The following is a 144,179-nucleotide window of genomic DNA, read 5'->3' as shown; positions in this document are numbered from 1 at the left end:
GCCAGCTGATCACTGCAGTGGGGCTGCGACTGGAAGCTGGCCACGACGTGTGACTGGAGTCAACCTGGCGGAAAGAATGGCTGAGCAAGCACGCTGGATAGCAGGGCGCAGTGTGGGAACGTGGTCGAGGACAAAGTGAATGGTCAGTACGGGCGGCGTTCAGAACAAATCAGGGCAGTTTACAATCAGGGTTGTCAACAGGAGTCAATACGCGTAAAGCAGGAATGGAGCGCAACACGGGCCGGAGAACAGGACGAACTAACAAGGTGTAACTGAGAGTCCAGGGTTTAAGTAGGGAAGTTAACGGTGATTAGAGTGATTGCAGGAGCTAAGAGCGATGTGCGTCAGGGAAAGTTACTGGGTGGGTGGCAGCTGGCACGGCCACGTGACAATTTACCCTGGGGAAGGAGATTAAAGTTGAATACCACACCCAGGCGTAGCTTGCACACTACTTAACATTAATGGACAATCATTAAGAATGGAGCAGTTAACAAGCTTTTGTTAACAAACGTACAGTACAAGCTCATGCACTATGCGTTGCCCTGTGTCTACCAAGCCATCACTCACACGTGAAACCCAAAGCGTAACAAATCGGACAATGTTCCTAAGCAACACACTGGAGGTTTGTGTCTTTTTCACGCACACAATTGCATTTTTGGCAGGCTGCAAGGGTCACATATGTTCATCTACTTTCAAATGAGAGATGGGAAATAATGACTCGCTCTATCTGGGTCAGTGACTCCAACCTTTAAAACCTGAACACAATGTTTAACTTTTAAATGATTCTGTAAGGAGAGGGACCACACAATATACGACCCTTAAAATAGAGGGAAGTTGAATTTTAAAACTCATTTATTGCCACTGACAAGTAAGTTTTGTTTCATGTTAACAATTCAAATATGATTCTAAATTTTCCCAATCTGTGATGCCACAGTTCATCTAATTTACATAAACAAAGGTCCTCAGTCCTTGGGCAGCTGGGCAGAGTGAAGATCTGGTACTTTCAAGCCAACACTGGAGTAAACTACATCAAACACTATGTCAAAGCCAAAAAGTAAGCAAGATGTATGACATTTTGTTAGATGAACAGATTCGAATTGGCTAGTTGATTAGTGTGGTTGTCAAAGAGAGATATGTGTTAGGTCATGTGTCTTCTGCATAAACCACATCCACTAATTGACTAGGGCAATTCACTGGTTAAGATCCTCCTCAAAAGTAGCTAATTTTAGCAAGACAAAAAATAGAGTGTGTACATTGAGCTGTAATTCTTAATTCATGGAGTATTTTAGACATAAGCAAGTCATTTCACAATTACAGCAGTTGGAAAATTACGGAGCCCCGGAAGTGACATGAAAGAAAAAAAAAATTGTTACACCTATAATTGAAGGTCATGTAAATTCATGGTTAATTTGCCTTTGTTTTAACCTAAACCTTTTAGACCAAACAATTTGTATGTATTGATTATGATAATACATTTTGTAACACAGAGAAATTGATTACTTGTGTTTGTTAAAGTAACAAAAAAACGTCCAAAAAAATAATTGCACAATATGGAGGGAACAAAAACCACAATTAGTTTATTTTGCAAAATTGTTCAGCTGTAATTAACATAGCTGTGAATCATTTTAAACTGTGAAACATATGACAATTGATGAAATTACAGTTGAGGTCAACTCATCCTGTCTACTGCATCTGTGAGAGGGAAAAAAGTAGAGTTGACATTTTGTGACAAAGACGTTCTTTAAGCCCGTAAACCCAGTATAACAATACATTATAACAGATATTTGTGTTTGGATATTTTGTCTTATTCGAACATCTGCAACATACAATACCCGCACACACAGTGTAATGTGTAATGACAGTGCTCAACACAATATGTGATTATTCAGTGGAAGATGACTGTGCGCTTACTGTACAATACTTGTTGAGCTCGTTTAGCTTGGGTGATTAAAGTCATAATTAGACATTCCAACTTAAAAAAGCTCTTTCCCAAGTTGAGAAACCATTTTTTTGCCATTGCATTAACATCAATGCCATTTTGTCTGGTGGAACAAATGAGAGGACAGACAGACAGACGATAACGTCCAAAGGATTTAGACGGGATACATACATGAGAATTTAGAGTCAAATATTCATTCATGGTCTTTGTGAGTCGTGCTGACAAGATTGTGAGTCTTTCTCCTTCTGACAAAAAGCAAATGAGTAAACGTAAATAAAAAAAACAAAAAAATTTTTACTTGACAAAAAAAGTCAACTATTTTATAGAAAAGAAGACAAGGACTAATTATTAACTACATATGCTGTGTGTGTGTCACCACCTTGAGGTGATTGATAGACTAATACACCTTTTTCAGCTCCCCATGAAGACAACAGTTTGACGACGAAACTAGTAGAGGTAATAAAACGAACGTCATTGTTGTAAAAAAAGAATTGCAAATGAGTTGTTTAGCCACAAAATAATTTCAGAGTACTGGAAAAATTGCATTTTGTACATTGTGTGCATAACCTACTCAACAGGAAACTACAGTTCTATTTCCAGGCTGGTGTGGCCCCACCCAGCCCAGCAATAAAACAAAGCAGATTTTCTTTCTTTTTTCTGTACGTCGCTCAGATGTGGTCCTGTCGTGAAATAACTTAGAAAGAAAGCTATTGTAAACACTTTAATATTAAATTATTATAATTTTGACACACAAGCAGAACACAAACATTTGAAATTATTTCTTTCCACATCCTGTCCTCACAAAAATACAGTCACCCACAAAAACTCACAAGAGAGGGGTAGGAGTTGGCGGTGTTTGTACAAACAACCCAACTTTTCGTGGAAGAAAAAAGACTTATTTTTCATGACAATGAATTTTAAAATGATCCTTTCCTGTATAATAAAATCTAAAGTAGTGGTTATGTTTTTGCGTAGTGTTGCACAATTACCAAGAGCAATTGTTCACCAAGCAGCATTTTTATTGCTATCATAATTTTGATTTACTGTTTAGTGTCAGAAAGATTCCAAGTATGTTTTGGCAAAGCGTTCATAATTATCCACCCATCAACGATGACTTTGAAATTTCTACATCTTCTATCTGTCTTAGTGGCCTAGCAGACTTTTGAGACTTGATGTGTCAGGTTTGAACGACTTATCAGTTATTGCATTTTTTTTGTGATGCAAATGTAGTATTCTTCAGCAATGCAGTTTCCTCTGTGCATGCACTCTTATTCATATAGGAACCATTGTCCCAACATAACATCCCATTTGAATGACTAAACTAGGTTACATTAACTGTGACTAAAACAAATTATTGAGCCACGTAAAACATTCTCTTGTGTCTTGCTGCACAGAAAAGGGTGCTCTTCATATTTGTGATCAAAAGCTGTGACTCAAAACCAAAACAAGCTAAACCAGAAAATGTATCTGGAGTTAAGTGGGTCTGATGCTGTGGCTCTGAGGAACGTGTACAATCTAAAAACACTTTGGTCAAAGAAGCCTATTTTGGGTAAAAAAAAAAAAGTGTTGGCGTCAACTTGCTCAGACTTTCTCAACAGGGTTTACCTGATGCAACAGACTGGGTCATTTTGTACAAAACAAACAAAAAATTGTTATTTTGGTCAAAAGAACTTTATAGATCCTTTAAATACACTTTGCATGTGTCGATCTCTTCCCATATAAAAACATAAAAACACACACCTGCATGTATACAAATAACTACTTACTCCTATATATTCTCATCTGTATACAAACACTTAAATTTAAGCATGTACAAATAACTTATTTTAAGCGATATTCTTGTTCCCCTTTTGTTTTTCTCATCGCCCAATAGTGTTCGTTTAACACAGCTCAATACTGTTTAACACTGCTCTTACAAAATGTTAAATGGCATCTGTAACAACAGAGTGTGGCTTTTTAACTGTTCAAAAAAATAAGACAGTTAGGATGTGTCTTTCATTTCTGAGTTAACATGAATAACTTCATGCACATTAATTTTTCTCTGCAGACAATACTGAATTGAATCCTCCCATTCGTCACGATGACAAGTAGTTAAGACTACTTCTAGCTAAGCTATCAATCATTGTAAAGGAAAATATACACAAAGCATAGGTCAAATTGCAGTCACTGGAATTAATGGAGTAGGTCTTGGACTGAGAGAAATGGTTTGGTCCACATTCAGAAAAATACACAGTTGTTGTATTACTCTGATAATTTTAGCATGCAGACATCGTAGTTCAGATAAAGTTATCCCAACTCAAATTTCTCATTGTGGAACAAACTGTATATACAGTACTGTTGTTAATTGAACCGGACCTAGACAACTATGACTCGCACTACATGAAGCCTAGGGACCAAGAAGAACATGGTAAATAGGGGGCTCACTTTATGAGCCTTTAAAGAAGCACTTAAAATGGTCTGGGAATTACTACGTCAGTGAACAATTATTATTTACTTTGCTGTTACTTGCATTGCAATTTATGTGCAGCCTTGTACAATCCCGACTGTAGTGCAGTCACAGTCCATGGAATCATTTGGGCGGTTTATCAATCACTGTACGCATCAGTTTGTGAATGTTACGTACCAATAGGATCTAACCTTTACCTGGTCTTTAGGGATTAGCAAGAAGTATACGAGGCGGTATAGCAAATTCAACGACACAAGTTGATGTTTGCTTTACGATAAACCAAAATATTATGAAATGAGTTCCAGATAGTTAGAGTTCAGTGTCATGAGGCCAATTTTGCCTTCGAACAAACATTGAATTATATGACTTGGATTTTACTAGTTAACTAAATTGATTGTTAAGTCTTAGATAACTATCAGGGTTACAATTAAGATGGAACTAAAGTGGCAAATGTTAACTCAGGTAAGTAGATAGACCCTCTGAAAAGGCAAGCAGCAATGGTTGTGACTCTTATGCAGTCCAAAAGAGAGCACAGGATTCCTACCGTTGTTTGAATATTCTCTGCCTGCAGCTCAACTCATGTTTGATCTACCAGTTTCTTAACAAATTCAACGCATCTGACAGTACTTTGAGCAGAATACCAAAGAGCCAAAGAAGTTCAGATACCTAAGGTGCTCAGACAATACTTTTACAGCCACAAATATGTAGCACAATTGTGGTATTATGTCAAGTGGCTGTGGTATTCCAATCGTGTGACCCTTAAGGCAAATTGAGAATGCCAGCTATTGAGATGCAACCTTTGCACTCAGCCAACTCTAAAATAAACCGAAGACCTAGAAAGGGAATTTGTCTTTATTTGTTTTTTTTGTACACGTCTTGATACAATTTTTGAAAAGACAAAATTCTGAAATGTTTTTCCAAGATAAGCAACATTGTGCTACCACAATAATGCAGTTGCGAATCAATCAGTGTATGGCATTTGAAGAATCTTCACCATGGTGATTTCCAATTAAGATTGTAGCCTCATCATCTGGAGAATTAGATCTATTTACATCAAACCAGATGTACTTGTATTCTGGACTGGAGCATAAATAAAGATGCCTTATGCTTGTATTTTATTCTCACTTGACTCTTAGTCTCACGCATAGGTTTTTGTGCTTACTTTTGTGATTCGTTTGTCACTCATTTACAATAATCCTATTGGTGACCCGTGTTGACCCACAGCCCTGGTTAAAACAACCTAAAGCACTTGGCAGAAAGACTAAAGCTGAGAGGAATGGTAAATATGCAAAAACATGACTGCACGCACACGTACGCAAACACAAAGGAACACACGTACAGTACATGCACACTTACACACCATCAGGACAGCCAAAGCCTTTTGTACTGAGCTGTGCTCCCATCGCTGAGAAAAAACAGCAACGCAATGAGAGCATTCAAAGGCTCATGTGAAATTCTAAGTGCTGTGGACGGACAAGCAAATGGATAGCAAAAACTTGAAAGCACATACATGTGCATGTAAATGTGTACCATTTAAATAACAAGGTGAGAAGGGTAAGGAAATAAGCAGAAAGTAAAACACCCAGGGATGAATCTAACTACCTTCATATTTGTCGTACACTAAAATGGGAAAACATACAGGGGATATTGGACAACTCATTATGGGTGAAGTAGACCCCACCATTCACAGGGATATAGCAGATAATATTCATTTATTTATCTTGTTTCGCCTCATTTTCACATAAGGAATAATTCTACATGCATAGGGGAGGGGGATTAAAACGGGTGTTATTGTTCTGTGTGACTTCTGAAAACTTGATGTCTGGGACGGGGTGCCTGGTTGCAAACACTTCTCAACTTTTTTGTTGATCTATCCTGGGCCAAAGACGCTGCTGAGTAAATTGCATCACATGCTTCAGCTCATTCTTAATTCCAGTGATAGTCAAAAAACAGTGTTGTACTTTAAATTCGCTTTTGCTTTGTTTTAAAAAAACATTCAGGACATGAAAATTTAAAGACACTAGCTAAAAAAAAGTGACAATGTAGACACTGGGTTGGAGTGTTACGAATGAACTTTACCTTTCCATTACAGTATTGTTATTACTGCTTTTTTGCCAAGTAGTGCGGTGTGTGTGTATGTGTGTGAGTGAATGTCCTTGTTATTCCCATATGAATGTTATCTGTAGCTCACCATATTTACTCAGGAGAGAGCCTCTGCCTGCTTAGACAAGCTGTGTACACAAAGACAAACTTATATTCACCACCGCCTGCTATGGCGGTGCACAAGCATGCAAACCTTATGTTTGATAGACAATTGGACTTTTTGACATACTTTGAGGAGAAACTACAAGTTGCTGTTTTATTAAATCGAACATAATGCATTAACTGTATCACTGTGTATTTACCATTCAGTCCAAGCACTAAATATTAATGCTGTCATTAAATGTGTAATTCTATCAAAAATATTGGGAATCACATCATCCTGAATTCACACAAAACCCAAGCTCGAAAAGTAGTCATTGATGACATCACTTAAGACAAGCATTCAGTTTGTGGAGTCTTAAGTTCAGTGAGTATTTTTGGCTTTTTAGAACGACACCAAAAAAGGTTAGAGGGTGTGGCAAAGAGGAAAATGCGACGGCAACCATAGAAATCAATAAATGGAAGTTCAAACTCATAATGCACAAGCAATAATGTTCAGCTATACATTTGTCAGCTTTGTCACTCATCAAAATTAGATTTAAGGACAAAATTATGTATTTTTGAACATTTGTATGGTAGTTAAAGAAGTCATGCTCCTCAGGTGTCTTAAGATGTCAGTTTGTGCCAAATTACCCCACAGGATCATGTATTCTAAATACTATATTTAAAAAAATCACCATTTGTCTTGCCATGGTGAAATTAAGTTGTGTTTTGGCGCAGATCTGTCTCATGGAGAGAATCAGTCCTCATCCTGACATTCACACATTGCTTAGCGTATCGCAAGCCAGTGTTTGTCAGAATAAGAACCAGTGGATCTCATTGGCATTTTCCTGCTTGCGTTTGGCCATGTCTTTTAGATTCAGCGGCGAGTGTACGTGGTATCCAGTTGCTAGCTTCTACTAGTGGAAAAAAAGTCCAGAGTGTAGGGAAATAAGAGGGTTGATCTGTGTGGGTTGATTTTACTATTATTGCTATAAAATCTTTCTTGATTGTGTTTAAGCTAATCTGATGATACCTTTAAAATAATGACATGTTGCTGACTTTGTTTTCATTGCATTTTAAGTTGAGACCCTTAAAAACAGCCCACTGTACAATAAATCTTGGTTTTGCTCCTTGTCTGGACAGTTTATTCTTGTCTGTAGGATAAGTAACACAAAATACAAATTACGTTTTTAAAACATATTGTTTTGATTTTTATGATACCACTAAGTTTCTTGATGTCGAGGAAATGAATCACAAACACTTTATCAATGCAAAAGATGCAAGCATGACACCCTGATCATGGACAAGTGGAAAAAAAGTTGCTATACAGGTCAAAAACCTCACTAGATAGATTTTTAAAACAAAAATCTTTCGAGGGGGGGGGTCACCTTTTGTTAATTATTTACATAAAGTTATGAAATGAGTTGGCACGGTGTGGTACTGGTTAGCACATCTGCCTCACAGTTAGGAAGGTGCGGGTTTGATTCCACCTCCGGTCCTCCCTTTGTGGAGTTTGCATGTTCTCCCCGTGCCCGCGTGGGTTTTCTCCGGGCACTCTGGTTTCCTCCCACAGTCCCAAAAACATGCATGGTATGCCAATTGAGCACTCCAAATTGCCTCTAGGCGTGAGTGCAAGTGCGGATGGTTGTTCGTCTCTGTGTGCCCTGCTATTGGCTGGCGACCGTTTCAGGGTGTCCCCCGCCTACGGCCCGATGACTGCTGGGATAGGCTCCAGCATGCCCGCGACCCCCATGGGGACATGCGTTATAGAAAATGGATGGATATTAAACTAGTTATACTTAATAGACGCATTTTCACGACAAATGTGACATTGGTTGAAGTGATGAAGAGTGAAGGACAGAGAGAAACGTTTCAATACGGAAATACTGAGAGTATGGATGTTTTTTAACCAATAATGTAGAAAAATGTGATACAAGTTCATTGTTGTCATGCCATGTAAACTGTTGTAAATGACAGTTACAACTTTTACTTAAACCATGTCAGTCATATTCTGATCAAGCAAACAAAGTCCTTGATAATTACTGAGTTTCCACGTTACTGATTTTTTTTTTTTTTTTTTTTTTAATTACCTGAACAGTGATGTCATACGGAAGCATAGGGCTTATGTTGATTTATGTCAGTGTTTAAATTAAGCTCCAAGTGTAAGGCCTCTGCCAGACAGGAAGAACCAATGATAAAGTGGAGTGCCTCACAGCCTAATGTGAGGTATTTGCTGAGTCCTGAGAAGAGATAGCTTTGATGTTGAACCAACTCCATTTCCCACACATCCTCCCCACTTTGTATAGCTGATGGCTCTCTACTTCTGTGTCTCTCTTTCCGATCCATCACTGTCACACACATGGATAGCGATTCCCCCTTCACGGCCCAATACTGACTTCAAAACACTGACGTGTTACAGCATGTCTTTGTCACCCAAAGTTAAACAGGATGAGAATATTTGGCATCGGCTTACTATGAGCTCAAAGTCGTGGTTTCTATGACTCAAGAGTTGTAATGACAAGGTTTTTAGGCATGTGAATGATTTATTGGTGGAACACGGCCCTGTAGGTATTGTTTCCGCCGCGAGAAAGAGGTTCTTAAGTATTGTCACAAAACAAGTTATTTAAGGTGTGTTTACATTTGACAGCTCTGTTTGCTTTAAACAAAACTTGGTTATCAGAAGTTTTGTTCATTCAATGATTTGGCATAGGGAAAATGCCCCATGATTATTTAGCTCATGGGTGAATACGTTTATTGAGCGTATGAGTTTCATAATTAAATGGGACACCAAGTCAGCATACTCTGAAGTGATTATTTAAAAAACTTTGGAAAAAGATTTTTCTTTCACGAATGTGGTTTTGATTTGAAAAGTATGTTCACTTCTGCAGAGAGAGACCTAATGTAGTACTAGACAAAGGCATTTTGAATCAAACACTTCTCCATATACAGTACTGTATATCTTTGCACATTTAACGTGACCCACTTAATGAGCGCCTGCTGTTCTTTGCTTTCTTTGTCATTGTTTGTGTGCACCAATAAAATACATAAAAAACAAAACAAGTCGAGAGTTTAATGAATCAGACATGTTTTCTTAATTTACCTTATTGACGTTTACTGTCAATATAAACGCTTTTGCTGTTTCTTGATATTGAACCCACTGATAAACAAGCTTGCTTGCCTGTAGGTAAAGGAGAAGCACTTGTGGTCAAAGGCAAAATGTGTCAGGGTTTTTACTTTCTGGACCTGGCTTTCCCATCTCTGCTCAAGAATACTTTGCATGGTCACAATGGCCGGGGATTGAACAGACAATCTACTACTGAGCCATGTCGCCGGCATGACTGCAGGCCATGCATGGGCTGCGTGTTGTCAACTTCAGAGGCATTGTATTATCAGGCTTTGGCCAGCGAGATATTGGTTCTGCAGAGCCAAATCTTCAGATCAAAAGCAACATGAGATGCAATGACTGTGACAATGATGGAAAGGTGGTGACAGTGACAGCTGAGGGATGCTGATGGGAGTCATGAGCTGTCAATCTGCAAGCTAGGAGGTCCCATACTTATAGCTGTGCATGTAGATATAGGCCTGGTTCGGTCAAATTAAAAAACCAAAAGTGATACCAATGTCAAATCCCTTCTTGGTTTTGTAGGATACACTCTACTCAATAACAATGAAAATTAATGCTGGTACCAGGTATAAGTGCAAGAGTTCTGGGTCACCAGAGGATTGACATGTCTGCACTCAACAACACATGATTGCCAGGCGAATCGTGTCAGGAAGGAACTGGATACATTTCATTATTTAAATATTTGCCCAATCTCAGGTCAAAAGCAAGCAAATGCAAAGCAATGCCAATGAGCTCAGCTCTGTGGATTCTCTGACTCAGGGATATAATGAAAAGGTATGAATTACTAGTTTTAGTGCCCTCTCTCTATCCCTAAAAAAGTTAGTCTGAATTCTTCGTATGAATGCTAAAATAGTCTTTTATATTTTATTTCATTTTTCAAGAATTTGGTGTGACGCATCTGGGATTCTAGGAGAGTGCACCTGCAGTTCAGTGCGTGTCATCTAAAAAGCACTAATGTAAGGGTGGAATTAGCAGGCCGTTCAAGGGAGCTGACTAACATAGCACATAAACACTCTTAGGACACCTGACTAAACTTGTTATTACTGCTGCCTTTAATGCTGGGTATTTAACCCTGCATGTGACTGGGTTATCATATAAGATTAAAAAACAAATGGAATTGACAATGTATTAGCTCGGTCTTCAAGCTGCAGTTGAAGTAGAAGTGAAGGGTTCTTTTGTGCAAGGGCTTTTCTTTCAATATTATATATATATATAAATACAGTATCTCACAAAAGTGGGTACATCCCTCTCATTTCTGCAATGTTTTAATTATATCTTGTCATGGGACAACACTGAAGAAATTACACTTTGAGACAATGTTAAGTAGTCACTATAGCAAAGTAAATGTATTGTTATTTAGTCTGCTTGTCTTCAGGAAATGGATATGGATTACTGGAATCATGTCCTGTGGTCTGATGAGACCAAGATAAACATATTTGGTTCAGATGGTGTCCAGCTTGTATGGCGGCAACAAGGTGAAGAGTACAAAGACGAGTGTGTCGTGCTTACAGTCAAGCATGGTGGTGGGAGCGTCATGGTCTGGGACTGTAAGAGTACTGCTGGCACTGGGGAACTACAGTTCATTGAGGGAACAATAAATGCCAACATGTACTGTGGAATATTGAAGCAGAGCATGATCCCCTCCCTCCGTAAACTGGGCCGCGGAGCAGTATTTCAACACGATGACGACCCCAAACACACCTCCAAGATGACCACTGCCTTCCTCGAGAAGCTGAGGGTGAAGGTGATGGACTGGCCAAGCATGTCCCCAGACCTAAACCCTATTGAACATCTGTGGGGCATCCTCAAACAGAAGGCGGAGGGGCGCAAGATCTCCAACATCCACCAATGCCATGATGTCATCATGGAAGAGTAGATGAGGATTCCAGCGGCGACCTCTGAAGCTCTGGTGAACTCCATGCTTAAAAGGATTACGGCGGTGCTGGAAAATAATGGTGGCCACACACAATATTGACATTTGGGTCCAATTTTGACATTTTTATTTGGGGTGTACTCACTTTTGTTGCCAGCATTTTACACATTCATTGTTGTATTTTGAGTTACTTTGAAGTAACAATATATTTACTTTGCTATCCAAGCTCTACAGTGTATGTATATAGTATAAATTAGCAAGCTGAAAGGAAAAAAAGGCCGTTACTCAGGCTTCTGTTAGCCTGCTTCAGGATATCTGTGGCTAAAGAACGTAGTTTACCACCATCAGAGTGGTGAATACTGTGTTCACTGTGAAGCGTCTTTTATTGACCAAAAAAACGGCATATAAATCTAATGATTATTATTACAGGCTGCCTGAATGACACAGAATGAATCAGGTTACATCATCCTGATGTTTAGAGGGATTTTCAGGCAGACTTGACTCATTGACAGTATACACACACACACACACACACACACACACACACACACACACACACACACACACACACACACACACACACACACACACACACAGAACGTATTAAATAACCATTTAAAAATATCAACTTAGATACAGTTTTTACTGTAGCATACAACTGCACTAAACAGCAATGTTCTGTACTTTTTAATGCATTTTTCCAGGCTTTACTACTCTTATCACACACAGCCCTAAAGCCACCAGCCAGTGACTCATTCTGGTATTCCTGTACCTGTGGAGTTCAGACAAAAACACTTTGCTCATTCACTGTCATAGACACACATAGTGCATCAAGAGAAGTTTGTATTACTTGGAAAAAAAAGTTAATAATGACTTTTTCCCAAAAAGTATATTCGTTGAATAGGTTATTGAATTACTTCCTCAAAAGTCTACTCAGTCAGCAGGACACTTTAATATTTTTGAAAGGTGTCAAAGAATTCATATTTGTGCAGGGTTAGTTATTTTTTTAATCATATTTAAGTTTTAAAATGCATTTCAGTATTTCCAAAATGTCTTGACAAGAGATGTAGATTGACACCATAAAATATGGAAACATTCAAGAAAGGATGTTAGGCATCTTAAAATAAATTCTCTTCTGTTGATGTGGGCCACATAAAATGATGTGGTGGGCCATATCTGGCCCCCGGGCCTTGGGTTTGACACCTCTGCCATAATTGTGTCACTTATTGTGTGTGCAATTAATTAAAAAACTTGATTAAAAACGAGATAAGAAAACTGGGCATTACCGTATTTAAAATGTGGAGTTCAGACAGTGCACACACGATAATTAATCAATATTCAATTGCTGTTTGTAACGTGGCAGACGATTTTGATATTTCTCCCAAACTAAAATCAGATGTTAACAAATGTGTTCAAATTTGATTCAACACAAAGAAAATGTATCTGCTCTCTCGGTGAACGACAGAAAATTGAATATTTAGAGGCAGAAATTCCAAGGATTTGGGCAGCTTTAAATTAAACAAGGTCTTTAAACGATTAACCAATTTGCAAAATAATTACCCATTTATTTGGAAATCCATTCACTGATTAATTGTTGCACCTCTGAAATGAATGCTAAAATGTAGAGGAGCAATAACTAAACACTGAACATCGCCAAATGCATAAATGCATACCTTTCCAAAATTTCCCAAAAACATCAGCATATGCTTGAGTCAAGTAATTTCTCCTATTGAGTTAGAATGTGGGATAGGTTTGAGGCACTAATGTGATATTTTAATCAAGAAAAACAACCAAACAAAACAAGTAACATGAATATATTCTGGCGATTCTGAAGTCTTAAAAGGGGTTCAATTAAACAGAATGTTCAATGAATGGGACCTCGTCAGTGACTAGCATAGCAAATAAATAACACCCCCTCCGGCTGAATGAGGTGACAATTTGTCAATGAGAATGGATAAAAGAAAAGAAAGAAGGCAGAGAGATGAAGAGTTGTTTGAAAAACACAGAATAGTATTTATGAGAAGTGACAAATGGCCATGAGGGGGTTGACGAACCAGACGGAACTACAAGTGGTGGAGTGAATAGTAATAAGCAGCTACGCATATGTAAGATATCTGAACAGAATATCATCGTAACCATTTTAAACTCTGAGACTTTTCTGTTTGCATTAGGAACCACTTGCCAAGATTAAAAAAGCTGCCAAGTGAGCGTTGCTTTGGAATTGAGTGTTACAACCCATTTGTGCTTTGACACTAACTGACAACATTATGTAGACATGGAATTAGCACCATTACATGTCTAAATTAGCAACTTCCACCTGTCTAACTTACTCACAGGATCCTGTTTCTTTGTTCAGCAGCATTATACAAGTGTAAGGAGATACTGGGAGACAGTGAGACCAATGGGTGTTAACTTCTTCTAGACTTCCATATTGATGTCAATGAGAAAAACAAGGATTTCACATATAGTAGCTCTGTTGGCAAATTCCCCACTGCAAACATACGTAAAGTAAAATAGGCCCAGAAAGTGCTGCCATATATATGCATACAAGATGTGTAGGAGACACATTTATATTTATGCTATACTCTACCGATGTAGATTTCTGTCTTGTAACGACACTTGTTTTTGTCCTTCGTAAACCAACATTTATAATTACCGCTTTTCTTGACACAGGTACTTTAATGGAAAGTCGTCTAAAGTCTTCAAACTAAACAAATTGCAAGTCAACTCTAAAAATAAATAAACATTTTTTTTAATAGAAGCATTTGGCAATTGAATTTAACTTAATTTCATAAAATGATTTTGTAAATCACATCAAAATGATGATAATTTAGTAAACTATGGAAAAGAAGTCAAATAACAGCGTATATTGTATAGACAAACCCAGTAACCCTGCATTGCAAGTTGCTATAACGACAGCTTCACATGAACAAAACACGTCTAGAAACACGTCACAGTTCTATTCAACAAAGAGGGAATCCCACCGAGACGTCCGGCAGAAAGCCGCATGAGCTGCTATTGAAAAAAATAATTCAGCGTTACTGAGCAATCCAAACATGTCAAATAATAATACCAGAGTGAAAACCTCCCTTTCTTAGAATACAAACACTGATGAACTGATTGATTTTAATGAGATGCTAAATGCTGTACGTTGCCAATTTGGTTGTGTTCTTCAGGGGTACGAGATGCATGTGTTTAAGATTTTCCTAAAATTTCAAACTAGGGTTGCGCAATGAAAATGGATCACAATGTATTTATTTGCATTATATCATCTATTATTATGACTTTTGAGGATTGTTTTTTAAACTGTCAGTATTAAAGCCTCTTCACTAAAAAGTAAAGCTAAAATACTTTCATTTTAACGTACAAACTACTGGGATTAGAAAATATATTAACATAGAAAGATATTAAAACAATTTTTACTCAACATTTACAATACATATAAAAAAGAATAGGGTGGGCAAAATGCATTTTCGTGTAATAAGATGCAATGTCTAACTACGACCATCAGAGGACAGTGTTCGCTGCCTAACAAGTAAAGTTCATCCTTCCATTTTCAACAGTTTATCCTGATGAGGGTCACGGGGGATGCTGGAGCTTATCCCGGCCAGCAACGGGCGAAAGGCAGGCTACAACCAGAACTGCCAGTCGTGGTGCACATAAAGACAACCAGTCACACCCACATGCAAACTGCCACTGAGCGGGAATCGACCCCATGCTGCCCCCATACATAACAGGCGTGTGTACCCCTACACCATCAGCGACTTGCTACAAATAAAGTCTTAAACCTGAAACTTAAAGTCATTCATACTTGGGGATGGCTTTCCTTGTATTTGTAGCTTATTTCATTTATGTGCAACTGCTTTACCATGTTTGCTTTGAACTCAAAGCTATACTAGCTTTATATTGCATTATAATTTATTTATTTTTTACCTCCATGTTCAGTGACTGACAGAAAAGTTTGCAATTTAAAAAAAATGGTGGCCTTTGAACACACTGAATTTAAATTTTAAAGATTACAGTCGTCCTGTTCAATTTCCACAATAGAAAGACCAGGTGATGAGCTGGAAAATCTCTTCGGCAATGATGATCTCCGTACATTTCAAATTTACTAAATATAGTTTGAATTCACAAAATGCATCCTGCTCTTTTTTTATTTACAGCTAAGGGCTGTGCTTAAAGCACAAGGGGTGTCTACTGATGTTCTCTGTACATCCTTTGTTTGAGCTAATTGATCATTTAAATAGTCATAGTCACTACAAAATATACCTATATGCATGCAGAAAAATGTTTGTAGCAGCTGAACAAATTAAAGCAAAACTTAATGGACGTTTTTTTTTAATGATTGATTTAAAACAACAGCAACAAGATGCACATCCAAATGATATTGAATTTTCAATGAAGTTTCCATCTATTTGATTTCAAAGTCCATCCATCCATCCATCCATCCATCCATCCATCCATCCATCCATCCATCCATCCATCCATCCATCCATCCATCCATCCATCCATCCATCCATCCATCCATCCATCCATCCATCCATTTTCTGTAATACTTGGAAAAATGAACACACAAGATGCTGACGAATGGGTGCTTCAGGGGTGTTAAATTGATTGTAGATTTCAAAGTAGGATAAATCATAACAACCTATTAGTGCAGAATGATAGCATCATTGGTCAGATGAACCACCAATACGGAGAACATTATTTAATCATGTCTATCAATTATCCATTTTATGTTTTTATTATGACAGGCTCTTTAAAGTATTTCATTAATTGCATTTTGTCTCCATCTAGTGGTCAAGTTGTCACATACAATGAATGAAAACACACATGCCTTTTAATGCTCTTTATTATTCTGATACAACATGTTACATTTATTTGGCCGACTGTCAGCAAAGTACCAGGACAAACGCCTGTAACACAGGCTTAATGTGTTAATACTGTAATATAGTGTGTAATAACCGGTAGGAATATGATAACTTTAGAAGGGAAAATATGTGAAAAAAACTTTTATTCGGCTGTAATTTGATCACTGGTATGTGTCTCCACTTGATATATTGTTTGATAGCCATCATCCCAGGCATATAGCTGTTTGTCTCCAGGGTGGTAGTGGATGCTGCTGTGGCTCGTGTAGCGTTTTGGGAAGAACACCACAGGACTCTCAGCACTTCCAGGATGAAAGAAAAATAAAAAAAAGTTATTTAGTTGGCAAGGTTGTGCCATTTCATTTGCACTTCTAAGACCACTCTGCTCAATTGTAGTTCAAAACGTGAGTACTATATGTGTATTTACATAGTGTACATTTGTGAGTTCAAGACCAACCTGTGGATGGTGTCGTGAATATCATAGCGACACTGTACAGTTGACCGCCCACCATAGTGTGTGTTGTAGACAACGTAAAGAGTCCCACATATTATGAATGCTCCTTCAGCATCATGGCTTTTACACTGTGTATCCCAAATATACTCGACTGCCAGGTTTCCTAGAGAAGAACATAACTGTCACCAATCATTATGTTCATTTTCCTAGAAGTGTTTCACAGTATATATGAAGAGCACTTGTCCAAATTTGTATAAATGCATTCTTTATTATTCTGGAGGAAATCTCATTTGTTTATGCCAAACTGTATATTTCCCCAAACAATTGTATCCTATTGTTCACAGATCAGTCTCAGCATGAAAAACTAAGGTCTGTGCAAAACTAATGACAGGGTGAGACAAACAACAACAGTTGGAAGGTGCGGAAGGGACTGTGAACGTCAGGATCGACTCCAGTTAACCAGTACCCTTGAGATGAAAGCAAGCACCACATAAATGGATGTCTGGATATACTTATATAATTACGAGTGTACATTTTACATGTTTTTGTGTGAAGTAAGTTATCTTTTGACAAAAGTTGCAAGGATGAGTTACAATGGCAATGGGATGTGTAATAGCCACACTGTCTGTAACCTTTTGTTTTTGGTTCTTATCAGTAACAGTCCAGTTAGAGGCTTATTGTTCCCACATAATGCCACGAATATCACTGAAGCAGACACGCAAAAGTGTTCTGTTGAAGTTATGTCCTCTCAAATTAGCATTTTTTGCATAGCAATAAGACCATGTGTAAAAATTGTCTTTGAATGCAGAGCTCATTGGTTGATTTTTTGACGAAAGTATGGACCTATTTTCTTTCACCAAAACTCCCCACTTTACACAACTGAGTAGAATTGAAAGAAAGTAGGCCTTTAAAAAACAAAATGCATTGGGTTACAAGATATTTGTGTTTCTTGTTTCAGATCACTTTTAGACCTCGCACTGTATATGCCACATTTTTTTTCTGGCATGTTATAATGGTGTCTTGCTGCTGCTATGATGCCAAGCTATGATGTTACGCAAGCAGAATCCTTCCAGCAGTCACACATTGTGCTGCTAACTCAAAGCAAGTGTAGTGTACAAATGCAAAAGGTACAGCATGGCGGACAAGTGGTCGTATTATATGGGAAAAGCATTGATTAATGTGAAATCCTATTTCCTGATGGGGAAAATGTTATTAATTCCAAGACACACAATTAGCAGGCACTACATATGTAGTATTTACAATAGTACTCTACCTTTATCCAGTTTAGTTATAACCAAGTTTCCATCATATTCCGGGTCAGCATGAATGACCCAAAGACCGAGTTCATCCACAGCCATGTCCAAGTAGGTGTTGGTATTCAAGCTGTACACTGGGAGATGACCAGCATTTGGGAGAAGGGTGCTGTCCACCACTGTGCCATTGGATAAGTCAACCTGAAAGACAAATGGCAGGAGTTAAAGTTTGAAGTTACAGCAAAGGATTAATATGAGTACAATATTGCCTTTGCTATCAAAATGTACACCAATTTGATAATTCTGAATATTTGTATGTATTAATACATGATTTCTTCCTTTCAACGGAAATAGCAAAATCTGAAAATTTACAGATCATACCAAAGACGGTCCCTGCGTCAAGTACTTGGTAGTCTCAAAAACTAAATTCATGTGGACCAAATTTTGGGTTTTATAATTACAGGATTTGATCATTGACTTCTATTCCATGGTCATTTTGTCTCAATCACAATCAAAATATGTATTTATTTATTTTTTTTCAAGTATGACCAGAACCACTGAATGGGTGCACAAAAAATAGTATAGCAATACACGTTGAATCAAAATACTTCTGTTGAAGACAAAAACACTCATACTTTGAAATAAATTGTTTTCTACTTCCTCATCTCAATTGGTCTTTCTTCTATAGCACGTTAACCACCAAAGCAGATATGTTTTTGTGGGATTAGAGTTTTGTATGCATTTATGCTATACTATCCTTGCTGATAAGTTGTGCCTTAAAGAACTCAACGATATGATGAGGGAAAGTAAACTTTGTGGTCACTTTCAAGTCGAAAGTTTGTTTTGGAAAGTTCCATATACTGGCCTGAAATAATACTGGATAGCAATGAAACCAAAAAAAAAACAATCCTGCCTGATGAGTTCAAGTTCACTTGTCGTGCATTCAGGCTCCAGCCAAGAGCCACACTGTTATGCAATGTGCTGCAACTTGATGAATCAGGCATTACAAATTGCCTCTGTTGCCAAACTATCCACTCCCTCGACAGGACCACTGCATGAATTTGGATATTTTACAATTCTACAGAAAGAACCACACATCACAATTTTGCATTAGACTGGATATACTTAATGCACTTTTAGTATCTGGTTGGGCGTATCTGCTTTGTGGTAGTAGAGGAATCCATTGTAGACTATTTGGCCTGTTCCCTGCCATGAAGAAGGCAACTTGACCACTTTTGCCGGGGGTACCGTGACTCTCTCTGAGAAGCTTTGTAGCGATGTGTACTCCAGAAGTGTGTCGTTACGGATTCCGCTCAGCAGGTAGACCTTTAAGTTGGATCAGATTTGATGTAAGTTAACATTGTTGTAGTCAAATCAAACATTTTTGTTTCATCCTTACAATAATATCGTACTATCTAATTTTGGTTCAGTCATGATCACGTCAGCCATTAATTATTAAATGCTGAAACAACACCAAGGGAAACCAATTGCTTTTGATTCTTGTGGCCTGCAAGACGTTGCTTACATACCTTGGCTGAGCCATCAGAAGGGTCCTTGAACCAAGAGCCTGCGTTATCTCCCATCTTTTTCACCATTTTGAGAGACTTGATTTGACTCAAGGCTACATTGCAATCTGGAAATAACAAAGAGCACCAAGGATATTTTTAATTGAGCTGTATTGTTGATAGACCTTTTCTTGTATTTTTCTTTGACTACATGTCCTGTTACTGTAAATACTCTTCCATCATGTACAGCCTTACCATACCATTTTCCACTTTGATTTTAGCTTTCCTCTTTATCTGGTCGAGTTCTGCTGCTTTTATCTGTTGTTCAAGCAGCGCCTCCTCCATCTCGATATCCGATTGTGCGGGCATTTTGTTTTCGAGATATTCCAGTTCTCTCTCCACTCGCTCTACGCGTGCAGAGATGCTGTCCAGCTGGTTCCTCACCTCGGATCTGAAGGGGAAATCACTTCTTATTTAATGCTCTTCTAGTTCTGCATGATGTTTCTTGATACAACATCCCTCAAATAGGCAACTGTTTAGCGGTAATCATACCTCATAACATTCAAGGTGGACAGATGAGCTCTCATTTCTGAGGAGACATCGTAGGTCTTCTGAGTTATGCTCACCGTGTTTTGCTCACATTGATTCAGCCGCTCCTGACACCAGAAAAATACAAAACTGAGGCTAGGCAATGTTATATTAAACACAAAAAAAGCATAACCTCTTTTAGAATAGTGGAAAAACCACGTACACCAATTTTTACGACACAATAAAATCATGAATTAGCCCTCAGGAAAGTGTTCCTCAAAGAGAAATGTGAAAGATGACGCAAAACCACATTCTTGTCTAAGAGGTGGCAAATCCAAGTCCAGAAATTAAAAAACATTCCAACAGTTTGGCTTTTGCCACGGGAGCAACATGCAGGTCATTCACCTGGATCTCTTCCCACATTCCTAAAATATACATGGTAGATTAATTGAAGATCCCAGGTCACCAACATGCTGCTCAGGGGCACTAAATAGCCCCATACGAACTTCATAAGTATCCCACTACCTTGTTTTAAAAATAGCTCATTAGTGATATTAAAATGTTAATATTTGCAAAGGTTTATATCTAAAAAAAGTGTTGCATATTGATATTTACACTATCTCCTAAATTACTATTGATAATTATTGGTTGAACTCATGAACATAATAAGTGTCTTCATTTATTAACGGTTGTCAATGACTGGGTTAAGGGATAAACTGCATGACTGCGGTCCTTGTGAGGATGGAAGGATGGATGGATGGATGGATGAATGGATGGATGATGGATGTACATGCTTGCATTGCACACACACACACACACACACACACACACACACACACACACACACACACACACACACACACACACATTATATATGTATATACACCAAAAATATATTCCACACTTACCTCTATTTGAACCAATCTCCTCTCCAGGTACTGGAGTAAAAAGGCATCTTGGGGAGAACCCTGGCTCTTGACTGTACTCACACTTAGACAAAGACATACCAAAAAGACCAAAAATTCTCTGTCCGACATTATTTGCGCTCCGAGGTAAAATAGCTCAACACTGGATTTATTACGAAGTTTCAAAAAGTTGTTTTTCAATTATTCTGCAGATCCCCCACAGAATACATTTTATCCAATAGTTTCCCTGAAAAGATACACAGAAAGAATAATCCCCAGGATTATTTAGTTGCAATGGTCTTGCTGTGTTGAAGGGTTTCTTGAGAAATGGATGCTCTTCCCACTCGTTTTCTTGCTCGGTTTAGAAAAGGCTCTGCTCTGATTTGTAGCTCCAGAACATTCTGTGTTGTTTCTCATTTAGTTGTTGCTTAAGAGTCCAGTGGTTTTTAGATCCAGCTGCATTTATGGAATTCCAGCCCCTCAGCTCCTCTCTCCTTGGCAATCTGTGACTCCCTCCTTTGGGTTCTGCCTTTCTTGGAGTTTCGTCTTATGAGGGTATGAGCAATAAAAATAAGGAAAGGGGTGGTGCACCTTAAAATAACCAAGGTAGGAAAGACTGAGAAATAACCAAGAGGGTAAAACAGTGGTGAGTGTTTCACAGATATTTTTTTTCATGAGACACATTCTTAGCTTTCACACAAAACAGCTGTCCTGCAACTGAAAACAGCCTGATTATAGAGCCTGGGTGTCAAAGTCTGACCTGCGGGCCAAATTTGGCCCGCTGTGTAATGATATTCGGCCCGCCAAGTTAAATTCTGCATCGCCATTATTTCTTAAAACTACAATTGTAAAATCACAAATTGTCTTCACTAATAGAGATGTATGTACTGTATATCAGGGGTGCTCAAGTCTGGTCCTCAAGAGCCCCTATCCAGCCTGATTCACAAGTTTTATTACCATTCATCTTTTTAAAATATTGTACAGTTTTTACTAATCTCTAATTTCAAAACTAGTTATTCATCAGTTTGTTGTGTACACTATACTGTATATCAGGGGTGCTCAAGTCTGGTGCTCAAGAGCCCCTATCCAGCCTGATTTAGATGCATCCCTACTGCAACACTGTAGGAAGAAATATTTTTTGAATGGCAAATATGTTTGAACATTTTCAAATGAGTTTCAAACATCAATCGTGCTCATGTGATAAATTATTAGTTGTTAGGCCACATGGTAGCGCACTAGTTAACACGCACACCTCACAGTGAGAAGGATGCAGGTTTGATTTTAGCGCCGGCCTTCCTGTGTGGAGTTTGCATGTTCCCCCCATGCTTGCGTGGGTTTCCTCCAGGTACTCCAGTTTCGTCCCACATTCCAAAAACCTCCATGGTAGGCCGATTGAGAATTCCAAATTGTCTGTAGAAGTGAGTGAGTGTGAATACTTGTCTCTGTGTGCCCTGCGATTGGCTGGCAACCAGTTCAGGGTGTCCCACGCCTACTGCCCGATGACCGCTGGGATAGGCTCCAGCACGCCCATGACCCCCGTGTGGTACAGAAAATGGATGGATGGGTGTTAGTTGTTAATCAATCCACTAAACAATACAATTAAAAATTGGTTAAGAAACAGTAATTGGGAAAATGTTTTATAATACAATTTAATTTAATTTTAACTAAATTTCATCCAATTATTTGATTAATATATGGAATAGTGGATTAATCAATTCTAAAAATATTGAATAATAACTGCCGTAGTTATTTAAATATACTGTTAGGAATTGTAGTGTTTTATTTTGGCTTTCAAATGCATTGCAATCATACATGATCATAAATGTAGTGATTTATTGGCGATTAACATTGTAAAAGATTAGGTTCCAGCACACCCTCTTGTGAAGATAGATGGTTCAGATGATGGATGGATGGATGGATGGATGGATGGATGGATGGATGGATGGATGATGGATAAATGGATGGATAGTAAAACACTAGTCCTTAGTCTCCATTTGTCGCTTTTTTAGAGCCGCCTATTTCTGCTTCAAGGCCATTTTGTTATGGCACACATGAGCCTTCGGCAAGCTGCCTGGTAAACAAAATACATAAAGAAAAGAAAAAGTGTGGTAGGAAAACAGATTAACACGCAGCCAAATGAGCATGCTGCATGATCCTATTTTGCTTTTGTTGTTGAGAGCTAGTTGGACCACTGACGTTATTGCACATTGTATCCACAAGAGAGCAGCACACCTTATAAAATAAATACTAAGACCACCCACACGCTCACATAAACTCTCTTGTGAATTGTCAATACAGGTTAGTGTTAGAGTTGGTTTGGGCATTCAAGAATCAAGAGTTTTTATTCGCCATGTTTGAGCGTCCCAAACAAGGAATTTGACTTCGGTACATCACAGCCTCTGTTCAACATTCAAAATGACAAATATTCTCAAACATCCCCTGATCTTAAACTCCCAGGAGGGCAAGAAAAAACTCAAAACTCCAACTAGGGGAAATGAGAAACCTTGAGAAGAGACCACAGATGGGAGGGTCCCTCTTCCAGGATGACCAGGCTGCAATGGATGCAGAGAGAACACATAGTACAAACAGTGTAGACAATTCACAAAAGGTGTGGAGAGCAGGATGTTATTGCACAGCAATGACTCTGAGACACAAAGAGTGGTGTGAGTTCATCAGAGCAACAGCCTGGGGGAAGAAGCTGTCTCTGTGTCTGCTGGTTTTGGCGTACAGAAAACGCCAAAAACCAGCAGACACACACTATCACGCCGTCCGGAGGGGAGTTGTTAAAACAGACTGCAACCTGGGTGAGAAGGGTCTGTAGAGATGTTACTTGCATGTTTCCTGGTCCTTTCATAGGCAGTGAAACGTTTTCACTTGATGCATTGTCTCATTCAAGGGGAAGTAAAATAAAAAATGTTATTAATAATATGTTCTATGCGGCCCACTAATTTAGGGTGACCAGATTTGGATTTCTGAAAAAGTGGACACCTTTTTTGTTTTTTATTTTATTTTAGGAGGGGTCATTTGTGTCATATGTTATGACACAAATGGTTATGACACAAAAGACTTAATTTGCCACAGACAGTGCCTGCATTGCATGTCAAGCACTCAGCTTCATTAGGATCACGACCCTGGCGAAAGCACGGGAATTTTTTTTATTCAACTCCTCCGTGAACATGCATTTTCGTTTTGGCATTGCTTGGAAACACTCAGTGTCGACTGGCCAGCCCACCCTACTTGGTAGCAAAGTGACTAGATTTGAGGAGAAGGGCTGGCGTGATTTATTTGTAAACGATACAGAAAAACCTGGAATTGGGTGAAATGGAACGGAGTAGCAATTCTAACGAAGATGTACTATACATGTATTATGTTTGAGGCAGTCCAACAAAATCCCAAACGATTTTGAAAATCCCCCTGGACATTTCTTTCAGGCTCAAAAATAGGACATGTCCGGGAAAAAGAGGACATCTGGTCAATCTAACTAATCTATCAAATCTCAGCAGGCAGCCATTTGACACGGTATGCCGTGGCACAAACTTTTACACAGTTTTAAAATACATTTTCTGATGCACCTGAACACATTATAACTAATGTAACTTGGTGATCTTGGGTGTTTGGGCTCTTGGAACATGATACACCTTCTACCTGACGACATCACTGCGTATGTTTCATAAAGTGGCTCAGTGGCTCTCTCGACTGCTTTGGTGATGTTCTTCTACATGTGCTCTGGCCCTTGCTCCTTCCATAATTCTGTGACGTGACTGGTCATGGGCATACACTTCACTTTCCAGTCTTGCTCTCAACAGCTGATGGCCAGATGTTCAGATTTGTTCCTTTTCCTTTCATGCGTCTCCCCCAAGCGGTTTTCCAGTGGTGCTGTCAAATCCACGATGATGGTGTTTTTGTGGCCTTGGAAACCAGAAGTACCCCTGGCCTCAAGGTGGCACTTATAATGTGTTGCGGGAATATCAATCGTTTCTCCACGTCCACAAGAAGCTTCCATTCCAAGGCTGCAGAAAGGATAACTGCTGCCCCAGTCTTGTGCTCTGCCCTTTACTGTACTCCTCCTTTACAAAATAAATTGCACTGATGGCATTTTGGGGTGGCTCGGTGGCGCACTGGGTAGCACGTCCGCCTCACAGTTAGGAGGGTGCGGGTTCTATTCCACCTCCGGCCCTCCCTGTGTGGAGTTTGCATGTTCTCCCCGTGTCTGCGTGGGTTTTCTCCGGGCACTCTGGTTTTCTTCCATATCCCAAAAATATGCTTGATAGGCCGATTGAGCACTCCAAATTGTCCCTAGGTGTGAGTGAGAGTGCAAATGGTTGTTCGTCTCTGTGTGCCCTGTGATTGGCTGGCAACCGGTTCAGGGTGTCCCCCGATGACGGCTGGGATAGGCTCCAGCACGCCCGCGACCCCCGTGGGGACTAAGCGGTTCAGAAAATGGATGGATGGATGGTCTTATACAAAGTGCGCAGCAATTTATTCATGGACACAGTAACAGAATGTCTGGACAAACAAATCATACATTATTGCCTATGTATTGGAAAAGGCTACATCTTGTAGGGATCGGCATGTAGAAAAGCAATTTACTTTCATATTCTACATCCATCCATCTTCTGTACCGCTTTGTCCCCACAGGGGTCGCGGGCACCACCGCGATCAGTTAGGGTGTTTGAAAAGAGGAAAGTGACGTACGTAAATGTGGAAAAGGCGGCTCTGTATGGGAGAGAAGTTGAAGAGGAATAAAAACACCCTTGAAAGCCAAAACTTACCCGTGACTCTGAGACGCAACATAGACTAAGTTTTGGTATTTTAAAAGGCCCGTGCAAACTACTGCAGCATGACACATTTTACTAAAAGGCCTTTTTGGGCTGTTTTGGGTGCGAACGCAGTCGATTTGTTTTGCCATCAATCGTAGTGACTCCTCTCATTCCCTGGGGCGTGCTGATAGTGCTTGACATGGTGGAAGAAGACATTGATTTGCTTGAGTCCCACAGCTTATGTGAGTGGTGTGCTCTTTCAGTCATCTCGAGTAAAGTACACACTAAATATTAGTTAATACACACATGATGATTTTTCTTCCAATGTTTTAAAAATTAGATGAAATGTTCAAAAATTCATTTGCATAGCCATGACAGCCAACATTGGTGTTCTGAAGCATTTGTCCCAAGGTAAAATTTACAGAATGAAAAAAAGGGGATCCAATGACCGACACTTGAGGGACCTCACCTCATGACCATTCAGTCAGATCGAAAACTTCCGATGGTCCCAAAAAGTACAACCAGAACCATTTCAAGACCGTTCATTTCAATTCCACCCGATTTTCCAACCTGTTCAACAGTATATTATGATCAGTCTTATATAATATTACACTGATATCTACTAAGACTAGCAATGACACTTTTACTGCTTCATTCAATCATTTAGTACTTTAATAAGAGCTGTTTCTCCATGCACTGTTACCTTATTGTGGTGGAGGAGTTTGGGTGCCCTAATAATCCTAGGAGCCAAGTTGTCTGAGGCTTTATGCCCCTGGCAGGGTCACCCATGACAAAAGGGTCCCATGTGAGGGGCCAGACTAAGCATGGCTAACAGATCCTTGATTTGATTGAGAACATTGGGTTTAGTTTTCCCTTGCCTGGACGCGGGTCACCGGGGCCCCCCTCTGGAGCCAGGCTTGGAGGTGGGGCTTGGGTCTGGTGGCTGGCCCCGCACCAGTGGGGCCCGGCCAGGCAGAGCCGGAAAAGGTAACGCGTGTCCCCCTTCCCATGGGGCTCACCACCTTTAACGCATGTCCCCTTTCCCATGGGGCTCACCACCTTTAACGCATGTCCCCCTTCCCATGGGGCTCACCACCTTTAACGCATGTCCCCCTTCCCATGGGGCTCACCACCTTTAACGCATGTCCCCCTTCCCATGGGGCTCACCACCTTTGGGGGGGTGCGTAGTAAGCTGGGTGGCAGCCAAGCCTTGGTGATCCCAGTCCTTGCTATAGAAGTTGGGTGCAGGGTCACCTCTCTTGCAGGAAAGGATCCCCAACCTGGTTTGTGAAATTTTGATTATGTTTTGGCTGCATGTTTTGGACACTCAAGTGAAGAGAGGTGGTGTGTTGGCTCCAATGGTGCGTCAAGATGTCGGTCTGACCTGACAGATCCCTTGAATTCGCACCTCCGGCAGAAATGTTCCCACATCACGGGTGAGGCGTGGGACATTGATTCCGAGTGGACCATATTCCGTGCCGCCATTGTTGAGGCGGCTGATCGGAGTTGTGGCTGTAAGGTGGTCGATGCCTGTCGTAGTGGCAACCCCCCGAACCCGCTGGTGGACACAGGCAGCAAAGGATGCCAACGAGCTGAAGAAAGAGTCCTATGGCACCCTTTTGGCCTGCAGGACTCCAGGGGAAGGCGATGGGCACTGGATGGCCAAGCAGAATGGAGCTCCGGCAGTTGCTGATGCAAATACTTGGGTGTGGGAGGAGTTTGGCAAGGTCATGGAAAATGACTTTTGTATGGCTTTCAAGGAAATTCTAGTCCACCATCCGACGTCTCACCGGGAAACAGTGCACTGTTAACGCTATGTATAGTGGAGATAGGGTGCTGCTGACTTTGACTTGGTGCATCAGTGGGGAGAATACTTTGAAGACCTCCTCAATTCCACCAACATGCCTTCCATTGTGAGAGCAGCGCCTGCGCACTCTGAGGTGGGCTCTCCCATCACTAGGGTTCAATTCACTAAGGTGGTTAAAATGTTTTTGGGTGGCAGGGCACCAGGGGTGGATACGATCCGCTCAGAGTTCTCTGGATGTTGTGGGGCTGTTCTGGTTGACACTCCTCTACAACATTGCGTGGACATCAGGGACAGTGCCACTGGATTGGCCGACTGGGGTGGTGGTCCCCCTTTTTAAGGAGGGTGTGTTCCAACTACAAAGGAATCACACTCCTCAGCCTCCATGGGAAGGTCCATTGAGGGCTGCTGGAGAGGTCCATCGGGAAGTCCAATCTCAGATTCAGGGAGCAGTGTGATTTATGTCCTGGCCGTGGAACAGTGTACCAGCTCTACACATTTAGCAAGGTCCTTGGGGGTGCATGGGAGTACGCCCAACCAGTCAACATGTGCTTTGCAGACTTGGAGAAGGCATTTAACCGTATCCCTTGGGGAGTTCTGTGGGGGTGCTTCAGAAGTACGGGTATGAGTGGTGTCCGAAAAAATCAGATCTTGATAAAAGTGGCCGAAATGAGTTTCCTCTGCAGGGTTTCCAGGCTTTCCCTCAGAAATAGGGTAAGAACCTCGGTCATCCCCAAGGGACTTTGCGTCGAGTCGCTACTGATCCTACTTTGAGAGGAGCAAGATGAAGTGCCTCAAACATCTCATTAGGATGCCTCTTGATGAGGTGTTTTGGGCATGTCCTCAACTGGATGGTGGCTGAGGAGGGGGAAGTCTTGGATTCCTTGCTGAAGCTGCTGCCCCTGAAAACCGACTCTGGATGAACGGTAGAAAATGAATGCATAAGAGCTATTTCTGTGGTCTGGGAAGTTCAGATGCATGATTGGAAATCATTAAAGTCTGTTTCAGTTTAAAAAAAAAATTGGTTTGGCAGGGAAGGTTTGAGTTGGGTCTATATTTGTTAGCAATCAAGCATTCGTTTTTTTATAAGTGGAATGATGGCAGTTACTTTCTGGGGTTTAGAAATCTCCCAGTTATTTATATGCTTTAAATGCACTGATTTTGTTTAGCCTTCTACACAATACACTAGTAATGAGAGGATTATATTTGTGTGTGGGCAGGTAGGGTCACACATTTATGCTCAGGGTGGAAGGTGGAGCCAGTCTGCCAGTGTCCCCTTCTTTGACCTGCAATCTCCCTGCACCTCTCACATGCCAATTTGAAAGAGTATGATAAGAGCCACTTTGATACGTGGCAAATCTAGTCTGTTAGGTTCATATCCACAATGGTGCAAAACACAATTTTTATGTCATGCCAAGCTAACTTGTCTGTGACAATACCAAAAACTTGGTCTAGGTTGCCTACACACAGAGGGATAGACTGCATTCACATGAATTACGTGCCCTTGCTGTGGACTTCTCAAGTTTCTGGTACTTCAAGAATTGTCATACTACGTACGTATATTGGGTAACGAGGGCTTTGCTTTGAAATAAGACGAGGCAAATGTCTCTGTGATGAACAATGCATTGTGATTTAATTAGCCCTGATTAATTTATATACCCGGAGTTGACTTGGCATTCACCTCAGCCTTGTTGCACCAGGGTGCCTCTGAGTAATTACATTTTTAAAGATTGAGCTGCAGGAAGTACCAGTATCCACAGTGACAGCTTGAGTGAGGAAAAGAAAATAACGTTTTTGAAAGAAACCCTGAGAAAAAAGGTCAAAGAGTGGTTATAAACACTGTTGGAAACAAGGCTGTAAAATTTTAAGTAAATCCTGTACATAAAGTGGGCGAGTGTTTAGTCTCCATGGACGGTACTAGCATGGTTGATGAGTAGACAGAGACATCACTGGGGGGGGGGGGTTTGATGAGCTCATCGAGAAGCGAGAAGAGCCAAAGAATTGCTTTAGCATGATAAAGCTCTTTTACGTTGATACTTTACGCAAAGTGAAAGCGAGATTAAAAATAATTCGATGTAGCCTGGAACTGTCTAAGATTTGCTGCAACACGATAATGCCAGGCTTCACACCATTCTCAAAACTCAGAAGTCATCGTTTTATTTGGATTGATGATCAAAACCATTTCCAATCCTCATCAGATCTGGCACGATCAGACCTTCATCTTTTTGGACCATTAAACAATGTTATTAGGGCCGGCAGTTCACTCCTGATAAACAAGTCAAACAAGCTGAAAAAAAACTCAGCCTACCTTTTGCAAAACCAGCCGGCCCTGATTCACCTATAAACAATTGATATTGCAAGACACGGACATTACATCAAAAAGTCGGATTCAAAACCCAGATCCCTGCGTTTTATTGGTATGTTTTTCTTTTCAGTAAATATATTTATGAGAAACCCGCGTTCTAAACTTTAAACCAAAGCTCATTCCATGAATAGAAAGAAATAGAAATTACCTCTTCCTTTAAACCACTAGTTACAAAATAGTTGGAAGCTAATGTTGAAGTTTGCTTCAACTCCATGCTTTTTCACAACAAACGTTAAATAAATGAAAATAAATAAAAGTAATAAATAAAACAATCAACCAGCATAGTCATTGTTATTGACTCAACAACGTGCATTATATAGGAAGAGAAGCCTTACACTCAGAGAAAGAGTCAGATGTCCTGCTGAGACTTCATGGATATTTTAAAGGTCTCCTCCACAAATTGCAATGAATTTTTCATGAGTACATCTGAATGTGTGTATGGGGTAGTTGGCATGTATATGCTCATGTGAGCAATGTGCATACAGAGATTTGTGGCTGTTGCTTGGTGCTCGTAGTATCACTGAAAGAATGTTTTACACATTTTTGGAAGCTTAATGTAATGATGTACTGTAACGTGTGATGAGGACAATTATTATTATTTTATTATCAAAATGGTCAGGACAAAAAGTGAGTAAATACAGTAGCATGATTTATAATGGCATGGTGAAAGTTTATGAATGTAGAAGTCCTAAACATCATGCTTGCAAACTTTCTAAGTTTTGAATTGGTGACGGGTTTGGTCATGACGTTCGGTCGTGCAATATACCAGGTTCACTTTTCCTTCCACAGTGGCAGCACGCTCTGTCCTTGCTTGAAAATGACTGTTGCTCTACAGGCAGTGGCTGACTTGACGGAAAAGACGTCTTGGGGGTAGAAGGGTGCACGGTCGTCCTGTGTTGTCCACCAGGATCACCTCTGCAATCCCCTTGCGCTGAGCAACACCTCTGCACAAGGTGGTGTCTGCCGGCTCAACACAGAGCGTATCTGGCTTGAATGAGTCATCAAAACCTTTAAACTTGGATATATCCGTGACAATTTGGGAAGGAATTCCAGTGTCGACCATCATCCCTTTCTTTGTGATGATGCGCGCTGGGTGATGGTCTCTCCCGATGTCCGTGTCCTTGATCCTAAAGGCGTAGTCCGCTGCTTCCAATCCTGATCCGTTGCCGTTCATCTGCGACTTTCCTTGCACCATCTTGCTTCTCCTTACGTCTACATGTGGCGTCGTTGTGAGTGTCTTTCTTGCAATGGCCGCACCAAGTCTTTTGTCGACATGCTTTCGCCCACTGACCCTACATGCCACACTTGAAAAATGTTATGTCGACACCTTCATTTCTCCTGTCCCGTGTGCTTGGCTTTGCGGGTCCCGCCCGGTTTATGAAACAGTGTGCATCACATTGTCGCTGGTCTCTGCTGTAGTTAGGTTATCTGTAGCTTCATAACTACGCAGCTTCATTTTGAAATCGACAAACGTTTTCGTCTCTTCATGGTGGGCTATGTTTATTGCAAATGGTTTGTATTGTTCAGGCAGTCCCCTCAAAACCATAACAATTAGCAGGCCATCTCCAAACGTCTCACCTGTGTTCCGCAGCGTCGTAATGGTGGCCTCCGCCCTGATGATGTAGTCCGTTACCCATCTCTCTGCTCGGTTTCTGGAGCGAAGTCAGTTTGGTGTACAGGTTGATAATGCGGACCTTCCCCTTCCCGGCATAATACTCTCGCAAGATCTTCCAAGCTTTTCTTCCATTGTCCGGTGCATCTCTCATAATTAATGAAAGGCTTTTGTCATCCAAAAACTGTATTAACTCACTCACATTTGGCACACTTGCGCCCCCTCAATGTCACACACATCACTGCATATGAGTACACAAACAAACTAGGCTTCATCGTAACAACCCAACCCAACACATTGCGCTTCCATGTAGGGATTTCCCCCTTTTCATGACATTTACTTTGATACAACAAAATGCAGGTCGCAATGGCAAATTCGTGCTACCACATAAAAAGCTGTCACAGTCACAATAATGCGCAAGGCACGCTGCAGTTGCGCGGTCGGATGGAAATGTCTACAAATCATCCTCTCCCACCTGGATGTAAGCTCCAATTTTGGAATATTGATGGCTCTGTTACAACAGGGACGTGCGGTCAGAGGAGGCAAGGAAGGCCGTGCCTTCCCTGCGATCATGAAAATCAGTGCCTCTCCAGTCATGAGCCGACAAATCACTCTCTCCCGCCTGATGTAAGCTCCAATTTTGAAATATTTTCTACTTGTGTCAGCGACGGCGCTGTTACACAAATGCTTCTGGCGCACTGCGGTTGCGCAATCAGACCAAATTAAACTTCCTGCGCATTAAGGTCCACTCATATTTTGGAAAGTACATCAGGACTTTAGAAATATTTTCTAAATTTCAGCGACGGCTCTGTCCCAATAATGTGACCGGCGCGCTGCAGTTGCGCGGTCAGCGGCGCGATGCGGTTGCGCAATCGGACCGAAATGATGAAAAACAAACCTCCTGCGCTTAGAGGTCCACTCAAATTTTGGAAAGTAAATTCCGATTTTTGGAATATCTGCTAAGTTTTAGCGACGCCGATGTAACAATATTGCGTCTGGCGCGCTGCGGTTGCGTGGTCGGACGGAAAAGCCGACAAATAATTCTCTCCCGCCTGGATATAAACTCCAATTTTGGAATATTTTCTACTTGTGTCAGCGGTGGCGCTGTTACGCAAATGCGTCTGGTGCGCTGCGGTGGCGCAATCAGACCGAACTAAGCTTTCTGCGAACTGAGGTCCGCTCAAATTTTCGAAAGTACATCAGTACTTTTACATTTTTTTCTCAATTTCAGTGACGGCTCTTTCACAATAATGCGACCGGCGTCTGCGTTTGCGCGGTCCGCGGCGCTCTGCGGATGCGCGATCGGACCAAAATGAAAAAAAAACAAAAAAACAAAAAAAAAACATGAGGTTCGGAGGTTCACTCAAATTTTGAAAAGTAAATCCCAACTTTTGGAATATTTGCTAAATTTTAGCGACGGCGATGTAACAATAATGCGTCCGGCGCGCTGCGGTTTGCGCGGTGGGGCGAAAATGCCGACAAATCATCCTCATCCGCCTGGATGTAAGCTCCAATTTTGGAATATTTTTTACTTGTGTCAGCAACGGCGCTGTTACACTGATGCGTTCAGCGCACTGCCGTTGCGCGATCGGACCGATAAGCTTCCTGCGCACTGAGGTACACTCAAATTATGGAAAGTACATATTTTACAATATTTTCTGAATTTCAGCGACGGCTCTGTTAAACTGAGGCAAAAGTACACGCCGAAACATGTCAGGTAAATATCCATCCATCCATCCATCCATCCATCCACCCACCCAACCCCAATCCATCCATCCATCCATCCATCCATCCATCCATCCATCCATCCATCCATCCATCCATAAATCCATCCATCCATCCATCCATCCATCCATCCATCCATCCATTTTCTGTACTGCTTTGTCCCCACGGGGTTCGCGAGCGTGCTGGAGCCTATCCCAGCGGTCATCGGGCAGTAGGCGGGGGAGACCCTGAACCGGTCGCCAGCCAATCGCAGAGCACACAGAGACAAACAACCATCCGCACTCACACCTAGGGGCAATTTGGAGTGCTCAATCGGGCCGGGTCATACCAAAGACTATAAAAATGGGACCCATTTCCTCCCTGCTTGGCACTCAGCATTAAGGGTTGGAATTGGGGGGTGAGATCACCAAAATGATTCCCGGGCGCGATTCCGCTGCTGTCCACTGCTCCCCTCTCCCCCAGGGGATGGATCAAAATCACATGGGGATGGGTTAAATGCAGAGGACTAATTTCACCACACCCAGTTGTATGTGTGACAATCATTGGGACTTTTAACTTTTAACAAACTGCTGATTGATTGATGATCTATATTGGTCAAGATGTGATTGACATCTACCAGTTTTGTATTTCGTTTACTGATCCATCATTGAAATCTTCCAGAATGTCTGTTAGTTATTATTGAAATTTGAAAAATATGGAATTGATATTTGACTAATGTAGTACATCATAAGTATTCAAATGTGGCTATACCAATTAGCTACAACAACATTTGTGAAAAAACTTTGATTCAATGTTTTCAACCCTACCCAATTCAGAACCAAGATCACAAAACCTGTTTCAGTTATCCCTTTAACCTAATTGTTGATGAGCGGATGCTGCTCTTTCACAAGCAGTGAGGAACAGAGCAGCCGGTGTGGAGGTGAACAGATCTGTTGTGTTGCTCGGGGGCAGCTGGGCCTGGCTCTTAGCCTGGCTCCATTCCGTCGAATAATGAATTTGAATCACTCGCAACTGAAATACAACAGCTCATCTGTGAAGTGAATTGCAGGTGCACAACTTCTGAACCTCGATATTTGATTACATCTCATAGACAAGAATATACCACTGAGATTGAGTGCAAACAACAACAAAAAAAACAAATACAGAACCGTTTGTTTTACTGAATCAATCAATCTTCCTGATTTGCACTGTTCATGAAAAGGAGTACTCGCATCAATTGGATATGTGTGCACTATTTGATGTATAATAAGGCTGGCTGTACTCTATTTTCAGCAGTACACAAACGTGAAAACACACATACATAAATAGTACCTTGTGGACTATTTCTGCAAATCAAATAAATTGTGTTTGCACCTGATGTGACATACAGTCATGGAAAAAATATATATTTTAATGCTTGGTATCACTAAACGTTTAACATGCAAATAAGAGATGGAAAAATAAACATGCAATGCCTAAAATCATTGCTTTTAACAGAAGACAGACATCGACACAACAACACCATGGAAATGGGACCTTATTAGCTCTTAAAGGGATAATGTGTAGAATATTTTTGGTTTTCACTGTTCATTTGAAAAATATATAAATTCAATGACACATCTATCTATCTATCTATCTATCTATCTATCTATCTATCTATCTATCTATCTATCTATCTATCTATCTATCTATCTATCTATCTATCTATCTATCTATCTATCTATCTATCTATCTATCTATCTATCTATCTATCTATCTATCTATCTATCTATCTATCTATCTATCTATCTATCTATCTATCTATCTATCTATCTATCTATCTATCTATCTATCTATCTATCTATCTATCTATCTATCTATCTATCTATCTATCTATCTATCTATCTATCTATCTATCTATCTATCTATCTATCTATCTATCCATCCATCCATCCATCCATCCATCCATCCATCCATCCATCAATCCATCCATCCATCCATCCCTCCATCCCTCCATCCCTCCCTCCCTCTCTCTCTCTCTCTCTCTCTCTCTCTCTCTCTCTCTCTCTCTCTCTCTCTCTCTCTCTCTGTCTCTCTCTCTCTCTCTCTGTCTCGTCCCCTGGCATGGATTGTTCCGTTAACTTGTTAAGTCAGTTCCAGTATGGCTTTTGACAGCCATTTTGATTTTAGTTTGGACAAAAGTGGTCTTATTCGTATTTTAGTCATCTCTATGTGATAGCTTTAGTGCCCTAGTATAGCCCTTTTGTACCCTGAATATTTTGTCATAAAAACATGTATTGGGATACCGTCATTAAAGGGAACATTGATTTGTGTTCTGTGCGTTCTTTATCCTCAAGGAATGTGGAGTTGTATGTAAGGAATGTATTCAACGTCACGAGAAGGAAACCCACCAGAAGTCATCTTAGGTTGTCACTCCTTAAGTGAGCCTAACTTAAATACATTTATTTCTCCGCTGTGTTTTTTAAGTTATTCTTTGTCACTACTGCTAAAATAGACCCTTTCAAAGTTTGTAAACAATGAGAAGTCATTAATGGGACACGACTTAACTGGAAGCAAAATGATCCCGCTCGCTTGCTTGAAAATGCCCGTTCGCATATTTCAACTGAGTCTTTACATAGCACAAATTGTCATTTGAGTGAATATGTGAGTTAACAATTTAATAGGAATGTCCACCGTGCAATGACCGGACATTTACACCTCACAAAAAACAGAGCGTTTATACCAAACTGTAGACAGCACTAAATCCAAATGGTCGCCACATCCCACAATATAATGCAGTCCTCAAAGCATGCAATATTTGCTTTGAGGTCACTCCAGGCTCTTGCTACCTCAGCAGAGCAACAATCATCATCAAGGACAACTCCCAACCCGGCAATCACTTGTTTAAACTGCTGCCCCCTGGCCTGGCCGGCGTTACAAAGCACACAAAAGCCGCACAGATAGACTCAGGGACAGCTTCTTCCACTGAGCCATCCACACTGTCAACATCCATAAATGAACTGCCACATAATCCACCACAATACATATTTCTGCACTCTTCTCTTCATTATTCACGTTCAATAATTCCCGATTGCATTATTCATATTCCCCTCTTCGTATCGTGCAATCTATTTGCCGGCCATGTTACTTCTAAACATGTAGTAGTGCAATACCTAGTTGTATTTTATATTTTACCTGTACAACTACACAAGTGGAATCATGTATGTACTCTGTATAAATTCCATGTATTGCTGACAAGAAAACCAGTTGTTTATAAGAGCACTACCTTGCTCTCTGTACCATCTCACTATATTATATTTCATCTTATTGCAGGAGGAACGATCAGATTGATTACATGCACATTAACTAGCCTTGTGCATGATTTATTCCTCTGCGGGTGGCATTGACTCCGCTGCAGGTAACAAGGTACTTGCCACCCCGTTGGCTACCCCTGCTGTACAGTGTATGGGTCATTGTTAATCCTTGGTAATCACTAGAACCAGAGCCTCCTTTTCAGCATCCATTATGAACAAATATATGAAAAAATATCAGATTGTTTCCCCTCATCAAAAATTATATTCTGCTGTCCTGAAATTTAAGAAATATATATGTATTAGGTAGTCATGACTGCCTGCAGAACTAACTAATCTCATTTTATAGTGTAAAACAGAGCTGTGCGAAACCTGAGATTTTGGTGACAATTGTAAATATTGGCAGCAGTATCGCCGATGCTGATTCAGATACTGATAATTTTAGGTAGAAAAAATACGATATTTTAAAACGTTTGTTGCCCACGACCTTGGTGAAGATAAGTATTTCAATGAATGAATGAATGAACCAATGACCAAATGAATGACTGAACGACTGACTGAACGACTGACTGAGTGACTGACTGAGTGACTGACTGACTGACTGACTGACTGACTGACTGAATGACTGAATGACTGAATGACTGACCGATCAATGAAAAATTGCTTGTCCTGTTAAATAACATAATTTGTGCAAATTAAACATTCTTGTTGAGTCCTCAACCGTTCCATACCTTCAATGGAAACATGCCTGGATTGTTGTTTTAAATTGCAATCCACAAAGTCATATTAATCTGCATATTCTCAGTGTCTGCCTCTCTTAAATTCCTTAAGTACAGATACCTTCTCCTAGCTTGTTTTGATTTGATCCATTAAATAAGATAATCAGTGCACATTGTTTTGTTTTCCTTCCTGCCGGTATTGTGTTGTATTGCCAATCAGAGTGAACACAAGATAAATTGTGCACTCTGCTTGCAGCTAGCTTACTTTGAGCTATTGTCAATCAGACAGTATATTTTATGTATGCCACAATAGAAAAGATCAAACGTATAATATGAACCTTAACGTAAAATGCCTTGATGTTACATTTCAACTGAAAATCATAATCATTAACAGCATTAATTTTGTTCTTGTTTTATGAGTTGCAAAATCCAGTTGGATATCTTATCCCGAATAGTAAGACAACATACTCGATGGTGGCGCAGCATTCGAACCGCTTTATTCCCACAAGGGTGAAAGGCATGCAAGAACCTATCCCAGCACAGTCTTAAGGGGGTAGGTGGGATAAACCCTGAACTGGACGCCAGCGAATTGCAGGGGACATATCGAGGAACAACCATTTACGCTCACAACCACGGACAAATAGGAGTAGTTCAAATGGCGTACCGTGCATCTTTTTGAAATGTGCGGGGAAACCAGAGTACCCGGAGAATATGCTAACTCCACACAGGAAGGCTTGAACCCTGCACCTCTGAACTGTGAGGCACACGTACTAACCAGCGTCTCACAGTGCCGCCAACAGTAGTGATTAGATTTGATGTGTGTGACTGTAGACATCGTCACATAATTGGATCAGTAGAATGAAGTTTACCAGGTTTAAATTTAAAACAAAATTATAGTTCGTGGATTTTTTTTCAAGTATTCCATTTAATAAGCTCAGGGCTAGTTTCAATGTTGATGCACCTGTCTGTGGCTATTTATAAACTGGCTGTGACAGGCATGGGTAGAGAGCCCTTTATTGGATTTATCAGCACTTTAATGGCGCAGTTATCCATTGTGCTTGCTCTTTATTACTTCTGTCAGTAAAGGTCAGACACATGCATTACGTATTATTATTTAGGCCTCTAACCATCTGCAACAGGCAGTTGGCTAATGGACATTACATCATCACGTGCATGTTTTATACTAGTAGGAAGAACAAAATCTTTGGCTTCATCTATAGGTTTCCACATTGTGAGCATGGTCTCTCTTGTCATCTTTAGAATAAATAATTAAGTACATATTTAAGTAATAAAGGCAATTAAGTCAGTCAGTCAGTCAGTCAGTCAGTCAGTCAGTCAGTCAGTCAGTCAGTCAGTCAGTCAGTAATTAAAAAAAAAAAGTACATTTAAATCAAAAAGGTAAAGTAAGTTAATGAATAAAACGCCAAGTGGGTAGGATAGCTTCATGTTTGTTTGATTTTTAATAAAAATATCACAAGTAGAACTGTAGGGTAGAAAGTGCCGTGAAGGAGGAGGAGGGGCTGTTGATGGAAACATTAACTTCCTGTGCGTTTTAGCATCCCATCGCACTGAGTGGATCATAGAGAGCAGAGCACATCCAGTCACTCATTCATTCGCAGCCATTGATGCTTCGGTAACGGATATAGGAGAAGGGCAGGCTTGGGATCTTTCACTTTCGCGCGTGCGCGTAGATTAATAATAATAATAACAAGAATAAGAATAATCAACGCTGAAGATGTTTTAATTTGAGAAAAAAATCATAAATAAAACATTCATTGCTACTAAGAAAAAAACTGAAAGTCAGACAAACTCTGGTTTTGCGAGACTTGGCGGCTGCGTCGCCATCCAGGGGTGTAGCCGCGGTGTCGAGCCTGTGGTTCATCTCCGCTTGTGTGACTGAGGTGGACGATCGGGCAGGGTGGCCGAGCAGTCAGGAGGATGCTGGAGGGCAATGCCTGGAGAAAGAGAGTATGAGATTTGTCGAAAGGCGCTCGAGCTGCTTTCTGACCTGTGCTCCAAAGGAGAGGTACAGGACGACAACTGCTTGGATTTCACTTACTACTTTAGGGACCTGGCCAGACCTCGTTACACGGACTCTGGTAAGGCTCAAAGCATCACTGGAGTTGACGCGCAACACTGTATGCAAACTGTATTGCAGATAATACGTTTGAGATAACGGATATTGATTTTAATGCTTTCTTATCATATGCATGTAACTTTACCATATCAAATTGTGTGTGCATGTACACGATCCTTCTAACTTTACTGGTGGATAAATTCAGCAGTGGCGACTCAGTTTATTCTTTGGAAAAGCGACAATTGTGGACTTGTTGCTTGCTTGCGTCTTTGAAAGTATCAATTCTGTTTTACACAGCGCATCGACATCAAAGGTAGAGTTGTTAGTATTTCATCTTTTAATGGACTAGATTAGAAGATGGACAGTGAGGTAGAAAAGCCCCACCCATTTCTCCAAGCCCTGATGTGCACTTTGCAGTTACGGCTTCCTCAAAACCAAACAAGAGATACAAACGCATTTATCTTGCTTGTTTGTCTCACCGATAGATGCATTTGGCAACATTTTCAAAATTGCTTAACCATAATATTCAGAGCGAAAACAAGCCACCTTGGAAAACTTTCAAACAATATCATGAAGCAAAACAGGACATTAATTAAAATAACAGCATGACGTATCATACTGTACATACAATGGGAATACATGCGCGAGCTATTGTATAGCCTAAATATTAATATTTTCCATACCCTGAGCAGATCTATGTAAATGGCTTGTGTGTGTGGTGCTCGTTGACTTTGTTAATTGCCTGTGAGGCGTGGCATTTGCCTTTTAAAATTGATACAATCCATCATTAAACATGTATGATGAAGAGGAATTTCAAGCTACTAGATTGGTTCCCCCGAGGAGCTGTGACCCACTTCCTCTTGTATTAGACTGCTCGAAATGCATGCACACGTAGTTTGATTCACATCAAGCAACCCGTCCTGTAAACGGAGAGACTGCAGTCAGTCGAGTACTGTACAATGAATAGTTATGCAATTTGACAAAAAAAAAGTGGGTGGAAATAACTCCCGTTGGGATCCTGTTGAGACACTTTTACAGGTGGTTTATAAAGGATTTTGTGTCCCGATACATGCATTTAAGTTGATCCATTGTAAAAAAAATTATGTTTAAGTGTTGATGTGCCATAAGGCAACTTCCAGCACACACCCAAAACTACACCATTTGCCGTTTTGACCCTCTTAATTCTCATATTTGTCTGAATTAACCACACCGCTCTTTAAATTGCCTGACTATAATGAACTAAATAGGTCCCTTCACACAAAGATCATTACTGTTACACCACAGACATTGTATATAAAAAATAAAGCACTCCTACTGAATTTAAAGATAATTCCCCACAAACATGGCAGCTGATGCAAATGTTTGCTGTCTTCTGCTTTCATGTCATGATAACTGCATAATTTCATACATGTTCTGAAAATTAATTCATGAGACGTGCCATGCCATTCATTACTTTTAGTATAAATGCCCACTTAATTCTTGGGAGTCACAGGCTCAGTAGGGGAAACAAACAAACAAACAAACAAACAAACAAACAAACAAACAAACAAACTAACTGAACAAATAAACGTAAATAGCAACCTTTGGTTACCGCACATTGTTGTTTTTTTGATGGGCCAAAGCCATGAACATCTTTAGTAAATGCTACATGGGAGTAAAATCAAGTTATTCAAATCCCTTTAAAGGTGTATGAATGCCATTGCTACATAATAGCATATACAGTACTTGCAAAGCACATTCAAAGCATGGATGAGGGAGCATGCATATATTAAAAAACGTCTAATAGGTGAATTAGACATTTCTTTGAAGAGGAACATGTGTAAATGACCCATTAAAAATTGCATATGAATAAAATTATGAATTAAGTATTGTAGAAGCAACATGTCAAACACATCATTCTAAATATATTACTTGACTCTAAATATGAACAATGGCATGTATAATAAAAGCTTGCTTAGATGTTCGAAAAAAAACATCTCTTCATTCAAGAATGGTAACTGGATGTCTGTAAATATAACGACTGTTCATGGGTGAAGCCGAAAATGTTGAAAATGTAAACCTGTCCGTACACCTCAGTTAAGATAAGCTGAGCGTCTGAATTCAACACAAATGCTGTATTTTTCTCCACTCATTGTCATTTTGATTAGTTCTACATAAACAAGGCAGCATAATTCATTGTTAGCTGCTGCTTTCTGGTTGGAGCTTGGATCAAAGGGATATGGCATGAACAAATGGTTGATGCTGCTCTAGTTACCGGCCTCGAAAATGTGTTGATATTACAAACAGCACAGGGAAAACTTTGCAGCCTTTAATTAGGTCAACACCACTGCAAGCTTTCTTATTAATGTTGACCTGGAGACCATCTGCATGGGCTTATATGTGACTGTCCTTTAGGGCTGGGCGTGGGCTATATGAATAAACTTGACTTGTCTTAATTTTAAAAAACTAATAATTTTCAATATTTACCGATCTAAACACATAATCATAATAATCATAATAATCATAATAATCATAATAATACAAACTTTTATGATATTATATTATCATATAATAATAATGATAATAAGAATACGAATAAGAATAAGAATAACAACAACAAAGTCTGCCTCAAAGTTCAGAGGTTGCGGGTTCTGGCCCTCCCTGTTTGGAGTTTGCATGTTCTCCCTGTGTCTGCGTGGGTTTCCTCTGGGAATTCTGATTTCCTCAAAGCACTTACACACCCATTCACACTCTGGTGGTGGACAACTATGTGAGCAGCTGCAGCTGGCCTGAGGCATTCTGAAGGGAGCGAGGCTGCCAGAGTGCGCCTACGGCCCCTCTGACCACCACTAAACATTCGTATGTAGAAATACACCAATGTGAGTGGTACTGAAGGAAAGGTACGTGGTGTCTTGCCCCAAAACACGACATGTGACTCGGACAGACCTGGATTCAAATCGCCAATGCTTCGGTGACTGAACGACCTGCTCTGCTGCCTGAGCCATGCCCCCCAATTTATGGGGGCATGAAATACTTATATTGAGAAATATTTTTCAACCTTATCATCCAGCCCTACGAAGCGCATTATGTTTAAAAATGCATTTGATTTATCTATATTTTTCCAGCTTATTTGACATTTTCATAGTTGCATTGACCGCTTATTAAAAGTTTAGTATTATATGTTAAAATAAATTAGCTATATTAAGCCTTTTTTTTCCTTATCCTTGTCAAATGCAAAAAAATCAATATGCATCTATATCTCTATATCAACCAATATTTGTATCATATCATTTTGTATCATAATCATAGCACCTTGCCCTATCACATACTGTTTTTTTACCTGTGTTCTAACCTTTTGCTTGCCACAACAGAAATGTAGTATTCTTTCTTGAAATGATAAACTAAACTTTCTAATTCTTTGCACAGTGTTGTTATTTCTTTAATTGCCCCAGATGGAAAAAAAAAACCTAATTGAATAGAGACCAAGGAAGAACCCCCCCACCACCACCACCAAAATACAAAACCAAATGGACAAAAGTCATAGACGCTTAATGTTAGTCAGTGGTTTTATTCCATAGCTCCGGAAGTATTGCATTTCTCATTATGTAAAGTAGTCTGACAGCTGTTGCGTAGTTTTGCTCTCATTCTTTTCTTCTTTTTCAATGACGAGAATATTGGCTTAATTTGTAATTCACACTCCATATTTAAAGTAAGAGGATGTGATTGCACTTGCACCGGTCTTTTTCATTCATGGTCCATGTATCTTGCCTTATTGCGCTTAAAATTGTGTTCATAAAATCTAAACAGCGGCATTCTATACTTGGCAGCTTTTTGAGTTGATTTTTATTTTAACAGCAAGAGTTTTATCAACAAAATAAAGGAAAGATGCTTTGATGATCCTCCCAAAAGGATCCTATTGTTCATCCAATCTTGACAAATCTTCTCACCTCCCCTCCCGACCAGGGACACCATCTTTTCTGCTTACTTGACTGAAAAGGAGTTCTTCACAGTATCAATCAGCTCCACTGTAATCTGCTCAAGAAAGCAGGGATGATACAGCTCATTGGGCAATGTGGCAACTAATGCATGGCCACCGATTATTTTTTTTGACCAATCACGGCAACGGAAATCCTAATCAAGCAGAAACCTCAATTTCATCAAAAAATGCATAAATCGGTTCTCACTGCTCTTCTTCCAAAAGGAAACTGTAGTACAGTGATCCCTCGCTATTTTGCGGTTCGTCTTTCGCGGCCTGAGTGCATCGCGTGTTTTTAAGAATATTAAATACTAGGGAATTCCGGTGCATTGCGGCGTTTTTGCGGCGTCACTAAAAGCGCGGGGCTTTGTCTGCCAATATGACTTTACAGCACACTATTCACCAGTAGAGGAGACGAGACCAATGGGAACATGCTGATCTGTATCCTTGCAGCTAATTAACTTGGACTTGTAAAAGCAGTTCTAATCACGCTTTACGTATCTCAGACTCCTGCAGTCAGTTTTGGCACGGGCGACATTGGCGGCCGCCCGGGGCAGCATTTTTTTGTCACGTGGCGGGTGGCATGAGCCCAAAACAAAAATTATATATTGTGTGCCGCAAAGTGGTATTCTAATATTTGTCATATCTCTGTGTGGGGAATTGGCAATTTAGCGTCCCCTTCAGCTGCAGGCCGACCGGACTAGCCTGAGGCTAGTGAGGAGTTTCCGAATTAACGTAACAAGTCAATGAGCGATTGGCTAAGGAAGCGTTATGGTAGCCAGTCAGATCCAGTGTTTTTATACGTGTGCCAACATACATTCGTCAGTAGTCAGACGCAACACAGAGAAGAGGCAAAAATGGTGAGTCAGGAGCAAGCTGATGAAAAGTTAGCATTCTCAAGGTGGCAATATCAACATTGTTTCAAATTCATTGAGGTTAAAGGCCAAAACATGAATGTACTGTTTTATGTATTTTCTAATTGTAACACTTTCCCTGGTAACGAGTTACTTTTATTCAGTATTTTGCGTTTTAGTTCAAGATGTCCGTCGTTGAGCAAGGAAAACAAAAATGGTTGAAACAGTTGGTTCTTTATTTAATGAGATCCATCCATCCATTTTCTGAACCGCTTAGTCCCCACGGGGGTCGCGGGCGTACTGGAGCCTATCCCAGCCATCATCAGGCAGCAGGCGGGGGACACCCTGAACTGGTTGCCAGCCAATCGCAGGCCACACAGGGACGAACAACCATCCGCACTCACACTCACACCTAGGGGCAATTTGGAGTGCTCAATCGGCCTACCAAGCATGTTTTTGGGATATGGGAGGAAACCGGAGTGCTCGGGGAAAACCCACGCGGGCTCGGGGAGGACATGCAAACTCCACACAGGGAGGGTCGGAGGTGGAATTGAACCCGCACCCTCTTAACTGTGAGGCGGACGCGCGTCTCTGTGTGCTCTGCGATTGGCTGGCAACCGATTCAGGGTGTCCCCCGCCTTCTGCCCGATGACGGCTGGGATAGGCTCCAGCACGCCCGCAACCCCCGTGGGGACAAAACGGTTCAGAAAATGAATGGATGGATGAATAATTTGTGATATAGCCTACCTTTTACATTTGTTAGCATTCTGTTTAGGTTAGTCTTCTGCCTTCCCGTATGCTTGCTTGGCTTATAGGCTACATTTTGTAATTCAGTCTTAACTCGACAAACATGACATATAATTTTAAGATGATAAGATTGTGCTTTGCAACAAGACAAGTTCAGTTATTAGGCCTACTTATTTCCCTTGGGTTAACGTTTGGCCTTAATTAGCTAACGAAATGTTCATATCTGAAGCTAGTTTCATGAATGATGATTTGCCATTTGTGCAATTACTATATTTTGTGACAACTGTATTTTGTGTTATAACTGAAAGTGTGTCAAGCATAGAATTTGGGGATGTTACCAAGGAGCTCCATGAAAGATAGATTAATGTAATTTATTCCATTATTATTACCATTATTATATATTGTTGGATAGATGGAAGGTTGGTCCCAATTATCGTTTCTGCAGGCCTGATTGTCCGTTGCAGTGTATGCTTGTCTTGTTTGGTGGCCGATCCAAACCAGACAGTAATGGAGGTGCAGAGGATAGACTGGATGATGGCAGTATAGAAGGTCTTCAGCAGCTCCTGTGGCAAGTTGAACTTCCTGAGCTGTCTCAGAAAGTACAGCCTCTGCTGGGCCTTCTTCCGGGCAGAGTCTATGTGGCCGGTTCATTTCAGGTCCCGATATATTGTGGATCCCAGGAACTTGAAGGTGTCTGTGGAGGGAATAGCATTATTGAGGATAGTGAGAGTGGGAAGTGGTGAAGGGTCTCTCCTGAAGTCCACTGTCATCTCCACGGTCTTGAGCGGGTTCAGCTTGAGGTGGTTTTGGCTGCACCAGTGGACGAACCGCTCCACCTACTGTCTGTACGCAGTCTTGTCACCATCCTGGATCAGTCCGATGAGAGTGGTGTCATCCGCATACTTCAGGAGCTTCACAGAAGAGTCGCAATCATTGGTATATAGAGAGAAGAGCAGTTGGGAGAGGACGCACCCCTGTGGGGCGCCAGTGTTGGTGGTCTGGGGGTTTGATGTGATGGTCCCAAACCTCACCTGCTGTCTCCTGTTGGTTAGGAAGCTGGTGATCCACTGACAGGTGGATGCAGGCACCGCGAGCGGGATGAGCTTCTGGTGGAGGATGTCAGGAGCGATGGTGTTGAACACCTAGCTGAAGTCCACAAACAGGATCCTGGTATATGTCCCTGGGGTGTCTAGGTGTTGCAGGATGTAGTGCAGTTGACGTCCATTTGTACATTTTTGTGGACTCACTTTAGGACTTGGTAAAATGGGTTTCCTGGATAATCTGAACCAAGTTATGATTCTCTCACATTCTCCTTTGCCACTTGATTATGTTTGCCCCCCCCTCCCAAACGTTCTACGTACCTCCCTTCTTTTTAATTCTGTTTGCCCCCCCCCCCTCCCAAACGTTCTACGTACCTCCCTTCTTTTTAATTCTGTGTATTCCTCCAGGTATTGTTAATGCTGAGCAATTTTCCCACTCTGCAGAAGAACATTATGCAAATATTTCCCTTTAGACTCGCTCTCCAAAGCCTTTTCACTTATTGTTTCTTATTGACCTACTGCTGACTCGGCTGCTGCATCTTATTGAGTTGTTCTCGGAGGTTGACTATTGGGAGGAGGCAATACGGTACAATCTAATGTGCTGGCATATACGTATAGTAGCCTCTCTCTTGCTTTGACAGCAGCATTCTACAGAAAATAATAAACTGGCCTTAATCATAGGCTTTCATTGGGTAATCTATTCCAATATTATGAGTGCAGTAAAGCAAACCTATGCATCTCATCCATAGTTTCAGTCACAGCAGTGAAACAAGGTTACTCGCTTATGGTGTTCAACAAGTGTCATGCCTACATCTTGGTATGAGAGCACTGCCATGGTGCCTAAACGGATTTCAGTACCCATCATGCTTTAATATTGAATATTTCACATCCACCCTTTAAACCATGTTTAGTGCAGCCCAGTTTTGTAAATCTGGCCTTTTTTAACATCAGTTTAAAATTGCTTATGTGGTTTCAGATTAAATAAGTGTGTAGGATTTAAAGTGGACCCATGGAGACCCCATATTGTGGTCTTGCTGGGAAAGGAAGCAATAATTTGGTCAACATCTGGTGTCCCCATTGTTGTGTCTAGTCTTCTATTTGTCAAAATAATCCCCATCTTTCCATTTAATGCACGTCACCATGTGGAACCCACCACCAACTATTGAGTGAATAGCCAGATGTCTTGCCTATGGATGGAAATCTTTTTTCTTCATTAGGTGATTTTAATATTTTCATTAGTCACCGCAGTCAGGAACTGGTGCGATCCTCAGTTCCCTCTTTTACATTTTTTCCGAGGTGACTTTAATACGCTGCCAAAATCCATGAGTAGACAACATCCGATTCCAACGGATCTGAGTTATTGTCCCAATTTTGTAGCGTCAATATTGATCAAAGGTTTGTCAAGCTGTCAATGAAAATAAACCCCACTGCCTGCAACCATGTATGGAGAGTAAGAGAGCTTGACGACTGAAAAAAAGCTAAATGATTATAGCCAATTTGAAGTCGACTCGACTATAATTATCTTAGTGCCAACTGCAAGAAATTAGAAGTTAAAAGCTGATGACCCTGCCTCTCGCCCAAAACCATTTGGGATGGGCTTTAGCAAACCTAATAAGTTTAAGTGGTTTAGAAAATGGATAGATGGATAGATGGATAGTGCAATCATACTGTCAGCGGTGGACATAAACATTTTGATCTGGATCTCAAAGATGACAAAGTAAGACTAACTTTTCCATTTGTTTATTGCCATTCATATAACAGAATGAACCATGTCTTCGATTAATAATTAACTAACAAATCTGGTGTTCAATTAAAAAGGCAAGATTTCACACTGAATGTAAATTGAGACAAATCAGCACTATTTAAGTCTTCCTACTTTTTGTGCCAGTTTTTTTTATGGTATTTTGTGAAATCAGATACCTCGGCTCAGTAAAGGTTTGATAAAACTGATGTCGCCCAAGCATCTTTTTTTACGCACAAAGATAGCTCATTGATGAGCTTGCATATTTTCCATATGGAATATATGAAGCAAGCCCATCTGTCAGGTTACTCAGCTACACCACCAAACACCCAACCAACTCATTGGTGTCACTAGTGAGACATTAATCAACGGCAATAAGCTCACGAGGCTGTGAATTCATAGGCTGTGAATTTTCTTATTGATGATGTACAAAAAAGGTGAAAAAACTTGTCATCGTAATCTTTTAAAACATGTCCACTTTTTGGCCCTACAAGGTTATAAAATGCCTTTGATTGCTTTACTTTGGTTGGCATGTATTTTTCTGCTGTCCATTTTTAAAAAGAAAAAAAAAAAACGATGACAAAAATGATGCCCAACTTCAAAAGAATACATTTACGTATTTAAGTGTGTCTTTGTAAAATGTGCCAATAAGCTAAGAGCCCACAATGTGGAGTGTGGGCTGTTGCCATAAAACCAAGCAGTAAAGCCTTTACAAACTTCTGTTGCATTTAAAAACTCTGCATTAATTTATAAAGACCCCAAATAACCATGGCTAAAGTGCATGTTTACTATAAGTATTTATAGATATTGTTGGCGGCAGTGTAGCTCATGATCTACTAAGATTGCGATCATTTATTCAAATCTCCAAGGTTAGCAACCATGAGTGCCACATTTGGACATACCAGCGCCGTTCTCTGTGGAATACCCACAGCAGGTACTGTCAAAACAAACAAAAAACAATGTGTAAACGCCTTAAAGTGTACTTGTGGAGCTCAACACACATTTACGGTTACATTGGCTGTATTAAGCAAGTTATGGTAGCTCTATGACCCTATTTGTCGATACGCCTTAGACGTAGCCGTATTCCCCCAAAGACGTTGAGCTAAAGGAGTGCCTGCCGTAGGGGAGCAGCATTGACAGTGGTCTTGGCTCACCGCGTATCCAATACAAGATGATATTTTCTAGGTCCGGATCTGACGCATCAATACAGCGCAGTACTTTCTTCGCCAGATTCTGACATTTGAGACATTCTTGCAATTTTCCAGTGTCAACATTGACGGGTGTGTGTGTGTGTGTGTGTGCGTGTGTATGTGTGTGTGAGTGTGGGTGGTAGTGTGTGTAAATTTGATGCACTTGCCCATTTGTACAACTCTGCATTTAAAACTTAGGACAGGGCACCTGGAACTCCTCCCAGGGAGACCAGGACTAATTGTCACTGTGTGCTGAACCGACCCAGACACAAGGAAATGCAGAGTTGAACGCTGTTTTGCCATCTGGCTTTTCAAAACCGTTTACACAAGCAGAAAAGTTTTTCCTTCTGCCTCTTATTTTGTTGAGCTACGCTGGCAAAATTATCCTTCCACCGACTGTACCTTTAAAATGGGGGCCATTACAGTTTATCTCATTTTATCAATCAAATTGTGCTGTAAACTCATCTAAAAACTAATTTTGTTTTCGTCAGAATGAAATCTACTTGTTCACAATATGGTCTCCTGCAAAAATATGATTTTGGCAGGATAAGAATTTGGCCTAACCCCAACAATAAACGACACAGACAACATGCAAAATGAATTGTGCAGCAATATTGCCATTTTGCAGACACGTTTCCTGAGCACACCCTACATCCAGATCTACATCCACATTTTTTAGTATGAACGAATGTTTGTGGCCATCTTTGCACACGCACAAATGAATTATTAGGTGCCTTTTTGTAGTACCATAATCAAATCGTTAGTTACTTTTGTGTTAATCAGGCTGAAACTTTTGAAGTTTTAAATTTGGTCTTGTAGTAGCTAAGTTGGTTGATTTGTTAGCCATTTTGGAGTCTTGTAGTATGTGCAGGTTTGTCTATAGACTTTCCAACACCATCAAAACCTGTGTCTGCCTTGGAGGAGCAAAAAGACAGCAGACATATTTGTGTGGATGGGAAGATTTTTTTTCTTTTCAAGTGTGACATTGTTATTGTTTTTGAACAATTTCAAACATCATGTCTAGTTATGTGTGCTGGTGTGCGAGGTAGAGTGGAAAAGTGCAGTTCTAGTGATAACCAGTAACTACTAGTAGTTAACTCATTCAACTATGAAGCGCTTTGGTGCACACTAGCTTCGTGTAATTTAACCTTTCAATTTGTTATTGTTGTCTGTTTCATTATTGTTTGTGATGTTTACCCGAGCCGTTTTCCCCTGGCATCCGAGAACACCTCAGCAACTTCAAAGTTGCCCTACAGTGCAATCCCACCGAGATCGCCATCTCAACAAATTGGTGCGATCCTCAGTTCCCTTTGATGTCAAGCAATAAAATGAAGAAGCAGACGAGGTGGTTTTGCTACTTAAGGCTGCCATTCAAGGTGTTTGCTGTGAGGCCATAGTTCTCCTTTCTTTTGGTGATACCCCAAGCAGGGTTTCTCCACTGATTAAAAATGAACATTGGGCCACTTTGGAACATCTTTTCCCACTCTGAAATCTCAAAAGGATTGGCAAATTGCTCACCATCTGGCAATGTTTATTTTTTTAAAGTAAATTTCACCGTCCATTACAGTTAGCTTGTGTGTACAAATTATTAACCCCTGTCCTTTATGCATCAACTGTGCCCATGCATCCTGATTAGTCATCGTTGTTTACAAAGATGGAAAGGGGACATAATAAAATAATGAATGCGTGTGGAGCGACTTTCCATTTCAATATGATACTGTATTCAGTGTTGTTGGTTGTTCAGCTAACCTGAAACATGTTTTTATCAAAGAGAGATTTGGAACAAATCAATAAAAGAAACCATCTGTCCCTGTGTTTTTTATGGTGTTTTAAGCTTGAGTCATCTCAGACCCAGCAGACCATTAGTATCAGAGCTTCTGTCCAGAAAATCCAATCACATTGTTGGACAGGTATAAAAAGGCTCTGATGCTCTCCATTTATGTGATTGTAGATTGTAAAAGCTTCACATACTTTTGCTACTCCTACTTGGTAACTCAAAGGAGCTCTTTGATTGTCCCAGATTACTAGCCTTTTTTGCCATGTTTTCTGCCCAAATTCTTTTTCCCCGGGGCGGCTCGGTGGCGCAATGGGTAGCACATCCACCTCACAGGAGGGTGCCGGTTCGATTCCACCTGCGATCTCATGGATGGATTCACCCTGAAAGCGCGTCATATAGGAAATATTTGTTTTTTTTAGAAAGACATGTTTTCAGGCCAAAGGGCAGCTGAAGGGGTCCTTTTGTCACCCATCACTGTTAATTTTCACACACATCGAAGTCTGTTGACATTTTATCAAAAGTCAAGCAATATGCACATAAGTAAGTCAGTAATTTTGATGTGATGTGAATTGGATGGAAGAGAGAATACTGCCACTTATTCTACTACTGTGTTCGGCCGGCTGTGTGGATGAGGTGCTTCTGCGAACTTCCCCCCTTCCGATTCAAAAACAATCCTAACTATCCATAACACTGTAATAAAGCAGTCATAAGGCCTATAAATTGTTCACAGAAATTTAGCATATCACTAGCACTATGGTTTACGAGCTACTCATTTAGCTTTGTATGGTCCATATATCATCCATTTAAAATACTCCTTGAAAATGTATTTACGATGAAAACAAAATTGGGGTCCATGACCAAACCCTGATAGACGGGAGGTCACGTAGAATTGAAGGGTGTAAAAATGAGGTTCGGGTGTAAATATAAACATAAACTACACAAGCTGTAGCAGTAATCCCAAAGAGCAAAGAACAAAGAATGTCCTCTGAACATCAGAATGAATCTGGCCTGCCAGCTAGGCTGCAACATGAAGTTGGACCTCCATGTTGCTCTGATTCATGCCTGGGCCCACATAACAGCAGCACAGCTCACTCCACGGGCCACAAGCCCAATCACATTACATTAATCAAATTCCTTCGATATGTAATGATGATTGTGGCATCTCGCAGTATAACGTAGTGATTAGTGGAGCTACTGAATGCAATTAGCTGCTCCGAGCTATACAGACAGAAGCCTTTGATTAGAGGCTGAAAGCAGATGTAGAAAATGAAGACACCCTGTAGCTACTAAAAAGTGTGTTTACTGCTATTTAAAAAATAAAAGAAATGAGATTGGATTTCTTTCAAAGTTAATATAAAGAGGCAGTGGCACAAATGAAGAAGGTTGAATTCTCTATGCATAGCTGTGTCATAATATTCAGCTCATCCCAGCTGGATCCCTGGTCAGTTCAGCACTCAGTGTACTGTCTTTAATTGGCCTCATTTCACACAAAGTTGGCTGTACTTTAATGCTCATTTGAATATGTGCATGTTCTTCTCACTGTTGCCACTGTGAAAACGTGGACAATTGTCGTGTAGTGTATGTCACTCACCAGTAAAATAGGACATGACGGATGGATTTTGAAGCAAACTACCAATATAATCTTCTGGCAACACTGTTTCCTGACAGTAACATTGTATAAAGACTGTGTTACACTCCTATATCCAGCTTCAAGTACTGTATTGCAAAGCACTGTCTGTGATGAGTGACTGAGACTGACAAGCGTGACTATGAAAGATCTACAGTATATGATGAAATACGACACTATGTACATAATCATCCCTCAAGTATCTACAGAGGTTGGACTCCACCGTGCCATTAGATGTGCTTGTGGAAAGTTGCTTCACACTTGAGCATTATCCACCAGCATTATTTGTTCACCACATAACCTTCTTTTCCCCTGCAGTTACAATACCAGGTGAAGACTTACACTATCTTTTATCCTACTTCAAAATTATCACAAAAAGTATAAACGATGACTATATTTGTAAAAATAAAAGTAACAGAAAATGGTGGCAAGTTAAACGTTACTTCCAGGATGACATGGATGGATCGCATATAGTGTAAGCCTACATCATAGAGCTCAGCTGCCTAGAATGTCTTGGGAGGTGGGTCGGTCAGTTTAATAACATTGAATAGTAATAAACTATAATGAGGATTTTGAGTTGCAAAATGTGGCTGGTAAAGATCAAATGCATATACATACATTTTACATATATTTTTGGTGAAGACAGGCCATACAGACTATGCAGATGTTGGTGTTTTCAATCTCTTAATGGGTCTTTTAATTAAATGGAAAATCATTGTATTTGAGGCACAACTACTGCTAGATCCAAAAAGAATGGAATTTTCTTAACAATATAAATCATAAGACAGTGGCGTTAAACCAGCCGCTAACCGATTCACAATTGCGTCTTTGCAAACCTAACATTTGTTTGCGAAAAATGCCTTGAACAAAACCTGCCGTTAAAGTTAAAGTCCCAATGATTGTCACACACACAACTGCGAAATTAGTCCTCTGCATTTAACCCATCCCCATGTGATTTTGATCCATCCCCTGGGGGAGAGGGGAGCAGTGAGCAGCAGCGGTGCCGCGCTCGGGAATCATTTTGGTAATCTAAACCCCCCAATTCCAACCCTTAATGCTGAGTGCCAAGCAGGGAGGCAATGGGTCCCATTTTTATAGTCTTTAGTATTGGCCTATACATATACTTGTATATGTGTGCCCCGCCCGGGGTTTGAAGCCACAACCTTCCAGTTTCAGGGCGGACACTCTACCACTAGGCCACTGAGCCAATTTTCATTGGCTGTAAGCATCTGTATTGTTGTAATACAATTCACGTGTGTTTTGACACAGAATCACAGCCAAACTAGTTACAGATGGCTGGCCATTAATGGAAACTAGATTGTGTTACTCAAGAGTACCTTGAGTTTTTATCTTTTCTTTTCTAGTGTGCTGCAAGCAAATAAATATTGGTGTTAATTTATGGACATTCCATTACGACCTAGACCAAATGTAACATTTGGTGACAGTTTTTAAGTACCGTATTTTCCAGCCTATAAGGCACACCTAAAAACCCAAAATGTTCTCAAAAGTTGACGGTGCGCCTTATAGTCCGGTGCGCCTTATATATGGACCAAATTCCTAAATTTAAACTGGCCCGAAGCATTGTGTCATGAAATAAATCACAAGTGACCCGCTGAAGACTATGAATCATGAATCAAAAAGACTATGGATCATTATTTTGTGATTATAAAGTAATTTGTTGCTTCTGAAGTTGAAATAAAAAAGATAAAATGGAGAATAGTTTGATTTGGATTTAAAATCTGGCATGATGCATTAATGGTGTGCCTTAAAGTCCAGTGCGCCTTATATAAGGACAAAGTTTTAAAATGGGCCATTCATTGAAGGTGCGCCTTATAGTCCGGTGCGCCTTATGGTCAGGAAAATACGGTACATAGATTGTATTTGGAAATTTTTGGTTGTGATACATTACCCAATTTCTTTTCCAAATGTATCGTTTTTCCTGTGCGTGTACATCTGTCCATTTTCTTAACCTTGACATTTATGTGCATATACACATCCATGGAGACTTTAGTCATCTATTAACCGACCATGTATTTTTTTAGAACGTGGAAGGAAGCCAAAATAAGGGCCAACTCCAGATGGCCAGAGATGAGAGTTGAAATTTGAATGAAAAACTCATTAACTATGAGGCAGTCTAACCACTACTTGACTTGTCTTTCCAAATTATTTTGAAACTATTTGAAAAAAATCATAATGATCGCTTTTTTACGCTCTCCAAATAAAGTAGATACTTTTGGCCTTGCAAATACTAGTTTTGAGTATCAATGCTTGTGTGCAATGTTTAAAAGATGAAAACTTGTAATGCTGTGTGAATGTGGAGTTGCAGAATGACTTGACTTAGCCTGCTAAGTCATTTTAAAAACATCTTCTGAAGTGCAACCAGCTGTGGCGTTTATTCACCGTCTCTCTCCATTTGCTTCTTCAGTGGCCTGACAAGATTTTGCACTTGAGCACTGCAGTGCCTGCAGCTTTTCTTCTCCACCTCCAGCATAACTTTGACAGGATATCATACTTCCCCTTTTAAAGCTTAAAAACAAAGACGGAAATAAAATTAAAGAAAAAAATTAACTGGGAGTATAACACTCTTAAGCGCTGCCACGAAACTACAAGAACCAAGAAATCCTGACAAATAATTCCCTGTCAAAGTAAGTTTAGCATTCTTGGAATTGAACTTATTGCTTAAGCCCCCATCCCATTGAAGATAGCAAAATGTACATTCACTTAGGGTTCATCAGGGTTTGTTCAAGGTCACCAGATGTTCACCAACAGGTTTAGTGATATTTCTTGTCCCAAGTAAATTGTTAACATTATAAATTCTCTTGAAAATTCTCAAGAAAAGAACAGGGTAAGGTCTGGCGAAGGTTTAGAGAACATTCGGAAACTTGAATGAACTCTGATGAGAACGTAACACTCTCTACCTTTGCAAACATTCACAAATGCTTGCCGCCCTGTGAGATTGTTTGGTTTTCTTCATATTTTCAGCCTTGAAGCATAATAGTGAGTCATTTTTCATTTACCGTCGCAATACCAATATAAAATGACAATGTTCGTGTTAAATAGAGAAAGCCAGGAAGACACTAAAAAACAAGTGCTGGGAGAGTGCCTTTTAAAAGGGGAAAAGGTCAAATAATGAATCAAAGTCAATCAATCAAAAGCCACCAACTTGACACCCTTATTTTTGAACATAGTGATCATTGTGGTTCATCCAACATAGAAGTCCAATAACAGAACACTAGTGGGGTTCTGACTAGGGCTGCCATTCCCCCCAATACTGTCATCTTCACTCTAATTGCTGCAGGTATTAAGTGCAATTAATATTCAATCAATCAATCAATCAATCAATCAATCAATCAATCAATCAATCAATAATCTGGAAGGTGCCAAATACCTTTTTTTGCTGTACATGATCATTATGATATTGCTAAAACAATCAAATGAATGATGGTCTTAAGGCTTTTACATATACCTCTCAATGGTCAAAATTCATTAAATTAATTTCATATGGCCAAATAAATCATCTAAGAATTTATAAAATCTTGATCGACACCACACTATGAAATATTGGATTTTATAGATTTGAAGCAATCCAGTTATCTTGCAATGTTGCCTAACCTATTTCATAAAATAAACAAAATAGGTCAACAATGTTAACAGATACAAGAGTTCATACTGCACGAAACAAGATTACTTTATTACCTGGCGTAGGTTAGTTTTTTACTAATATTTGTGGAAATAAAATGTGACAGAAGACGTTTCCACAGGGACATGAAATACATTGTTCATTAACAAAACTAAAAGACATGCCTGCCATGAATTGGAGTTTTCTATGATACTGTTTAATCACTTGAAACGTGTTTAGTGTTCACTGAGTCTCCCACTCTCTTTTATCTTCCAGATGTATCAGTGAGCCTGCTGTCCCTGCTGGTCACCACCTGTGGTCTGGCTTTATTCAGTGTCTCCCTATTTGTATCATGGAAACTGTGCTGGGTACCGCTGAGTGGCCGATATCTCCCAGATGTCCTAAAGGGTGCACATTTTCTGGGAGGGGACCAAGAACCTGTTCTAACGGAGGTAAAGTGAAAAAGATGTGAACTATCTATCTATCTATCTATCTATCTATCTATCTATCTATCTATCTATCTATCTATCTATCTATCTATCTATCTATCTATCTATCTATCTATCTATCTATCTATCTATCTATCTATCTATCTATCTATCTATCTATCTATCTATCTATCTATCTATCTATCTATCTATCTATCTATCTATCTATCTATCTATCTATCTATCTATCTATCTATCTATCTATCTATCTATCTATCTATCTATCTATCTATCTATCTATCTATCTATCTATCTATCTATCTATCTATCTATCTATCTATCTACATTAAATATGCACACGCACACACACACGCGCACGCATGCATGCACACACACAGTTTTGTATCTATTAGTACCTACTCTGTCTTCCTTATCCTTTCTTTAGTTTTTTTTGTTTTAGTATCTGTATTTATGGACATAGTATAGGGTCCTTTACTCAATGTTTTACTTGCTTTTGTTGAAAAACATTTTTTCACAGGGGGTGTTCAAAAGTATCACTGTTAATCATACGATATTGAAATATTTGTATCCCCAGGTGGATGGGGATGATAGAGAGTATAGTGAAGATGGCTGTATGAAGGACCCATCAGGACTCCCAATGGCTGTTTCTGTCCCAGAGTCAGGTCTAAAGATCAGCCACACATCACCTGACATCCCTTTAGAGACCCAGGCCAAGGTCGACCATATCCAGGCCCACACCTTGGCCAGGGACAGAGTGCAAAGACAGATCACAGAACCCACGTCATCAGTACGGTCAGTACACTTCAAAACTTTTGTGATGCTAATGAAAATGGAAACAAAGGACATACCTGTGAACTTAGAAATTTTAAAACTTTAAACAACAATTTTAAAACATCCGTCCATCCATCCATCCATCCATCCATCCATTTTCTGAACGGCTTAGTCCCCACAGGGGTCGCGGGTGTGCTGGAGCCTATCCCAGCAGTCATCGGGCAGTAGGCGGTGGACACCCTGAACCGGTTGTCAGCCAATCACAGGGCACACAGAGACAAACTCGCACAAGGGACAATTTGGAGTGCCCAATCGGCCTATCAAGCATGTTTTGGGGATGTGGGAGGAAACCGTAATGCCCGGAGGAAACCCACGCAGGCTCGGGGAGAACATGCAAACTCCACACAGGGGGGGTCGGAGGTGGAATCGAACCGGCACTCTCCTAACTGTGAGGTGGACGTGCTAACCAGTGCGCCACCGAGCCGCCAATTTTCAATAATGTAAAACTAAATATTTTTTTTGCATAAAAAGGTTGTACAAGTAACAGTTTGTAAATAAAACAAAATGTGTGATGCCTAAAATGTTATTATTCCTTACAGACACAACTCCATCCGTCGTCAGATGAATTTGTCCAACCCAGACTTCAATCCTAGTCAGTTCCAGCGTCAGGATAGTCTGACTGGTTTAGGCCGGATCAAGCCAGAGCTTTACAAGCAGCGCTCGGTGGACACAGATGATGGACGTAGGACAGACAGCTGTGGACGTCTCCATTTCATCCTTAAGTTTGACTTTGATTTGGAGCAGCTGATAGTAAAGATTCATAAGGCTCAAGATCTTCCCGCCAAGGACTTCTCTGGGACCTCTGATCCTTACGTGAAGATCTACCTGCTGCCTGATCGTAAAAACAAGCACCAGACAAAGGTGCACCGCAAGACTCTCAACCCAGTATTTGATGAGGTGTTTCTCTTTCCAGTGGCATACACCGAGCTGTCGAACCGAAAGCTGCACTTCAGTGTCTATGACTTTGACAGGTTCACTCGCCATGATTTGATTGGGCAAGTGGTGGTGGACAACTTCCTGGATCTTGCAGACTTCCCACGAGAAACTAAATTGTGCCGGGACATCCAATATGTCACTTCGGTAGGATATAAATCTTTATATTAGATATGTGTTACTCACTCTGTTGTCCTTTTGATAATATTACCAGTCTCACAGTTTACCAGTTGGCGGAGTTTACTTGACCTAATGTGTTTGCAGATTATATAGGCCAGGCCTATCCAATTTGGTCAAAAAGCCAAAGAGAGAGGCCATCTGCTCAAATGATTTTAAAAAGGCCAAAATCCTGTCCAGAGAGAATAGTATTAGGATGTGTATCAATGGATATGTGTCTAATTTTCCCTCAAAGTAGAACTCGTCTGCTGTTTCCAGAGACAGAAACACTGAAATATACTTAGAGACAGTTAATGTTTAATGAAAGCTGTAAGAATCCTTATGGGTGGTGACCCAGATATAACCAAACACAACGAGAAATAGCGTGACAGAAACACACAGATGCTATCTATAATAAATTATTCACTCAAATTTATGTATAGCGTTGACACACAGTGTGACAGCGTGAGCACCTGCCAAGCAAGTGCTGGTATTGTTAAAACTGCTAGATTGTTATCATTAAGACCCAGAGGTGGGCATTGTCCTCCGTCCCTGAAATTTCTGTCGCTATTTCAGCCTCACTCAGTCCGTCCGGGTCAGGGAAATTCCGCCGAGACCGAACTTACCAGCACCCCATCACACGCAGGCGCTACACACATAACATGCAGCCAAATAAAGGACAAATAAACAATAAAATACAGTTATATACCCTTTGGTAGACCGCAATGACATGTCCCGTATTGTTTTTATATCACAGATCACTCATTTTTTTCTTCATTTAGCTCCATGTCTGCGCAGTGCCGATCAGGTCTTGCCGACCAGGGACGGGCTGGGCCCATGTGGGTCAGGGATGCAATACTCAGGGAGGGAGCATGATGCCCACCTCCGTTTAGATGGTGCCATGTTAAATCGGCCCCAAACCGTCCATTCTTGTAACCATTTTCAACACCGCTTATCCTATTCAAGGTCATGAGAGTCTGTCCCATCTGACATCGGGCGAACAGCAGACGACACCCTGAACTGATCACCACCCAGTCGCAGGGCAAATATAGAGACGAACAATCAATCGCACTCACATGCACACCACCACTGAGTGGGAACCGATCTCATGCTGCCAACACACAAGTCAGGCGAGTGTTACCCTACACCATCAGCAACTTTTGCCTCAAACCATAAAACGACAAAAACTAAAAACAACACATCTACTGGTTGCTCTATAACAAAACAGTAGTGTTTTAGAGCTCAAAAGTTGTTAATTTATTCAGTCATCATCTGAAGTTTTCTGGGGGGTGTATGCTTTTATTTTATTTTACAGCATAGGAATGGCCGTCAGAGGACGACTTAATGATGAATACTAAATGGCAAATGGAGTGCATTCATATCGTGCTTTTTTTTTTTTTTTCTTACACCATGGTGTTCAAAACACCTTACAAATCACATTCACCTATTCACACAGCCATTCATACCCGCATTATGTGTTTTGACGCACCACATCCTTATTTGGATCAGCGGCATTGCACACCGGCACTCTCTTTTCGGTGCACTCTGAATAACCGAATGTCACTTTTGAACAACGCTTTGTTTGGAAACACAGAATATTATTCAAATGTGCTATTGAGTCAGATAGCCAAGGCATGATGCCATTTTAGGATAGAATAAATGAAACGTTACTATTGTTACTAGCAAACTCAGCCTCTAGCGGGAATGCAGAGCACACTCCTTTTGCTATTTATTTTTTATTTTACTCTCTAAAAGTTAAATTTAAAGTAAAAAAAAAAAAATTTAAATCATTAAAATTATTAGAAGAAATCCAAGCTATAAGTATTTCACGAATTTCACTCATTGCAGAATTTTTTTAGAACGTAACCCCCTCTGTTTGCGGTGGGACAAATTTGGTGTGTGTCAGGTTTGCGTAGGAGAGACAATCGTTACTCCAATGTGCAGTGCTTTGATAGACGTGGTTATGTGTTGCATCACGTTGGAATGAAAAACATTTCTTCAGATGCCCACGTGTTGATTACCTTCCCGATTTGACAGCTATGCCTGCTGAATAAGGTCAATTGAAATAGGTTAGATCCTAGCCTGAGGGTTAACACTACAGCTGCACTGTTTCCTGTGTCAAAGTATGGAGATCTAATTTTAAAGACACTTTATATTCTTTAAAGTCACGATTACTGTACTTTTAATATTTTTTTCTTAACACAGAAGGTTTTACTGTATATATTTTTTAACCATAAACACATGAGGATGGGCAGTAAATACAATCAGGGAATCTGTTTTTGCCCAGCAGAAGTAGGTTATATCCACAGGGATTGCAAGAAGGGACTCTGTGCTCATCTATCGTCCCTAGACTATGTGCATTAATCATAGCCGTACAATATTCAACAATATCCTGTACTGGGCTGTAATTAACACATATAACTGTACTGATGAGACCCAGACGTATTTTACTTAAGTGTGGAGTGAATGAATAGGGCACATTGATTTTTAAATTTCACTCTTTTGTGTGTTTTAATTTAGCTTTATTAATTTACATTATTATTTATTATTATGAGCTTTCCACACAGAATTAGGACACTATAAATTGACCTTAGATTGATGCTTATATATACACAAATAATAAATAAAATAATGAGCTATTTTTCCATTTATATTAAAATGAGAGCATAAAGAGAGGAAGACATATTTTTGCTGAAAAACACTTAACAAAATTAACAAAAACTCAGCAGGAAAATGTATTACTGAGACTGGTGAACTTGGGGAGTGGGGTCAAAATTACTGTACATGGTCCAAATTATATAATTTTCTGGATTTAATAATACAAATAACAGTATCTATCCAGCCATCCTTTTGCCAAACAGCTTCCTCTTTATGAGGCTCCTGGGCGTGCTGGAGCCTATACCAGCTGATTTAGGGCAGACGGCGAGGACACCCTGAATTTGTCACCAGCCAATTGCAAGCCACACAGAGATGAACAACCATCCGCACTCGCGCTCACACCTACGGGCAAGTTGGAGTGCTCAAGTGGCCTACCATGCATGTTTTTTGGAAGAACATGCAAATTCTGCACAGGGAGGCTTAAGCCGGACTCATACCAACAACCTCTGCCTGCACTGTGAGGTGGACGTGCTAACCAGTGTGCCACTGTGCCGCCATACAAATGACAGAATAATAGACATAATTGGATTTTCTTTTGGGGATTTTTAATTCCTTCACATGTTTATTTATCCTCAAATAATGAGTACACAAATGATAACACACTTCATTGCTGATGAGGTCATGCTATTGGCCTCTTTTTAACTCCATTCATGTCTTTCTGCTAATTCAGATGCTCATATTATATAATTCATAACCTAGTCACTTAATATTAGAAGCAGAGAAGAGGAAAAGTTGGCGGAAGTACCGCAAAATAACTTTCTTCACATTTACGTGCATAACTTTGTTATGAAGCAATAGCCTCATTCTGTCAAATGTCGCAATATGAGACTGATTTATTTCCTTCTACCATCTTTAGTCAGTCATAAAATATTTTCTTTTTACTGCTGTGTGAGGCTCCTGGGTAGGGTTCTGGTCAATATAGAACAGCATTGGGATTAGTTCTGTGGTAAAGCATATGTTTTTCAGTGGAATAGTGCTGAACGCTATCCGTGTTTTTATTGCTATCTAATCCTAATGTGGTCCTCACAATCTAAGATTGAAGTACAGAAATGATTATTATTCATTTGGCTCCAACAAATTGTTTGTTTCCCCCAAAAAAGTTACAATGTAAGTGATATTGCAAGCATCCATGTCTCATCTCACTTGTAGCACATGATAGCACCTGAAGTGAAATTACAATATTTGCTTTTATTTTCTGAGACTTTTTTCATCAATCTTTCGTCAGTCAGGTGAGAGTCTATTTTGTTCTACTCCATTTTGGTTATTTGAACATCTCTATCAAAAACCCTGAAGAACTGAATGTAGTATTGACTCCCAAAACACATCCACAAATACCACTGTGTCCAATTATTATCTCCATTATACTCATAAGACCTATTTCCATTGGCAAAGACTGAAAATACCATCAAACATGACAGTTTAAATGACGTGCAAGGCTTGCAGGCTGCATTTGTCCCACGGAAGCTTAACAGGCCTGAATATCTTAAAATAAGTCTAAAAACTATGACTAAAAACTGGATTTTTCCACAACTCATGCCAATTATGGGACTACTGAAAATGTGGGACTGATCAATTATTTTGATCCCCTAAAAAATGTACTTGAACCAAACTGTGCAGTTTTTTTTATTTTAGGTCCTAAACACAGAGTGACAAAGCAAAGAAGAAAACAACAAAGAAACGGTAGCAAATCGAGATAGACTGTCAAAATCTATCAAAGTTTGAGAAAATTGATGAAAGAGCCTTACTTTTCCTCGGGGAAAGAAGGTGTTGGTATTGTAATTGGAGAAGATGAACTGTTCTCTCTCACTCTGCTTTATTGTTGTGCTTCAGGTCTCAGCTCTAATTTCACTGGCAGAGCACATGCGACCATATTATTGACCGCAGGTCTTGATTTGAGTGCTCAAGACTAGTGGCCAGCACTCTGTAGTCTGAAAGCAAGCTCAATGGGTTTGTGTAGGAGGATATGAAATTATCGGTGGCGTGCTTTCTGGAAGGCTGATCAGTTTATGCTTGCCGGTTTAAGTATAGTCGGCACAGATTCAAATATTTTGTTATGCCACTTACAAATAATGTCCCGCTTATACCTATTGTAAATGATATATATTAACATTCGTTCTTCACACGCTTTAATGGGCCCTGTATCAAGCATGTTTGCCTTTGCCATAAACATTTTTAATTTGCTCACACCAAAACATCAACATTACCGCATGGACATTATTAGCCACGGTTTACCTCGTGTTTCCCTCTCATTTAGTTCCTTTTTCACATAGTCCACACAAGTGCAAGATGCATCGCAACAAATCCTATACGATTGATCTTTGCTTTTTGTTCCATGGCAGGTAAAGGCATGTAATCAGAAAAAAATATTTGAATCAAGGACTGAGAAAAACAAAGTAGCACTATAAAGGCAACATAGAGCAGAATCTGACCTTTTTTCCTCACTTTATTTGACAGCTGTACAATCTTGTCAGTGACAGCAAATCAGCAAATGTAGTAAAAACAACAACATGCGGCCAGTAATGACATCACCAGTTCGTTTAACATAATTACTGCATAAAGGACCTCGATCCTGGTACCTCGACAAAAATCAAAAAATCAGCTAAAGGTATAAAAATAAAAGTGACATCCATCCATCCATCCATCCATCCATCCATCCATCCATCCATCCATCCATCCATCCATCCATCCATCCATCCATCCATCCATCCATCCATCCATCCATCCATCCATCCATCCATCCATCCATCCATTTTCTGAACCGCTTTGTCCCCACGAACGTCGCGGGCGTGCTGGAGCCTATCCCAGCCGTCATCGGGCAGCAGGCGGGGGACACCCTGAACCGGTTGCCAGCCAATCGCAGGGCACACAGAGACGAACAACCATCCGCACTCGCACTCATACCTAGGGACAATTTAGAGTCTTCAATCGGCCTACCGAGCATGTTTTTGGGATGTGGGAGGAAACCGGAGTGCCCGGAGAAAACCCACGCGGACACGGGGAGAACATGCAAACTCCACACAGGGAGGGCCAGAGGTGGAATCAAACCCGCACCCTCCTAACTGTGAGGCGGACGTGCTACCCAGTGTTCCACCGAGCCGCACATAAAAGTGACAAAAGAACTTTATTTTAAAATCACGGCACACTGGGAACAGATCTCTAAGCAGCAGGAAAAGGCACTTCACTGACTGCAAGCAATATGCAATGGATCTCCTAAACTGGGCCTTCAGCGCAATCAACCAGATCATCTCCACTCAAAGTCCTAGAACTGGGGAGCAACAATGTCCCCACGGTACCTCTCTTGCAGGGTACACAATGGACAGTTGGAGCAAGTGATGCGTCATGTGCCTCGACGTGTTGCACACGGAAGATGTGGAAGATGTGTGCATCTTGAGCTTCCTCGTCATCGGCCGGCTCTCTCTGACCCTCATGGGGTTGAGAGATGATGAGAATGCTCCATCATGAGATGTCTGGACTCAAAGAAGAAAATGGTCAAGCTACAGGAGGCCCACATGAGAGATAAATAGCAGAGATCGGTTGGTGCAAGTGCCACCTGGTGCCCGGGGTGCCTGTAAGATTGTGACTTCAAATCTCCAAATCTCTCAGAATTGATTAACTTGTTACTGTTTATCCAAATCAAACTTTCAAAGTTTGTTTATTGCTAACTTGGCATTGCTGCATCCAAGTCAAATGTTATCCTTGACTATTATTCCTTTTCTTGGATATATAGGTTATACAGATAATACTGTGAATATGTAGAATGTGTGTCAGGCAGTGTAAATCCTTGTTTGAAATCACGACCGGACTAGATAAGCAGAATTGCTTTAACCTGCCTCCCTTTTCGACAATTCATGTATAACATGATGTGAAATGAAATTGTAATGAATGTTAATTATGTACTTGCCGAAATAAACAAATCAAAATTAGATAAGAAATATTAGGATATGCTTCATCAGAAAATAACATTTCAAACATGAAACATTTATACTTGTTAACATTAGCACACATAAATATTAAACACTATTAAAGACAAAACAAATGTCTGACCTATTAGTGTGACGTCTACTGTTATGCAGTATTGAGCAGTTGATGATCATGGCCAGATATGCAGCTACATAAGCTCTGTGCTGTTTGAATTAGTCCATGTTAAGGAATGATGTTATTTTATTTAAATAATGAGATTGTGTATGTGTAATAATATATTTATACAAGCATAAACAATATAATGTATGTACATGCAGCTAAGCCTCGATTTTACGCTCTTCGATTCTGTGGGACTTTCTGTCTGTCTCATGGACCCCGATTTTTTTGTCATCTTTTAAATGAACGGTATCATCAAATTTGCTGTGCGAAAAGACAAGAGGCAGTTTCTACTTTTGACTACACAACGGCATGTCATTCTTTTTTTCCTGTGGTCCTCACTCCCGTCAACCACTTGTCCATCTCTTCTCTTCATTCTGCACCCCAAAGTCCACGTAAAATCTTAGCAAGAATATGCATTCATTGTATAAGCTTTTACATTGCATGCCACAATATCGACCTATTTGACTGCATTTGATGTCATCCACTATTGTTAGTAACAATGCATTTTCATGGTTATTGTCAAGCAAACATGTTCACGTAAATGCTAATGAGCCAGTCATGGTGGTTTAAGTGTCTGTGTGCTTGCGTGCATGTGTCGTCCACTTCCAACTAGTCACCGGTCAGTGATGAGCTGCTTGGCCAGATTGGATGTGTTCCCGCCTTGAGCCATGATAATTTTAAATTAAGCTTTACAGACAGGCTTTGTCGTGTTGGTCGGTTTGCCATGCCTGGCGGTAAAAAATGTTCTCAAAATCTGGCATGACACTTTCCATGGTGACCAAGGGGAAAAGTATGGGTGTTGAATCTTTTTACCTGGAACAGTGTGGGTGCTAAAACACATCCTAAATGGGTATGACACCCCTGCAAGTCAGAATAACAGTTGCATTTGTTCCATAAATTGTGGTGCAAGTTGGCCGTGCGTTAGTTTGTCAATTCAACAAAAAAAACAAAAAACACTCTCAACAGGACAATTTTTTTGTTTTATTGCAAATTGTATGAGATTGTAACAGTGTGTCAAAATAGTTGTATAACAGAATTGCTTCCCAAAAACAACAAGTTTGACCTCGTAAAATCTGTGATTTTGGTGAATACACTTAGAAGGGAAAAAGCTTGATTGAAATGAAATATGTGTATATTTGTTTTTAGGACAATGTGGATCTGGGAGAGCTGATGTTCTCATTGTGCTATCTCCCCACGGCTGGCAGACTCACTATCACCATGATCAAAGCCAGAAATCTCAAAGCCATGGACATCACCGGTGCTTCGGGTGGGTTTTTGTTTTTGATGCAACATTCAGTCAGATATAGGAGAATCCAAAGGTATGTTTAAGCAAGGGATGTGCCACCCCCTGCTGTTCTTTCCCTAGCATGCAAACAGTTAAAAAAAGAAAACAACATGTATACATTACATATGTTCCATTTTACCTCTACGTATATGGTCCATACTTCATGTTGATTTTCTGTTTCAGTCGAATGATTATAAATGATGTAATCATAAAAAATAGTGTGATTCATCCAGCTGACATGAGCACTCACCCGAGAAACATTGCTGTTTGCATTTCTCTCGCCAATAAACACGGTTTATTACACATGCTGTCATTCACCAGTCCGTCTAATATATTTAATGAATGTGTGTGACATACTTACACGAACAGCCAGAAAAGCGGCTCAAATTGCATGCTGGATTAAAGAGTATAGTTAAATTAAACATTTCAAAAACATTTATATCTGTCTCCAGAGTAGTAGTACCTCAACAGTCATGAACCCTCACCACACATCACTGGTTGAAGCTCCTAGGTTTTAATTTAGAATACTTTTGCAGCAGCGATCTTCTTGTCCATTAATTCTATGATCCTTATTGAACATGCTTACTTCATAGATCCATATGTAAAGGTATCACTGATGTGTGAGGGCCGGAGGCTAAAGAAGAGGAAGACGTCAACCAAACGCAACACTCTAAACCCAGTTTACAATGAAGCCATCGTCTTTGATGTCCCTCCAGAAAACATCAATCAAATAAGTCTACTTATAGCTGTCATGGACTATGATCGGTCAGTTAGTTACTATTGATTCTTTTTTTTTTTTTTGGTGAGCAAATCTGAGATTGAGCACTTCGCTCTTGTGCTTCCTCTAGGGTTGGACATAACGAAATTATCGGGGTGTGCAGAGTGGGTAATGAGGCTGACACTCTGGGACGAGACCACTGGAGTGAGATGTTGACATATCCACGCAAGCCTGTCGCACACTGGCACCCGCTAATAGAGGTATGACAGTTTATATCATCATTAGAACATAAAGGTCAGTCTAGATTCATTGAGGGATCATTCAAATCTCTTGGAGCTCACCCTTTAACGGTGTATCACATGACCGAGCAAGTAGCCACGACGTACGCGTGTTTGTGTGTGTGTTGTGTGTGTTTGTGTGTGTTTGCGTGTGTGTGTGTGTTTGTGTTTGTATGGATGGCTTGTTTTTTACATTTTACAAAATAATCCAACTTTATTGGAATTGGGGTTGGTAGGACATTTCTAGCCTTATCAAAATTAACCTGTTTTGAAGGAATCGTCCAGTCTCATACAAATATACCAATCCTGATTCCTGAGAATAAATAAATAAATAAATAAATAAATAAATAAATAAATAAAATAACTGGTTATTTGAGATTTTTGGAGAGTCTGAGACAAACAAACCACTGTTGTACATTGTAATTTCAGAGTTTATTTCAAATACAATTTTTCTTAGTTATATTATCCCATCTGGATTCTTTCATTGCTCCTATACACTGTAGAAGTAAATGAAATTCTTGCTGTCACACTGTGTTTAGCATAGAGCGGTCAGATTTGATTGGAGGTCAGTGACCCTGACTGCCAGTAGTGATGAAGTAAGATGAGCTCCAAACACCACACTCACTCCATGAACAGAGTTCTCTCCGAAGCCATCAGATTTAGCATTGGACCAAGATTTCACCTAATAGTGCACGTCATTTCATTACATGTAGTACAAGTACATTCCTGTAAGATGTTTCAAAACTAGTGCAATGTGCCCCACTTTAACTTGGAGCACCTGTCTTGCCTGCTTGTCTGATTTCAAATTACACTTCTGCTGACTTAATGGACTGAGATTGATAATAAAAATGATAATAGGCTTTTCAGTCATGGGTCTAAACAGACTCGCACACTAAATTGATAATGACTAAAGGCTTTCCAATTCATCAGACTTACTTTCAAAGCACCTTTTATGTCATTGAACAAAAAGGACAGAAACTTATTGAATAAAAAGTTTTACCAGCACGTCATCTGAATTGAAGGCATCTTAAAGCCTTTGTCCATCGGGACCTCATTTTTAGTATGATCATGTGGCACCAGAGTGGAAGCCAATGAAAGAAAATATGAATATACTCTACACAGATTGTCATTCCAGCGCCAGCATTGCATAATTTTCCCATGTACATTTTTCTGCAACTAACTGCACCATTCTTGTCTTTTTTGTTTGTGGTGAATTAGTGGGTTGGACAGGGAGCAGCAGGTAGCGGAAGTCAAGGAGGATCCACCAATTCTCTGAAGGCACCACCCTCACCCTGAACACACACACACATACTCATGCACGCACGCACACACACACACACACACACACACACACACACACACACACACACACACACACACACACACACACACACACACACACACACACACAGGCATCCTAAGCCTCAGGTTGGTAGACTAATGAAGAATGGACCTAAAAAAGAACCATAAAGGCTTATCCCTACTTTACTTACAAAAATTCTCAATTACATTCCAACTAAACTGCTGCATTATATTATAATCATTGTAGCTGTTAATAACAATATTAATATTTTGAAACTAACTTACTTTTGTGTAAGTTGTGTAAGTTTAGATAACTGTGACTGACTAGCTAGGATTAAGTTAGGGTTGGTTTAATGTAATAAATGTGAAATTTTCAACGTGAAAATATTTTTTTCTTTCAGTTCAGCTTTCTAAAAATATAGTGAACTATTTGCTTCAAGAGTATGTCAAGAGGCTAACAAAAATAAACTTTTTTCCTTTCATTAAAGCATGTTTAAGTAGCATTTATCACAGTGTTTGATCAAAATAAAGAAAATAGAGGCATAGAAATATTTGTGTGTATGCATTTTTCAGAGAAGAGATCTTTTAGAGTGTCTGGGTAGAGTTTTTTAAATGTATTCTCTTTTGCTTCAGGGCATTTTAACTGAACTATCCTAATTTAGAAATATGGCCCACATAGAGTGGGTGAAATAAAATCAGGATTCCATGTCAAAATGGAACCATCAACCAATCATTGGCGATATGCTAATTTAGCTTTTTTTTTTTAACGTGTAATTAAATATAAACAAAAACTAGTTCTTCCCCAAAATGCCTTTCCATCTTTTGGCTACATACACATTCACAGAAGTTGGCAAACAAACAACAAACAAACAAACAAACAAACAAACAAACAAACAAACAAACAAACAAACAAAACGAAACAATACAAAACAGCCAACATATTGTGAATAATAAATGTTCTTCTTAAAGTGAGACAACACCATGTTGTATTTGTAAACTTGTTTTACATTTAGGTTTTGAAAAAAGTGTTTTGGACACTGTCACAAGTTGCAGTGATGATTTATCTTTGTCAAGTAAATGCATGCATTATGCTTAGCTTTGCTTCTGTCAGACGAGAATACAAACACAATCTGTATTGGTTACGATGTCCCTTCAGATGTTATTAATAAATATTTCTTCATGAATGGATTGGTGTGTGTGTGTCAAAGGAAACAGCTTACCTGCTCTTTGAGTGCTTTCTACTTATTACTGTAAAAAATGATTTGAATTTGAATTTATTTATTTGTTTCAATTTGTTTTTTCTAAAAATGATTAACCACGCAATACACGCGGTTGTGTCAAAAGAGATACAGGAGCTGACGTTAGTTACATCAATCTTCAAATGTTCAGCAATGGGATATCTGTCAAAACTTGAGCCATTAAACATTTCCAGACTCTGAGTTCAGGTTTAAACTTGCTATGGTATGACATACAGTGTAGCCCAACATACTTGCGGTTTGGCATCCACGGATTTGCATACACTGATTCGCTCCGTCCCTAATCTTTCTTCAATATTGAAAAATATATGTTAATGGTCTTCCATTTCAAGCGTTTCGCTATTCACGGGAGATAGGAGTCAGGCCAGCCTGTGGGGTTCCTTCCAATGTAGTTTTTAATGCTGGAGTGCAGCTCCACTGTCTACAAATACAGATCCCCAGAGTGAAAAGCATTTGTCAACGCCTACACGGTCTGTAGTTTGATATGGTGGCTGTCAATTTAACAATACCTAATGTCCCAGAAGTGCACCAATTGATTCAGTTCAGGCAAACATGTGAGCCAGTCTGTGTCCTCTCTCCCTTCCTCACCCAGAAATTGAGTGACGCACCCCAGTATAATGTGGTTGGCCTTGTACTAGAAACATTCAAGTGCACAAGCACAAGATCTCCTATTGGATCAATGAGTCTGAGCATCTCATGCTGATCCAGTCGGAATCATCTGAGCAGCCCTCCAAGATTATGCCTCCACACATTATCTACGACTACCACTACATACCAAACGTGTTATGTTGCGGGATGTTTTTGACAGGCACACTTGTTAGCACATCCGCCTCACAGTTCGGAGGATGCGTGTTCGATTCCACCCCTGTGTGGAGTTTGCATGTTATGGAAGTTATTGATAGTAGAACATTCTCAACATCGTGAAACGTTATACATACTAAAAACATGCTGACATCGGAAATGGCAAATGGTTTTTCACTTGTTTTATGCTTTTCCACCTGTTAAGGTCCCCAAAGCAGGGCCACTGACAAATTGGCTAATTCTGGTGGTCTTTGGGAGATGCCAGTCAGGTTGCTTAGAGCTTGGCTGTAGGCATAGACTCTTGTGAGGTGGTAAACTCATAAAAAAAAAACCTAGTCAGGAACTAAACAGAAAGAATGGGGAGGGACAAAAAAAACAGAACCTGGAAGCAATTGATCGATAAAGGTGGTTTTTGCCACTCAATCTCTTGTCTGTTGAAATGCACACAACACAAAGTGAATTGACTTAGGTGAGACAGTAAAATACACAAGAACTTTGTGTAGCTGAAAGTGACTGAGAGTGGGAAATGCAGAAAAAAAAGATATTTTTTCATCATGAATGCCTCGAGTTGCTGCCTACTGATAATTCTGCCTGTGCAGATGTGTAGGTGTAGAAAAACAGCTTAATTTTCATATACTCCCACACATTCCTGCTTATCATTATCAGATCATTAAATAAACTGTATCCAACCAGTTTATTTTGTAAATGTCTTTTGAAAAACAGGAACGTGGAAGCAAAATCAGGAAACATTATAAGAATAACATAATAATGAAGCTTGACTTACTCAAATGTCAGAATGTATCTCTTGAATGCAGAAAGAACAGAAATTTGATCTTAAACACAACTGAAACATTCAATAGGTGTAGATATATCACACTGTGTGCAAGATACAAATGTTAAATCCCTTTAAAATGAATACAGAAAATTCTGCCTGATGGTTTCACAAACACATGCAAAGACTGAGAATTGTCTTTGTAGTCCTCACGTGTGCAGATATGCCCTGGCAAACTATTTTTCACTGTTTCCGTTTTCTTGATTTTTTGGGGATGTAGCGAAACAAAACAGTCCGGATGCCATTATCTTGTTGCTCTTTAAATTAGATTTTCAAAAGAGCATTACCCTCTCAATATATCTTTCGAAGAGAGGGCATAATTGACTTGAGAACACAACGGCCAATGCTCACAAGTTGCTCACAATGTTTCTCCAGTATTATCACGTTGGACAGTTTCCTTGAATACACTCCAGGTGGCAATGCAAACCTACAAACACTCTAGATCATAATCCACCCCGTGACAGAATATTCCTTTCTTCATACTTAAAAATACCTCACATTCACCGACCTTTTAGATGAGCAATGACCCATGGGATTGCGTGTAGCAGTGCCCTGCCAGATATATTTATGTACAGTTTACAGTTTACCACTTTGAGCAATGTAATTTGGCACATACACATAGTATGTAGGTGTAGAAGGCTACATCTGAGCAGTATGTCGGAAAAACACAAGTGCATTGCAAGGGAACCATCTCTCTAGTGGTGTGTGAGTTTTAAGGCTGTAGATATAAAGGGTTGGTTTTTTCTTTTCTTTTTTTTTAGGACAATTCAATAATAAATGGCATCAAACTTGCTTCCAGGGTCTTTCCCAATTTTTCTTTCTACATCACAGAAAATGACACGGGTAGATCAAAGAAATGGTGAGCAAATGATGAAAAACACTCCGTTAATAATTTAGTAATGTTATTATTTAAAACTGGCTGATGTTGGTTAGATTAGACTATAGACATCAAACAGGGTTTTAATGCTCCCCAAAAGGTTAGCAAATTTAACACAGTATCGCCAAAGAACATAATGTATCTTCTATTCAGCTTTCTACTAAACAAAACTATTAAAAATGCTACAATTCCTAAAGAGACTGGAATTTATCACCACTCAAAACCTTGCCATGCGTCCATTGTGTACACTTTTCATGGTCAGTCAACCAAAGGTCCATAAAGAGACAAGCATCTACATTGACTCCACGTGGAATCTTCTTAAGGTGTCCAACTAAACTAATGCAAGGTTCTTTTTCAATGTCAGAGAATGTCAGGGTTTGTGAGAAAAACCACTAAAGCATGTGAAGAACATTTAAACTCCACACAAAACAATAACGCCAGAACTCTTGAATTAGTTTATTTAGTTTTTGTTGTTGTTGTTTTGAGGTCTGGATACCAGAGGCAAAAGGTACCCACAGACCAGACATCTTGTGTGAATCTAATAAACTTGCTTAAGCTGTCATTTTATTAGATTTACCACATCTGCCCCTGAGGTGTCTATTTGTTTGAATCTTACCATATAATGAGAATGAATGAAACCGGTCTCCTTGTCTAGTTCAGAGAATACTCATCAATATAAAAAACTCAATGGAGCAGCTATTTGAGCAAGCAATTTCAAACAAAAAGACAATCATAGGCAGAAACACTGTCCCGGTAATCATGAATTAATATCATGATTTAATGTTTTTACTCTAAATCGCTTGTTGCTATCAAAACAAACCATCACCAACTAAGCAAGGCAATAACACATTTCATAGACAAGGTAACTTAATGTACTTCACATGATTAAAAAAGCATTTAAAAGTATTTACAAACAATAGATCCAAAGATATTTAAAAACAAAGTGCAGATAAAACAAAATAGCTTGTTGACTTTTAAGAATGTCTAGTGCCAGAATACAATATTGGAAAGTTGATCTCAATCGTAGGTACCGTTCTTAACCTGGATGGTGTTTGTTGCAGTGATTGTTCTGAAACTGCAGCTCAGCTTCCCCTAAAGTCTGAACACTAACACCAAAAATGGGGAATTATGTACTGCTGTGTGTACATTTCAATGAACTAAATATGTGCTAGAATACCTCTGCATACAATGACAGTGATGGAAAAGCACCTATATATATCTTTAGTATCAAATTTGAAATGAATACGTCTTAACTGTAAAGTATTTATATGTTTGGACTATGGGTTCGTGTTTTAGTGAATTAGTGACAAACTAGGATAAAGATTTTGAATTTGTGTTTTTAGGTAGGGTTAGTGTTTTCATCCATAGTTAGTGTTTTGAATTAAGGTTACAAAGTATATTTCAAAGTGGGATTTCAAACTCTGGTTAGGGTTTTAGATGAAGGAGGTATGTGGAAGGAAAATTCTGCTGTGCTAGATGAGTACCAACACTCTCATCCACTGCCTTTGAAATCTTTTTTTTAGGAAGCATCAACGTTGACCGGTTGCCCCGGGCATCCACTGTGCTATGCGCACCACTGGCCTCTTGTGCCAATCTACCTGAACAACATCCCAAATAAGACTGCCCATTGAAGCATAATCTGTCATGTTTTATATTTCTTTAATGTTCAAATCAGTATTACTTTTAAAAATGGCTTACATTACTTCCTATACAGTCTCAATCACCTTTTGTGCCATCTCTATCTAGTGGAGTAAAAACGTAAAAACACAAAAGGCTAGAATGAAATGGTTAAATTGTGAAAAGACAAAGTAGCAATGAGAGAACTGAACATATTTGTGTGGATTTGTGCATCATAGCACATCTGTCGCCAGGTATTTGATTTAGTATTGTTTGTTTTAATACACACACAAAACATGAGAACAGTATAATATGCAATTTGGGACATTTACTTTTGTTTTTAATTGTAAATGTGGTTTCTTACAAAAGTCAGAAAAAGCAAGATAGAAGCTTGAAATCCCAAAAAAAAGTGTGATAACTGGCAAATCCTCCACAAAATGCCTGCAGTCACAAGAGCTTTGATAGTCACATTTATCAAAACAGGAAAAGGATAACAATATCCTAGGTGACGATACATAACACTGAATATTAATAGTCTGCGGCATCACAATTAAGAAGCACACTATAAACCGAAGCCTATTTAAGGCCAAAACAAATTGCAATTAAATTGATAACTCAACAATGTGCTGTATATATTGTGACACTTTTGAGGTGTTGCCTGTCGTATCAGACTGATGAAGTCAGATTAACTCATTTAGCTATGGATTATAGTTGGATTCTTGCTGACAGAGCAAAAAAAAAAAAAAAAATCTACATACAATTAAGTCAGAGAAAAGTGTTGCAGTTTCAATGCTCAGTTGATATGACAGATAAAACAGCAGTGGCAAATATGTGACTAACATTAACAGTATGTATAAAGTAAAATATCTTAATACATTTGTAACTCGTAAATGTTGGTTAGATAGCAAATAAACAGTCATGTTTTAGTCTTTACAGACTCCGTGTTGTGTCAATCTTGATGAAAACTGTTCTAAGTCATCATGATCCCAGATTCTGATATGCAGCTCCATTTCATGCCCCAGATGCCATAACACTCAAAATACAGTAAAGCTACAGTCCTAGTACTCTTTAATAATTCTGTAGTGCTATAAAATATAAAAGGAAACAAAATAAAATCAGCCCTCAAGGTGCACACAGGCTTCCTCTCACCTTTTCTCTGGAGCCACCTCACTAAGTACAAACGACCAACCATAACCTTTCTCTGCACTGTGCACACAACATTCTTCCAAATCTTTTTTTTTTTTTTAAAACATAGACAAAGACAGCATAGAAGCACACATTTCTCTTTATACTTTGCTGTACAACACAACAGCGCCCTCTAGCAGGGATCAACATTACAGGCGCGTATCTCTTTTCGGTCTTTGCAGCTGCCTGTCAGAGTGCCTTTAGCTCTTTTCTTCTTCAACATGAAACGCTCCTGGATGCCCCCTCCGCATGATTTGGTGCAGTCCGTCCAACCAGTCCATGGCTGTATCTCACAACCTTGGGAGAAAAGACAAGATTGTTGCATCTGTCATAAGGCTTTCGGGTGGGTGGGGGCGTAATTTCAATATGATGACCAACCTGACTGTTCTTCTAACACCGTATCTCTTCCCTGTTTACCCCGTCTTCTCCTCTTGCCTTCATCTCTCTCATCCTTTGATTTTGATCGACACTTACGAATCTTGCATTTCTTGCGCTGAATGGTCTCGGGACATGCGCTACCCCCAAATTGTGGCTCCAGTTTTACCATGCGGGTTCGGATGGTGTGTCCTTTACCGCAAGACTTGTTGCATTCGGACCACTCAGACCACTCTGTGACCATGCAGTCAATAGCTGGAAGAAATCAAGAAAACATGTGCACACACACACACACACACACACACACACACACACACACACACACAGCATGAGCATCCCATTTAAATTTCATTTAAACGGCTATTGCAAAGTGGAACATAATGTCATGATCTGTATTTTGATTTTTGCATTGTGTTGAATACTTTTAGCTTTGTTTCATGATGTGTCTTGTTTTTCAGTTGTTGTTTTTTTTTAGGTTTTTCTTGTTTAGGTTTTGTGTCTATTATTCACTTTAGCGCCTTTGTCATGTGATGGTTTGCTTTGTACACTGTATCTGCTTTTTGGACTTAAGTTGTTTTGGTACATTTTATGATGTATTGTAAAGTATTTAAAAGAGAGTACGCACCCATGACTCGATAGCCTGTAGCAGCTATATGTATTTTGAAGAAATTGGTGATTAATGTGAATTTTTAGTCACCAATCTAAACACGTAGCATCACCAAATTAATGCCCTAAGTCATATTTAGATTTTTTTTCCCCTTTCAATATCGCCTCGTGACACCCTGAACCGGGTGTCGGCCGATCGCAGGGCACACAGAGACGAACAACCATCCCTTGCTAAAACAGATTATTCAATTCTAGCCCTCAAATGAAATTATCAACAAATTTAATATACTGTATTTTCCGGGCTATAAATCGCAGTTGTTTTCATAGTTGGGCCGGGGGTGCTATTTATAATCAGGAGCGATTTATATGTGAAATTATTAACAGATTATTAGTTGATCATTAAGACATTACTTACTAGTAGTTTTCACTTCACATGTAAATTGACTTTAAACCGCATGAGGGTGCTCTAGGCATGTGGAATAATTGGAACTCCAACTGACGATGAGTCTGAATGCATCCACTGACTTCCGGAGTCAGCGGAGTAGTTTATAAGTGACACAGAGGATGAAGAGTTTGATGGATTTAATGATTTGGAGTGACACGGATGGTTTGATAAACTTGTTATTTATGTTATAGTTATTTGAATAACTGTTAATACGTCACGAAAGGAAAGTTCTCAGTTCCTCGTTTGTGTTTACGTAACGTTAGCATACCGTAGCGTTTAGCCTGTTGTTGCCTATTTGTGTCTGTTCTTGGTGTTGTATTTTGTCAAATAAAGTCCCCCAAAAATGCGACTTGTACTCCGGTACTACTTGTATATGTTTTTTTGTTCTTTATTACGCATTTTATTGTACTCCGGAGTGACTTATAGTCCGGAAAATACGGTAATAGGTATTTGGTTATTTCAGGGTTACATCAATTACATCAAGACCCTGCTATGTGCGAGTGGGATACTTACGACACTCTGGCAACATGCACTTCTCCATCTGTTCCAACTCTTCAGTGCACTCGGCCGGATCCGACTTCAGCATCCTCTGACGGGTGCGTAGGCCACGCCCACACGAGACGCTACATTCGCTCCAGTCAGACCACGGTGACAACATACATGGGATGGTATCTGCAAACACACACATGCACACACAAACACAAACACATTATTGAACTCATTTATTTGAATTGAAAGCTATGACACCTACACTGTCATGCTATACTTTATTGATTTGATTTATGAAACAGAAAGTCAAACTTTTTATAACTCACAGCATTCTGGCATCATGCATTTGTCAACTTCGACCACCTCCGTTTTACACATTGATCCATCAATAGGAGGCATTTTAACCATGCGCTCCCGTCTTCTCATGCCGATCCCACAAGACACACTGCATGGATCCCATTCAGCCCATTCAGTCACCACACAGCTGCTGGCTGCTGTAGGGCGGAAAAGGAAAAAAATCGTATACTCCTGACACATAAGAGACTTTGAAATGACATTGAAAAAATAGTGAGTACTATGTAGACAGAGTATTAAGAAATCAGGGCATTACGCTAACAGAAAGTAAAAAAAGAACATGTTGCCTTCTTTTAGGAAGTTATTGATGCTTGATTAAATGACGTGGCTCACGAGCTTATAAATATTGTACCTTATTCCAAAAGTCTGCTTGATAGAACCAAACTCATCCAATGACAACTTTATGAACCATGCTTTGGGCACAGTCATCTGGAGCAGAAAAGCCTTTTCCAAAGTGTTTCCACAACGTTGGAAGCCAACAATTGTACAGTGTACACGACTTAATAGTGCAAGCAATTAAAATACAAAGTAGGCAAATGTGTTGAGTATAAAGTCAATTGTTAATAAATGAAATATAAATAAACAGAATAGAGAATGCCCAATTCCTGACAAGCACATGCACACAATATGATAACAGACTCACAGCATTCTTCATTGACGACACACTTCTCTATCTCCTCTGTGTTGAGTTGGCAGAGCGATCCATCCTCTGGGTACTGTTTGACATAACGCTCTCTGGACCTCATTCCCATCCCACAGGAAACGCTGCAGGCCGACCAGCTTATCCACTCGGACATCATGCATGTCGATTGCTCTGTACATCAAAAGAACAAAGACTAAGGGCTTATTTCATATCCAGTGCAAGTCTTGCACAAAGCGCAGTCGAACTGTGTGCATGGCACGAGTTTTATTTCCTTTGGTATTTTCACAGAGGGAGCAGAGTTAGAAACAGGCGTTTTCGCTACTGTGGGTGTGAACACAGCCAATTAGCTTCCGGGCCAAAGAAAGCGGCTCCTATTAATCCGTGTAACGGTGGCGCTCAAGGTCCAGTCTTTGACGTTGTGTTGGTCAGGGTGATCACAGGTCAACACTGTGAAGTGGGCACTTGGCGATTGCCTTCCAACCTGATCATTCATGTCCATGTAAGAACCCACTCTATGGCTGTGCCATGGCCAAGAAGGATGCATTTTAAAATACAATGAAGATGATATTGCGCATGTAAAGCAAAATGCCCTCAGCCATGACTAATGCAACTTTTGGGGTTATTTATATAACCCCAAAAGTTCGATCGATCCCTTTTTGATCCAATTTAGGTGTTTTTTTACCCAACTGTTTGTAGAGTATGACAATTATAATTACACAGGGAAACATGAAATGTATGAACATACAAAAAACTCTACCTTGATGTACATGCACAAGGTTCTGTTAATTTGCATGAGGATTGCTTGAGAAGTGAAGCCACTCAAATACATTCTATCCCTTTTTATCCACAAAAATGTTCGACGTGAGAGAAAGGCTTAAAGAACCAAATGCCCAATTTAGAGAGAGCCGACATTGTTATGCTCATCCTGCCTTGTTTCCTTGATGTATCTCTGTCATCAGGCACACAGACACTAACAACCCTCTTTGTTTTCATTTGGCATCCATTGGAAGTGGGAGAAGAGAATTGCAACAGGATAGGTCAGATACACAGTCCCCTCCAACAGTATTGGAATGGCAAAGTATGATGCAGTTATTGCAAGTCTTGCCGCCAAATATTAATTGTTATTCACTTTAAGTTATGTATATTCTAATACTTGCTCATTTGAAAACTGAGTGTCTTCAACCAAAAGGTGCTCTGTTGTTTAACACATTCAGATGTAAGAAATATGATAGAAAAGTTGGAATTCTCTAATTTTGTTTCGTACTCATCTTTTGATCTGAAACCATCTGTCTATTTCCCTCCAAAATGTTGGTGCTCCTGTGGCCTCATCTAGTTTACAGATAACTCTGACTTTTATTAAAGACTGAGTCACCTTTCCTCTTTGGACAGTGTTTTTTTTTTTTTTTTAATGAAAGTGCAATAATTGTTCTTGATGTTTTTGAGTTGAAAACATTCAATCAGTGAGATGAATGAAATGAAAGGTTGCCATTTGTTTGAAAGAATTTGCCTTTGGAAAAGCATCAGCCATTTTTACCAGTTGTGTCTCAATTATATGTTCAAGTACTCCATATGGACCACATTTATGAGATATACTCTTAACACAACCTAATATCAATGATGTTGGATGAGTGTTCAGGAAGAGCATTTAAAATTTTCTGTGCCTCACAATTATTTTTGCATTAAAAGACACAACCGCAAATGTTTTGCACTGTAGTATTTTCTTGTGAGAGACAAATCTGCATGTAAGCTGCTGAGGAATACAAATACAAATCCATCTTTTATTATTGTATCAGGGTAATTAAGGTACTGCCAGCGTTGCTGTCTGATTATGGATCAACAGTATTGTGTGACATTCTCGTTAAGAACAATCCATTTCTGGAATTGATCCCATTACCTCTTTGACACATTCACAGAGAGGCCGCCTGATTCCCACTGTAGCATCTGTTGCTTCAAACTTGATTATAATCATTTAAAACAAATGAGGGCCCCAATTAAATTTTAGGATCAACCAATTCAGTCAAGCTGTAAAAAATAATTAAGACAGCAGCTTTGTCATTCCACTCTATTCCAATGGTTTAAACCAAAATAAACGACTGCAATACACAGACTGGATAACGGCTAAGCTTCAATGTGTTTACATTGCAACTCTGACAGAAATCAAATCAGAAGAAAGTATGGGCTCTTAGATAACGTGCTAAAATGAACTCCTAGATCTCCATTTCATAAGAGCTGAAAATGATCTGAAAGTATCTGTAGTGAGTACCCAAAAGTGGGGCATTCACCAAATGTATAAATCACTACCCTGTGTGAATATTTCAAATAATCAATCAAATAATGAATGTTTCAGTGAATTACTATTTTTGGTAGCAATACTTAAAATGAGTTTAGACCTTGATTGAGATATAGATCAAGTCGAGAAAGCCTCAGGGTCACCTAGATTTTGTTGTGTTACTGGTGAGAAGAGGAAAACATTCAGTCTTATATGCAAGATGGCTCAGTAGCGGCGACAGGGAGAAGATTGTCTCAAGCACTCGAATGTTTGTTGTTTTTAATGTTTATCCTGCCGTCTAAATTTGTATTTGAAAGTAGCAGGCATTGTCTAAATGTACAGTCCAAGATTTGGGAATGATTTGTGCGACATCAGTCCAAATCTAAGCACTTAATTTGCCTCACAAATGTACCTGTGACTATGATGAAGTGGGTGTACAGGCTGCTTGTGCTACTGTGGCTAACCAGACCCCTGCTCGCGCTGGAGACAATTACATTGCTCTATAGCAGGGAGGATTTACTTGTCTTTCGGGACCATCATGTACCAGGGAATTTACAAACTTTCCCTGAGGTCACTTCGGCTGGACGAGTGGGTCGGCCCACAAACTGCGGAGCAAGTGAGGCAAGAGGAGTGAGGCAAAGGCTGAAGAGACTCTCTGGAACATCCAGATGCCCACCACTCCCCTTTATCATGCTGGGTAATGTCCGCTCGCTGCACAATAAATTGGATGAGTTACACGTCAACATCTCGTTCCAGTGGGCATATAAAGAAGCTGGGTTTATCTGAGAGATTGTTGTACTTTTCATTATGGACACTCCACCACTCTCACTTTTAGAGTTAATAAGGAAGCAATGGAAAAGGTCCACTCATCCAAAGATTTTGGTACAAAAAATGCACATTTCAACTTAACACGGAACAAATGTCTCAAAATGTCAACAGTGCCTTTTTTTGCAAGTTACAGGTTCACCACTCAATTATTGTAGTTGTTTACAAATGTTTTGTAGAATCCATGCTCACGTTCAATATCATAGCCTGGTTTTGTTCTCTCAGTTTCAACTATCGCAACAGTTTCAATAAAGTCATCAAAAGGAGTCACCGCCATCTATAACCGCAGAGTCCTGAGGAAAGCCACACAGATGTCCACAGACCCCACTCACACTCCGCACCACCACTACACTCTTCTACCATCAGGCCGCAGGTTCAGGTCCCTGCCTCTCAGGACTAAGAGGGCCACCCCCAGTTTCCTGCCCACCGATATAAGCCTGCTTAAGAGCAGCTAATAATGCTAGTCTTGTAAGGAATAAATAAAGTTATTTTGAGTACTCACCTTGCATACTGCATCCAGGGCCCATGCAGGGCTGGAAATCTTGAGTGTGGGGACATGGAACGCTGAGGTCGAGCTGGGCCTTGAGCATCCTCTGCCTCATTCGTCGGCCCTTTTCACATGATGCACTGCTGCAGGCCGACCAGGGAGACCAACCAGAGTAGATACAAGTCTCAGGGGTATCATCTAGGTCAGAAAATCAGGATATTGGCTAGGTGGAGGCCACAAAGAAAAATACATCGCTGGCGTCAGGCATGTATCTCCAAAATCATCACCTTTCAGGAGAGCCCCAAAATGGCAGGTTTGTTCAACTATTAACATAACATTGTGAAAAAGATCAAGCCATTTTCAGTACTTGGGTCAACAAGTAACACCCATACATCTGGACTGAATAAAAGTACAGATTTTTGAAAAAATATTAAATTCACCAAAATGTGACTTAATGAGGTCAAACTGAATTGGCTTGATGCCACGGCATGCAATTTAATCTGGGTCATTTGCTATTTTTAAATGTCACCTGTTAAATATTGCAGCAGTAGATCTGATGTGATGAATCGGATCAAACCAACATAAGTTAACTAAATTTGTTTATTTGGTAGAACCAACAGTCACTTGTCCCTTCCAGGAATCTAACTAAGTGCCCTTGTACATTCACAAAACTGCTGGGTAAAAAATAACCCAAACTGAGAGAAATAGCTAACCCAACACCTGGTACAAAAGGGACCAAGCCACTGCTGGGTAATTGACTGTATCACTGCATTGATCTGAGGATTTGACCCAGAATGTTGGGTCACGATTTTGATCAGAGGGGTAAAAACTACTCAACTGATAAGTTTATAATGTGGCAGAAGTGAGAAACACGTATTTATTCCATGACTGCTACACCAAGTCATCAAAGTTACAAAGACAACATTTTCTAAGAAGACACTTTCCCCTGATCCATTTTGGACATTTTCTTAGAAATTTACATTAAGGCAAGTAGATTAGGGAAACAACGCAGTACCTTTTAGTGTGTATTTCGGAATGTTTGTGAACAGTAACACCTCTAAATATATATAAATGACATCCACCAAATGAAATTTGTATTACAGTTGTGTCCGCTGCATGCATAGCACATAGACAGATCCGATACACTCATTTGTTAGTGCAACTCAATGACTTGGTGATAAAGTGTTGCCTTGATTGAAAGCACAATTGAGGCTTTTTCTGCCTTGATGGTTGAGTGTTTTTTTTCTTTACACTCTGGGCTAGTAGCAGGCCATAGCCTCATGGCAACTATCTGACTCCACTAGCTAACAAGGCATACTTGGCATTGGTCCTGCAATCGAGAGGGGGAGGTGTTAGCATTTCATTTGTATAAGGCTGCCCTCTCAAAACTTGAGTTCAGTAAGGCTAGGATGTGAATAGCGTGTTAAGTGTAGTATCGATCCTTGGGTATTCTTTTATGAAAGCATTTTATAGACAAGAGGACCTGCATAGGGTGACGGGTATTTAGGACCCTGTAAAATATTCACTTTGTGCCCCTGCAGGCAATTGCTGCAAATTAAAAAACATCCCGTCCCTCTCAGCCATTGGCCTTGAAATCATCATCAGTTTTAAACACTCGATGGGCCTCGCGCATTTGATAACGGTGTTTAAGCTTTTGTGCATTTAGTGATTTCTCTGCTCCTGTTTCAACGTATGGCACTTTCCCTCCTAGAGTTTTCCTACACTATGAAACGGACAGTTTTTGTGGCATTTATCATTCAGAGAACAAGTACTGCATCTACATCTTCCAATGTACAGAATGGTTAAAATCTTAAGTGTTTGACTTCTGTTGACATTACAGGCTGCGCAATTTTCCCATTTGTGATTCCCATTGCTTCTACATTGCTACATCATTACAGATTATCATATTCATCTAATACAAGTTTTACATTTTTGACAACAAAAGTACACATTATCCATCACTATATTCAATCAATTTATTATCTTATTCGAAAAGCGGATATGGTTATTTTATTTTGAATCATATAAATTATTTGTTTAGCAGGGATGATGAAGGGAGATATTGGAAGTAAAAAAACCCACAGCATATTGCAGAGGAGAGTAATGTAGTTCTCCTCAGATAGGTAGCCTCCCTTTTTTGTGGTTTGTCCCACACTCCAAAGTTGAGGGTTTAATTAACAGCTCACCAATAGTTTTTAGGGCTATATGCGCTAATATTTTACCTTTCTCTGTTTCTTCCTGACCAATGTCTGCTACAATATCATCAATGCTGTCTGGCACCACATTGCACTGCTCCCCCTGTGTAATAATATAGACAAAAGGAATTGAACCTGAGGAATAGCCCCATATAGCCAAAGCAAAAAGACATGCAATTGATTTCAAATGGAGTTCGCTTGTAATCCATGTGGAAAAATACCTTGTGATTTGATACATTAAACATATTTAAAAAAAACTATCAGAAATACAACACAAGTGAATCTGTGTGGGGACAATTAATATGATTGCATTATCATCATGATTGCGTTTGCACAATAAAAGTCCAAATTAACATTGTATACATATGTTTTGATCCAAAAACTATCACTGGTCAACTAAAAAGAAAAAAAAAAGATTATTCACTGCTCAAGTAAAAACAGATTATTATTAATTTTTTTTTTACCTTCCTCGCGATACGCTCCACCACGACCTTGGCCACAGGGGTAATCGCCCCACCCTCAGGGTCATAGAATGGGCTCTGAGGGTGATCCAAACTAGTTAAAGGTCGAATTTTCTCTTGGGGAATGATGGGCTTGTTTGGCGACTAAAAGGAAAGGCAAAAAAGAAAAGGGGTCATTCATCTCAAAGAACAAATATTTTTATCTAAGTGTGAAGTGATGCCTAAAATTCAAGTGACCCGACTAAAGAGATTTTAGAGATACAAAATTGAACGTGATATACGTACAATCGCTGTATGGTGGAAGTAAACGCAATTCAAAAGCAGCAGTTTGTCAAAAATAAATCACCTGTCAGTTTTAAATTGAAGTGTTATCACAAAGAAGTTAAAATAACTTTACGTTTCAAAAAATATATAGCTGTATAAAGGCATTATTTTAAATCTAACAATGATTCAAATCATCGAACAATGATTGCAACATTATACACATTATACAACTGTTTTATTGCATTTTCATTCATTTCAATGGGGAAAGATGATTTGTTTTTTAGTTAGGAACAAGGGCATGAATTAGTTGAACTCGTATTTCAAGGTACCGTTGTATTATATTCTCATGCTGTAAATGAAGGTCCACGAAGGACATGATAACCTAGAAAAGGATTTCAAGCAAATTTGAATTTTTTTTTATGTTCGGGGGAAAACCAACTAAGAAGTTGCCTCAATGTAAACATTCGCATCTTGCTTTGACTTAGAAAAATGTTGAAGCAGATACAAAACCTATTAATATTTGGAATAGTGCTGGATACAAACGACTTGATTTAAAAGCTATATAGCTGTAAACTATGGCATGTCAGATATAATGTGTGTCACATGGTTATGCAACACTGAATGTCTTACTTTAATGTCAATACAGCAGCTGTCTCAGACACACATACACTTGGGATCTATTAAAGGCGCAAAGGCAGCATTTATAGACAGACTACAGGGATCTACAACAGATATTGAGGATTCTCAGCAATACCTGATTTCATGAGCAGTTTTTTTTTTATACAGTATGTACTGTACACCATATCAATTTGTTTTATTACCTTGGTATATCACACTTCTCTTGAACAGCAAAGGTCTAATGAGCTCAAGGGCTCTAGGAAAATATTTATATTCACAAAGAGAGTAATGGTCTGTTTTCACTGACACTGTTAGAGAGAGACAGTGAAAGCTCAATTTAACAGACTAATTGGGAGGTGGATGGATGGTCTATTGTAAGTCTGCCTCTGTATGACAAGAGCAGCACAAAAGTTGTTAGAACTTATTGTATTTTCCGCATCATAAGGAAGCCTTTCATTTTCTCAAAAACTGAAGCCTTTTGTGTAGACCAAATTTCAAAATCTGTAAATGTTGTTGTGCGGCTGGCGCTACAGGGACGTAATATGTCGATAGACATAATATGTATATTATGATATAATATGTATAATATGCCAATGAACCAATCAGAGGACATTACGTTGTAGGTTAAATACATAGACCAGGGTGGTCGGTTCGTCAGGCTCGCTACCTGTCGGTTTGCGACCCCTTTCTCCTTTTTGCCAATTACCAGTTGTGGCTCTGTTGCCGACCTAGCTTGCCTGTTAACTCGAACGGCGCCCGGCCTGACTCTCCGCCTGTGCCTGACCACGTCTCAGCACTACGTCCTGTCTGCCGATTTGCTTTGTGCTCTAGTCTCTCCCTTCCCTTGTCGTGCCCCCGTTCGTCACACTTTAGATGTCACATTTTGATTGGACTGGACACTATTTTCAGTCTGTTGAGTACGATATCCGTTGGTTACTACTATGATAATGTATGCTTATTACTTTAGCTTGCTCTGAAGTGGAACAATATTAATATATAGCTAAACATAAGTTAATCAAACTCCTAAAAATATTTGATAATACAACTAATATAAAAACCAATATGATTAATAAGTCAATAGTAGAATCAAACCAGAATTCTCCACTGTAAACGACAACCATCCATTTGGCTGTTGATTCACTTATGTGTTCACAGTGGCAAGAATCCAAGAATCCATTACAGTTGTATACGAAAAATTGTATTCAATTGAAATTAAAGTAATTGAAATTACTTCATATGTGATACCACCATCAGTGCCAGCATCCCAGGGAATAAGGTCTGTCACCAGCCGCTGGACCCAGCCACACTCCTTGGTACATAGGTCCTCTCCCGAGAGCCCCACATTCCAGTCAGGACTTGGCCCGAGCATAGTGAGGAAAGACATTAGGTGGCGGGTCTGGTCAACAGAGAATTCAGCAGATGGAGCAGCTCGCCTGGAGAGAAATGCGGAGGAAATTAAAAATATATGTGAGACAGCATTATACGGTACGTCCACCCAAACAATTTCTATGTCACTATGATAAGAATTGTTGATAATGAAATTATACCCTGCAACAAAGTGGTGACCCAAATTCAGCTGGGTTGGACTCTCGTCCACCAGCAACGATGATGAGGACAAGTGATATTGAAAACTGATGGGCAAAATTATTATTAAATATAAATACAAAAATACATTAATAAATAATATGAAGCTCTAATTCTTTGGTAGCAGCTGCTTGTAAATGTAATTTTCTCCCATTAAAATCAAGTCAATTAATTTAGTCACACAGCTTCAAAAAGACTTAGTAAGATGTTTAATAGTGCATTGTTTGTCACTAATTTGCTTGTTTGAACATCTTACCAAGCCTCCAGAAAAATCTGTCGTCACGTTCAACGTTTCTCCGCTACAAAGCTCATCAGTGTGTTTCAGAAGATGTTGCCACACATTTTCTTTCTCTTTTGTTTTTTATGTACTTTTTCTCTTCATCATGCCTTTTCTTTTCTTGGCCAGCTGACTGCAGACTCTAATCAGAATGAACTTCTCATGACGCATGCATTCTGAGACCATCAGTGGCTGCAACATTTGCTAATAACTAATATAAAAAATGGTGCTTAAAATTGTGTTTGTCATCCATCCATCATCTGGACCGCTTGTCCCCACGGGTGTGTTGGAGCCTATCCCAGCTGTGACGGACACCCTGAACTGATTGCCAGCCGATCATAAACGAACAACCATTCGCACCCGCACTGACATCTATGGGCAATTTGAAGTGCTCAATCTGCCTGCCAAGCATGTTTTGGGGATGTGGGAGAAAACTGGAGTATCCAGAGAAAACCCACGGAGGCAAAGGGAGAACATGCAAACTTCACACAGGGCCAGAGGTGGAATCGAACCCGCAACGTCTGAACTGTGAGGCGGACGTGCTAACCAGTGCATCACCGTGGCGTCCGTATTTAAGTCAGTGCTTCTCAATTATTTTCTGTTATGCTCCGCCAGAAAGAAGAAAATATTGCACACCCCCCTCCACTCTCCTCAGTGACTATAAATAGTATCATTACCCTATAAAATTGTAACAAGTACACCTCAGCATAACATTGTCTTTTATGATCCCTGGGGTCACACGCTAGCATAGTACCGCGTCTCCCACAGTGAGGACCTGCCCAACTATTTGAGAAGCACTGATTAAGTGGTTAGACCATGAATTTCATTCCCATCTTTAACAAAAGTTAAGAGCATCTTGTGCTAAGGTCATCATTTTTATTTTATTTCATTTTGTTTTATGTATATTCTCATTCTTTGCTTTTCCTGTGATGTACTTCTAATTCCCAGGTAGATTTAGAGAATAAATGCAAAACATTGCACTATGGTATACGGTAAGAATGTTAAAAAAATACTGCACAACAGGAACATACTTTGGTTTTACACAATCCTTTTGCCACAGTTATGTGAATTTTAAGTTCAGTGAAATAGTGTGCTATTTTTTTTTTTTCTGGCTGCACTCCTAGTCATGTTGTTCGCCTCAGCTGTCCAATCTTGCTTGCCTCCGTGACTCCCAAAAGTGAAACTATGGAATTAACTGAAGCACTGTAATTTTGTGTTGTTTTGGCAAGTAACAAGAAAGAGAAAGTGTTGTTAAATGGTAGGGTTACTACGTTTTGGACCTGGAGTTGATGATACCTCTGTCTATCAACAAGTTTTTGTTTCCCACTTTTGCTAAAGTTCTGATAATCTAGACAGTAATTTCAATCATCTCTCCCTGGGTCTTTTTCCTCTGGTGAAAGTGAAAGTATGTAATACTTACAGGTTGAGCGGCTGCCACGCTGGCCACTGAGCTTTGGTTTTAATGACAGTCAGAACTTCATCACCCTAACCAGAAAGGACAAAAATACAATTTAATTCATTGTGAGAACAAAGGTCTAACTCATTCCACAATCCAATTTCAAGTTTAAATTTGGAACCACATTTAATTTAATAGAATCATGGTGAATACACTTCATTGTAGTAATAGCCTTTATTCCAGGGATGAACCTTCCCAACACACAGCAGACATGAGCCAATACTTTGCATCTCTAATTCAGACAAACATGTTGTAACTTGGGGTACGGCGATTATAGCCGACAATGAAGACACTGGAGGCTCCAGGAATACCAGTACTCGCGATCTTGTATTGTAGTTCTACCAAACTCTTCAACTACACACGTCGTCATCACACATTACCCAGCGAGCACCACGGCACGTTGCTAAGAAACGTCAGCAATCAATACACAACAAAATGTAACGGGAGAAAAATATTAAAGAGGTGCTTTGAAGTCAATTACCGTATTTTCCAGACTATAAATCGCAGATTTTTTTCAGTTTGGCGGGGGTGCGACATACTCTGTAGCAATTTATGTGTGAAATTATGAACCCATTATTCCATAATTTCACATTATTTTCACACTGAACCGCAAGAGGGCGATCTAGGCCTGTGTTGATCATTTCTGCTGCTGATGATGAGTCTGACGTATGTGACGTAGAAGAGGAAGCGCCGCGTCTTCTACCTCTGGAGTTAGCGGAGTTGTATAAAAGTGATACAGAGGATAAAGATTTCATTTGATTTAGTGATTTGTGACACGGATGGTTTGGTAAACTTGTTAGCAGGTTATTTATGCTATGGTTATCTGAATAACTCTTAATATGTTATGTTAACATACCAGGCACGTTCGTTGTTTGTGTCATGTAACGTTAGAATACCGTACAATTATTCAGCCTGTTGTTGCCTCTATTCTATTTTTATTTTAAATTGCCTTTCAAGATGACATGTCTGTTCTTGGTGTTGGATTACATTGAATAAATTTCACCCAAAAATGTGATTTATACTCCAGTGTGACTTATAAATGTCTTTTCCTTCTTTATTATGCATTTTATGACTGGTGCGACTTGTACTCCTGAGCAATTTATAATCAGAAAATATGGTATACTGCAAACAAATATGTGTGATAGTGGTTGGGAACTGTCAATGCAAAAATAAAAGTTTAAGAGTCAATGTGCATCTTGTCAATCATATGAGCTTAGGCGCTCTTTGGCTTCTCTGACCTCATGTGTCATTCCATCCTGTGAGCAATGCACCAGTGTACTGACATGGCAGTGAGACTAATGCAGGGGTGAAAAAGCACTGCTTCTTTTACGAAAGAAGATACACTTGTGAGTCTTAACAAAAATGCTGACTGTTGTTTGGTTGTCTATTGTGGGTGGCGGCCAAAGGCAGGGACCTTGGCGGTCCGATTCCCAGCTACAGAAGCTGGCTCTTGGGACATGGAATGTCACCTCTATTGCAGAAAAGGAGTCCGAATTAGTGTGCGAGGCAGAAAAGTTTCGACTGGACATAGTCGGACTTGCCTCCACATATAGTTTGGGTTCTGGTACAAGTCCTCTTGAGAGGGTATGGACTCTCTTCCACTCTGGAGTTGTCCAATGGGAGAGAAGCTGAGCAAGTGTGGGCATACTTATTGCCCCCTGGCTGGGCGCCTGCACATTGGGGTTCACCCCGGTGAAGAAGAGGGTCTGCCTTTGTGTGGGGGTACAGGTCCTGACTGTTGTTTGTGTCTATGCACCAAACGGCAGCTCAGAGTACCCACCCTTTTTGGAGTCCTTGGAAGAAGTGCTCGAGAGCGCTCCTTCTGGGGACTCCATCGTTCTGCTGGGTGACTGCAATGCTCACGTGGGTAATGACAGTGAGACCTGGAAAAGCGTGATTGCCCCCCCCGTGTTTGATTACCACGTTCAAACATAAGGGTGTCCGTGTGGGCACCTGGCACCAGAAATGGTGCAGCGTCTGCTGTTGTGCGGAATCTCGATTTACCGCCCGATCTACGTTCCTACCCTCACCTATGGTCATGAGCTATGGGTCGTGACCGAAAGAACAAGATCCTTGATACAAGCGGGCAAAATGAGTTTCCTCTGTAGGGTGTCCGGGCTCTCACTTAGAAATAGGGTGAGAAGTTCGGTTATCTGTGAGGGACTTGGAGTCAAGCAACTGCTCCTCCACGTTGACTGGAGCCAGATGAGATGGCTCGGGCATGTCATTGGCATGCCTCCTTGACGCCTCCCCGGGGAGATGTTCCAGCCATGTCCCACCGGCAGGAGACCCCGGGGATGACCCAGGACGCGCTGGAGAGACTATGTCTCTCAGCTGGCCTGAGAACGCCTAGGGATCACCTGGGATGAGCTGGACAAAGTGGCTGGGAGAGGGAAGTCTGGGCTGCTGCTCCCACGACCTGACCCTGGATAAGTGGTAGGAGATGGATGGATGAATGGAAGGATGGACAGACGGATTGAGTTAAATTTCAATTAGTTGCCATTAGTTAGAGTGTATGGTTATTGTTTCAGAATGTGAAGTAAGCATATTTCAAATCTGAAAAATAATAAAGTCTGAATATTCTGAATGAAGTACACAATTGAAGAGAAACTGTGTGATTACACTTTATTCAATCATGGCAAGTCATTTTTTTTAATCATAACCTTTCCGGACTATTATAATTTGTCTAGGACTGTCATCTCTCTCTGGCTCTTGGTAGTTTTTCAAGTAAAGTACATAATAAAAACTTGCTCCATTGTTAAATCACTTGGGAAATAAAAGGTGCTGACATTTATTCAAGGTTATGAATGTTGAGTTGCTGGCCGCGGATGACAGTTACTGATCCGAATTGCTGTCTAGAGTCATTCCTTTTCGGGAGCAATTTCGGGAAGCAAAACTGATTACGGACTGCAATCCTTTTTTCTTTTTCTTTTTTTGCTTCTGGAGTGTCAGCTAATGTCATTTCCTCTGGCTTTGAATTATACCGCGTATATGTGTCGATGAGAAATTGTATTAAAATATTCAAAGATCTCACATTACTCTCCTAATGTGTTAAGTAAAAACGCCATACTATAGCCCAGTGGTCCCCAATTGTTTTTCCACCATGGTCCGGGTTATACAAGTCCATAACCCTTTGTGGATCAGCAACTATTTAGCAACCGTGGTAGTATTGTCTGGGAAATACATCTTGTTTTTTTCTTTTCGGGCATAGGCTCATGTTGAACGTTCACTGATTGTTTTTCTCATTTTTTCTTGTCAAAATTTCTTAAATATGTCTGTTTTTTGAACTGCTTTTGCTAGCTTTCGGGTTTAATATTAGAAAAATTGTTCAGACTAAAGAGGAAGAGAAAATTAAGTTAAAACAAGAAGTCAACAGAAAATGTATGTGAAGAAACATTTTGTGCAAGTGAGAGCAGGTGAATTTAGAGAGGAGACAACATAGTAGAAAGTTGCAGTAATTGCTTTGACACTGTGCAGGGACAAGATTTAACTCAGTTAAGAAGAGTCATGAATTCTATGCCCTCGGCCCTGTCATGAGTATGAAGTCACTTTATGAAGAGATTTTAGTTTATAACCACTTGTAAAAAGAGGGAGGAAACACCGAAACTGCATTTCACTATTGTACATGAAAGAGGTTACATGGACTGCTGCGCGAAGATTAAGACATAAAAATTATATTATCTGCCACAGGATTTTGGCTGATGTAGTCTGGTCAGGGTAGCCTGGCATGTTTATCATCCCACAAAGTGCAGGTAAAACAACTGGGAAAGAAAAGCTGAACTATTCAGTTGGTTCCAGTAACACGTATAGTGATTTTTTTGAATGATTATACCAGCTATGTATCACTCTAATATTTTACTCTAAAAAAATTGTCCCCACGGGGGTCACTGGCGTGCTGGAACCTATCTCAGCCGTCACCGGGCAATAGGCGGGGGACACCCTGAACTGGTTGCCAGCCAATCGCAGGGCACACATAGACGAAAAACCATTTGCAATTTGTAGTGCTCAATCGGCCTATCAAGCATGTTTTTGAGATGTGGGAGGAAACCGGAGGACCGAGAGAAAACCCACGCAGACATGGAGAGATCATGCAAAATCCACGCAGGGAGGGTCAGTGGTGGGATCGAACTCACACGCTCTGAAATGTAAGGCTGACATGCTAACCAGTGCACACCGTGCCGCCCGGCTATTGATTTTTTAGTGCTTCAATGCAGTGCACACCATGCCGCCCGGCTATTGATGGTTTAAGTGCTTAAATGTAGCTATGATGTGAAATCAATTTCTACTCAATACCCAATTCACAATTATCAAGTGACTCATTAGCTTTCTTCCAAAGTTAGTTAGGTTAGGATTCAGCTGCTGCTGGACAATGAAATTTTATCAGACAGATATGTTTAATAGCCTGCTGCCAGCAATTCTTGCTCTTATGGTGTGCCATCACCTGATCGGTAAGTCATTGGCTGTGATCTGTGATCCTAGCAGTCTCTCTAGCTTGAGGATCCGTTAAAATGAACACATTATATCTTCTTGGTGTAGAGGCCAATTAGATCTACAGCCTTAGTATGCTATAATGGTTCGACCGCCGGCAGAGCTTCCTTAGTATACTACAATGGTTGAACTGCGGGCAGAACTCGGAGCTGCTTCCTTAGAGACCTGTGGAAATTATCTTGTCAAAGACCTTCCTCCGTAAGCTGAACACAGTGGGATGATGGACATAAACTATAACTGGCTTTCGAGCACTCAATGAGGAGGGGTGGGGACATATGTGTCAAGAAGATGTCACGCTGTAAATGCCACCCCACATATCAGCTTTGAGGTCAAAACGGGGGTCTTGATTATAATTTGTCCAATTTCAGGATTACAGGAAAGGACACAGTGAACACCAATATACTGTCCATTAACAACTGTGAGGGAATACACTTTTCATAGAAGTTTTTTCACAAAAGTTTGAGTATCCAACTTTGAAAAGGAAATAGTGTCTCAAGACACAAGAGATTCAAGAGATTCAAGGGATTTCAAGAACTCCCAATGCTAACATCAACACACGCTGTCCTGAAATATATTCATTTGCTAATTAAGGATGCTAAGAAAGCAATAGTTACGTAATTTCCGGACTATAAGCCGCTACTTTTTGCTCAAGTTTTTAAACATGCATCTTATTGTCCAATGCGGCTTATCTATGGATTTTTCTGGATTTTTTTGATATTGTAAGAGGGTTTGTTTTGATTATACAGGTAATAGAAATGAGGACATTTCATGTAAAGGGCATGAGGAGAAGAGAAAAATGCTGCTGTCAGTGTGCTACTGGTTTAAACAGAACAGGCCATGTTTCATACTTAATAAGTTATGCAAATATGTACCAGTAACTTGTTTGTCAAAATGTTAAAAAAAAGAAATGCATCCTACAAAGAGCCATCTCTTTCCTCACAATTCCCTTTGTGCATATTCTCTTATATGTGGTAATTCAATATTGTATGAGGGTTTGTTTTGATTATACAGGTAATAGAAATGTGGACATTTCATGTAAAGAGCATGAGGAGAAGAGAAAAATGCTGCTGTCAGTGTGGTACTGGTTTAAACAGCACAAGCCATGTTTCATACTTAATAAGTTATGCAAATAAGTACCGGTAACTTGTTTGTCAAAATGTTAAAAGAAGGAATGCATCCTACAAAGAGCCATCTCTTTCCTGACAATTCCCTTTGTGCATATTCTCTTATATGTGGTAATTAAACATTAAAACCCCTGTGCCTCATAGTCTGGTGTTACTTATATAGGAACAAAAGAGGATTTCCCCCTAATTTTAGCTGTTGTGGTTTATATTCAGGTGTGTCTTATGGTTCGGAAATTACGGTACTTACGTCAACACCGTATGATACGACACATTAGATAACTAGCCGTAAACTACCAGCAATGAGAGCTTGCTGAGCACCAGCATCTGGCGTCTGATGCCTTGCTTTTTCCAACGAGGTGGACAGGTAATGTTTTGCAATTCACTCTTTATTCTTAAACCTTACATTACATTGAAGTCTGTTCTATTCCTGGTCCATAAAATAAGAAGGTATTCTGCCTTGTATTACGCTTAAAGTTGTGTTCATAAAATCGACACGGTCATATTTAACATTTTGAGTGGAATCTATTTGTTTATTTTTTCATGTATGATCTGTTTATTTATTCATTTTGCAACTGTCAAACAAGTGGAGTAACAGCACTTATTATCTAGCGGTGAAAGAAATGATCCACCATATATTTTAAACATCAAAGAAGAGGATGACAATGCAACTCCAAAGCTGCTAATGCTGCTGAACTTTTAGTTTGTTCCAATTTAAAAAATTTCAAGTATGTGTGGAGTAATTGGTTTGAGGGAAATTGTCACCTTTGCCATTAACTGTGCATCCATTCTTAAATGTCCTAAAAGAATAAACGGGAAGTTAACCACTGTAATATTAATGTTTAATCAACCATGCAACACTCTTAAAACACTCTCTTAACTTCAAATATGAATGAGGTGTGATAAAAAGGTGCAATGCACCAGATAGAGCGTACTAGTCACAAAAAGCTTCTGATAAACAAAAAACAATTTTCAATTTCAGTAAGTAGTCTACAGTGTGTGTATTTAGCCTTGACATTTATATCAGTTTTTATATGGTATTCCTCATTAATTTTACTTCACAAGTCATGGCTCTTGTGCTCCAATTTGTTTTGTTGTAGTTTCTTTGTAATTGTTTTGATAGATTTTTTGCCAATGTTTTTTACCACCTTACATTTATTTTTCTCAGTTGTATTCCTGATTGTTTGCCTGTGGTACCATTTGTGTACACTTACAAAGCTGGTCCTGCCAAGTGAATGCTTACTTCCATTCAGCATTCATAAAAAGTCATCATGTCAGGACAATAACATATCCAACGCAGAACTAATTTCTGGCAAGATTCTAAACACTAGGTTGTTCTAAACACTACCAGAAGATCTGGATGACAAATGGATTCATTTTCAACCATTTTAAAAAATCATATGGAAGCTTATGCCAATGCATTTTTTTTTGCTGGACTGGTTCTGTATCTGTATCTTTAACACCAGAGAGGATTTATCCTGGCTGACACCCTTCTCCCTTGCTTGATTTGCTCACTTGTCTCATTCAAGTAGCCAATTAGAGCCAATTGTAAGACTCTGCCTGTCACAAGTGCTCTTCAGTTCCCCCCAAAGAATTGTGATCTTTCACATGGGTGTGTCTGGAGGACTGTGTGGATGTTTTGATGTCATCACTTCAGCAAAGCATTTCAAGATATAGAGTACAATTCTCCACAAAGTATTATGCTGGCATCATGACGATACTCTCAAGTGGTCTCAAATTATACACATACTGACACAGGCGCACACACATTTTGCCAAGCCAAGTACAACCACCTCTTTCTCTCTGAGATGAGTGACAGTAAATCCAAAAATAGCCCATTTGACAGCCACCCTTCAGAGTAAGATGCTTGATGACCAGCTCAACAAACACTGGCACTTCAATGCTGACGGCAACAGTAGCATTTTTATGGAAGTCAATTTATGATGGACTGTCCTCACACATGGTATACAGTATACATCCATTATAGTCTGCTGTTATGCATGTTATTATAAAAAAGAAACATGTGGTAGATTTTGATATATTTTGCAACAACATATTTTAGTAAACAATCATGAGCCTCATTAGTTTTGGAGGTCTACGAGGATGCAGAATACCTCAGCGAGAATAGGCACACACTATGTACTCAAAACAAGTAATTATCTCCCATTAATGATTTTATCCGTGAAAAATTACACACAATCTCCTGCAGTTGCTTGCTTGCTCAATTGAAGGATATTGACTGTTGAAATTCCTTTTTATATTAAGACATGTTCACTTGTGCAATATGAATTTGCCACAGTGCCTACTACCTAGCCACAGGCATTAATTTGCAAGACCATGGGGCCTTTTTTGGTAGACTGGCACCCATTTAGTAAAAACGAGCATAAATTCATTTTCATGCCGTTTTAGGTATAGTCGAGCGTGTTTGGAGCCGTCTTGTGCCTCTCTGGGCATTCCAGCGTAGGGTGTTGCCTCGTCCCCGACTCATCCAACAACTCGGTAACAGAAAGTAGTCTGTGCTCGGTGTACAAACTGGGACATCTTCATTTACATGCAGGGGCAATGGTCAAGTTCAGGATGTTTGTCAAATTTACTTCAGAGCCCCCCCCGACACATTTTGAAATAAAAAAAAAATTAGATAGGCTCCAGCACGCCCGCGACCCCCGTGGGGACTCAGCGGTTCAGAAAATGGATGGATGGATAGACTAAATCCATTTTTTTTTGTAGTCGGCGCTAAAAATGATGATAGTCAAGTCGATTTCAACAAATCTATGATTTTTTATTTTTATTTTAGTTCAGCAACTCCAAACACAAGCTTGCTATCACTCTCTCAAATTGCATGTTCCTAGGTCCTGCTCCTCTCTTTACATCATCACACCTCCCATCAGAATTCCATCAAGGACGGAGGTAGAAATGTTTTAGGGTAGTGAGACCATCGCTCCTCAATGTCGTTTGATGGAGACCTCAGTAACACTTTGCGTCTCCTCATTTTTATCGTGGTGAATGACTTAAGGGGCATGTTATACAAACACTCAACTCAAGGTTCGAGTTGCTACCTAATTGGCTCGAAGACAGAGGGCCGGCTCCACAAAGAATGAACTGTGGCCGCTAATGACATACCAGCGCCAACACAGCCACAAACTTTGACAGCTGAGTACAGTTTGCCCTTTCACCCAGATTGCACACATGGCAAAGAAAAATGCAAGCTTTGCCCAAGAACACCTGTCTTTGCAAAACAATGGAAAAAAACTCTTTCACTCAATTCGATTCACAACTGAAAACACACTGGTTTAAAAATGCCTACTCAACCTGTCACAGTTATATGATCTGAAACCACATTTTTCTACATTTTCAAATTTGGGGCTGGATGGAAATGTTGTTTAAATAAGTGAAATATGAAATAAGAAGAAGTTATGAAAGAAAAACAGGAAGAAAAAACATTCCATTAAAAATGTAAGCATAATCTGGCAAGAGTATTATACATATATACATATATTCATCTATACATATATATATATATTCATTTATTTTAGAGCAGTTCATTTGTTCATTTAAAGTATAACAATGCATGTGACACATTTGTAAAGATGTTACATAAGGAAGGCCATTTTGTCATTGCAAATAGTAAGACTCAGTAAACAATGCAATGGGTAACTGAGCCACAACTTTTGAAAGTATGTGAATAAAACAGTGATTCCAAATGGCACCTGTTCATTATATGTAATCAAACCTTGTTTCAGTCTTTTGCTTGAGTAATGACCACTGTCCACACAAAAACAACATCTATTGTTTTTGCAGTACCTAATAACCACAAAGAGGCAGAAGCAGCGAAGAATGGCGTTAGGATAGTCTGTCAGCCCCTAATGTGTGCACAAAACAGTCCAAACGGGAAGTGACAGGCACAAACCGTGGACGCTGACAGCATTCCATTGTTCCTTTGCAAATGGCCAAAACACACCTTTCTATGGCCAGAGTGAATGGGTGATAAAATGGTGCACAGGGAGATCCAGATTAACCAACACAGGTCCAGAACTTTGTATTACAATATATTCACATAGTGTTGTTTATATACTGATGCTTTTTCAAAATGACATTACATGGATTAAATGGATTCAGTTTGTTTTTTTCCCTTCCTCTTGTTTTCTCCAGCGTTAGGATTAGGGTTAATGCATGTGACAGACAATCTAATGTTTGTTTGATTCCACCCGTATAAAAAAAAAAACAAATCAGCATCGGCCGGATTCTTTGTTGGTGTAAACAATTCACTAACTTATAGTTGGTGGAATTTATCCGGTGGTACAGTGTCTCCAAACATGAAGGCTGTGGATTTGTACCCAAACTCTTGACTACCTTTAAAAAAAAAATATATATATATATATATATACTGTATATCGTATTTACTTTGAATTGCTGAGCGACAAAAATTTGAAATTAGATGAGGTCCACTTGAAATTGAAAAACAATGTTTAAGATACAGAAATAAATTGGACTATGATTTGCTGTGTAAATCCAGTCTGACGAATACTCACTGCAAGACTAACAAGGCTGTGAACTCTGACGGCTGTTTGACATCAGCTACCTTTGAACATTTTGTGTTAAATATTCAAAATAAATCAACACATATTATATCAATTAAATATATTTAAAATAAATTATCACAACCCTACTGACATTATGTAAACCTGTTTCAAGTTGGTATTGTACAAGCTCAAAATGTTCAAATTGCAGGTGGAGCAGAAGTCACCTTGCAACAATAAATACTTGTGGGGCCCTCTTGGGCTCAATGCGTGAATGGTCCAAAATGTACAAAAACATGCACCAGGTGTATAGTTAAAGTCACTTCTGGATCAAATGTCTAAATGGTAGTGTGAATGTGTTTCTTTCCGCTCCAATAAAAAGCAGCTGTCTTTGTATAGGCAGCTGTTTCTTGGCTCAAAATCGTGTGACCAATTTTTCACAAAGAGTAAAAGCTGAAAGCATACTTTCCAGATGCGAATTGAAGTATCAACCTCCAAGATGTATTCACAAGGTTTACCATCAGGTTAAAAGGTACTGAATGCAGTTGTTGTTAATTGTTATAGGTTGAAAAATATTTTACTGTACCAATGAACCAAAACATCAACATTAATTCATTTGTTCCACTCTGTGGAATTTAAAGATGGAACATAATCCATTCCTGGTTTACCTTTTTCAAATTGCACAAACATTTGTTTATTTTTTTTTCTATACGCACACACTTTAGGAACTAATTCTCTCTTTAAGAATAGTTATATAGTTTGTATGAGGGTAACGTCAAGCAGACATTTTACAGTAAAGTATACGCGCTACTAATTTACTCATTTCACTACAATATGACTCTTTTGCTCATTCACTTCATTTCATTTATTTGGAATCAAGTTTCTTGAATGAATTTGAATGAAGTATGTATAGAAGAAAAACCACTCTACCTTCTGTCGAATCTCTTCTTCCATTTTGATGGGGGAACCAAACTCAGCAACTTGTCGCACCCCCTCACTGGCATAACCTCCATACTCCCAGAGCACATAACCTCTGGAATGGGATGCACCAATCAGTGCAGACCAGTGGTTGGCCCGTCCTGTAGGACAGAAACGTAACAAATATTGATACGTAAAACCTGCTATCTTACAAGAATGAAGAAGGACCTGACGTAAATAGTTGGATAGGTTACTCTAGTATGAATTTCCTCTACTTAACCATGGCACACATTTTACATCACTTAAATGTCAGGGCACATTGTCATTTCCCATAATGCATAAATAATGAAGACATAGGTCTCAAATTTTGGGGTAAGAGAGAGAGAGAGAGAGAGAGAGAGAGCGAGAGAGAGAGAGAGAGAGAGAGAGAGAGAGAGAGAGAGAGAGAGTTAAGTATGCAGTGTATAGTAGATAAATAGAAAAAAAATACATATATGGTCCTTACATTTATGATATAGCATATTAGAGAATGTTTTATTTGTATGGTAGCCTATATGTGTGCATATATACTGTATGCATGACATGCTTGGAATTTCATCTCACTGGGATAGTCTTTGGGATGCACTTTCTCTGACCAGTTTCCATAGAAAGTGAGTCTATATTTGGCTGTCCCACAGGCACAACACTCCAAGGCAGGGTCTGCTGTTGCCTCCCCAAATACACGTTCTGCACAGAAAAGATTGACTCACATTATCTTGGGAAATTTTTGCAAAGACAGTGTCAAGAAAATATCCTAAAGTAGAAAGAAAAAAATACTATTTTTGAAAATTACAAATCCAAAGGCAAATTGTCACATTAATTACTTTTAGCCTTGAAGCGCAGTCATCCGTATGCATATCCATTATTCTCCTTGACCAGTATTTGGCATTGACAGGATGAGGCTAATTGAATATTTATCATCGCAGAAAATTAGTCTGAAGAAATCCTGTCATGCTACCCAACGTTTTTGTAGGATGAGTACAACTTCTACAGCAAAATTTGCAAGCACATTTGAATACAGATAGAGGATTGCTTGTCCGTATAATAGCCTATTTTGGTCAGGAAATAACTTTTTAAAAGACTTCCGAGTTCTGTCAGAGAAATAGTTTGCCGCATTGCTTAAATCAGCATTTTCAAAACTAAGATGCTTCAATCCCCAAATGCAAACAAAAAGACGTAAACAAAACAGAAAGGCAGCATTGTTACAAATCTGGCATGGATGTTAGTCTGCAGCAAATTCAAAGCAACCTGAAGGCTGAGACATAGCTCTGTGGCAAAACACAAAAGAATATTTCAACATAGACTCCCAGGAGAGCACAGCTTTCCTCTCTGCTTTGCTTGGCGTCATTTCCAAAAATGGCACCGAGATACTGGGAGATGATGTGCACTTATTAAATAAAATGAGACATGGTGAAGCCCAGCCCTATATTTGCTGGTGAAGGATATGATCAGCAAGGGTGGAGATGATGATAGGCAGCTGTCATTACCTTTCTCACATAGCCGGATGGTAAGAGAGCCCTCATCTTGGAAATAGATGATTTTCTTCTGGACAATGCTTGCTCTGCAGACAGAGAATAGTGCACAGAGACAGACAGAGTTGAAAATATTAAACTTGCAGAGAAAACTTTTTATTGGGAAGAAATAGGACCAAATAAGCCATTTAATATTGTTAACTCCTTCCAATCATCAAATCTACACATGCATCCATTATTTGAACACATGAGGATCGTGTGCGTGCAGAAGCCTATCCCGGAGTGAGCTGTTCAGTTGGCGTGGTACACCTTGAACTAGTTGCCAGCCAATAGCAGGGCACATACAGACAATCAGTCATATTCACAATCAAACCTACAGACAATTTGAGGTGTTAAATTGGCCTACCATCTCTGGAATGTGGGTGGAAACCAGAGTACCCAGGGAAAACCCACACAGACACAGAGAAAACATGAGAACACCACACTGAAAAGCCAGAGCTGGAATCAAAACCAGCACCTCTGAAATGTGAGGCCAAATGCTAACCAGTGCTCCACCGTGCTGCCCCAATCATTAAATGCATTGGATGAATTAATATTGTTACCCCTGGATTTCTTTTGGAGTACAGCAATATATGTATACTATAACATCTCTCGCAACTGTAGTGTAAATTTGCTCTTTCTTTAAGGTGACAGTTATTTTTTGTATTTATAAGTAATGTTTAAATTATAAAATGTAATGTTTAAACTTGGCTCGAGACTACAAGCAAAATGACTGCATTATAACCTTTTTTTTTTAACATGTGAAAGTAAGAATTGTATCTGGTCCCTTTTGTGGGGGTGCACTCTTTTTAATGCTCCTTCCATCACAGGCATTGTATTAGAAATTGTGGTTACACGTCACGCTCTTTTCAGTCTTCTGTAATTCACGCACTATAGTTACGCCGAACACTTTGGACCTAAACGTGGAATGCAGACGCGCACGCTGTTTCACTCATACAATATATCAGGGTTCACGCCAGATCCACAAATGCACATTAGTCCATGCATCCCCATGGATAAAATATGCTGCGTGAATTCTCATGTTAATTTCTGGCGAATCTCCTCATACAAATGCTTCTCCTATCATGTATTTATCGTTGTTGCTGTTTATTCATCCGACGCATACAATGTCGGCACTTGAGCCTGATGAAAAAAAATCTTCATCTATACATCATTTTTGTCATATTTAGATGCTCAAAGAGTGTGTGTATTGTGAATGAAAGACTCTCCAACATCCTGATCGGCCACATTGAGGATAACCCTGCCAGATTAGAAAGAAATATGTTTCAGTTTACAATGGAAATGGAGGCCCCAAAGTTAGAGCTGCCCCCTCTGTTCTTAAATAAACAAGTACATTTTCTAAAAAAAAAAAAAAAAAAAAAAGGAATACGAAATACATGCATGTCTGTTGTTCTCTGTATTGTTAAGAACATTTATTTTGGCTTCTTTTTTTTCCTTTTTTTTTTATCACAGACAAATTGTTTAGGTTGAATTACCTGGCATGTTTCGGCGTGTACTTCCGCCTTCATCAGCTGATGAATGTGGAAGTACACGCCAAAACATGTCAGGTAATTCAGCCTATACATTTTGTCTGTGATGAAAGAACCAGGAAAATAATCTACAAGAGAAGACAAAATGAACATAGTACAACTATTTTGGCTTCTTTTACGCTGCCTACCACAGTGACTCGAAGGGAAGAATTCAAAAGAATTGTTCTTCAAAAGATGTGTGACTCTTGACAGACACAAGCCGTTGATAGATACATTTCTCATAAAAGTGCCAAAAATATACTCTAACTATATAAACTATCATTAAGATGACTTTGTCAAGTTATGGAGTTCAAATCTAAGTCAGTCTGACTCGAATCAAATCGTATGACTTGGGTTTCCCGTCTCAGGCAACAATATTTTCAAAACTGTTTTGCATTATTTTTTTGGTAGTCTATATTGCTTTACATGAAATCAGTATGTGGAGCCAAAAAAAGTGGACTGCCGTGATATAGTACAAATGAGACCATACTGTGTGTTTATATAGACACAAATTCTAAATTGTGTTTTGTTGTGTGGGTTTGATGGCACCACAAACAACAGGAACAAATTAAACCATCAACAAACGCCTTATCATGTACTTCTCTTGTAAGAACTCCTTTTACTTGTTCTCTACAAGCCTTTCATTTGCAAATACAGTGTGACAGAATTTTGGCTAGTGTGTCACATTTGGTGCATCAAGACATGTGCCAGTTTGATGGTTCTCGGAGCTCATTATCACGCGCATTGCTCTGAGCACAAATAACTGTGAAGCCACGGCTAAGACTGAGGAAATGTTCTGCCAAGAGCCCATGCCTCAATTTATTTGCAATGTTATGAACCACAGACATCTGCTGTATTTTTATTTCATTTGAAAACTCTCTCCCTCAATATCAAGGGTATTATAAAAATGCCAATACCCCTAATATTTACTCTGTGTCTCCTTGGGTTTGCAGACTCATGTCCCTTTAACTTCATCATTAAAACTGCTTTTAGTGTCACGGTGCTCTTAATTGTACTAGATTTCCCCCATTTGTCAGAGTCTCAATTTTGTCTTATAATTAATTAAGGCCTATTTATATTCAAACGTGTGGGTGACAATATTTCATGTCTCATCATTTATTTTAAATTGTCAGTTTTTAGTCCTCTCCTTCATGTTGCCATGTCCTTATATTATTTTGTTTTAGAAGCTTTACTTTCTGCGCTCATGTTTCCTCATTATGGTAAATGGACCCCTTTCGTATAGCGCTTTATCTAGACTGTATAATGATTCTGTCCACCTGTGGCCCATTACCTGTGTATAAATAGTCTGCGCCTACCCCTGTCTGTTGTCAAATTGTCTAGTTTCCTGCCACGTCCTGAGACAGTTCATGTGTGAAAGCCAGACCTTGTCAGAGTTAAGGGCAAAGAGGTTTTTTTTTTTTTTTTTACTAATTCGCACCTGCCTTTGCTAGTTTTCTGAGTTACTTTTCTTGCAGTTTTTGTCTAGATTTGCTGGGATTTATATTTGTTGATGGTGTGAGTAATGGTGGCGCACTGGTTAGCACGTCCTCCTCACAGTTAGGAAGGTGCCGGTTCGATTCCACCTCCGACCATACCTGTGTGGAATTTGAATGTTCTCCCCCGTGCCCACGTGGGTTTTCTCTGGGCACTCCGGTTTCTTCCCACATCCCAAAAACATGCTCGGTAGGCCGATTGAGAACTCCAATTTGCACCTAGGTGTGAGTGCGAGTGTGGATGGTTGTTTGTCTCTGTGTGCCCTGCGATTGGCTGGCAACCGGTTCAGGGTGTCCCCCGCCTGCTGCCCGATGACCACTAGGATAGGCTCCAGCACGCCAGCAACCCCCGTGGGGACAAAGCAGTACAGAAAATGGATAGATAGTCTGAGTATATTATACTGATCTGATGTTCTCTTATATATGGAAATTAACACACCTGCATCTTATAGTCCAGTGTGTCTTATAAATGAACAAAAAAGGGTTTCCACTAATTTTAGCTGGTGCATCTTATATTCGAGTGTGGTTAATAGTCCAGAAATCACAGTATTCAAATGTTGACGCAGTAGAAAGTAATGGTAATAACGCCCATAAAACTAACTTTAGGTAACTAATTTCTTGCTTTTAATTTATGGGATAATCTAATTTTACCAAAGTTGAAACACAGTTTTTTTTAATACACAGTAAATTGTATATTAAATGCGGTGTTACAATTAATTGATTATTTTACGACTACTGCGTAATCCAAATACATTCTGGCACCACAAATAGGCTGCTTGTTGGGTAGAGCTCCTTAAAAAGACAAAATATCATGGATTCCGCACTATTTCGAATTCATTGAGGTCAAATCAACGACATCCATGTGAAATGTACATTGTGCCCCCGACCGAAGACTTTGTTGACATCCGTTGTACCCTAGTAGAAGGACTGTTTAGCCTGAGGAAACTAGTGGTTACGCCAAGGAGAAACAGGATGTCTGATAAGAGCTTTGAAATGCTGCTGCTTCAGAGATACAATAATTGTTTTGAAGGGGAAGATGGGTAGCCTATAATATTTAAAAAAATATTTGAACTCATTTGAGTTCTACAGATTATCTGTCTCAAGTTATGAACATTTATTTAATTGCTACAATTACTGTGAACATATTTTACATTATTGAATTGTTAAAGTTTAAAAGCAATACATGAACCACGGAATGTCTGCAAGATGACTTGTCTGAGCTTCTAAGTTTATTTTATATAATATTTGAAATCGTGAGTTCTACAGATTATCTGTCTCAGGTTGTGAGCATTTATTTAATTCGCTACAATTACTGTGAACATACTTTATATTATCTAACTGTTAAGGTTTAATAGCAATACATGAACCACAGAATATCTGCAAGACCACTTGTCTGAGATTCTAAGTTTACTTTATTCCACTGTCAACTACAGAGATAAAACAGTTGCATATATAAATTCACTTGCAATGTGAACAAAGTACAGTGTGTAGATGAACAGATTGTTGTAATGCCTAATATTGACAGTTCTTTATCTTTTGTAAAAAATATATTATTTAAATATTAACTTTTGAAGACACTATTTAAAGTGCAGGATAAGCATCTACAATTATACTGAAGTTTATATCCCTTTCCATTTTACTCATTTCAAATGACTTTATGAAACTGCTCAAAAAATCTTAATTATTTGCTAAATAAGCTATATTTCCGCAGTGAAAATACTTATTTTCCCTGTTAACTAGCCTACTGGAATCCTATTTGAAACAGGAATCATAAAGTGGACATTTGTGGTGATAGTAGTAATTCAGCCAAACAGATGTGACATCATCTTTGGTAGATGTCTCTGGAGATTGAAAAGCCTCACTTCATTTGCTCAAAATATTATTACCTCCTATCGCATTGCTCCTCTGCAGATAGGAAATGATAAAAAGACGAGCTACACAGACCACATTTACTTCCATAAACACTATGTTGAGTGATGGCTCTTTTTTTGTGCGTGCGGCTCTTTTTGGGGATGTATTGTTGTTTACGCACTTGACAGACTGACGTCGCATTTAATATATAATCTGAAATCTGATCTCACCCAAAAATCCAAATTGATCATTCCAGTGTGAAGCCTTGCCTTAGATGTCGTCTGCACTGCAGATTCCCACAGCTTCACAAATTTGCACTGAAGATGTATTCAGTCTGACCTCTTTCACACTCACGGAGAGAGCTTTTACCAAATGGGGCCTGATAATGAGACACCCATGTGCACCTTTAGGTCAGAGTTCATAATTCTGAAATTCACTTAAAACATTCATTACAAGATAATTTTCCACTGATGGGAATTACTATGTTGATACTTTGTAGTAAATTTCAATTTACACATACCACCTGTTTTACCGAATGGGGATTACTATGTTTATACTTTGTGGTAAACTTCAATTTACAGATACCATCTGCTTTGAAAGTTTACATCTACTATCAGGGATGGGCAAGTCAAATGATCGAGGGCGCCATGTTTCATTAGTGCGACTGGGCGGCCGCATTTTCTAACCAGATGTAGGACAAAAATGACAGTGGAAATATTAAACAAAATAACCACCTACTGTGATTTTTTTCAGTGCAAAGGTCTCACTTGCATAATAGCCATTCCAGGATGGCACAAATTGCCGAACAGCAACCCAACATAAGGTAGAAGACCTTTTCACAAATATCAAATCACAGGAAATGTCAATGTTATTTAGATACTATGTCTGCATGCCATTCCGTCCATCCATTTGCTAAACCACTTATCCTCTTGATGGTTGTGGGCGTGGCTGGAGCCTATCCCACCTGTCTTAGGGTGGCAGGCGGGGTAAACCCTGAACCAGTTGCCAGCCAATCTTAGGAGATCATTACAAATTCACAAAAAAATATTAAGCTGACTCATCTTTTAGTATATAGTGGTGTTTATGACATGGTGCCAGTGCAACTATGTCATGTCTACCAAAATCTAAACCTCCAATATGCAAGTATTTGTTTACCAGGGAGGACGGGGGGTTGCCACCCCAAAAAAAACAAAAATAAAAATAATACAAAGAAATACTGAAAGAAAAATCTGTGAATAAGTGAACTCACGGCTGCTGAGTGACTGTGGTAGTCTACTATGGTAGAGAAAACATGTAATTGAATTTAACATTTAATTTTGGTGCCTTTTTATTTTTTTTATTAACTTAATCAAGGAGCCACTCAGAGTGTATTCGCCACTGGCCGCCAGTTGATTGTCAGCTCTTGAAAATTTCCACTCATTGTTTTCATAACCTTTTTGTCTCAATTATACACACTTTCACCTGTTCTTGATCTGAACCTGCCTCAGTGTTGCTCTCGAGTTGCTTTCCTTCAATTTTAGTCTTGAATTATTCTCAAACTTCCTAGTCTTTATTTTGGTTTGATGTGGCGTCTTGACTACAACCTGCCCTCTCTCAAAATATACTGTGCTAGATATCAAACTGGGACAGAGAACTGAATATTTTAACAAAGTGTTAATTTCGTAAGTGTTACACAAAAACTGGGACTGTTAGTTTGCCTTTATAGAGTTCTTAAAATGTTTGCCATAAAAATCCATCATGTTTGTATGGTGGCAACAAGGTCTTGGGTGCCTGTATTTCATCAAGCAGAGCCACATAAAATGGTGTTATTAAAGTGAGCCAAAACACATTGACTGGACACAAGGGAGGTACTGAAGACATTATATTGAAGTTATTAGTTATATTGCTTCTATAAATCTAACCGAGGAAATGGTGCAATAGGGTTGACTGCTAAGGCATGAAATTGAAAAAAATGAAATATACAGAACATCACCATGCTTCAGTTGATGACTCCATAACATATTATTCAGTATTGCTAATGGTCAATTTATGTGTATCAAGTCATTTAATCATTTAATGAAGCAACCTAAAAAATGGAGGTGGTCATGGTGTCTTGGGACTGTCAGCTTGGGTGACATGCAATGTGTGTGTTTCCTTTTTTACTTGAATGAATAAGTGATATTCCCTTACAATTCCTGACACCGGATTGTAGATGATAACCACATCCCTTCAGAAGCAGGATGAATCACTGACCATGCAAATATTGCATCTGACAGCTGTCCGTCAATATTTCATCGGGGCTGAAGGAGCTAGAGCTGATTCCTTTGGCACATTAAATATTACAAATTGGAAACTATTGTGGAAAATTGTAAGTACACTTTTCAAACAGTAATCCAAAGGAGTTAGCCAGTGCTCCTGTTGTTGAAAATAATGCTGTGATATTTTGAAAGAGGCGGGTATCATCAGTCCATTGCTGTCAGTATTTCAGGCCAGCCCAGTCAGTGTTGAAGTTTTAAGAAATGGCATCTGACTTTCAAAAAGAATGACACAACAATTCAATCTGAACAGACCATATTTATAGATCCAAGATATTTTGAGCTGCTTCTAATTTTTCTCATATAATTGACTGTTTGTTTTGCCCAGCCATTCTATTGCTTCATTTCGTACTGACTCGCAGTATGTTGATCATGCAGTATTTCAGAAGTATGTCCTCACATACTGAACTGTAAAGCATATTCACAATGCCCCCAATGTAATGCAGTAACAAAACCTGTCCACTAGTGGTGGGCCGTCACGGCCAGCAAGGCCTTCTCTGCTAGCCTAAAAAAAACCAGAAATCATTCTTATAATTATGATAAAGGTTAATTAGATTTTTTTAGTTACTTTCCCTAAATTTCTAGAAGTATTCATATTCTCTTCTACCTAACCTGTCCCAGGCAGGTAAGAGGTTTGTCCGTAATTTCCAGACAAGCAACTACGAGCGGAAGTCGTGGCTTACGGCTTCTGATCAAAGCTGCAAATGATTCTGCTGGGAATGCCTTTTGTTCGCAAATAATTGATTTGGTGTTTGGAGATACACTGGATTTGCAAACTTAAATTGTTTAACTAAGACAGCAAAGAGACACCAAAGCATGTGTGGACACTTGCAAGCTACGGTGGGGACTCACAGCTCAACAAACAGTCAATTTTGTACACAACTGAGGTGATGCAATGCCTAGTGTGCTTAAGTGTGTTTCTAAATGCTCTCCAGTCCTGGTGCTATGAATGCTGGCATAATGATATTTATTGCCTATGTTGGACATCACTAAAGGACTAAGTGTGAAACGCAATGCCCGCCACCGCTAGCCACGTAGGAACATCTTGAAATTAGCATTAAGAACAAATCAAGTTACCCTTTTATATGTTGTTTGTTTTGCTGTGATACTAGAAATTAGCCAACAGGGGAAATACTTTAAGAAAACAAAATAAATAATTCAGAAGGTGAGAAAATGTGAACGCATTACTGATCTGACAGAGAAATCCAATGGACAATTATCTCTCTAAACTTGCTTTTGTAAGTAGGTTAGAAAAAATACTGTGCAGTAAATGGTTTAGTATTATTAATTTAACACTTGTCAGGTTCCTCGGAAAGGTGAGACGGTCTTATTCTGAGACAAAAGAGCCTGCAACTTCCAAGAAACGGAAAGGTGCGTTTAAGACAGGTGGTCATGATGAATAGACAGAATAATTACATTACAAATTATTTAAGTTCAAAACAATGTTGCATTACATAATTTTGGTATCCTGTATATGTAAAAATGTTTGCATAATCACTTGATGATCAAGTATTTTCATCATAATACTGAGACTAATGACCACTAAATTATGCAATCTCATCATGAGGAAAACTGTAAAAAATCCTCAGACATCCTGAATGAAAATGAGCCTTAAAGTTGCCGGAAAGAATGAAAAGGAAGAAGAAACTTTTTTTCCACTGACATTTGGCACTGAAACAGTTTTCATAGTTGTGCCTTGGCCTCAATCTTGTGTACAGTACTTTGTGCTTCCAAAAGCAAATTCCTCACAGTTCTTAGAGTATGTGCATGCAAGTGTTTGTGAGGTCAGAGTGCTCTTCTGGTAGTTGAGATTGAGTTCAACCAAATACGCTATTCAAGAAATGTCTTGGGTAGGTAGGCAAAAAGAGCCATAGGACATTGAGAGAACTTAAAAGTTTTCCAATCGGAGTTTCAAGTAAATTTCAAGTGAATAAATTGCATAAGCACTGCAAACAAGTTCACTACACTTCTCTGCTTTTGGTTCGGACTGTCGTCAACGTGTTCGCCTCATGTCAACTTGAGTTCAATCTCGTCATCAGTATTCTCATGCTGTTTCTGCAAGAACTACAGGAAGGGTCAACAAACCTTCAGCTTGCCCCGTGGCAGCACATCAAACTGTGAGCTGCTGTTTGGCAAAGTGCTCTAAACTCTTCAGTCTACATTCAGCCAAAAACAGTATTGATCGTCAAACAAACAGAGTTGGAAGTCTTGGTGGTTTAAAAACACCTGCGAACTGAATTATTTGTGTATTGGCTATATACTTTCAGAATGATTCGCAATGATCTGTAGTGATTTTTTATATATATATTTCTGTCAAATAACAAGACAAAAACCATGAAATATCGAAGAGGCTTGTGCCGCTCAAATCATCTTTTGTTATTCATTTTGAAATTTGAAACCCATTTTGCGCATGAGTGGAGTTTTCTTACGTTTTCACAGATGTGTGCAGTTGGAAAGGGAAATTTGTACTGTTGTGGGCTTGAACACAGCTAACGTTTTTCTCGGTCAACGTATATGACACCTGTCATTCTCTTTACATTCAGAGTAGGAGGTGTACGTGTCTACATGGCAGAAACATAAATGAACTCACTGGAGTATATGCAGTAGACACAAGGTTCGTTCGTAAGGAACTGCATGAAAATCTCCACTCTGTCAGGGCAATCACAGATCACGCTGTTCAATGGTGTCCGTGTGTGCTGCCCAGAAGCTGAGCCGCAGCTCGGGGGCGGTTTTAACAATATATTAACATCGGCAATATTAATGTGGCCAATGAATTGATTTCGACAATGATTCAGAAAGTACGACGCATGTTGTTGTGAAATCGGGCATGAGCGCAATGATTTTTTCTCTCACGGTGCGAAAGGGGGGCTTGCATGCATGTTCAAAGACTCTAAATTGTGCACAAGTGTGAAGGCAATTATGAGTCGCTGTTTGTTAGGTAGGCGGCTCGGTGGCGCACTGGGTAGCACGTCCACCTCACAGTTAGGAGGGTATGGGTTTGATTCCACCTACGGCCCTCCCTGTGTGGAGTTTGCATGTTCTCCCCGGGCCCGCGTGGGTTTTCTCCGGGTGCTCTGATTTCCTCCCACATCCCAAAAAAAACATGCTTGGTAGGCCAATTGAGCACTCCAAATTGTCCTTAGGTGTGAGTGCGAGTGCAAATGCTTTTTTGTCTCTGTGTGCCCTGCGATTGGCTGGCAACCGGTTCAGGGTGTCCCCCGCCTACTGCCCGATGACGGCTGGGATAGGCTCCAGCACGCCCGCGACCCCCGTGGGGACAAAGCGGTTCAGAAAATGGATGGATGGATGTTAGGTAAGCTATACATAGCCCACAATTAGCTGGAATTGACTCTAACTCACCCAATAAGAGGAAGAAGAAAAACATTTTTGAATGCAAGCTATCAGTGAGTTAACCCACTTTTTATTTATTCAACTGTGAATTGTTTTTCTTGGAACATTTAATGGTTGTGCTTGTGTGCCTGTGAGGTTTCCAAACAGCAGGGTTGAATCTGTTAATAGAGACACTGAACATGCATCCAACGTGTCAACTCAGAAGGTGAAGAAATATTAAACAGCTGGAGTTTATTTTCAAATATTTATTTTTTAATGGATTTCTGCCACATTCTTGTTAGATTTCTTATTGCACACATTTCTCTTTGCTGTCACAGTCTACCAATAACAAAACCTCTTTTAAGATATAAAACTTTCCTCTGTGTGTGTATGTGTGTGTGTATGTGTGTGTGTGTGTGTGTGTGTGTGTGTGTGTGTGTGTGTGTGTGTGTGTGTCATGCATGCTGTTTTGTTATTTGCATGGTAATTCACAAATTCATAATTTCACCAAGTGTGTTTTCTTGGTCCGCTATCTCATTTGAAAAACAGACCAAGTTTTCAAAGTTAATCCCACTCCTAAAGGCAAACGCTTTCAGTGCAGAGTAGTGTGTGACGAAGAACCCCCCTTTTTCTTTTTTAGGCTTATTTTACACTTAAGGCTATTTGAATTTGTGAAAGAAGGGTTTGGGGAGTTTTTGTTTTTATTTTAAAGGGATGGGAGGCTTTTTTGTTGCTGTTGCTCAAGGACAGAGCTCCGTTGAAGTTGGGTCCTCTGCTGCTATATGGTAGCTTTCAACAACAACAAAGTTTCTTTACGTGACCAAAACATGCGATAAGAGCAGCAACTTTTTAAGATTGCTTGGACACCACATTTGACCTAAAGATCACAAACGTGTGGGGCACACTGAAAAGGCCAACCATAACCTCTGATACCTGCAAATCGCTTTGTAAGAGGATTTTAGCTGGCTTTCATGTAGTTTGTCCTAAGACCAATCGAGAGCAGTCAATTGACACTCCTTACATTCTGGACACTGCATGAAGAAGCTAGAAAAAACAGTGAGACAATAAAACTAATGGGGAAAGAAAATAGAGACCATGGTATAATAGATCGGCCAACTCTTATTTTGCAATGATGGATATTTTTATCTCAAAGTTAGCAGTGACTAAGTTTGAAGAAGGAAAGAATGAAACACAGACAAAAGAAAGTAAATAAAGTTTTCAACACTGGTGAAACCAAGCACCAACTTCATTATTCCCTTGGGTGGAGTCAGCACTTGCTGTTTCTTTCGAGGTAGACAGTTCTGCAGAATGATTGAAAAGAGTTAAGGCAACAGTCAGCTGAGGGAGGTCTGACATTTGACTTCGTCCATCAATGTGCAAAAAAGAGGAGCGCTCAGTGAGTTCCAGTGCCAGTGGCAGCAGTTGAGCTGAGCAGAGACAACAATTGATAGAGGGACCTATTTAAAAGTTGCTGACATCTTTTACTTGCCAAGAAACTGAGGGGAATGCTTCACAGTTCACTACAAGTGTACAGCTTTTGCATTGCAAGTAACCTACAAGACATTTTCAAAAAATGTTCCACAAAAATGTCCTGATTCAATTAAAATGACTCAAAATATAATCCTGCTGGTGTGATGAGCAATAATTAGATCTAGATTCAATTAGATATTAGCAATAATTAGAACTATATAAAAGTTCAGACATCTTTTAATTGCCAAGAAACTGATGGAAATGATTCACACATTATAGTCTTAAGTGTACAACGTTTGCATTGCAAGTATTCAATCAGACATTTTCCAAAAAGGTTCCACAAAAACATCCTGATTCAAATAAAATGACTCAAAATACAATTCTGCTGGTATGATTAGCAACGTCAGCCCAGACGTTTTAATCATCGTAGGCTCATTTTTGACAATTGGCTGGCGATTGGCTGACAACCATTATAACTTCAAGTCTGCCGATTGCCCAGTGTCTGCCGGAATTTGCTGTAGATAACCTGCAGCCCTAACAAGGATGGAAGCAATGTAGACAATTAATCTTTTAAGAGTATTTCAGACCTCCTGAAGTTAAAAAAAAAAATGTTGTTGTTTCTTTGATCCAGGAAAAAAACATTATCTTAATAGGTAATACCTCTTTCAACTTTGGTAGAAGTCCACACATTTTTACTTCCCATTTTATCCGAAAGATTCATGGTCAAGTTAATCTGTAGGTGTGGTTTGTAATAAAGAAAAGAAGTGAGTCACCACATTATGAAATCCTACTTTAAGAAATACAAAAAAATAAATAAATACTGCAGGAGTCACCTTGCACGGCCAATTGCCTGCAAGAGTTCACTGACTGTTCTTGAGACTCAACAAATTATAGCTGCTAAAAGAACTTCTGCATCCTGGTGGAACGAACATAAATTATGATATAACTGTCCATTGTTAGTGCACACCTATTTTTTTAATCTAATTGACCCGTAATGGATTTGAAAAACAGACTTTCACCTTTTTCATTGCCTGCTTGAAACACTTTCTCCTTCCCAGATGGATTTGTACAGCAATCCATCTGGCATGTCAAGTTACCCCTGCAGTGCTCAGGGCTGTGATAATCAGAAAATATGAGAAAATGGTTCCACTGTCACATCAGATTCATGTGAATGATGGCTGCGGAAACAAATTTGTTTTCATATACGTAATAATCCAACTGTTTGACATTTTACAAGTGTGACTGTTACTCTAGCTGGTATAGTGCAACACTAAACAAATGGAAATTGGCTTTTACGATGAGAAGTAGCATATTGAAGCAACGGATGTTTAAATGTTTACACATTGTTTTTGTAAAATTCAATGTTGTACATCAACTGAAGGTTCCTGTCAGCTTTCTACACTTACAAATGTAGTTGGTCTGAGGCAGTGTTTGTCAAGCACTGTGCCACGGCACACTAGGAAAATGATCCAATATCACCTAATTGGTCTAAAAATATTTTTGGAAAACGAATTAACCAGGATATCAGCTCTGTGTTCATCCAAACATGCACAGGTTTCACATTAAGTGAGTAAAATATACTGAGATTGACATTTTCTACATACAACTTTTCATATTGTAACAGTGAAATCTTTCCCAAATATTATTGCACTTTAAGTGCACTTTTTATTTGAAAGAAGAAATATAAAAGATGATAAAATACGTTTTTGAGTTGTTTCCTATTCAAGACACTTTGATAAGATTGACTATATTGTTAATATAGGTGGCTACGTCTTGACAGATTTTTGTTCGTGTGCCTCGAGATTTTTTCCAATGAAAAGGTGTGCCGTGAATGAAAAAAAGTTCACAAACTATATTACCTCTTATTAAGACAACATGCAAAATCCTGGAATTAGATTATTAGATTGTGTCCCATTATCTAATTGGTTTGTATAGTGTGCTCAAAATTATTAGGCAATAGCTTGTCTACACAAAATGCATTTTTACAGTCCAATAATAACTTTCTTTTCCCGTTGTTCTTTTTTTTTTTTTTAATCAAAAATAACTATTATGATGGTGGGGGTTTTCTTGATCATTTTTTTAACCAAAACTACCTATTATGGTGTTTTTCTGTGCCCCAAATGCATTGCTTTATTATTTTAACATCTTGTTTTGGGTGGCTCAACCACAAATCATAATGACCTCAGTCCCGTGTGCTTCCTAAACAATAGCAGACAGCAGGTCATGAATATCTTCCTTTTTTACTTCCATGAAAGTATTTCCCTGGGGAGTTTAGGTGAGGAGATGAAAAATCACACAGATGACAAAAAAGGTAGGGTTGTGAATAAAGACAGAGCCAGACAAAGGAAAAGGCAGCTTTCAACAGGTTGCTGTTGAGCAGTTCAACATATTTAAGTTCAGAATGCATATTTGTGTGTCCACAATTTTAGACATAAATGTTTATATTTATATGTCTATATTTATATATATTTATTTATAATATATATATATATATACACACCCTCGGCAGGATCCTCGAGGGGGCATGGGAGTTCGCTCAACCAGTTCACATGCGTTTTGTGGACTTGAAGAAGGCGTTCGACCGTGTCCCTCGGGAAGTTCTGTGGAGGGTGCTTCGGGAGTACGGGGTGCCCAGCCAACTGATAAGGGCGGTTTGGTCCCTCTATCACCCATGCCAGAGTTTGGTTCGCATTTCCGGCAGTAAGTCGGATTCGCTCCCAGTGAGGGTTGGACTCCACCAAGACTGCCCTTTGTCACAGATTCTGTTCATAACTTATGGACAGAATTTCTAGGCGCAGCCGAGGCGTTGAGGGTGTCTGGTTTGGGGACCTCAGCATTGTCTCTCTGCTTTTTGCAGACGACGTGGTGCTGTTGGCTTCTTCAAGCCATGATCTCCAGCTCTCACTGGGCGGTCCGCAGCCGAGTGTGAAGCGGTCGGGATGAGGGTCAGCACCTCCAAATCCGAGGCCATGGTCCTCGGTCAGAAAAGGGTGGAATGCCCTCTCCGGATCGGGGATGAGATCCTGCCCCAAGTAGAGGAGTTCAAGTATCTTGGGGTCTTGTTCACGGGTGAGGGCAGGATGGAGCGCAAGATCAACAGGCAGATCGGTGCAGCATCGGCAGTAATCCGTACTCTGTACCGGTCCGTCGTGGTGAAGAAAGAGCTGAGCCAAAAGGCAAAGCTCTCAATTTACCGGTCGATCTACGCTCCTACCGTCACCTATGGTCATGAGCTATGGGTCGTGACTGACAGAACGAGATCCCAGATACAAGCAGCCAAAATGAGTTTCCTTTGCAGGGTGTCTGGACTCTCCCTTAGAGATAGGATTAAAAGCTCGGTCATCCGGGAGGGACTGGGAGTAGAGCCGCTTCTCCTCCACGTTGAGAGGAGCCAGATGAGGTGGCTCGGGCATCTCATCAGGATGTCTCCTGGACGCCTCCCTGGGGAGGTGTCCCGGGCATGTCTCACCGGTAGGAGACCTCGCGGACGACCCAGGACGCGCTGGAGAGACTATGTCTCTAGGCTGGCCTGGGAACGCCTTGGGATCCCTCGGGATGAGCTGGATGAAGTGGCTGGGGAAAGGGAAGTCTGGGAGTCCCTCCGAAAGCTGCTGCCCCCGCGACCCGACCTCAGATAAGTGGAAGAGGATGGATGGATGGATGGATGGATGGATGGATGGATGGATGGATGGATGGATGGATGGATGGATGGATGGATGGATGGATGGATGGCAACAATTGCCTGCAGAGCTATTTCAGATTGTGTGATGGCAATCCTGGAACAAAACCAATTTTGGATTGTGCTTGGAGTGTACCGCAATTTGGAATATGGAATAACTGGAATTAGACAAAGAAAGAGAGAGAAAACAGGGTATATACAAAAACTCTTAAATGAATTTTATTACTTTCAAATACCTTTTTAATACCATCACAATATTGTTTAATACCAACACGACTTTGAGCTGCAACTATGACAGTATTTCAAACTTCAATGTTAGGGGTTACAAATAAAGTTCCATATTATAGTCATTTTCTCACATGACCTTCTGAGTGGGAAATTGCAATGAAAGGACAAAATGTTTTTTCATTTTTATGTGTAGAAAGAGCACACACCACTTTTGCAGCGCTACACTCTCTTTCACAATCATTCTTATTGTGGATTCAACATTGGCCTACAACTGTGGCATTACATTATGTATATTATCAGATGTTTTTTAATTAAATAAATTTGCCAATATTAGAGCTACTATTACAGATAATCAACAGTAAGCTAAATCATTAAAAATAATCAACAATTCATGAAAACATTTATTATTTACGGACGGTACTCGCTCTCTCTCACACACACACAAGCACGAACAACCTTGGCCTACAAATATGGTATATCATTTTCCTTAGGTACAACATAGGGCAGGCGTTTGGTCAGAAAGATTTTATGTTTTTAGCATGTATTGTATTCTATGATATTTATTGTTAATTTTTTGCTATTTCGGAGTCATTAAACATATTGCGGAAGCACTCTCCTACGTCCCCATTTGGAGGTGTATGAGTGGTGTTTGCTCACTGTGAGTCTTTGAATATAGTGTCCTACAACCAAATAGCGAAAAACATTTCCCCATGACTTTGTTTTGCCTCCATTACCAGGGAATATTACGTAGGCGCAAATTATTTTGTTGAGGTTTTTACCACGATAGACGTCACGGACCAGTTTTTTTTAACGGTTGTTGGCATCCACAGCAGTGCATTAACGCTACAATATACTGTGGGACATAGGTTCTACTCGCACATATAATTTATATAATGAATGTATGTAATTACATGATTTTTAGGGAATAGGCCTGGACATGATACAAATGGGAAAAACTCTTACAGATGAATAGCAGTTAGAAAATTTAATATCTCTTCAGATGGCATTTGCTACTTTTTAATGGCCTTATTTTTTGCTAATTTCATTTACTACCTTTTGATACCTTTTACAACCCTGCGGATACCCTGGAACATATGCTGTAATCAAGGGAAAGTTCAATGAGGAGACATAATTTAGTTGAAATGATTCCAATTTCAGATTCAATTACTGCCTCTGTATATTAGAATGAGTTAGTGGGATGGCAGCACAAGTGAGTAATGAAAGTATCCATCATTAATTAATTCAAAATTGAATTCCCCTTCTTATTAATGAGCAATGCCAGACTCTGAGATGGCAAAGTCAGCTTGGTACATCAGTGATGATGCCCTCTCAAAGCCAGCCACCAATTGATGCCTGTACATATTTTTGATTTGAAAAAATCCTTATACATAGGGTGATGAAAGCATAAAAATGTATCAGGAATGTGAAAAAATCACAATGAAAATGTCAAATTGAAAAGGTCATCTTGCTAGTGTTTGTGATAGTGTTTCAGCGCAAAGAGAATAAATAATAAAAAAGAAAACACCTACTTGAGTATAACACAACCAGTTCCGGTAGGTGGCGCCGTCCAAAACACCTGTATCCTGGTGCGTCTGCGAGGTGTGCTTTCCGTCACTGCAGGGGGACAGTTGGTCATGAATTGTGTGTCCTCTTCATCAATGATCTAAAAAAAAAAATCACACACACACGCACACCCATACACACACAAGAAAAACACAAATGAGTTTTTGTCTATGCACCCGAAAGTATTTTTATGTGATCTGATTGTTTAGAAGTTGTTACACGCCTTGCCATCTCTGCCGATAACCTCCCACCACACTGTCAGTCGCAACCACGCCCATTCATCACCTTAATCACCCGTACCTGCCTCTGCTCATCAGCCACACACCCATCACTTCCCTGTCAGCTAGTCCCAGTATGCTACCCATCCGTCCTCTTCCTCTGTGCCTCGATGTTCTTGTTGCCTCACAGTTGCCAATTTATTTCCGTGATCTGACCTACCAAGCCTGAACGCCGCCCACCCTGACCAAGGGCCCGTCCAACGACCAAGCCTGAACGCCTGATCATTGACCACGAGTCCGTCTTGCTCATTGAGCTCCATGCCCGATCCTCTCATTCCTTGAATAAACAGTGTGTCGCATTTGGTCGCCTGTCTGTTTTTCCCTTATGATGATAATTATAAATGGTTTGGACCGCATTTCCGGCAGTAAGTCGGATTCGTTCCCAGTGAGGGTTGGACACCGCCAAGGCTGCCCTTAGTCACCAATTCTGTTCATAACTTTTATGGACAGAATTTCTAGGCGCAGCCAAGGCGTTGAAGGTGTCCAGTTTAGTGACCTCAGCACTGCAGCTCTGCTTTTTGCAGACGATATGGTGCTGTTGGCCTCTTCCAGTCGTGATCTCCAGCTCTCACTTGAGCGGTTCGCAGCCGAGTGTTAATCGATCGAGATGAAAGTCAGCACCTCCAAATCTGAGACCATGGTCCTCAGTCAGAAAAGCGTGGATGAGATCCTGCCACAAGTGGAGGAGTTCAAGTATCTAGGGGTCTTGTTCACGAGTGAGGGCAGGATGGAGTGTGAGATCGACAGGCGAATCGGTGCAGCATCTGCCGTTGTGCAGACTCTGTACCGGTCCATCATGATGAAGAGAGAGCTGTGCCGAAAGGCGAAGCTCTCGATTTATCGGTTGATCTACGTTCTTACCCTGACCATAGGTCAGAAGCTATGGGTCGTGACCAAAAAAACAAAATCACAGATACAAGCAGCCGAAATGAATTTCCTCCGCAGGGTGTCCGGGCTCTCCCTTAGAGAAAGGGTGAGAAGCTCGGTCATCCTTGAGGGACTCGGAGTCCAGGCGCTGCTCCTCCATGTTGATCCTCATTAGGATGCCTCTTGGAAGTGGCGTTCCGGGCATGTCCCACCGGCAGGAGACCCCGGGGACGACCCAGGACGCGCTGGAGAGTCTGTCTCTCGGCTGGCCCGGGAACGCGTTGGGATCCCCCGGGTTGAGCTGGATGAAGTGGCTGGGGAGAGGGAAGTCTGGGCATCCCTTCTAAAGCTGCTGCTCCGGCGACCCGACCCCGAATAAGTGGTAGAAGATGGATGGATGGAAGTTGAGGCTGACAGAGTGATCAAACTCCAAAAAATGCAATGTGATATTTGAGTGACTTTACATGTTGATGAATTTTATCATTAAAAATTATCCTTTCAACAGGAATCAGAAAAGTATCCAAAATCTCTTTGTATACTTGTGCATTTACAATACAACACAATACAATACAACTGTATTTACATCGCGCATTTTACAACAGCTGCAGCTGTAACAAAGCACGACGTGAATTGCCACGTGCCGTGCCACCTGTCATGTCCCGGTAATGCTCTATCACTTTGTCTTCATGGACTCTCCATCTCTCGAGACGATTGCCCTCACTTGCCTTTCACCGGTCCACTATTTAAACGCCCCCCTCCAGCCACTCCTTTGTCAGTTCGACCTCATGAGTTTCCTATGCCTTGTGTGCTCTGTTCTCTGTCTGAGTCCCAGTTCTGATTTCTGACCGACCACGCCCGACCGCCGCCCATCCTGACCATTTGTCCGTCCACCGACCAAGCCCGAACGCTGCCTGCCCTGAGCCAACGACCGAATATCGATCACCACACAGCCTCACCCCGGAGCTTCCTGAGCCCGATCCTAATTCCTCCTTCAATAAAACAGTGTGTCACACTTGGCCGTCCTGCTCGTATGTCACCCTGATACAAATCGTAATGAGACAACCACAAAGAGTGAAAATTTACCCGTCTTTCTGGGTTGGTCCAATTGGGCTGTTCGTAACCCAGCATTTTTAAGAGTGTACATCTTACCCAGGTATGTTCTAACCATTGACTTGTATATTGAGATAATGTTACTTGAAATTACTTTTAAAGCACTTTTATTTTATGTAAAATCACAGTACATTTATTGAATCGTCATGTTTTACCCGTACCTGTAGTCAACATATCACAAAGGTTTATTACCAATCGCAGAAGTTCTATCGTAACTTGGCAGCAACTAAAGTAAGAAATGAATATACCTGTATTTATCCGTTATTACGAATTATCTTGATAGTTAAAGTAACCTTTCAGTAAGGGCAGAGAGAAGCTGGCACTTGAATAGGGAATGTAACAGTAAATTTATGTGTAGATTTTTAAGTTGCTATGTGAGGTCTTGTGTATTGAAGAGATTTGTATCCAAGTCCAACACACACACCGTCACACACACACACACACACACACACACACACACACACACACACACACCGTCACATAAAAAGAAGCAAAGCACACACACAGACTGACACAAGCATTTACCCTCTGACCTTATTGCCACAATTCTCCATTTGCCCACATCATCCAAATGCCCACAAAGGATACCAAAAGTATTATGTCACTGTAAGCGTTCTCGTCTTCCTTCTTTTTCCATGCAAACACAACCCAAAACTAACAGCCCTCCTCTGTATCACACAAATAGACATGCACATATAAATTCACAATGTGCACTCTGAAAACCCGCATTCAGGCAAACATAACATGGTCCTGGATTTCAGTATTGACCTCCCTCTGCCTCTCTATTCAATGCTTTGCTTTACTTTGTGTCACTAAGCCTGAAGCTGTGTCAGTCAAAAGCAGACACAAACAAGGGGCTAAAAGGCATTCGAAGAGAGAGACAAAGCAAACTGAGGAGCGTGAAGACGGACAAGGAAGAGTTGCAGGCAGCAAAAGACTGAGAAAAGCACAAGAGAAGACCAAAAACTGGAAATAAAGAAAAACAAAAAGCAAGTGTTCTGACAAAAAGTGAAATGAAAGACAATAAAGATACACAATGACTTGGTTTTGTGAATGTTCATGTGTTGTGTTGTTCATAGAGAATTGAATTCTGAAGTCTACTCTTCTGGCAAAGATGTGGGATTTTGTCACATGCAGACTACTTGCTTTCAGAAGATCTAATAAGCATCTATGTACATATGGCAGAGAGAGGAAAAACATAGTTTCTCAAATTCTACAGCATTATCAGACCTAATGGAAAAGCTGACAGAACTAAACTCTATAACCATGTAACTCTATAACCTTAACTCCTTATTTTACAGTACTTCCACAGGACTTCGTGGAGGGCTGAAACGGGCTAAGCAAGAAAGCAAAACTTTTTTGTTGACGCAACCGTAGTAGGTCTGCCTCTTTCCATGTGACAATTAGCCATTTTCAAGATACACCTGTTCCTCATTGTCTGAAAACACGATAAAAAAAAAACACTACTCACTGTATGAGGCAATCGCCTGCCAAATAAAAGTCAAAGCGAACAACTGAAGTACTTACACAATACGGAGTACCAGCGAGCCAAAGGCATGACATGATATTGCTCTCACTGATTGTGTCATTGCTGCTTCATTTAAGCCTTGGGTGTGCCAGCTTACTTACCGCTTCTGAAATGAGTACTCAGCGAATCACAAGCCAGGAATTGAAGATTTGAATCCATGCAGTGGGTAGTAGGATGGTTGCTATACTTAGCGTGGGTTCAATTCCCAGTCAATGCCCAATTCACAATTGTGTTGTGATTGACAAGCATTCGGTCTTGGGTGTAAATCACTTCTATTCTACCTCTCCTGGGACAAACTCTATCTTCCTCTGTAACCGAGCAGGATAAGCAGTATAAAAAAAATATATGCTCGATGCATGCAGCCAAGGTTCCTACAGAAATAGGCTTCTGGAAAAAAAAATAGCTTAGAACATGAATGAAAAGCGAATTAAAATGTCAAGTTAAAAGAGGACCCCCACACAGTCATGAACATATTTTGTTGTGGTAGTCAAGAAACGGATATCAAGGAGGATATACAAGTAAAGGCAGAATCTGAGCATTTCAGTTGAATGATCTGATCCTTCCATTTTCTGAAACGCTTTATCCTCTCGAGGGTCGCAGGTGTCCTGGAGCCTATCCCAGCAGTATTTGGATGGTAGACAAGGGACACCCTGGACTGGTCACTAGCGAATCGCAGGGCACACAGAGACAAACAACCATTCACACTCATGTTTACGGACAGTTTAGAGTGTTCTATCGGCCCATCATGCAGTTCTTTGGAATGTAGGGGGAAACCAGAGTACCTAGAGAAAACCGACGCAGGCACGGGGAGAACATGCAAACTCCACATAAGAAGGCCGGAGCCAGAATCGAACCCTGACCTCTGAATTATATACAAGTTGGATTGTCCAACGCCTGGCCATCTGTCAATCAACCGCTAACCTTCCATCAGTCACGCACTCACAGTCACGCCCCACCAATCAACTCAATCACCCACACCTGCCAGCTGCTCATTAGGCATCCTATTCAAACCCCGAGATCCCGTCACTTCCCTGTCAGTCTGTCCCGTGATGCTACTCGCTAACTCACTGTGCACTGTCCTTCGGCCTTCCGTTGCCGACCTTGTCTGTTCACTGACCCAGCTCGCCTTGCTCGCCGCCCGTCCTGACCACCTGTCCGTCTATGACCACATTCTGATCGCCACCCATCCTGACTTTACGCTTCTCCCTGACCACGATCGCCGCAAGCGCCCCACCCTGCAACGTGCTTGGTTTGCTGCTCTCTCCATCAGATCGACTTCTGCCCATTTGCCGCGAAGCTGCTGATTCTCGTCCACCCCCCATGCCTCGAGCCGGTCATCACTTTGTTCCAGCTATAGCTCCGGCACTCCAACTCCCCTTCCTTAATCCTCAATAGTCTGTGTCGCTATGGAATTGGCTGCTCAGTCCGATCTGTCACACGGACATGCTAACCAATGCCCCATTGTATCGCCCCTAAATCATTATTATATGATGGTAGAGTGAAAGTATGCCTTATGGTGCAGAAAATACGGTATACGGAAAATATATTGAGTAAGCATATTGCAAAAGCTTACAAGGGAGTTGTCAGAACAGAACAGTCTAGTTTTGTCAAAACTAACCAGAAAATCAATTTGAATGCGCAATCAACTTGTAAATAAGTTGGGCATACAGCTGGGCAACGTGTTCCACATCATCAGACAGATACATAAGTGTGACAGACTGAAGCTCAGACAGAAAAGGCGATGCAGATTGAAAAAAAAAAAAATGGGGGAGGTGTGGGAGACTGGCAAAGAAGCGTTTGTTTTCACTGCAGAGCCTGGCATGTCTGTGTGTGTCCACGGTTTGTCTATCTCAATCTCTCTCAGTCTCTCGCTCTCTGTTGAGATGGTAAACACAGAGGCTTCAGAGTGCCTGCACAAGCAAACTCAGACCTTGTTCAAACACAAGCGCAAACAAACACACACACACGCACACACACATCCACACCGTCACACACAAAGAAGCAAAGCTGGAGGCAAAACAAGATTCCAACACACACCCAAGATATCAGGAGAAAACAGATAAGAATGATAGGGTGCACAAGGGGTGTTCTTGTGTGGTTACTATAGATGTAAGCACAATGCATCTTCACAATCAAAAGAAAAGCTGTGATGTAGGGTTGAAATTGAATGCATGGAAAAAAATAATCAATGATTGAATTGGTAACGTTCCAAAGTAAGAGCACAGGCAGAGATGTGTACAGATTGAAATGTCAAGCCGACACACTTAAGGATGAGCTGACTTTTAAAACTAACAAAGTCTCGATGAAGACCTCAGGGTACTGGCATTTTGCCTTGAGCTTTCCATCAATCAAAGGTCTGCGTTTAGAGCAAAATTCCATGAGGAAATCCGGGCTTCACCAGTATTGCATGGTGGCACCACAATCAATGTTGTGCTTCCCCCAACCAAGGCTACGCTAACAACTTGGAAAACCTACTTCGAAAAACCGGATGCTATTTCATCTAAATGGATGTGTGTGTACTTATAACATGTTTGGTAAAATATGTTGTAGAACTTAATTCAAATCACAATGTCTTCCAAGGAGGTCTGGGAGTCTGATTAAGCCTGAATAAATGATTTCTCACGAACGTGCTGCTTTATTCTGCTTGCATCACTATAAGGTACCAAGTGGATCGGGCTAAAATACTAGAATTGCATTACTGAAAGAGTTCAAAAGAAACAAACTTTAGTAAAACTGGATTAGAATGCCATTAGTTTTTGCTGACTAAAACTAGATTAGATTAGACTAGACTAGACTAGACTAGACTAGACGGGACGGGTCTGGACTCGACTCGACTCGACTGAATTGCAGAGGTGGCAAAACCATGTCAGAGTCAAACAGGTGAATGAACTCCTTTAACTGCTGCTCTTTGACTAAAACTGATGTAAAAGACATCAGTTACCTTTGACTAAAACTACGTCATAATAACCCATGTTTTTTTTTGTGTGTGACCCATGCCATTGCCTGATAGTTAAGCATTTAATTTCTTTCATCTATTATAAGTTTGATTCAGTTTGCCATGCCATTGCCTGATAGTTAAGCATTTAATTTCTTTCATCTATTATACGTTTTCTTCAGTTTATGTTAACACATACACAGCAGTTTGCAGTTCCTCTTGCATGGGGAACAGTTAGGGCGCCCACATGCAGGCATGCGAAGAGTGTGAAAGAGGCACACAGAGTGATGTACCACTTGAACTGGGGTGGTGGGGATGGTGCCTTGCTCAGCGGTACTATAACAGTTACCCAAAAGCAGACAACTACTTGCCATTTTTACATTGTTTTGTCCATAGTGGGACTTAAACCTGTGTCCTCCAACTCCTCTTCTCCTTACAGACTGTTCTGTGGAGCCCTCCTCTCCTTCGCATCGTCATGTTCATTTTGTTTAGTGTGACTCAGCAGCACACACCTGCCACCATTTAAAATGCCTCTGATTAACCCCAAATAAAGTTCAGATGTTCTTCAAGGCTTTTCAGGACATTTCTTCATAGCAGAAGCCTAGAGGTTTTATATTCACTCTGTAGTGAGAGCTGCTCAGATTCAGAATGCTCTCCGCTTTCACTAAGGCCCGTTTCAGCTGAAGAACAGACACAAAGTATAATGCTGCCACCTCATTAGCTCGGTTGTTTAAGCCAAAAACTTTACTTTTTAAATTATGCAGGCTGTAGGTCATCAAAATGTATTAAAATGCTTTATCTTGGTTTAATTTTTAATCTTGCAAAAACCTGGCATTTGAACAGGGGTGAGTATATTTTATATTCACTGTGTACTGTAAACTTGATGCTACAATAACAGGCAAACAAATGTGGAAAAAAATGAGCCTCACACCAATCGTCCTCTAATGAATATTTAATACTCAGATCGGTGCAGAGCAGGGTAATCTTTATATAAACCCTAAGCATCTGACCTATGCATGTTAAATTCAGTACAGTGAAAACAACAGTGTTATTCACTAGAAGGTAATGAATGAGCATTCCCCCATCATCCACCTTGACAATATAAAAATAAAGAGAGGTGAATGACTGAGAATTCGAAACATTATTGTGTGTTTGTTGTTTGGGTGCTTAGTAAAATAATTACTTTCAGATCACATTTGGGCGTGATTATCTTTCTTATCAGCTCAACATCTTTCCAAGCCTGCACACAGCCGAGTCCTCAAAGACCTCAAAGTTCCGTTTAGCTTACGTAATTGCCTTGATCTGAAACCTTTATAATGATTACATTTGTTTATCCCATGCTGAAAAAGGAGCTTTGATGATTTGTGCTTGATAGTACATCAGGTTTCCCCAAATCCAAACTTGGGGCATTTGTCTGCCTTTGCAATAACATGTTGTCCTAGAACAATATGTGATACTCAGTGGCTACCTGGTGTCCGGGGGACACCTGGTCGGCGACTGCTACTTTAAACATTGCACAACAATGCGGCTACTACTTATTTCCGGAAAAATTTAATCAGTTTCAAATGCGGACAAAACTATAATTGCTCAATAGAACATGCCTGATGGGCTAGGCAATATGTATTCAACACATTACAAAGCCAGTATGTCAACTTTAATTTTGCTCAAGCTCATCCCACGGTTCATCTATTCTCGTTCTCCCCCGAGACTGAGGTGTTTGCTATGCACATCCACGCAGACAGTGGTAAGAAGAAGACAAAAGGCCTGACATATTTGCGTTTAGAAATGTTTCAAAAGGACTGGAGCGTGGGCAGTAGAGTGACAGAGTGGTTTAGTTCTGCGACGTTATACGTAGTTCTGGGTTAGATTAGCCCGTCATCCACGCCATGGTTTAGCCAGGGTTGCTGTACCTGTACTTGCTTTTGGTACATTTCAACGTTCAAAAACATCGACAATCTCTCATATTGTACCTGGACTGCATGGCTTCTAAATATGCTTATGCAAACATAACCATCTCTGATCATATATGAGTTTGTCATCGCATTGTCCTTGCAGAGTTTTAGCATAAGTGTATTAAGATTTGAGGATAGATGGCTATAAATAATAAAAACTTACATTAACTTATACCCTAAGTGTTAATTTTCTGAACACCATTTTGTTTTCTAACAATGATCTGTTTCTCTTAAATAAAACGGATCATTATTACTTGGAGTTAGAATCCAGCTCAGCTGACTACTTGGTGATCCTAAAATGCAAATTATATTTTAAAAAAAAATGCATTTTGATTTCATCTTATGTGACTGAAAGTGCAGTACCTTCTTGTTAAGGACAACAATGTCCACAACTGTATTGATTAGGAAAAAAATATTCTTCATAAAATTATTTCAAATCCAAGAAATTTTAGTGATAAAGTACAATACATTTAATCACAAACACGGGAAGTGTTTGCAACAGTCTTCTTGACACTTCCCGTGTCTCAAGTTATCCAATCTGTGTACCCTGTAGCAGTGATCTCATCCATCTTCTGTAAATCTGTAATTTTTTTTTATGACAATGAATTAAAAAATATTGACAAGATTTAAAGGTTCCTCCCATCGCAAATGTCAAAAAAGAACTATCAACTAATTATCCATTGACTAACTTCTCAAAACTTGCACTGGTCTGCAAATCTCAAGTCTAGTAGATTGGTTCTTAATTTAATGAAGAAATAGAAGGCATTAACAAAAGCCCCTTCATATTCTACTTGAGCCGTACAGTGTGCGGTTTTTGAAACGACAAAACAAGACAGAAGGCACAACCGGGAAGGGAGGCTTTGGTTTCCAAGTTGCTGGCACCAAAAAAGAAACCCTTTGCCCAGTTTGTTTGGAGTGTTGTTATGGCCAGCATGGAGAAACACAACCACAGATGTGTGTTCCTGTTTACACTACAAAGAAGGTAATTGAAGAAGTCTGTCTTTCTGCTCAGCGGCTCTCAACCTTTCAGCGGGAGCTGTGTTGCTACTTGGGAAAAAATCTCACATCGCTCGCCTCTGCCCACTGAATCTCCGTTTATTTATCTCTTTGTTCAACATAACCTCCTCTCTATCAACTTCCTCCTTCGCTTCCGTCTTCCACTAGAACTAATATCTGTTATTCATCCGGAAGAACGCCTCACACAGTGGAGCTGCACTTAAGGATCATCAACATTTTAGTTTCTTCCCAACATGCAATTTGTTTCACACAAGAAATGTGTGACAACTTGTAGGCACACTCCCAGAATCATGCAAGTTCATCCAATCGAAAGTTCAAATTCAAATTGCAGAGATTCTTTTCTTATCTCTCACCTGGAACTGGCCGGTGTAGTCGTCATCTGTGGTACCCTCCCGGCCCTCCTTCAGTGCAATGAGGGTAAAACCTCTGAAATATGCAGGGCTGGTTGCCAAGAGAATCACTGTTGGGAGGAGGGAGAGTGTGTATTAACACCTTGGACACACTGAGCAGAAGAGGCTTTACTACATTGACACTTTGAGGATCACCCTGAATGATGCTGGCAGCAAAGCAGCATTCCTGTCAGCATCAGCATGATGTGGAAGAGTGAGCACTGTAAATAGGGACTTAGCATCCCACTATGGAAATAAGGACACCTAACAGCAGATGAGAATGCAGTTATATCAGAATGTGTTTGTTTAGTCTGATCACTGTTTTAAGGAAAAACTGCAAAGTTTTTTTTTACGATATTATATATAAAAGCTGAAAAAGCTGCAGAGGACAAAATAATCACAAGGCATTTTTATCGTTTGTAGTTTGAGACCGTAAAAATGATCCATTCACGGAGATGTGAGACACTGCAGTTCTCTCACTTCACACTCAACTAATAATTTGAAGCTTGACAAACAATCTGTTTAGGTCAATTTTTTTCTAACTGCCAATACACTGGGGTGATCTGTCGCACGATGCAGCTAAGTCCTCCTACATTTTATTTTTAAATATTGCAAAATTATTTTCTCAGGCCCTATTTAGCCCCAGGAGGGGGAAAAAACCTTTAGCCCTCTTTGCTAAGGGCTAAATGTTGAAGACATCTTGGAGCAGGATGTTTTGAAGGTTGAATCCATTGAGGCTGAATAATTGGAACCAGATATTTGACTGATCTCCTGTTGTGTGCGCGCCTGCATGTGTCCATCCACTTGCTGCCAGGAAGAGGTGAGGAAGCTAATATAGGTCAACATTTGGAACACTAAGTAGACAACTTTCCCCGCTGGAGCCTGACTGATTTTAATGAGTTACTTGGGAGAATTTGACATCAATTACAGTATAAAACTGTATACAGTAATCCCTGACCACCACCACCATAAGTGAAATTCGTAATTTAGAAATAGCCAATTTATATATACCCTATAATTGTTTTTATAGCAATTATGGCACTTTTAAATTGTATTTAAACACACTTAAAATAAGTCCAACACATTCAAAGGGGAAGTCAACCCAAAAATGTTGCTTACAATATATGTTGCATGTTCCCCTACTAGTCTAAACACGGCATTCTGATGATTATTGCGTTTGTGGAATATGAGTTAAGCAGCAAAATCCACCCGTTTTCATCCATCTCAGGGGGCCGCCGTTTTGCTACTTGCTGTCAAGCGAAAACGAGAAACACCCCAACCCTACCAGCGGAATCTCAGGAGAGTGGAAAAAGTGCAGTTGGATTGTATCTTATAACCGGAGCTTTCCCACATTGGTGAGGACATGCACCGCTCTGAAACTGTAAAAGATTGTATACTGGCCATTAAGGATTAGGTTTTTGCTGACAAAATCTAAATGGGTATGACATCAGGTATTAAAAATGGACCCGTCAAACATTATGTCATGTCTGTTATTTTTTAGCTTGCAAATGCTTCCGAGCAGAACTGTTTGACTGTCATTAGAAGCACACACAACTGGCGGGGTGGTTTTGAAGAAGATTTCCACACTTTCTTCAAAGATATGGAGCATGTGTGCATTCTTGTAAAATATAGGACTCTATCCAAAGCAGGTTAAGTTTGTGGATCAGCAGCACGTTGGTTCATTGATGCACTTTGGATCTCATCCTTACACTGCATCATGCATCAGACGGACACAACTTCTTTTTTTTTTTATGCACTTATCCGAGGCTGGGTCGTGTGAGCAACTGCTTTTTCAAGGAAGCACGATTTTCCCTCACCCTGGCTATTTTTTCCAGCTTTTTCCGGCGGGATCCAAAGGCATTCCTAGGCCAGCCGGGAGACAGTCTCTTCAGTGTCTCCTGGGTCAGCCCCGTAGTTTCCTTCCGGTGATGCCCAAACCACCTAATATGGCTCCTCTCAACACGAAAGAGAACATGAGTCCCTCGCAGATGACAGAGTTTCTCACCCTATCTCTAAAGAAAAACCTGAACACCCTGAGGAGGAAACTTTGGCCGCTTGTATCTTGATGTTAAAATACAAGGAAACGATCAAGCCTTATAAATAGAATGTATTATTATTATTATTATTATTATTATTATTAAATAAATAAATAAACAGAATGGCCGTGGAGTCAGTGCACAAAATATGAGGTAATGTTCACTGATGGATTTTATTCATACTCATTTTCTTTAGGCTTGTTCACATTAGGGTCACGAATGAGATGCTGTGTACATCCCAGTTGACTCTGGGCAAGGGGAAGTGTACATCCAAGACTGGCCACCAGCCAATCAGAAAGCACATGTAGACAAATCACTATTCCACATATTCACACCTATGGGAAGATTGGAGTCTTCAAGTGAGCAACGTGAGAAGAAGTCGGAATACCAGAAGAAAACTCAAGTAAGCATGAAGAGAACATGCAAACTTAACACAGGAATGTCTAACCCAAAACCTTCACCCTGAGACGGCTGTTTGACACTTTACTACCTCCAATAAACAGAACCTCAGAACCTATAGAAACATTTAAGACACGATTAAAGACACATTTTTATGCTATGGCCTTTAATTAACCTGTGTTGGCCGATTGAGCTGGAGTTTGTGTTCTCTGTAGTGCCGCCCCCCAGGTGACATCCAAACTGAAAATGGCTGTCTGGATTTCTTATCGACCAATCGGGATGAGGGATCTGAGGCGGATTACCACCCTCGTAGACACTGCCATGACAATTGAGGGCACCTTCCTGCAGCTTTTCAGTTTGAATATGGATGTCTACCTTTTCTTTGGATTGTGTTTTATGTGCCCTCTCTGCATCCATTGCAGCCTGGGCATCCTCCCATCTGTGGTCTTTTCTCAAGCTTTCTCATTTTTCCCCAGTAGGGGATTTTGAGTTTTTCCTTGCCCTCATGGGAGTTAAGATCAGGGGATGTTGAGAATAATTGTCAATTTTGCAAATGTGAAGCCCTTTGAGACTTGTCTGTGATTTAGGGCTGTATAAATAAACTTGACTTGACTCAAATCGATGTTGATGAACAATAGGCTTGAACATATTGTCTTAATATGTCGGAAAAAATGGCTAGCTATAATAAAATTGAGCATCTGTTTATAAAGATGAAAAATAATTTAGATTTTTAAATTCATATTTTTTAAAAATCCACATCACCATACATTAAGTTGTAAAAGCGCTTGCATTATGTTGTCTATAGTTATAAAAAAAAAAAAAAAGAATCATAACAGTTCCTGACACCTCTTTGAAAGTGCGCCTTTTACCTCTGTAGGTGCTGCCAGGTTGGTAAGCTTCTGGATCCCCTTCCATTCTGAGACGGAACTCATGGTGCCCATCACGCCGGGTCCCCTGGGTCTGTGCCCGTAAGATCCGCCCGCAGTACCCGTCCGCTCTCCCTCCAGCGGGTTCTTCCACGAAAGCGATCGCGTTGCACACAAAACTCGACAGCAAATAATACTGCAAAAGCAACAGCAACATTGCCATATCCGCTGCCTGGAGTCCGCTGAGGACTAGACAGTGGTCGGGTTTTTTTTTTTCTTTTTATCAAGTCAAAGAAAAAGTCGTAAAGCTCCTTTTTCGGCAGAAACTTTCACGCAGCACCGCAGTGAAGGTGACGAAAAGGGGATGTCTCCATATGGAGTGGGAGCGCGCTTCGGCGAGGAGAGCGATAAAAAGAGCTCTGCTAATCCCAGATCGGGAAAGGTGTCTGGAAGGAAGGAAGGAAGAAGGGGGGGGGGGCAAAAACTGACAATAAGGGAGCGAGCGCACAATGCTGTCTCCTTTGGGGCTGAGTCTCCTCCCTTCCAACACGCACGCACGCACGCACAAACAACGCGCTCACACACGCGATGCTATTGCAGCTGTTCTTATGAACTCTGAGTACTCTTGCGTCCAAAATCCTTCCCGATAGCCGTTTGCTGTCCTCTCAATGTTATTTTTTTTGGCCCGCCCCGTCACATATTCCTATCATTAAATTAAACCCACTTTCATCAAAATGTCATGAGAAACACATCCAACTGTTCAAAGAGCACACACTATATTTTTTATTCTAAATAAAAGTTGAACAAAAGTCAAATGTTACACTCTTTTGATAAAAAAAGTAAATAAAGAAAAACAAAGCTTCATATTTCCTTTCTGTGCTGTGACAGCTAAAAATTGATTAAAGATCATTGTGTCTTCACACCAGCAGGTGGTGCAAGAGTATCTTCACGCCTTAAGATTCTCCGGATCTGTTTTGTACTGGCTCGTCACAGCACCTCTTCTCTTCCCTCACCTCAAGATTTAGAACGTTGTAAAAAAGTCAAAGGGGATTATGGAAATGCAGGATTTTACCTCTTATCTTTGCTGCGGAGTTTGGGGTGCGTTGCAGAAAGTTTAGTTGATGGACAGTTTTCATTGCTTTGTTCATTTTTGATGTTTGGCATGTCTATTCATAATAATAAAACATGCCAAACTTTTACTGACTTAGTTTGAGGGTTGTCAGCATTATTTTAAAATAAAAACAAAATAATTTTCTTTCATTTTTTTTTCTTTGTTCTGCACATATGTTGAGGAGTGTGTCTAAACATGCACAGGAAAGTAATTGAAACAAGTTGCGGTCTAGAGCTGGAGACTGTTAAACTAAACAGTCCTGACATGTCTCGCATTGTGTGATGAAGCCCATCTGGAAGGACTCTTGCGCAATAAACGGGTGCATGAAGAAGGTCTGGTGCATACCCTTGACCGAGGTGCCCCGTCAACAATTCAGTCACTTTTCAGTCAGACTAAGTTAAATTCAAGTGCTACATTTGAAAAGTATTGAGTGTGTTGCTTCAAAACCAAAGATCGAGTTTGATCACCTCACTAAACTTGAGTGACAGTTTTCAATGGAAACATGCCTCTTAAAATATTTCCTGAAATGTTAATAGATTGTAGGGTAGTTGAACCCAAGTAGATGGCATGGTGGAAAAGTAATCACATTTATCGTTGTTTGTTTCAAGTAATGTTTGCCTCAGGCTCCTCACAGTTGAATAAACCAAACCTGCCCCTCTGCACAGTATAATAGCTGTGAGAGAGCAATCTTAATACTTTGATGAAGGTAGTAAAGCTCCGATGTTGGCAGCATGCGTCAAAGTGTTGAATGGAATAAAATGAAAATCACACTGATGTTGGTTTGTTGAAATGATATCCTCTGATGGATGACTGCATTTCTAATTCTCACTTTGCAATTCTACTCATGCATGAACATCTTGACTTGTTGATATTGTAATTACTATTGACTGAAGACAATTCTCATCTTGCCTTTTTCCTGAAGAAAAAACACCTTTTTTTCTCTTTTAATGGATTCAGCTTACTCAATGTGACTACTTAAGCCTAGCAAGTATTTTTCCCTTTTTAAAATTAATGGCAGTCAATAAGTGCTAGATAAAGGGTAGAAGAGAGAGACAGTAAATGACCTACTGTAAAAATGTTTTTAAAAATTGCCTTAATTGCAAAAAGAAGACTGTCGTATTTTGAATTCCATTTCACAGTTCTAACAGCAATAAAGAAATATTAGTCTTTTGAATTGTTTCGTCTTCACGTGAAAATTATGTGGCTTAGAAAAAGTCTGTGTTTTTTATTCTGTTTACTAGTTATGTTCAAAGAAAAAAATAATAGTCCGATTTTTTCTTGCAAGCTGTTATTATTTATTGTATTTATATATACCTCTAAGTAATAAATACTTGGCAGCATGAGAACTGGAACCAAAACGTTGGTATTGTGACATCCCGACTGCAATGCATGATTTCTGTTTGGCATTTTATCCCGTAATGCTACTGCAGACCTTAAAAATCATACAATTCATGAATAAACAGTGTATACTGACTTAACATTTGAACATATTGCTTGCTTATTGCCAAATAATAAAAAATACATATAATGTATATCATTTTTAGGTGTATATCAGCAAGTCAATATCCTATAGCAATACAGTGAAAAAAATACCAAATGGAAATCATGCATAATAATAATGACGAATAAACAATGTTAATATACTTGATTTATGAATGTATTGGTATAACGTTGACCAAAAAAAATTGTTTTCTTTTTTTTGCTTTGTAAGTCAATACCCCTCGGCATTTAGAGAAACATGCTAAGGTTTTAGCATTTAGCCAACAGATACAAATGAATGTATTTGTAAACCCCTTCAAAATGCCATTGCCTGAAATAAAAGGGGTGGAAAAGGACTTGAGGAAATTCCATGTCTCCAACACTGAAAATACATTTGAAAAAAGAAATGTGTTATGTCGTGCATGTTGTTGTTGGGGAACTACCAGCAAAGAGGTCGTATGTTTATTCCGTATAGTTAGTTGAAATTTCCAATTTTAAAAACCTTGATCAAAGCAGAAATCTGCGTTATCTCAACCTCCATTGGGTAAAAATCCCTCATTTGTATCACTGGGAGGTTTACAGCATTGCTCCGAAATGAACGGATGCATGCTCATGCTTACTCAGTGTTCACTGGTTGTAAAGCTGCAGAAGGCAGCATGAAGCTGTCACCATAAAGTAAGCCCATCAAATTTAATTCCGAGAATGTGGGTAACCATGTGCATGTGTAGTGATCTGAGTCTGACTGAGTGCACGTTTGCGAATGCACTCGGCATATGTACGGTATTCTACTACAGTTGTATCCTGAGTGAAAATCATGGAGGACTTTAGTTTTGCTTGATTTAAATGAATACATTTACATGATTAGCCGGCAGTACACTTTGGTTCAGCTCTCCACAGAATGCAATGTTCCCTATTGTTTGTACGTTATGCAGTGTATAGAAGATTATTGCGGTGACGTTACTTTTTACTGTTTGCATTGCTTGTTTATGAATAAAGTCCCCATACATTGTTGAATGTCTGAGTTGCTGTAACTTGTTTGTCATTCAACAGTAAAGTATGATAATACAACTAGAAGAAAATAAAGTCTCTCAATGAAGGCAGTTTCTTTTCTTCTACATACTCATTTACCATCACTGGAGCGGTGATTTGCAGGTCATGTAAAAATGTGTACATCAGTAAATTATGAAGAAAAAAAAAATATCTTACAAAGCAAACAAGTGCACGTCAATACAAAATACAAAGCTTGCAATCAGACTTGTCAAAGGTAATGAATCATTAGGGACAAAGTAACCCGAACATAAAAGAGCACCCATTCATGCGGTACTGATGCTCACCACAAAATGTTCACAAAACTGTTCAGTCATATTTAACACGGCCTGGGCAGTATTGGTGGTACTCCTGAGAGTTAGATGAGAAATTGGCTAAAAATAAAAGGATCCAGACTTGGATAGCAGAAAGTGACACCATAAAGCCTAAATTGACAACAGTGTGGGAAAAATCAAAAGTTTAATTTGTAGTTCTCAGTGCCATCTGATTTTCAGACAATAAGAAGTGAGATCCTGGAATTGGATAGTGACCAATCCAGAGCATATCCCTCCTCTACCCCAAGACTGCTGAAATAGGCTTCAGCTTACCCACAACTCTGATGGGGACAAGACATAGAAAATGACTGGGTGAAAGCAGCTAAATCAATGTGAAGACAAAAAAATAACACCCACCTGGCTAGCCTAATCAGAACGTGAGTTGCTTTTCCAAGGCAGCAGGTCACCAATGTAAGCCATGAATTGAGTAAATTAATATTGTGAATTGTATTATATATTATGTATGTATGTATGTATGTATGTATGTATGTATGTATGTATGTATGTATGTATGGATGGATGGATGGATGGATGGATGGATGGATGGATGGATGGATGGATGGATGGATGGATGGATGGATGGATAGATAGATAGATAGATAGATAGATAGATAGATAGATAGATAGATAGATAGATAGATAGATAGATAGATAGATAGATAGATAGATAGATAGATAGATAGATAGATAGATAGATAGATAGATAGATAGATAGATAGATAGATAGATAGATAGATAGATAGATAGATAGATAGATAGATAGATAGATAGATAGATAGATAGATAGATAGATAGATAGATAGATAGATAGATAGATAGATAGATAGATAGATAGATAGATAGATAGATAGATAGATAGATAGATAGATAGATAGATAGATAGATAGATAGATAGATAGATAGATAGATAGATAGATAGATAGATAGATAGATAGATAGATAGATAGATAGATAGATAGATAGATAGATAGATACATTGACTATATTCAATGGCCTGCAGTAGACTATTCAAACCATTAAGAAGCAGTGGGATGTTAATAAAACAATAGGCTCATTTATAAAACCTGGTTGACCTAGCGCTATCATTCGCAAGAACTGAAATAATGCAACCTGTGTCACGTGCCTACCCCCTTAACAATGCATGTCCCTTCAGTTCTCTTGCTGTGACTCCTGCTAGTATTGATATGGTGGATGTGAACAAAGCAAGGTAAAAATCTGGTGACCAGATGCAGTACAGACTATTGAATTGGCAGGTTTAAGTGTCATGTGGAGATAAAATGGAAAAAGTAGAATGGTGCCAAGAATCCCACAAGGAAATAACTGTTGGCAAGCCTGTTTTGTCAAAGCCAAAGAGTAGCTGCCACAGAAGTTAGATTAACAACATGAGAAAGGGAGAGGAGCCAGTGGCCATGAGCTTCTTCATCGATGCAGGTGAGATGAATTAGCAATGAGGAGCGATAAAGACAAAACCACACACTGAGCAAAGAGTTGAAAGGGAGGCGGGAGAAGCATAAAAACTGGAAAAACTGTAAGCTGATGAAAATGCTGGTTGGGAAACAATGGTCGGCAGGGGGGAACAGAGAAGAAATTAACACTCAGAAATCAGTGGGCGATGAGGGGGATGGAGATTGCAAAAGAAACTCATGAGAATGGAGACGTGAATGCTTAAAACAAATCTTTTGCAGGTTCAATGCTCATCACACTTGTTTGGGTGCCCTCCCTAAATTGGATGAGCAGTGAGGTGGATGTGCTAACAGTGTGCCACCTTGCCATCCAAAGCAACCATTAACAGTCAAAAAAAAAAAATCCAGTTACAAAGGTTCTTCAAGGATACTCTGAGGTGTTGTGTTGCTCATATCAGTATAAATGAATATATTAGATTTCCCGCTTGTGCACACATACTGTAAGATTGCTTCTATTAGTTCTTGTTTAATCACTGATAGGATTCGTCATCATCATCCCAATAAAATTCCATCCGTGTGCACAAGCTTATGTTTGCATATTCAGATAGAGAAGTGATGTCAGCTTTTTTTTCTGGGGCCACCTACTTGTCATGCTTTATTACCTATAAAAGCCTTATTAGAAGCTCAAGGCCTCACAGGCTTACAGTGTTTCCAATAGCTTTGCAGTCTGAAATTGTCTCATGTCATCCCCAAGCAAAGTCATCCATTGTTTGCTCATGTATCATAGTTCTAAATCAACCCGATATACTTTTAATGGACTGCATGATTTCTGCAGAAAGAAAACATCAAGGACAAACAACTGTATCTGCTATAAAGGTAAGTGCTTCATAATTGCTTACACATGCATGCACATGCAAACACACACACACACACACACACACACACACACACACACACACACACACACACACACACACACACACTTTTCTGATGATGTGACGTGAGACCTGAAAACAACAAATTTCACCTGGTAGATATTTAAGGAAGCGTTATCATCCATTTATTAATAAAATGCTTCAAATGTATGCAGATAGAAGGAGTGCCTTTCAGAAATCCAGATACAACAACAACGTAATGTTTGTTTCCCTGTTTCCATAACAACATTGGGACCATTTGCCGCAACTGGAAGCTCTGGGGAATGAGCCGGTGTTGCTTACACGTCGGACGAAGAAACCACCATAGTTTCAGTAACTCATATTAAAGCTGTTGTAGTTTAAACATGTAGAAATGGAAATACAGTCGGACATTTAATGATATTTACTGACATATTTTATGAGAATTTCAAAGCATCACAACATCACTTTAGGGCAATCTCGTGTCATCTTAATCTCATTTGTGATTGAGAGAAATGTCCTTGTCTTGAAGAGACTGTTGGACTTTCTTTCTTAACCAGCTTAAATGAAACAACAGCATATATGTTGCCTCCTCCCTACAAAGAAAATTGTACTGTGAGAGCACAGTAGCATGAGCACTACTCTTAAATCCATTTATTTGATGATAACTAAGATTAAACTAAGAGTCTTACATATTGTATTATTTACTCTGGTCACATTACTTTTTTTATATTGTATAACAACGAATACTAACACGGGATGCGGTATATTACCGTAAGTTGCTGGACAGCAATAGTCAGCAATGGCTGAAACATCAGAAACAGGACAGAAGACCACAAACACAATTGCAAACTTCAACTAAATTTCATTATCTTCACCAGCAGGCTCTAGAGGGTTTCTCATCCAAACATTGTCAGAGACCAGGTGGGCTATGAAAAAAAAAGAGGTGAGGCAAACACAATAACTTCGTAATGGTTTGTTACACATGCTTTGACGTCAGCAAATTTTTACCAACAAAGTGTTGTTCATCATGGGGAAGTAAAGCATCTGAAACTCCAAATTTGGCATTTTGATATGCTGGGATATCAGGGTAGAGATGCATGTATAATACTTTTAATTAATTTAATTGTATTTAATTATAATTCATTCCATGGGGACAAGCGGTACAGATAATGGATGGGTAATTTTAACAATGAAGAAAAAAATGAAAAGAAAATTGGAAAATTAGCCAAGCTTCCTGGCTGCTAGATACATGGTGGATAATATGTGTTAATGTCATATTGTCAATCAGGACAGGTTCCCGTTTGGGGATAGAGACGTCTATCTCTTCTTGAAATGACCTTTATTGACATAGGGCATTCATTTATTATACCAGTCAATAACAACTTGACAGCAGTGCTTGACTATATTTTGTATGTGTTTGACAATGCGAAGAATGATCCCGTGTGATAATCCTATCAGTCTTAAACTTTAGTATTTGGTATTGAAGTGACCATAACTATATCTGTACTGTATAACTATTATTACAGGGTGGCACTTTATTGTACCCAAACACACACTTAACAAATATTTAATTGTGTTGAAGGATTCAATTTTATTTATAAAATCTGTATTTCAGGTGTCCCGTGAATTCCTAAGCCAGTGGCAGTCATAATGCTGTTAAGTAGGCAAGGCCTGGCACGCACATTTTTCAAATGTTAAAAAAAAAAATAATAATAATTAATCTGTGCCAGACGACACACACAAAGGCATGTGCAATTTTTGGTTGTACTGTATTGTGTATGATATGGTCTGCTCATCACATACATGAAGATTCTTTCTCACAACTTATCTTGAAACGAAGAGCTCCAAGGCAGAAATCTGGCGTAATCACATGTAATCTTGGAAAAACAAGTCTTCTGATTATGTGCTGATGTTACCCAAGTGATTCAGAAGAGGACCAGGGGCTAGAGCGTTGTAAAATGGCAATGATGGCAATGTTGCTTTGGAAATTGCTTCAAGCACTCTGGGAAACACTTTATAAAAAGTGAGATTGTATATAGATTTTTTTTTTTTCAGTCAGGGCTTTTGTTTGATTGGCTAGTTTCCATTCATGTCACAGTTCACTCGACCCATTTTGGACCTTATCACATTCACTCAGACAAATGGATTATCTCGTAGGTTAGTCTTTTATGCCATAAAATAGTCTGGCATTGGAGAGCGTTGGTCAGGAGGAGCAGAATTGGGACAAAAATTGTGTTCAAGTACATATGTACCAAGATTATTATATAAAAATATTATGATTAAAAAAAAAAAACCTGAAATGAGCAAAGGTTTGGTAAACACGATAACAAATGTTTTTAAAAACAATTCACTTGGTGCGGATCGGCAATGGTTATTGTTTAGACCTGCAGCAAGCCACATCGTATCGGTTTGGAAGTGCACGGAGCCCACCTCAAAAAGTGGGTCTCCGGGGTCCATGTGTGTGTATTCATACCAGTATAATAGGTCCAGACCAGCCTGAGAAATCAACTCTGGTCCATTTGAATTGGACTAAACAGTGCAGGTATGACTACACACCAAGACAAGAACACAGAACAAGAACTCATGAAGTCCTGCTCCCCTTCAAAGTACACATTACCAAAGAATGTGTGGAACACCTGGTTGTTGTTCATGCTCTTTGCGGCGTGACAACCATTTGCCGAAGGTAAAATCGAGTACTGTATTTCAACATGTTACTATTATATGAAGTCAATTTTTAAAATCAAATAAAATTAAAATGTGTTTTCCTTTTTGTCAGATCACTGGCGTGGAAGGAATACAAACTTAGCTTTCCCCTGTTCTAACAAAACGAGAAACCATTCGTCATAATGGTGGAGCATGTATTTGTGTTTTAGTATCAATGTTCCAGAAGAAATCCTCTTCAGCTGTTTTCTTTTCAAGATTCCACTGAATAATATAATCGATTTGTAATTAAATTCATGAAATATATCTCTTTCTTTGGTATTTTTCTGTTTTTGTTTATTCTATTCATAGCTCTAATTACTATTGATATGACATTTCCCTCTCTACAAGTGGTAGCGCCTCATTTTTCCTATGTTGCTCTGCCAGCTGAAAGAGCCGCTGCGATAATGTCACAGATATTGATGGGCTCTCAGCAGGAGAGCTGTGGAGATTAGATAGATGGAAAGAAGGAGAAAGAAGACAGAAATAAAAAGATGAAGATGGAGCAGATGCTCTGTGGCTTTGATTCCCTTCTCTCCAGAAGAATCATTTTGTCACTTCCTGCAATTTTGCTTCCACTCTTAATCCATTGGAATGTTTGATCCTGTTTACTTTTATAGCACACACTCACCCCACAATGGCCTAATTCTCTGTTATAAATCCTCCATTGCTGGAAGCAGTTTTCTTCACAGCTGTTTCCTCTTGCCAAAGGCTCCTTCCCTTGAAAACACTGACGCATACAGGGCTACTCTATTGGGTGCAAGTGTCCCTCAAGGTCAATTAATTAAAATGATTTTGAAATAATTGGCATGCATACGTCACAATCTTCCAAAAACATACTGTCTGGTGAAAAGGTAGCAACCATGGGGCTACCAGTGACCTTGGACATCTATTTTTAGTTTGGGGGAAGAGTAGAGAAGAAAAAAAACCAAAGCACACAAACACGGACACATCAGCATGTTTTATTTGTACCGCACGTCACAGCTCTGTACAGATGTTGTTGAAACGAATGCACTCAAACATTGAAATACTAATACATAAAGTGTTAACATGTGCAAGTTAACAGATGGATTAGAAATCCTAATGTAGTCATCTTGTTATATCACACGTGCTGCACATGTTACGCTCAACAGTATATTTACATAACATACATATTTTACATAAATGTTTGTGCGATATATTTATTCTTAGGCTGCATTCAAACAGACAGCCAAAATCTGAGTCACAACTCACATGAAATCAAATTTTTGCTAGACAGATCAGAACCACATTTGGGAGATAATTTCGTATTGGATTAGAACAGGATGCAGCTCATCCTGAACCGCTCCAAAGATACAAATCTGTTTTGACTGTATGTGAACTGCGGAGCATATTGAATGAATCAAAAACATCAGTCCTTGGACAGAGGATGAAACACATTGGCTCTGTGGAGCCATACAAGAGAAGCTTGAGGACATCTATAGAAACCATTCGATTTAAGAAAGTATTTCCTGTGCTGCTGTTGCTGCTGCTGCTGTCGCATTTATGTAGGTATGTGACGTCAAACAAGCACTACATTTGCTGGACAGCGCCTTCATTGCAACATCGTTGCTGCAGCAAGGGCCAAATCCCAATTGAACACTGATTTAGCAGGGTGGAAAACTTGGATTTGAGAGGGAATCTGATTGGAATCAGATATGCCTGCAGTCTGAACGCACCCAAGGTGCACGGTGGAGCCAAGAAAGTATAAGTGGTAACTATAATGAATAATCCAACACTATTATTGGGAAACTTGACAAATAATAATATTTAAAATGTCTGCGATTAAACTATTAACAATTAAAAGGCAGACATCAACAATATCACTGCCCATATTGTTTTTATTTCAAACATTTTATAATTTATATTTGGTATTTAACTCGTCATAATAATTTTAAGGGGTGTACAAGACCTATCCTTCATTTTGAATGTTATCATTCACTTTCCTTACCCTCTAGTTTATTTCAGGACAACCATTATTTTGACAAATTTAATGAGTACAGAAAGTGACCTCAACACACACACGTAGACACACGTACACACACACACACGCACACACACTCACACACACGCAGACACGCGCGGCCGCAAGGTTGAGTTGAAGTCATTTCTGTGTCAATGCTTCCCTCTAGTGGTTCACCAACGTCGATTATAAAAAAAACAAAAGAATCAAATTAATGTAATTTCATCTTTATTGTTTGAAGTCACCAAAACCTTTCTGAATAACTACATCCAACAGCATTCAATGTCAATGAGACATCAACACCAAAGTGATGCCATCAGCAAAATTACTGTTCATCCATATCCATCTTAAATAAATGCATCTCGCCACAATCCGTGTAAAGCACAAACATTGCACATAAACTCATTACAGCATATAGCATCAAATCTCTTTCCTAAAATGAATAATTGTGTAAAGACCACAAACACACCTTCTTTAATAATTAAATCAAATAAATGGACAAAGACATGGAAATGGTTGCTCTTCAACTTGTCATCTAGAAAACACAGGATGCTTGATTTCAAACATTCCTAGGGTTGTTGGTCTTTTCTCCTTGGTTTATTTAGTTTAGTTTTACAATAAGGTGATACTTTGAAATATTCAAAGCTCACTCACAACCCTCCAAGAAACCTCATCTTGAAGTGTAAAAGTCATGCGCAGGTCTGCGTTCTAACTCAAACTTTGTTAATGTCAAATTTCAATTGGCAAATATTTTTATGTAACTACATAAGTATGTATCCGTTGTGTTTGTGTGGTGCAAGTTGTAAAAGTTGGACAATTTATTATGATTCATGAGAAATGATTGTACATTTAATATAGGTGACTTTCTGTACATAAAACAATTTCCTTTAGTAACAGAATGCTAAACATTAGCATTTTTGCATTGATTCTGCTAAGTGCTAATTGCATTTTAAACTGTTTAATACTGTAGGTTAATCTCTTCTGTTCTAGTTCTCTCTACTGGACATTCCTTGCCATGCCTTGCCATCCAATATACTCTCTTTTAGTGTATAGTTTTGGTATTTGATGACAAACTATTGTACATATGGGCTGTTTTATTTCGACTTTGCGAAAAAACTATGGCTGTTATCTCCTTTGGTGACTATCTGGCTGATTAGGAGCTCTCTGCTGTACAGAGTACTGAGGATTCGGTTCTCCTCAGAAACGGTAAGTCAGTATTTTGACTATGACATTCTTGTACAAATAATTGTATTAAGATGACTTTGTATGGCTCT

General features: G+C 39.7%; 4 protein-coding genes across 5 annotated transcripts in view; 1 reads left to right on the top strand and 3 right to left on the bottom strand.

The window, feature by feature from the left end:
* Positions 1-16,407: 16,407 nt before the first annotated feature.
* olfml1 (olfactomedin-like 1) lies at positions 16,408-21,612 on the bottom strand. Its single transcript, XM_085914473.1, has 8 exons — positions 21,083-21,612; positions 20,199-20,302; positions 19,907-20,097; positions 19,671-19,774; positions 19,276-19,467; positions 18,162-18,342; positions 16,892-17,051; positions 16,408-16,736 (listed from the first exon to the last, which is right to left on the bottom strand). The coding sequence occupies exons 1-8, from the start codon at positions 21,209-21,211 to the stop codon at positions 16,580-16,582; spliced, it is 1,218 nt and encodes a 405-aa protein (XP_085770599.1). The 5' UTR covers positions 21,212-21,612; the 3' UTR covers positions 16,408-16,579.
* Positions 21,613-38,963: 17,351 nt separating this feature from the next.
* Positions 38,964-69,834, top strand: syt9b (synaptotagmin IXb). The gene is made up of 8 exons (XM_085915146.1): positions 38,964-39,432; positions 56,237-56,412; positions 56,984-57,201; positions 57,780-58,320; positions 66,214-66,334; positions 66,946-67,117; positions 67,201-67,330; positions 68,567-69,834. Exons 1-8 carry the CDS (start codon positions 39,285-39,287, stop codon positions 68,642-68,644), a joined length of 1,584 nt encoding a protein of 527 aa, XP_085771272.1. The 5' UTR covers positions 38,964-39,284; the 3' UTR covers positions 68,645-69,834.
* A 4,229-nt stretch (positions 69,835-74,063) lies between these two features.
* Positions 74,064-132,411, bottom strand: spon1b (spondin 1b). Of its 2 annotated transcripts, XM_085914980.1 has the most exons (16): positions 131,978-132,411; positions 128,638-128,744; positions 118,564-118,697; positions 101,137-101,210; positions 100,214-100,336; positions 99,623-99,771; positions 88,531-88,595; positions 86,481-86,682; positions 84,371-84,511; positions 83,934-84,009; positions 81,727-81,909; positions 78,131-78,301; positions 77,460-77,627; positions 77,158-77,316; positions 75,597-75,848; positions 74,064-75,515 (listed from the first exon to the last, which is right to left on the bottom strand). In XM_085914980.1, exons 1-16 carry the CDS (start codon positions 132,195-132,197, stop codon positions 75,352-75,354), a joined length of 2,388 nt encoding a protein of 795 aa, XP_085771106.1. In that variant the 5' UTR covers positions 132,198-132,411; the 3' UTR covers positions 74,064-75,351. The 2 variants fall into 2 exon arrangements, with proteins under 2 accessions (XP_085771106.1, XP_085771107.1); XM_085914981.1 differs by lacking the exons at positions 128,638-128,744; positions 131,978-132,411 and adding an exon at positions 121,146-121,173.
* A 10,733-nt stretch (positions 132,412-143,144) lies between these two features.
* kiaa1549la (KIAA1549-like a) overlaps positions 143,145-144,179 on the bottom strand; it is a 74,090-nt gene continuing 73,055 nt past the window's right edge. The window contains exon 24 of the mRNA XM_085915227.1: positions 143,145-144,179. This exon is cut by the window's right edge and continues 1,831 nt beyond it. The gene's annotated coding sequence lies outside the window, so the exon portion shown is untranslated.

Source organism: Syngnathus leptorhynchus, chromosome 6 (assembly GCF_054491065.1).
Source record: "Syngnathus leptorhynchus isolate UIUO chromosome 6, UIUO_Slep, whole genome shotgun sequence".
Classification (NCBI taxonomy): Eukaryota; Metazoa; Chordata; class Actinopteri; order Syngnathiformes; family Syngnathidae; genus Syngnathus; species Syngnathus leptorhynchus.
The sequence above is the reverse complement of the archived record's forward strand: the minus strand, read 5'-3'. Positions and strand labels throughout refer to the sequence as shown.

What these genes read in the sequence shown, in the direction of transcription:
- syt9b (XM_085915146.1), top strand. Translation starts at nt 39,285, where the DNA reads ATGCCTGGAGAAAGAGAGTATGAGATTTGTCGAAAGGCGCTCGAGCTG. An exon ending in GAACCCACGTCATCAGTACG is followed by an intron (nt 57,202 to 57,779) that starts GTCAGTACACTT and finishes TATTCCTTACAG; the next exon opens with ACACAACTCCATCCGTCGTC. An exon ending in ACTGGCACCCGCTAATAGAG is followed by an intron (nt 67,331 to 68,566) that starts GTATGACAGTTT and finishes GTGGTGAATTAG; the next exon opens with TGGGTTGGACAGGGAGCAGC.
- spon1b (XM_085914980.1), bottom strand. Translation starts at nt 132,197, where the DNA reads ATGGCAATGTTGCTGTTGCTTTTGCAGTATTATTTGCTGTCGAGTTTT. An exon ending in ACCTGGCAGCACCTACAGAG is followed by an intron (nt 128,745 to 131,977) that starts GTAAAAGGCGCA and finishes TCCTCCCAACAG; the next exon opens with TGATTCTCTTGGCAACCAGC. An exon ending in ATGGTGGTATCACATATGAA is followed by an intron (nt 84,512 to 86,480) that starts GTAATTTCAATT and finishes CTTTCCTTTTAG; the next exon opens with TCGCCAAACAAGCCCATCAT.
- olfml1 (XM_085914473.1), bottom strand. Translation starts at nt 21,211, where the DNA reads ATGTCGGACAGAGAATTTTTGGTCTTTTTGGTATGTCTTTGTCTAAGT. An exon ending in TCCACCTTGAATGTTATGAG is followed by an intron (nt 20,098 to 20,198) that starts GTATGATTACCG and finishes TTTCCCCTTCAG; the next exon opens with ATCCGAGGTGAGGAACCAGC. An exon ending in TAAAATCAAAGTGGAAAATG is followed by an intron (nt 19,775 to 19,906) that starts GTATGGTAAGGC and finishes TGTTATTTCCAG; the next exon opens with ATTGCAATGTAGCCTTGAGT.